Consider the following 121,896-nt stretch of genomic DNA (forward strand, 5'->3'; position numbering starts at 1 on the left):
AATCCTTTTCAGGATCCTTCATCAACAAGGGAATTTGTTTCAGTAAGAAGCAGACTGATCCATTCCCACAGCCTCAAATATAATCCCTGGGCTACTGGAGACATTAATACTGTGGCAGCGTGCCACCTGCTTCATTTATTAATTTGAGATTCAATGCTGCTTAGTCCCTGTCAAATGGTCTCTTTGTGCAACCTCCCGTGGTAATGCAAAAGGTCCCCCACAGGAATTTGTGCTATTCAGTAGAAAATACAAAGGGGAAGGCTGTAAACACTCTGATTAGTGTCGGAGCACAGAGATATTGTCTCCACAACGTATTACATAACCACATGACTTCCAATTTACCTCCTCCCCTCCAGAAAGAAACAGTTTAACAGCAAGGGCTTACTGGTTTATTTAATTTAAGATCGTAGCTCGTGTTTGGTTATTTTTTGTTATACAAAGGCTGTGTTACTTCTGGCAAAAGAGGAGAGAGTAGTTACTTCAGTAACATCCTGTAGTAATTTGAGATGATTGCCTGTGAGGATCTCCACTTGAAGTGACAGTCACCAGAGGCTCTCAACTCCGAAGAATAAGTATTAGCAAAGGCTGTTGCCAACACAAGTTCACACACAATGGGCCCATCAGCTAATGAACTCAGAATGAATCTTCTCCCATGTTTTGAAGACAAACAAGCAATTGTGTGCAGTGCTGACTATACGAATTTACTGCCAGGAGAAACACATTTGGATGACTTCTGACTTGCAAAACTCATTGTGGCCCGAGACCTATTTACAGAGGCTGGGGCACTTTCTTTCACCCTCCATACCCCACATTCACTCTGTAAATTCTTACTGCTGTAAGGACAAAGTCAAGCAATGACTCTGCAGTGGCAAGCTCTCTGTTTGGAAATTCAGTCTTTCTGATGTACCTGAGCCTCATAAATGTAATAAAATAATAATGGAGGGGGAGCTTTAGAAAGTATTTTGTCAGAAGAAAAGGTGAAAAGACAGAGCTGTGTTCAATAAATGAATAATTCCTTCCCATTCCCTCTCAGTTACACTACTACTTCAAGAGAGCCAGTTTTGGGGTCGAGTTTGTCTTGGAGAGAAGGGAGTCTACATGGGTTGTACTATTCTGGGGTAGCTTTAGACACATTACAGAATTCTCATTAGCAATAAGGGAATACAAAACGGTCATAAAGAAGTGTGGCTTATGAAAGACACTGGCCACATATAGAAACACATGCAAAACAGTGAGAGCCTGAATGTATTATACAATGGAAAATCTAGAAGAAATTGATTGGTTAATGTCTTTGGGAAAAAAAGATCAGTTATTCAAAAGTATAACCACACAACAGAAGAAAAAGAGCTGGAAGAGCTGTACAACACTGAACTCTGCCTATACACCTCCCATGAGCACTGTGGAGTCGCATCATTCCCAGATCTTTGCAATAAGAAGAAGATTTAGAAATACTTAAGCAACAAAGACAATAATAAAAATTTGGTGTTTGGCAGCCTTACATCTTAGATTTGTTTGAAAGGCATCTGCTTTGTTCCTTGTGACGTCTTGTATATCTGTTCTTTTGCGTGAGCATCACAAACTTTAACAATGCACTGCCTGGGGACATGTCATGCCAACAGCACACAGCTAATCTTGCTACAAGTGTTTCTTTTGCAAAACCCAACAGCCATCATGGTCAGCAAAATGCTTAATTACACGATCAACACCCCCCTCCATTAGCACGAAGGAGCGCGGCGGCACAACGGCAAGTGGGGGAGCCCCAATATGGTACCGACAGGCCTGTCCCATGACTGCCATAAGCCCATGGGACAGGGGTGACACCCATCACCGTGAGTTACAGGAGAAGCTCTCCAGAGCACCTGAAAAGGTGGGGTTACTGCCTACAGGAGTATGGGACTCCTGGGATGAAGGAGAAGAGCATTTTGGGATGGCTCAAGACTTATTACAGGATTTGTAGCAGAAAGACCAAAGGCAGGGAAAGGGATCAGGGTTGTTTGCAGAGGACCAAAGATGGAGAAAAAGAGGGTTAAGAAGACAGATGGGGCTGGTCAGCTGCAAACAGGTGGCAGGTCAGTACTTGTCTGGCCATGCCCTGCAGGTACCTCCTATTGCCAGGTCTGTCCTGTCTTCTTATTAAAGTCTTCTCCTGGGTGAGGGGCTCTCTGTGCTGGGTGCATGGAGGTGTAAGTGCCAGTCAATGGAGAAGGGACCACAAGTCACAGGGGCCTGCAGCTCTCAGCTGCCCATGGCTGGAGAGACCAGAGCGTGTGCATGTTGTGTGGGTCTGTGTGTCAGTGAGTCATCACAAGCAAACATCAAGCCAGAGCAGCCAGCCAGCAGGATAAGTGGCTTGGGAGCCAGGTATCAAATCAGCCATAACTTTGGGATGGATACTGGAGAGACCATAGATATTATTAGAGAAATGAGCAAGTGTTCTTATATTCATTTTTTAAGTACTATATGTGGAATCCACTAAGTGTACTAAAAGTAAGCCAGGAACCCTAGGAAATGACAGGAAAGCAATGTCCCATTATGGCCATTGTACTCACTCTCTCTGCGCAGTGTCAATGCTGCTGAAATTTAGGAACAAGTACCTGTGGGGAGAAACAAAACAAACACCAAGAAAACCAAACCCCTAAAACAAAACACCTCAACAAAAACCTTCTCTACTTTCAGACAAAGAATAGCAAAAGGCCTTCAACCCCTTCTCAGTCAGAATCCCAAGAGACTAAGGATTTGTATTATTCTTTATTATATGCATTCCCTTTTTTCTTCCCTTTAAGACCAGTGATTTACAATTCTGTCCCAAAGGACAGTGATAAAACTGGCTGATGCTTTACTCGGAGAAGATTCCTACCCAGTAAAGTTTTTAAAGCATGTTCTTAACTATTCTAAAGCACTTAGGTAGGGGATGGTTTGCTGGTCTCTAGACCGAGGTGAAATAAGAACCTTCGAAATATTTTTTTTTTCCTTGCAAAATAGAGTACGACTAAATAAACAACCTTCCAAAATGATTAGATTTCTGTCAGAAATAACATTTTTAGTATTAATAAAATTATATTTTATTTATTTTTGCAAAGAAAAAAATTAAAAGACAATTACAATTTTAGTTCTGGAAAAAAACTGCTGAAGATTTAATAATTCTCTGTATTATTCCATCTGTCTAGATCAGTAACTTCTACACGATGCTTCCTGGTAACATTTGCCCTGAGAAAATAACGAGAAAACAAACACATAAACCAGTAATGTCTTTTTATTAAAATACCTCTTAAAACACTCATTGTAATAAAATACACTGGCTGTTGCTGTACGACATTTGCATACACACAAGGCTTACGGCAAGCTCTAGACAGCATTCGGAATTACAGAAAATAAGGCAAGCCCCACAAAACGTGGATCCTCACTGCCTGCTCTCAGGCCGTGACACAGACAACCGTATTTACATGTTTGTGTCGTTCCCCACAGCATTTCCCGGACACCTGTGAGGCCAGTTCCCCCCAGTCCCTCCCGCTCCTCACCCTTGCTGTTCCCTGGACTTGACCTGACAGGGACATTCTGATGATGTAAATGGAGACAGTGTCACGGATCCATGGGGCAGCAGGTGCCTGACCAGAAACATCAGCCCTTTTTTTGTTTTTCCTCCAAGAAGATTTTGAACTAACGTAACGTTTGCAATAATTTAGCACAAATGTGAAGGATGCTCATGACCTGTAGCCATGCTCACTGTACGTCTCCTGTCTTGGTCAAGAATGATGATGCATCACCCTCCAGCCAAAACCAGGCACGGCCACTCTAACATATTCTTCCTCTCCATTCATTTTAAGAAACTCAAGCAGAAAAAAAGATAATGTGAATTGTCAAATACAAGAAGAATGACTCCTTCATGATGATCTAAGTTTTTCTATTCATGTCTATGATTTTTTATCACTTAATTGTACGTTTAAAGCATGAAGGTATTCCATTTTCCACTAGCTCAAAACAATAAACATTCATCTTTCAAGTACTTATTTACAGCTGGAAAAGAGACTGAAAAAACTAACATTATTCACAAGAGCAGATTTTTTTATTATTATGTTTCATCTTATTGAAAGAACTGTATCATGAGAAAAATATGAAAAAACATTCAGGCAAACATTTCAACAAAATAAATTTAAAATTACTGCTTTCATTTGTACATGGTACAGATAGACAAGTGTGACTAGAAAACAATTTAATCCCTCTAAACTAAAGTTAGTGAGAGAAACATGAATAGTCAAATATTCTTTTTGTGTGTGTGCATATGTATATATGCATTAAAAAAATTTCAAGGAGTTAAAACCCACATGAATATAAATACCAAAAGCTGGTCATTAACTACTCATACACTTTATTCTTGTACTTAGTACCATTATCAATGGAGACCTAACTGGGTCATAGTAACTGTCAACATATTAAAACCTTTACAGAAATGGACAGTGTTCTAAACTCAGAACATCGTAATTTTGCCTTTGTGGACACGTCTTCCCTTCTTCAGTGACAACATTTCATGGGAGAAAAAAAGAAAATTATATTTCAGAATAAATATTCATGGCAAACTACTAAATGGCAACAGGCCTAGTGCTGACTGCTCAACTGGTAACTGTGTACCACTTGCTAGTTCATGTAACTTCATTCTTCTTTATTCATTTAGTCATTAATTCCATAAAAACCTTTCATGTTTCCTTTATTGGACTGAATGTTCAGGGACTAAGTGACCCTGAGAGGGACATGCAACTGCACTTAACAGCTTTATTTTGGTGTCTAAGAGAAGACTGAAAAGATATATATTTTAAAAATATATAAATTATGCAACACAGGCTCCAATGTACTTACGAGAGCAGAGCAAACGAAACTTGGAAGAAAAGTGTCCCATACATAGTGTTTTGTTGGGCAGCCCTTCTAAGAAGTTAGGATTTTATCCATGACAGCCCATGTGTTGAACTTTAAGAGAAAGCATGAATTTTTCTTTTTCCCCAAATACCATTTTCACAACAGAAGGCTAAGCTCAAAAACTGGAAGGTAATAAAGACAAAAAACAAAACCAGAAAGTAAAAGCAAAAAAACCAGCCCCTAAAGAGCAACCACCCCCCACCACCCTAGCAACCATTTAATTATTTGTTGAACTTAAATGATGGGAATCTCATTACCATATTCTTAAGGTTTCCCTACTCTAAACTACAAGATATAGCACTATATTCCAAAACCCAGTATAATCAATACTTTCAAATCAAAGGAAAACAATCAGAACAGCAAGGATGAGCATGGCTGTACCATTCGAGCAGAAATAAAGAAAAATAAATTTAAAAATAGTGATGAAACTTCTACTAGTTAGCCTTGCTTACATGAATTTAAAAAAAAAGGAAAAAAAAAGTTTTCAGATTTTATACATCTTTTCTTCAACCAGATACATTTAATTGCAACCAGTAGGCACTCCACCAAAACACAGTATTTGCAATCCCCATCTCTTTAACCGAGAGAGATTACTTTGGCCTCAGTATTGCTACACTACAATTTTTCTGCTTCAGAACATGCAGTTCATACATTTTACAGTTTTACTGCCATAGTCGATGCATTCTGGCCCAATACACTCACAGCAGGCGTTGTGAAACCATCGGTATTTGGATGCTCCCATGGACTCGCAAGAGATCTTGCACTGATGTATTGACATGCAGTCGTCAAAATACACCACAGTACACATGTGTTCTAAACCGAGAGGGGGAAAAAAATTGGTTTAAAGGGTCTTAAAATATTTTTAAAGGTTAGTTAAAAATTAATTAAATGTGCAGCTTTTGAAGTAGGATTGCAAATAGTCATGACAATGAGGCATAAAGAAAAAAAAGATGATAGCAAAAGCAGAGGGAAGAGACAGAGACCCAAGGTGCAGTCCACCACCTTCAAGTTTTCAGTGCCTACAACTCAACTTGTTGTCTGCTCTGCCTCTGGATTAATTTATTTCTACATATAGTCATAGGCAAGAATGTTTTTGTTGGGATTCTTCTGTGTCCCACAGTTATGAGGGATACCTTTTAAAATATAAGGATGGGCTATGCCAAAATAAAAAGCAAGCATGTGTCCTCTGAAGGTAATATCTTTATCACCAAGATACCACTTTCACAGTTGCCAGCAGTTACTGTATGCTATCATTTAAAAGTTCAGTTTTAGAGAAGTTGTTTGAAAACCAACAAAACCCACTTAAGTGTAAACATTCTCCCCTATAACTCAACAATATTCTTAAACTGCATTAAATCACAGAGCTAGAGAATTGCACTTTCCTCAACCTGGAACTGCACACTTTTTTTCTTCTTTTTATAGCAACGATACCAGCTCTACTACTAAGATTAAGAAACTCCTTCTGCCTAAGCATCGACTTAATTCCTCTAATATCCATGCAATTACTTGAAATGCCATGAAGTTTAGTGTTGCAACCTCAGACTCGAGCCAAGGCATTCACCACAACTATGAAACAAAAACATCGTTCCCCAGTCTACTTCCAGTTCTCCAAGCTGACAGATTCTACCAACTTTCTTCTGTGCTGACCAGGTGATTACGCTGTAACTTGTTTCATCCTCCAAAGGATCCTGATTGCATCACATTTACCCCAAATGTAACTTGGCATACTTTGGGGAAAAGCACAACCGAAAGCTGTCTGCAAACATAATTGTCCCACTTGCACATATCAGACAGACTTGTGAGCGGGAGATGTCTTTCTACCCCATTACTGCTTATGGCGTGTGGATCCAGGAGAAACACACTGACCTACATTCCAACATGGATCAGAAAAATATAATCCAAATGTAAATGGTAAATCAAGACAGTGGGGTTTTTTTGAATGATTATGGAGATATGGAGAAGGGTGAGTAACTGAAGGACTCTCGGAGCAGTGTAGCTGTTCACCATAGCGTTTATTCAGTCTCTTATCTGTAAGTACATCTTGGAAGGCTGAAATGCACCAGAACTTCCCCTTCAAAATATTGGTGCCCAATAGAGTAGCAAGCTCAGTAGTACGCATCTCTCATGGCAAGCTACTAAGGTTAGGTCCAAAGGTGAGTTGAGGCCAACAGGGTCTCCATCACCCCACAAGCCATCAGATCTATTCGGTTTCCCCAGAACCAACGCAGTTGGCAAGGGACAGTACAATGCAGAGGAAAGCATGGTGTACCCACCAGCTTTTCTGAGGATGCATCGTCCTCCTTGACATCCAGAAACTCTGCCTACCCTTTTAAGAATTATCATTTGTCAAAACATCTATGAGGGAACCCTGATCACTGTCAAACTATTTTACTACGACCTAAACAGCTGCAAGAGGGTCACAGGACATGCTGCCAGCCCACTGAAAGCAAGAGAGTATTAACTGCCTTGTTCAGGCTCTGAACTGACATACACTTCTTGCAGACACCATATACAGTGCAACAGGCAATAAGGATCTTGGGGACAAAGTGCAGACCCACAGCTGAAGCAGTTTTCTGCTCCCAGGAAAGCTGTGCTGTGAGTAAAGCTGCAAGTTGTCCAAGAAACCCTGGAGTACCTGAAGGACCGCTGGGAATGTCAACAAAATATACTGTGGCTGTGTAAGTCCTGTCTCATTCTCAGCCCTTTTATTTCTATGACCCTTTATAATAAGGCTGAGGCACAGCAACCAGAGGAAGAGTTCTCAGAGAACAAAACCGCTGCCTGAAACCAACCAATGTATCTACAGCTTCAGTAACGATACTTGATTCACAGAGGGGAGAGGAACAGACCAAAACAGGAGCGTGTGCTATGACAGCATGAGCAGAGTGAGCAGCCAGGTATACACCTGAAGCGCTCAGCCAAAGCTGAAAAGTGGTAGGGAGATGTAGCCACCACAGCCTCATAAGCAAGAATCCACCCAGGTGCTGTGCAGCAGCTCCATCTTGTTATGGAGGATGCACAAGGACTTGACAACATTTCATTATCAGCAACAAAAAACTAGGATTGCCTGGGTGCCAAGAAGGAGCACGAAGCTTCCATTCCCAGGAGGCCCAGGCATTCCCAGGTACCTGTTCCCCTCACTCCTCATGGGAGGTTTTGAGTGGAAGAGTAAAGTGTGACAAAGTAGAGGTGGGTCTCCAAGCAGTCTTCATCATGAGATTGAAGCACCAGTGTCCTATCAGTCATCCAGTTCAGTGCTGGTGTGCAAGCACAGGAACCTTATAGAAGCCGCTCTACAAAGTATCTTTATACCCTCTTGCTTAATCACAGTTCACTCCTTTGATACTTTTTCAGTAGTTTTCTTCTCAAGTTTGACCTTAAATGCCATAAGAAGGATCAGTCTTAGAAGGTGTCAGCTGGAGGTACACAACCTCTGCCCCAAAACAGGCAATCCTGGCTAATCCAGAAAGATTTCTTGCTGCAAAATCAGCTTTTGAGATGCCATCTCCACCTGACTGTCCTAGTCTCTGGATCAGCTTGAGAAGGCAAAAATCACTCATGGCTCTCTCTAGATAGTAGTGGAACAACTCTAAAGAAACCAGAGTCCTCTCCAAAGGGTGGCCAGAAGTGCTCACTGCTATCATGTTGATCACTCGCAATACACAAAGGAAAGTCTACAGTAGGTGACGAAAGCTCATCAGGAAAGTTGTGTACACTCTGAGGTGAGTTAGCTGTCCCCAGCACTTGCAGGCTGTCTTCACACCAGAGAATGACCAGTCCCCTCTGTGTTAGGAGACATCTGTGTTCACCTTCATGTTAACCTCATCTGTGTCAGTACCAGTTCAGAAGTCCTGGAGAAGCCCAGCTCATCGGGTAATGCCTGCTTGAACCTCTTGTGGAAAAAAAGTGTGTGATTTCTAGGATGTAAAGATCAATAACACTGAAATTAGAGACTGAAGATGTCTTTTGGGGGGAAAGGTGCCAGAGGACAAGCAGCACCAGGCCCACAACCCTGGCAAAACCAGATGACAGCAATCAGGCCCTGCAAGACCAGAGAGAGCGGTTTATCGACCACTCTCTCAGGACCAAAATTGGAACCAAAGCCAGACCTCAACCTTATTAAGGTGGCAACAACAACCAAGGGCATTAATCTTGACTGAGTAGAGAAGAAGGTTTATTTCCACCTGCACACAAGCCAAGCGAATTAGGTCCTAAGGGACCAGTCCAAAAGTGCTGTGAAGGGGAGAGGACAGACTGCACACAGCAGGCCAGAGCCAGCAGTAGGTCTGGCTGGTTCCCAGTAGCTCTCCTAAGCAGCTGGAGGACATGCTCCACCGTATATGCTACCAAATAGTTTCTGATGTCCTGCTGACTCAGAGACTTGCCAGGTCTGAAGGAGTCAGATTGGCCAGGGCGCGCTTTGTTCGTCATGAGACACTCCTGGTCCCCTCCTCAGCACAGTCCCTGTGCCCCTATAGAGAATGAATTACTGAAAGCAGGAACGTTCCTCAGCTCAAGCATTAAATCCTTTTTTCTAGGCTGCAGAAACAGTTACACGGGGAAAAAAAAAATACACACCTGCTGGCTCAGTTGAGATCCCGCAGAGTATTTAAGTTGTTTCACAAACTTAATTACACTGTCATCACATGGCACCCTCAGTGTACATAAAAAGGATGTTACTTAGTGCAGTAACAGCTCTTTCATTTGCATTTTGCCCATTTTCACACAGTAAGGACTACAGGCTACAGGTGCAGGGAGGAAGATGATGCAGCAGCGTTCTTTTTTTTTTTTCCAGAACATGAGTTTCTCACTGTTTTTTTCCCCCAATTCATACTCAACAAAGGTTGTGTAGGAGAAACAACAATCAAGACTAAATTCAAAATGACCAGAAGAAATGGACTCATGTTTCTATCAGGCTTTGCTATGATACTGTCTGTGCTGCAACTGGGATCTGTGTTGGTGCACTACAGAGGAATTTAGCAACTCGGAGAAGATAAAACAACTGAGTTCTCGTAAGTTAAGGAAAAATGCCTATCTACAAGATGAAGAAACTTTCCCAGTTAATAACAATTCCCCATATGCTACATTTGAAGTTAAAGGTGCTATGTAAGTTCAGTTGTCTGCTGGTGTGTTTATCAGTAGCTCTAAAAGTACTTTAAAAAGGTAACTGTCCATCCAGCCGCCACAACATTTTATGCCACTCAGAACTTATAAAAAGAAACATTTAACAAAAAATAAACACAACATCTTCCTAGTGTACCTACAGAGGAAGATGCCACTTATGGGACTTCTAGCTCTCCTCTACCTGGCTGGCACTGGGCGGGGAACAGAAACGCAGAGCGGACGCCATCCCCCCCGTGTCATCAAGCAGCGTAAGTAGAAACCCTGAACTACAACACAGATTTTGTTTCATCAGCTGCCAAGAGATTATCTAGTTCCTCTCTCTCTCGCCAACATCCTGTCACCATCTGAAACAATTAAGCTTATTTAAACATCTGAACTCACAGTTCAGAGCTCTGAGGGTATCAGCTAAAAGTAAAGCAAAAAAGAATAAAGTATAAATGTAAGTCTAGATTAATAATCATCACAATCCTCTCTGAAGCAGCGCCTCAAATGCCAGAAACTACTGATACAAAGAACGACAGCAGCTCCAGCAGCGCATGCATGCTTTGGCAGCTAAAATGCTACAAGTCAATCCACAGGAGGAAAGGGAAGACACTCATTAAGATAATAACAAGGAAGTTCAAGGTCTGGCGGCTGGGCTTGCAGCCGGCTGGGGCAAGAAAGGAATGCTTTATATCCCACCGCACCCCTCCTCCTCCCGGATCCACGGGCGCCCTCCCGGGGCCAGGGGCTTCACGCCGCTCTAGGCACAAAGCTCCGGGGGTTCCCGTGGCAGGGGCTGCTTTTCCTGGCACCCACCCAGAACTGCATCGAGCAAGTCTGGCACCCTGGACCAGCTTAACAGCAATCCCTGCGTGAACACGCATTAAAATTAAGATTAGAACTGTTGTTACGTGACAAGGGATATTTGTGGGCAGCGCCTCTACAAATTTTGGGATGTATTCCAGAAGACAGCACAGACTACTGTCCCCTTATCAAAATCTACCTCTCATTAGCTCCTCTCCCTTTACAGGCAACGCAGTAGGCTGCTGCCAGAACACCATGTTGGAGTGAAGCATGCAAAGAGTCACAGAAGAACCTCAAAATGGAGGAGGCACAGCCCTGTAAAGAAAACACAAAGCATCCATGTTCCTGCTCACAGGGATATTCCTTCAAATCCCTGAATGTCACGGCCTTGAAGACAACTGCTCAGCGAGTCACTCAAAGGATGTCTCCATTTGCAAAATGTGCCTGTAAGCTTAGCAGTGTGTTTGGGGAGAAGGAAAGGGTAGAGAGATGGTCTTCAGCGTCTTCCACTACAGGCTATCGTTATTCACTGCAACTGAGCACGCACACACACAGGCCCACCCTCTGTTACACAGGTTCTTCTAACACACACCAGCTTCTTAAACCACAGTGATTGTGTGATGGATCTTTGCACGAGCAGAAGCCATCAGACTCCAGCAGCCTCCTGGGCTCCCTCTCTGTGCCCATGCTCACAAAGCTCTTTAGCCTTTGACCTCCTATCACTCCACCTTTTTATTGCCGCTTCCCCAACAAACTCACGAAAAAAGTATTAAAACCAATGCCAGCCCGGGGCTCACATAACACCCAACACAAGAGGTACAATTCCTCAGTTGTCCTTTCTTCCATCATAACAAACATCAACTGACCCAGGCCAGCAGCCAACTTTTCTTTCCACCTTCTTCTGTTCTCAATGCACAAATCATCCATGTTTTTATAAGCAAACTTTAACATGACTTCTGAAAAAGCAGAGCACTACACGTTAACATTGTTACCAAGGAGAGACTCCTCAACAGGTTTACATATTCAGATACTTAAAGTATAGGATGTTGAAAGGCATTTTCTACCTTTCCCAGTTCTTCACTGATCACTAAGACAGAGGAGGTATAGCCAATGATTACAATAACAGCTCTGACATTTCTGCTCTAAGTGCCTACTGAAGCCCAAAAACCAGTGGCGTTTGGTAACTATTTCCAAATATAGCTGTTGTTTTTGGAATACCATCATTCCACTGAAAGGTCTCTCAACCTAATCTCTGATACATTCTTAGTAAATGAAATGAAGGAGACTTTTGACTAAGAAAAAATTGCAATTGTCCATGTTGTTAAACTCAGAACCCCTCCACACCCTTGAGATGCAATTCAAATTCCAAGTTTAATTCAAAACTATCATTAGCCCATCCTGTTGGTAGGGTAGTAAAGGACTGTCAGGAACAGCCATCTGGGCTGCAGCACCTAAGTACAGTGGGATATATTCAAGATTGTTCCAAGAATATTTTTTTTTCCAACTATAATTTATATCTTTAAATACAGTAGTGCTTGCACACAGGGCTTTCTGTGGCTTGCCATTTAACATGGTTTTCTGCATCATTCTCATAATGTCAAGCAAGCATTTTAATAACATCAAAGACATGAATGAGATTCTTTCTGACCATCTGGTTTCCCAGTTCTGGAATTAATTTATTTTTCTAACGTACCTTAACCAAAGGAAATTAGAAAAGTTGCCATTACGGTCCTATTTAACCAACAGCAGTCCTACGCAGAAACATAACTAGGTCAAAGGTTCACCATGGTATAGAAAAGCAGCACGTCCATCAATTAAGGTATCTTTCATTGATAAGATAAAAGAGCCATTACAACAGCAACATATGGGGTTACTAATATTTAAAGTGTGTGTTGGGAAGGAAGCAAAGCTTTAATTACACTAATAAATCAGATGCTATTTTTTCCCTGTTAAGCAGCAATTTCACTATTAACTCGTTATGAGATTCTTTTAAGTCTGATGTATTGATTTGCAGGGAAAAGTATTTCAGGTTTAAGATGGAAACCAAGAAGCAGAGAGTATTTTTCTCATGCCACTGTTGTCACTACCTCAATCTGCTCATCTTCCCCCTGCCACCAGCAAACAATATTCTGAAGTCCTCTAAACTGAATGTGAGAATATAAAAATTTGATATAAAATAAGAGGAATGAGTCTGTAAGTTAACCCCCCATCCTCAAATTGCTTATTTTTAAGATTGTCTGTCACATTTCCCTCATCAACATAAAGAGCTAATCTTATAATTTTGCTAATTTTACTCAGGTTTACTATTAGTCCTGGATTTCATATAAACTATCTTTTTAAAGAGTTCTAGTTATGCCAGCTCAGATGAAAAAAATAAACATCTACTCCAGATGCAACGGTTTATAACATATGGCTTTCTCAAATCTCTGAAGCCAAGCGTTTCAGTTGCCTGCCTCTGCACTGATACATGATTTGGATCCAGTTTTTGGTCTGTCCTGTCTCCTAGGTACAGGTAACTGCTTCAAAGTCAAAGAACATCCCATGCCAGTGCACATGAGATAACATGAACAAACTACCTCATGCCACAGGAGGAATCATAGAGACAACAAACTCCTGTGGTTCAGTGTCTCCTAAGACCATCAGACACGTTAACACCATCTTTCAAGTTCCTCACTACTTTTGCCTCACTCCTTTTGTTAGGTCTTGCTCAAAATTAGACTGAACTTTTCCTTTTTTATGGGAAAAGAAGAAGAGAGCACAGACAAGCACAGAAGACGCACTGAGAAGGCTCCCGGAAGAGATGAGAGGAAATGCTAGGAATTTAGACACTATACTCATTACCTTTGTCATTCGAGTAAGATGTGTGGACATTGTTGCTTGGAACAGAGACATTCTGATGCTGTGGCTGGTTCACTGTTTCTAAAAAGGAAACGAGGTTCTCGTGGTGTGACAGTTCTTCTGCCACAGGGAAGGAAACAATATTCCAGTTCAGCTGAGTATCCCCTTCTGTCAGCGCCCGGAAAAGCGAAGGAATCGGTTCATGCAACTCCTCGACAGTGCTCTTGGATGTTGGAGGGGTGTCACTGTAATTGCGGGGATTGCACATACCTGCAGAGGAGTGAAACAGTAAGTTACACAAAACTCCCTAAACTCTTTTCCTTGAAACAGGTTGGGAATATTCAGAAAATTAAAATTGCCCCTTTTTTTTCTTTTGCTAAGCAGAACTGAGCCTTTTATATATATGTGTGTATATATATCTATATATATCTATATATATCTCCCGCTCTTAGCTCAATAGTAGAAGTGCCATCAAATACTGCAGGATGAGCTTTCCATAACAGCAGGTTTCAGATTTCTGTACACTTCCACAAAACACACCTGCGACTGGTGAGATCCAAATGAAAAGAAAAACCTAATCTACATGGCACTTGGCTTCCCTTTTTATGCTAGCATCACAGTTCAGAATATGAAGAGTTCAACGAGAGGTTTGTTTCCCCTGGGAAAAGAGTCAAAGCACAGTATAATCGATACTAGCATAAATCTGGAATGAAAGGTTACGACTGAAGGAAGATAGTATCTTGACAAGTCCTGAGGTACACGAAGCGTTTGATCACAATTCAAGTATTCGATCTCATCCGCTGCAGCAGTGCACTAAATCTTATTAGTCATCTGCCAGAGATGCAAAGATCACTATCAGGAGGGAGCAAGAGTCTCAATTACTTTACCTGCTTAGAGACAGCTCAGATGAACGTTTTTTGCTACTTAGTTGGAGGGGTCATTACAGGCAAAATGCTTATTTCCAGGTTACCTCTTCCTTATTTTTTCAATGTCTTTTGTGGTATCTCTTTTGAAATCTTGTAATCGTCTTTACCACTTCCTGCAAAATCCTTTTGTGATGTGCAATGCAGGAGCCAGTTTTTCATTAACCATTTAAACACTAACATTTATTACCAACAATGAAACTGAAGGGTACCTTGATTTAATCCAAACATTGAAACAACCAAGATTAAAAAGAAAAGTTGTATCTGCACATGTATTTAAACTCAGAAGCCATAAAATACTATTAGAAGTCACCTGTCAAAAGACAGACAAATTCATTTTCCTCATGTCCATCTGGATATGATTTTGGGTAGTTTCACAGATACAGTTTTAGACAGCTACAGCTGCAAAGCACATCAATCCTTAAAACCTCTTGTATCAAAGTGATATGAGATATAAATCTTCAAAGTCTACCTGTCCCACACAACTAGAGAAGCGTCTCCTGCCCTGCAGGCACATTAGGACTCCAGCTTCAGAAACCATGTTTAACTAGAACCTCATACAAAACCACAGTCTTTTCAATCTAAGTATATGGATTTACATAATGAACAAAACAGAGTGAAGTTTGCCCATGATGATTAGCATGAGATCTTGCAAATCTTAAGCAAGTGGTTAGCATTACCAGCATTTAATAGAAGGAACAACACAAGATAGTCTGCTGCTATAAAAAAGTGAGCCTAGCATTAGGTAGAAAAAAAAAAGTGCCTCTCCTCCAAACATCACATCACACTAAAAAATAATTCCACTTAGGCAAACTTCCTAGCATAAACAATTATTTTCCTACTCCTCTCAACTAGGTTTGTTCTTCACAGTTGTTCCTGGACTCACAGCTTTAATAAAGAAAATTATATCCCTGCATTATCACCTTTTAGTAAGCGCTTGGAACACTCACCATACAATTGTAATAAAGGATGTCCACCAAAAATTTAACTAGGAATATATCAAACCAGGTAGGAGTTTGGGACAGGTACATCAAGAGACATATACCTTATTTGATGTTATTGTATTGAAACTAGTGAGCCTTTCTAGAGGCCCCCGCTGTCAGGTTCAATTCAGAAAATAAATTCCACCAATAAGAAGGACACACAGGAAAAAAATAAAATCAAGACTGTTTATCCAATTATTGCAGAATGTGTACAGTTTGTCTACATATCAATCCAGTACGAAAATATTACCTTAAGATGTTACCAAGAAACCATTGCTCATAGTTTAATAGGTAACTGCTCATTCCACAAAGATCCTTTCCTCTTACTATTCTTAGAAGTATCTGAATTGTAATTATAATGATTTTAATTTTATAATAATTACCATAATACAATAACTTAGGTTAAAGCAAAAATAAAAAAGTTTCACTTAAGAGCAACTGTTAAAGAACAAACATGTCTACATTACTGCTTTGGAAGCCAATGACTTAAGACAAAATTTGATAACCAGAATTTTAAAAGTAACTAAGCCATTATGCTAGAGCTAGGTCACCTGCAACTGAAGGAAATACAAATGTATTCAACTGTAACAAGCCATACAATATTCCTTTCAGTTTAAGTATTTTTCCTTCTTTTGTCCCCTCTTCTTACTCATCTCTCTTACTACATAGTGGAGATTTTAGCCAGCCCACAGAGCTGTATACAGTCTCAACCCATCTTTCTTGGATGAGAAGATACAGAAACAGGCTATTGGAATGATGGAAGTAGACAAGACTGTCTATAAAGAACTAGAAGAGCTTAACCCACAAAGCTGAGAAAAAATAGAGAAAAGAGGAACTTGTAGCTCTCCCACCTCTTGTGTCTTTGTCCCTGCCAGAGCAGGGAGAGAACATCCCCACAAAACACAGGGCATCAACTGACCATAAGTAAAATTAATGCTGGACAGCAGGAGGTAATTCCTGACCTCAGAGCAGAAATGACCCAAAAGACATGAAAACCTATCGGCTTTTACATTAGACTGGATCGGCTTATAAAGAGACTTAAATATCAGCTCAAGCATCAGCAAAGAGCCGTCTCCAGGAAGCCGGGCACGGCGCTCCTCTTTCCTCATCTGAATAAGCAAGGACAACCCTACACAGAAGAGAAGGAGAATTCCTTCTGAATAGGGCCGTATCACAAAACCGACAAGGTCTGAGGCACCCAGAGAACCATCTGGAGTTTTAGTTCACTCAGTAGTGGGAAACTGAATCTAAAATGTCATGAATCTCTCTACTGAACAGCACCATGAGAAACAGTGAGCAATATGCAGATTTAGAGAAAAACCTGTGTGTGAACTTGACTCTTTCTCTTCACAATCCCACGAGGTGGGTTCTTCGACTCCCTAGAGGAGATTGGCACACTAGGCCTGGCTTCCTACAGCAGATAATGGTTCTGAACTAGAGAAATAACCTAGTATCCTACTCCCCACCTCTGTCTGAACATGACAACAGCACACTTTAGTATTACATTACAAAAATCAAGACATTGGAAGCGTAAAGGGGATGAGGAAAAAAGGAGATATATACATATTTCACTTTTCAAGGAGCCCATTAAAACATTTCAGATCAAATAGGAAAAACAAACTCTAGGGTCTCTTTCTAAATGTACATCCTCCACAGGTGCAGGGGTTGAAAATACTTTATGCCATTGGGAAGACTCACACGTGCGCAGGACAACGCTACTCCACTGCATACTGAAAGACAGTAATGCAAAGGGAAGCCAGACAGAACCAACCAAAAGCAGGATGCCAGAAAGCGTTATTCACATCATGATGGAACAGGAGAAGCAATGGACTGCGCTGAAGAGGAGCATTTTGAAGCTAATCATCTTCACGAATTCAGTGAAGACCCAGCCAGCCACAGAGGCTGAGACACAACACTCAGGACGCATCCCTTTCATGGAAGCCAGGTGGATGCTGAATGGCAGCAGAGGGAGACTTACAGCAACCACAGGAGGATTAAGCTTTCAATACTTTTAAAACATGAAACAAAACTAGAATACATCCTCCTTAAGCGAGGTCAGCATTCACTTGCAGAGATCTGGGAACTCTGAACACTACCTGTCAGTAGTAATGCTGTTCTTGTTAAGAGTGTAATCTAATCCTACAATGAGAACTTGTATGCCTCTTTCTTCCACGAACAGCTCTTCTTGCAAATAAAAGAATGATGAAAATGTTGGGCCATGGACATTTACTACTAGTCCCAAGGATTCAGAAGGGAACTCAAACCTAAAATTGTCCCTGTGCGGTATCTGTCAATCCACTTTACAGTTGGAAAACCTCCATACAGCATCCAACCCCATGAAGCAGGTGCTGCATAGCTTCCTCAAGATGACAGTTCAAAAAGGAGTTTATGTTTTAGAGGGAAAATTAAGAGTCTGTTACGATGGCATAAACCAAGCAAAATCTGGACTACCATCACCCCCCACTCCACAGAGCAGATAGAGCCTTGAGATGTTTGGTTCCCCACAGTAATTTATTCAGTACACACAGAATGAGCTGCAAGATGTTTAAAGCACAGATTCTCTCCCGATGTTTTCCTTCTATTTTAAGACTGTGAGCTCGGCGTGTGGCAGGAGGAAGCAATTAAAAAAAAGAAAAAAAGACAAATTCAGAGAAATGCAAACTTACCAACACAGTCACAGCACTCATCCCAAAGTGTGCCCAGGCAGAGCATGCACTCCTTACAGCAGGAACAGTTTCCTTCCCCAGGGCGGCACTGACACAGCTCCTGGAAACAACAGAAACTCATTACACCACAGCAACTCCAGATGTGAAATGCTAACACGGCAGAGCAATTCTTCCTCAAGCCACAAGTCAAATTACAGCATTAAAAAAGCTTCATACACTAATACAGTGAGTAAACGGTAAAACAGTTCCAGCCAAAGAACCGATCTTAGTGTACAAAAGGATCTTTTGCAAGTTGCTGGTTTTTTTTTTTTTTAAAGGTGACATTCTGAAGGCAAATCTGAAGTCAGCATTTAAAAGAGAAAAAAATCCTATTCATGAGAAGGGTGTGTGCACTTCTATGTATGCCTGAATCTACAGGTTCTTTGAATGTTTTCCCCATCACGACAGGAAATTCAAATGTCTCTTTATATATAAATAGTGCACATACGTTATAATTTAGTTTAAAAAGGAAGCTACCGTAAGCAGCATGTGCAAACTCAAGAAGATACATGACATCTACCATCACACCTATTCGTGGATTCTAAAAGAAACTTATTTGGTTAAGTCATCTGACCACAGGATTTTGTGCATCTCTGGACACTTGTTACACATTGCTCTCCATTTGCAATATTAGTGACCAGATTATTTTTTTTTCCCCAGGTCCAGCTGACTCATTTTCACTATTATGAAAACAACCCTCTCCCTCATTCCCCCTGAGTTGACACCCTGGGATACTTCCAACACTGCTGGAGCCTCTAGAAGGTGAAATGGTATGCAAACACATTTTTCTTTAACTGTTATTAAGCTAGAAAAATAGAAAAGGCATGGAAGTAAGAAGACGAACCTTTCCCTTCATGCTACCTAAACCAGAAGGTTTACCAGTCCTGCTGAAGACACTGTACTTGTGGACCTCAATGCATGGAAAAAGCCTACACAGATGAAGGAAATCTAAAAACAAGGTGGTCTCATTCCCTCTAGCTCAAATCTGTACTGGTAATTCCAGTTCAGCGAAAGACTGTGGCTACATGACAATAATATCTGGGCTTGAATTACACTGCAGTGCAAAACATAGACTGTCAAGAAGTCACATTTGGTTGTCCTAAGAATTTGGCTTTGATGACGTCTGCCTAACTATCACGTTACGCACAAGTGGCGAGAAAACACAATCCCATTACTGGAAACACTGACCACAGGATCCTTCCCACTCCCAGCTTTACTGGAAGAGCCGCTGGCAAATCTCTGCTACGCACTGGAGCAGGGAGAAGATGACGTCCATCCCCGCTCTTTGATCCCGTTCTCCAGAGGCAGGGGAGGGACACACCGCGGCGTGGTTGGGAGACGCATGCAGACAGGAGGGAAGGGCAAGAAGATGGTTTGGCACCAAATTCTCCTAACCTGGAGTCATTACCCAAGGCTCCACCCCAGGTAACCACAGCTGGGTCAAGGACAGCACTCCTTCCAGGTAGACGCAAACAGCACCTGCAGCGACTTTTTGTAGCGCCTCAGGAAGAAGCCGGGAGGGCAAAACTCCACTTAAGTAACTCTTTGCCTGCTATTAAGAAGCATCAGGTAGGCAAGAAAGGAGGCATTTTTACACCAAACATCAGGAGTGCATTTGCTAGGCAAGGTGCTGAGATGCACCTGACCATGTACAACCCTTCTTCTCTCTCTCTATTCTGCAACACTGGCAACTGCAAATGCCCACAGCCTGTTGGGCTGCATGGGGATGAACCCGCTCTTGCACCAGCTCACATGGGCCACAGAAGACCAAGGAGTGCACAAAAGAGCAAAGAAGGCTTTTTGGAGGGGGAGGCCAGAGTGAGGTCCAGCTGGGACAGGGCTTAAGACAACAGCAAATGAAGCTGCAGGGCTCCCAGGTCTCGACTAAAACTGAACTAACTCCTAAACCTGCTGCAGACGTGCTATGATGCATTAACGCAATCAATCAAATAATCAACGCAATCAAATAATCAAATCATCGATTTGTTGTTTTTCCATCCACAGCATCTCAGATCACAAATCTTCTTGAAGCCAGCAGAGAAACCAAGTTCGCAAACTGCTGCGTGTTCTATGTAACGCTAAGAAATGCTGTTGCCTGCACAGCTCAATGTGAACTGCTCGCCCTGCTGAGTGAGTGAGCGTGAACTCCTGCTCCCCATGTGTTCCTGCAACATGCAGTCTTAATAAGTCCTGAATCTTTATTTACAGAGTGGAAAACTACCAAGATTTTTTACTTTTTAATCCTCAAAGTTTATTAATGTCACCTATTACTGTGCTGTTTCCAAGTGAAAAACGAAAAACAGGCTTGTTAATAAAATATACGATCTTTTTCCACAAGAGGAGACACCACAAACTTAGAAAGATGACTTATGTGAATGAATGACGCATTTCTAAAATATTTATCTTACCATTTGATAAACAGATTGTGTCAGTCTTGAGAATTAAAAGCCTGAATAAAACAACTTGAAAACCAACCATAAGTAAAGTACTGTTACCTTGGCCAGAGCATTAATACATATTAGCATTAAAAATATCCTATATATTTGCTCTTCAACAGTAAAACTGGGCAAACAACTTCATAGTTATTAAAGACATTGCAACACCAACAAGCCAGTATGTGGGAGGAAGCGATTTTCTGTAAACTATTAAATGTAATGTACAAATCAAATCCAGAAAATTCACCAAATTTAAGTTGTTTCAGTTTTATAGATTGCATTGTGTAAGTCTAAGAGTATTCTCACTGACTGAAACGTAACCTTAAATTATGCATTTGCAACATAATAAAAAAAGTTCTGCTTAGGTTTGATATGCATAAGCACTAACTTGGGATAGCATCATTATACCTAACAGTATTTTAACAACTTTATTTTTATAAGAAGGGCTTATGAGTAGCGTATTTTTTATTTTATTTTCTATTTTTACCTTTTCTTTTTCTTCCCTAACTTGGAGAGCGAGGAGGGAAGAAAGAGCAACTTAATTAGCCCTATGCACAGTTCTCCAGCTCCCTCCTTCTCAGAGTTCGACTGTCTCTTCAGGGCAATAACTGTATGTTTTTCCATGTATGTGTTTGTACATACGTGGTTTCCTTAGCCACTCTTGAGTCTTTCTGCCTGACTCATCCACACTGGATACTTGTACAGGATATATCTTTTTAAAAGAATGCTTACATGAGACGTGGGTGAAACAAGGCAGAATGAGAAACGTTCCTTGTTGATAGCTGGGGGTGGTGAGGCGTCAGTGGAAGAAAATATTACTCATAAGTGAACTTGGCAACTTCCCAAGCTGAACTACTGAAGGTGCATTGGAGAATGTATTTTGCTAGGCAAGAAATAAGCCTCTCAGTCTAAAAATACAGCATTAAATAGGAAGCAGGCATGGTCATAAAATAAAGATAGTTCTGCTCCAGAGAGCAAATAAAGATTTTTACAAAGTATTTAACATTTGCATTTTTTCAAAGCTTTCTTGAAACGACAGAGACTATTTTCTCAGTGCAGTAAGAAACAGGACCTGAAGGCACTGGCAACATCTTCGCAAACTGGAAGAGGGAGCAAAAGAAAAAGAGCTAATGTTTTTTCCTATAACAGTTTAATAACAGAAAATCTCCTGGAAGCAAACCAGCCAGAACTGTGTTGTTAACCCAACTGCGTTACGTACTACAGCTACAACATACACACTGAAATTAACTTTTAGATGTCTAGGGCCCTGAAGTTAAGGAGTGGTATTTCTTTCATACCACCGGGCTAAAAAGTCTTGGAAATCCTTTCAAGCTGACAAGTTTGTACACAAGATTAACAAAGAGGTGAAGACAAAGATGAAGAGAGATTTTAATCAGAACGATACTGCACCAGCCAAGGTGACTGCAGGCATGTAGCATTCATGAGTCAAAACTCCGTATTCTCCAGAAAACAAGCCCTCTTCAGAGGGATCTGAAATCCAAGCCTGAACCACAGCACTGTTTGGTTCCTACGCACAGCAGCAGTTCACAGAGCTGTCGGAGATGACACAGCAAAGCTCAGCCCCCAGCACAGCATGGGCACACCAGCCAAGCTGATCCTGCAGGTAGCTCTGCACCACCGGAACCAGCCTGGGACTTGCCTCAAACCCATCTGCTATGAACAATGGTGGGAACGTCCCATCCCAGAGGTTTCTGCCTTCAAGGATTTCCTCCATGTTGCTGGGACACAATATACGCCTCTGCTCCGCCCAGCGAGTGTAACTGGCCTTCTCATCTTCTCCACACATGTAAACATCAAAACAACCCGTGCATCCAAGCCAACAACAGATGTGCTTGAATAAATACTGCAATACGCATGCTGTGTGCAACCAGGGCTTGGTGACCTACCTGCAAAGCAAGGTCAGAGCCAGTTCTTGATTTCAGTGCCCCAAACCCAGAGACATGGGAAGGAGCGACCTCCAAAGGCTTCAAGGGAACTGATTCTGTGGTTCCACTCTGCCTACACTCTCAAGTCTTATCCACAACGCCTTCAACAACTATAGGAAGCCGCAAAGCGTTTCTTGTGGAGGCTAAGGTTATGCAGAGATGTCTCAAACTATTCTCTTACAGGTTTTTGCTTACAGAAAAATAAGAAGTAGACTACAAGAGCACTCATGAAGCTAGAGCCTCAAGATGTAAAAGGAAAAGTTGAATACATGCGAGTTGTTGATCTTATGCTCTCTCTGTTGTGGATCTAACAAAATAAATATTTATGTAGAGACCACCCTTACGCAGAACAGCTCCTAAGGAGTTGCAGTAATGACTGTACTGACTCCTAGCCATGCTGGCAAAAATATTTATGTTAACCATATGCTTTTTGAGAGAGGTCTTTAGTCTCATTATGTCTCTATATAGGCAGCCTCACTTTCTGCACACAGATGACAAACATTCGCATTCTGTTTGCTCCCCCAGTTGTCTCCAAGTGACACCATCTTGGTTTCAAGCCATAGACTTTGCCGAACCAGAACAGTTTTAAAAATAGGTGAGGAAAAAGGGTCATGCCATAGTCAAGCAAACTCACTCAACACAGCATTTTAAGTTCAGATTTTTTCAGAATAGTTTAGAGGGGCAAAAAAAATACACTGATATATTCTACTTGTACGCCTACTCAAGAAATAACAAGCACTTCACATAGCAGTGCAGCACTTCTGACACAACAGTGTTGAAGATTGAAAAAAAAAAAAAAAAGCCAAGAAGAAAGATGACAATTGCTTTAAGTCAAAGCCTTAGCAGTATTCACATCCACAATCAGACTAGTCTGACCTGATCTGTTCTTCTATGAAGAATGAATACTGACTGGTATGTCAGGCCTGTTCGCAGGAAGGCAGCAGGCAGAGGGTAGAATGGAAGGACTCCAGTAGCAGTAACTCCACTCCTCCTGGGCTGTACTCTATTCAGACTAGCTCAAAAAAATAAAGTTTAAATGCTGGGTGCCTCAAACCCCACTCAGTAAAAATGATGACCTTGGAAGGAGACGTCTGTACTTTCATGGATGGTGGACTCCATCAGCAGCACAGGAAAAAGAGACAATACATCTCCCTTGTTTTCCCCTTCATCTGGGGGAATTAACAAATTTGTACAACTGCACTTGCTATTCAAGCACCTCATACATCCAATGACACAGCTACCATCTTACTTTTAAAAGGTTTCAAGCCTAGGGATGATTTGAAAAAGCTCAACAGAAGGAACTTGGAAGCGCATCAGTTCGTCACAGTGCACAATGCCCAATGTACCAGCAAAACCACTGTTTTCTTTGAAAAGGTAAAAGTCAAAAACATCTTTCTTGCTCCTGTATTTAAAAGCTCTACAGACCATGGTAGGGCTAGGAGAAGTGGCAATTTTTTTTTTTAAGCAACAGCAGTGCAGAAGCCAGAGAGAAGAGTTCAGCTTACAGTCAGTCTTCATTCCACAGGGTGGATATGTGAATCTGGCAAGGATTTTTATTTGTATACCAGACAAATTTTATACAGAAGTCAATGTAACGAAATAAACATGGAAATGCTCCATGCCACTTTTGCATCACTTTTCAGGCTGTGACCACATATTTACAGTAAGCATGCCCGCACATTACTGGCATATGATAATCGTGCTTTCTGCTTTTGCATTTCCAAATGACAAAGAAGCAGTAAGAAACAATTTATTTTAATAAAGCTGCAACTGACCATATGCAGGTTCCTTTTTCAATATGGGGTCAATAAATAAATACTTGGTAGTTACCAGAACTGCTGGCAATTTTGCTAGAAAAGGCCCTTTTGTTCTGCTGCACACCTCTTAACTCCTGCTATGAGAAGAGCAACCTGGTCTGAGTCTGTTTCCTTCACTGCAGACAGACACACGATGAGTCAAAAGCAGCATCTGGATTTGAGTTTAACATCCGTCACGTACCAGCTCAACTCGGAAGTATTTGCTTTGCGGGTTTTGGGGGTTGGTTGTAGCGGTGTGGGGTTTGTTTGTTTGTTTGTTTGTGTTTTCTTTGTTTGTTGTTTTGTTTGGGGTTTTGTGGCTTGTTTTGTTTGTGTGTGTATGTGTGTGTGTGGTGTTTTGGTGTGTTTTTGGTTGTTTGTTTTGGATTTACCTGGAAAAAAACCCAAAACAAAACCACATGCTTTCAGAGCTTTCTCATTACCATTAGTAGCCGTAGGACTCTTCTGATCAAAAATCTTTTCCCAATACACCTCAGGACTCTAGCACAAGTTACATCCCTACTCATGTTCTCTCATGTGAGATTTTAGGCATGTTTTCATCAACCGTACAAAGCTGATGTTACGGAGAGCATCAGGCATCAACTATTGACCCTCTGCATGGGCTGGGAAAGTTAAGAGCGAGCACAGATTGCAAGTTAAGGGGAAGATCTCAGACAGCTGTGGGAGCGTTGTAAGCACGTTTGAACTGCTGGTATTGCAGATATCTATAAAGAACAACTGTGGCCTACATGAAGCTTTCTAATAAATGTCTGTTTTAAATTGCTGCTTGTTCGTAATATCACTAATAAAGAAGAGACTGAAAACTACACAGCGTGACTGGTAGTGGCTTCTAACACTAACCTAGCAAGCATAAGCCTCGATTTGAAAAGGCTTCCATTAAAAAAAAAAAAAAAAGGAAAATGCCCATGTAAACGTATAAAACAGTTGTTAATCTGCATTTCCATGTGCAGGAGACCATAATTAACTTCTTTAAAAAAACTCCACTATTTAACATCAAATACCGTCTATTTGTATCACTGGATCTTTTTCAAGACACAGGTCAGAACTGTATCTTAAATGCTTAAAAGCAAATAAAGGAAACACGGCTCGTACCTGTATCAGGCATTTACTGACATCGCTAGCACAGAGAGCCTTATTGCAGCCTGTTGACGACTGGATCCACAGCAGGAACAGAAGGAGAGTGACTGTGGGCGCTGTGATGTACTGTGACCTCATGTTTCCTCCAGGTGAGCAATTTTCACAAGTACCTCAACCAGCACTGAAATAAAAAACAGCAAGTGAAAAGGCCATTGGAAAAAAGTTAAATCCCACTCCCCTTCCCTTTTGCAGCTCCTTCAAAAAAAGAGTATCATCTTTTGGGAAAGACAAAAAAAAAAAAAAAAAAAGTCAAATTGCAGTGCTTACCAACAAACCCAACCCCTCCTCCTCCAAACTTAGTTATTTGAAGCTTTCTGCTCTTGCACCTTTGGATCAGAACAGCAATAAACTAAAGGTGAATGATTTCTAGTTTGCAGTATCAAATACAATACCCTATAAAGAGTGACAATACAAAAAATGCCTTAGAAAACCCACCAATGAAGACCTAATTCTGCAAATGCACAAAGCAGACAGATCGGTTTTGTGTGTAATATCTCCCCAGGCTATAGGTACACACAGGTGTCTAGGACCAAAGCTCCACAGCAGCCTTTTTAAAACAAGTGTAAGTTAAGTTGCCATGTCATCTTTAATGTTGACAGACAGTTGTTTTCACACTGACAGATGCCACACAGGCTTTCAATTCAATCACAGAGTTGTTAACTTTTTTAAAGAAAAAAAAAATACAGATAACAACATTTAAAAGAAAAAAAGCACCAGAGACTTTGAACAACGTAACTTTGAAGAGCCTTGCAAGTGTCTGCAGTCAACAGGAGGGGAGCAGCTGCTACTTCAAACAGACAGAAGAACTGGGTTTGTTCAAAGCATTCCACCTTTCTCCCTTCGTGAGACCCAGCTTCTCGGCAGGTGGTATTTGTTACAAATACAGCGTGACAGTGGCGTGACAGTGAGCTCCTACTTGCACTTACCATGTCAACCCAGAGGACCCTGTTGCCCTAGGCATCGTACCAATATATAATAAAAGGCAGCCCATGTTTGGGCAAGCTGACAGTGAGCCTGTATTGTTCTCATAAGAGGGGGAAAAAATGCTAATGGAGCGCTGGATTTCTTTCTTTCTGTATCTAGAAAAGTTTTTCTGCTTCATGAACCAAAAAACCCAACACTCTCAATGAACAATATCCAGACATAAAAAAGTAGAAACACAAGACAATGTGCAAATAAGGCACAATCGGGACATTTAAAGTCTGTGCCAGATTACTCTTTCTTACAATGGTTATTAAATACTTCTGAATCCCTCTGCGCTGGGTGTACCACCGTCTGTACCCACGCAGGATTAGGAGGGCCCCCCTTCCACCACCCGGGGGCATGTGTGGAGCACACGGGAGCCTTCCCCTCACAAGGGGGTCACCCCTTTATTCTCCCCGCGAACCAGAGCAAAGAAAAGTTTCCGCTCCACTAGAGACGGTGCAAACCCGAACCCACGGGGCGCTGCACGATGCTTCGGCTCGATGGGCGATGCGGGCGTGTTTGAACACCGCACCGCAGCGTTCCGGCAGCGAGCTGTTGTGTAAAAGGCTCCCGAGCAGCGGAGCGATGCCGTTTCCACGAGGACCCTGCTCGGATGCGCCGGACGCGTCCGTGCCCCTTCCCCCCAGCTCCCCCCACCGCTGTATGTTCGTTTCACCGACCGCGGCTTCCCGAGACTTTTACCCGGCCTCCCCCCGGAGCACGACCCCTGCTCGCCCCCAATCCTCAACCCCCGCTCCTGCAGCCGCCCCAGCGGCACCGGTTCCCCCCAGCCCCGCTCGGCATCGCTCCCCCTCCCCGCCGGGCTCACACCCGGGGCGGAGAAGACCCCAAAAGCCCCTCCGGCCGATCAACCCGCGCTCGGCTCCCTCTCCCCGCCGCCTCCCGGGAGGGCCCAAAGATGGCAGTGCCAGCAGCCCGGGAGGCCGGTGACAGGGAGCGCACCCCCCTGCCCCAGCGGCCCGGGGCAGGCGGGGCCCCGCACGGGGAGCGCCGCCGAAAGCCGCCCCTCCTGGCGGTGGGGGTTCGGCCTCCTCCGGCGGGCAGCGGGGCGGCTGCGCCGAGCCGCACCGAAACTTTCCTGCCACAAAGAAGCAGCCGCGGCCCCGCCGCCGCCGCCTCCTCGGCCACCGGCTCCATCCCGCCGGCGCCGCCACCCGCACCTCTCCCTCCGCGCCCCCAGCCCAGCCCAGCCCAGCCCCGCCGGACTGGCTCACCGGACGGCGCCGCGGGCCGGGCACCCCCCGCTCCGCCGGCGGCTCTCGCTGCTCCGGAGACGGCGGCGGCGGCGGCAGCAACCGCGCGCCTCGGCCCCCTGCTCCCCCCTCGGCCGCAGGCAGCGCGGAGGCGGCGGCGCGGCCTCGCATCGCCCCGCCTCGGGGCACCGTCAGGCGCCAGGACCCTCCCCCCGCCGCCGGCAGCGAGTCCCGGGACCCTCCGCCCCGGCGGGCGGCGGCTGCGCGGGGCGGGGCGGGGCGGGAGGGGAGGCAGCAGCCGGCGGCTGCGAGCTTCGTGCTCCCCTCTGCCGGGAGCGACGGGAGCGGAGGGGCAAGGCGGAGGAACCTGCCTCCGCAAGGGCTGCCAGGCGGGCGGCGGGAGGGCGCTTGTTCCGACGGGAGCGGCTGAACGTCCCCCTGCCCACCCGGCTGCGAGCGGGGAAAAACGCCGAGGTTGTGCGGGAGCGCGGGCAGCCCGGGGGAGCTGGGGAGGGAGGGACAGAGCTCAGGGTTTCACCGCTGCTGCGGGACGGGAGGGCGCCTGGGGGAGCCCCCGCACCAGAGGCTGCGGGCGAGGCGTGAGAAGGAAGAGAGGGAACGAGGGGAAAGCCGCATCGAGCGGGGTTTGCGGCTGGAGGGGCCCCGGCGCAGCGGCGCGGGGGAGCGCCAGCCCGGCGGTACCCGGGCAGGTGCCCGGAGAAGGAGGCGGCGGCGGAGGGGCTGCGGGAGGGCAGGGGCAGCCTCATGGGGACGGGAACCCGGGCTTTGCAACGGCCTTGCTCAGGCTCTCAAAAACATCGCTGCGTGGGTGGTTCGTCCTCCTGCGTCCCAAGCTCCGAGAGACCGAGGTAACGAGTTTGGTCCCTAGAAGAAAAACGCCGGAGGAACCCGGCGAGGGAACCAGAAAGCCAGAGCAGCCCTCGGGTTCCCAGGAGACAGCCGGGGCCTGGCGAGGGAAATACGGCCTTCTGTCCAGCAAAGACATTGCTGTACGTGCACTCACCCCCCTCACCTCCCACATCGCACCACGTTGTTGAGAGAAATACACAGCAGGGTGTCATCCCACAGACTGAATTTGGGGGAAAAACAACAAAACAAAACAACCCCCCCCAACCAACCAAAACACCACGACTGGAACAAACCCTGGATCCAAATCAGAGAAGCCAGGAGATCGTTGTTAAAGGGACTGAAACATTTGGACAGTCCCCTTTCTTCAAGCAACTTAATTTTTACTAAGCAGTTGCAATTGGAAAAACAACCTGTTTCACAGACTCTGATAATAGGAAATCATCTCTCGTAAAGAAAACACAGGCTAAACCTAAGAAACATCTGGAGATTGGACTAGATGATCTTTTGAGGTCCCTTCCAATCCCTAACTTTCTGTGATTCAGATCTCCTTATAAAATAGGATACTGCCAAAATATTTTCAATTTCACCACAAAAGTGTTTCTGCCAGTACTCCTAGAGGATGAAATTTCTGCTTCTCTTATAGTAAACACACTTGAACCCCCACCCTCCTGCCAGCCCAGCAGGGCTGTTCCTGCTGCCATGGGGTGCAGAACCCCCCAGGCACCCCAACGCTGCCCCGCGCCTCAGCGTGTCACAGCTGTTGCTCTGGTGGAGCCCAACATCCTCGCTCCAAGCGCACACGGAGGTACCACTGACCAGCCACACTGAGTCCCAGCTATAAATCCGCACCATTGTCTCCTCCAGCCCAAGTATTTTTGTCACCTGCTTCTTGCCTGGCACAGCCAACACTCCTGCAACGCAGTCTGCCGTTATGAAATAATCTCAACAATCCATATCTCATACTTAGGTTCTCACACTTCCAGATACATATGTTACTTTTTATTACTTGAAGTGTCTGATGGAAGTGAACTCACACCCACTTACTAGTTGTAAACACCTTGCAGCTTTATGCATTTTTCCCCTTGTCTTTTAAAGCAGGTAATACAGATATCAGTATTACTTTAAAATGTTACAGCTACTTTCAGAAGACTATTTTACTCTGAGAATATTACATTTGCATTTTCCTCAGTACATCTCCAATACTGAGTGATGTCAGCAAGATATTCCTATATAAAAGCATGAACAACTTCTTCCACAGGTACCTAACAAATTAAAAGTGGAAAAAAGTTACAGGGCAGGAACTACATATTAATTGGTTTGGGTTTACTATTCTGGGCATTCATACAAGCGTAAGGAGTAAGTACTCTTGAGTAGTTCACCTAGTAATTAAAATCAGTCCAAACCAAGTACTTTAAACACCTTTTCTGGGTTACCAGGCCTCCTGCCCAAGCCCCATTTCTTTCAGAAGTTATTTCACAGACATCTGATCCCAAGGCTCTTGAATAATTTATGGACTAGAGAGTAACAAATCTTTTTCATGAATATCTGTGACCTCCTACTAATAAATAATTAACTGTTTGTTCATTAACAGGACGAAGAATAAAAAAGCATTAAGTTTCACAACACGGGAATTTTTTTTTTAGTTTTTCATTGAGCATCCTTACATGTTTCAGGAATGCTAAGATTTGATATAGCAAGTGTTACAATATTAAGAAATTCCAACAAGTAACATGACCAATAAAATTTATTAAACATTATATTTACAAGTATTTACATATCCTTCCATAGATTAATATTAAAATAGACAATATACAATTTAAGAATTTTCATTCAAAGGCATTTTGTTGGAAAAAATAGGCTCTATTATGAGACCACCATATAAGAGCAAAAGGTTTTTTTTGTTTTACACAAAAATATTTTCAGTATAGTAAGTCATAGGTATGGCATTACAACAGCAGACTAATATGAAATATGATTTTGTAAATATTACAATTGCTTAGGTATCAGTTATTGAAGTAAAGGAGTTAAGAGTTCTGTGAAGCATGCAATACAGTTCAGTTTCAATCCTTTTACAGTTATGTTGATGAGACAAGCAGCTAAATCAAACACATGCCATACGAAAAAGAACTGCCAACCAGGAACACACTACACTTAATAAAAACTACAACTTTGGTCCAATAAAACATTAGACAAAAACAGTTTTACGGTTAAAATATCTATTTTATACAGGTTTGAACATTAATTACAAGACTATTTACATTTGCACAATATGTATAAAATAAATTATTTAAAAATGAAGACAATATTACATCTTTTTCCAAAAAGAAGACTGTACAGTAATTTACAAAATATAATAAGATTAATAGAATATTTTCTGCCAAGTCTTACGTTTTCTTCCACAGGCTTTTTCATCATTTTTCTGTGGGAGTTCGACTGTTATTGAAGTTTCATAATACAAAGCTTTATAGCAGATTTTAAGTATCATTTGTTTTTTGGTGGCTGTTTTAATTGTTAACAGCTTCCAGCGCTGCTAACTCACCACGTTTTGTCATCTTTTTCAGCAATAAGCTCTAAAGCTATAGGCAATTTTTAAATACAGATAATGGCATTTACTGGGAAACCAACTTTAAAATTAGCATCCATCTTCTGTGTTTGAACAAGAGCCCATGCCACACTTCTCTGAAGAACACCTGAATTATTGAGAAAGGTAGTATTCCACAGAATTAAGTGCTCTGTCTGAAAAATACTTTTGTGTATCACTGCACCTCAGTCTCTAGCTGTCCAAGGGAAAGGGTGAGCTGGAAGATGCTAGTTGTCATATTGGTGTCAGTTCAAAGTCATCATTAACATCAACAAGAGGAACGTAAAACTCCTGAATTTCATAAATGCTGATAGATTTGTATGTAGCAGGATCCAGTTCTTGTAGTTTCAGCTGCCACTCCAGTCTCTGTACCGCATTTAAAGCTGCTGCTTCATGCTGCTGCCTCATCAAAAGGCACGTCTATTTTAAAATTAAGAAAAAGTTATTCAATATTCGAAAAAATATCGCAACAAGTTTGAAAATAGTAAAAATATCTATGGGCCACTCATGGTAGTAAGTAATATCCCCCAGTATGTATTCAGAAATTTGCAGATTATTCCATTGAAATATATAGCAACAAAGGCTAGTTTTTTATACTGCTAGACCCTCCTTCGTGTTGCCCTTAAAACTGGTACAACAGCCTATGGTATTGCATACAAATCTACTATTTTTTCATCTATTTATTCATCTCATCTCCATAGTGACATTAGAGATTTTTTAAGTGGAAACACAAAGAAGTGTACCTTTAATTTGTCAAACTTATCATCAACATCCTGTAACCACGACATAAATTGTCTTGCATTAAATCGATCTCTCACTGATGTTTTGCTGTCATCAGCCTGTAAAAAAAAAAATCAAACTAAGTTATTTGATGATTCAATCTTAAACATACTTTAAAACAGAAAATCTACTTTGTAGGACCTTCATAAAGAATGCCACCGATGGAAAAATAAACTGAGTCAAAGTAGGAAGGTATATATGAGCATGTATGTTGACCGCCACTTTCACTGTCAGCCAGCTGCTCACTAAAAAGGGGTATTTTCAGATTCCCTCAAGCTATTTACTGTACCATGTTTTTGAAATGTAGAGTAGGAGGCTTAAAGGTTTATGCCTTAAAGTCTCAATGAGTCCAAGGCAGATCCTTCCACAAAATTGCTCTCTCTTTTGTTGTCTTTAAAATTCAGTAACAAATCAAATGAATATTCCCTCGGGAAAAGCCAAAAAAAATAATAAGGGAAAACTTAAGCAGCGTAACTTAACTAGCTGCACAAGTATTCAAAAGCAAAATTTAAAAAAAATTCCATCCAAATCCAGATTAAAAAAAGCAAGCAGACATGTTTTAATGCCCCGCTCAATGAAATAATTACTTTTTAAAAAAACCACAAACTATTTAATAAGAATCTGGAATGTCACATCTGCCCATCATGAGAAACTATATACTCTACGGATAGTACTAAAGCCAGACTATTCCAATTTAACATTTAAATAATAATCACTAAACAGAATAAGCTGCTGTTACTTTTTTAGGAAAAAAAAAAAGATGATATTGCAGGAAATTGTACACTGTAGCAATGGGCAAGAACAGGAGAAAAAAAACTTGCTAAGGTTGAAATCTCTAGAAAACAGCTGAGACTTCAGGTATCAAGGACAGCTGAATGGGTTGGTTCTAGAAAGAGCCCTCGACACCACTGATCTTGCACCCTGAGCTGTGACCAGCTGCCTGGTCACCAGAAACTTGGGCCTTTTTCCTCCCCACCTTTGGGTTGGCCCATAGGTCTGCAAAAGAATGAACAGTTCTCCATGTCTCCCCAACGCATGCGGCCATAAAGCAAAACCTCCAAAGACCCGGACCTCCCATAAAAGCACTTCTGAGATGGTCATTTTCCTGCAAAATAAACTGGATCTTTGCTTACATATCTTTCCCAGCTATTTGCTCAAATACAAGAAAAGTTTCATCAGAAATGTTTCTTCATTGTGGAAGTGGCAGGGTGACAGGAAAGTGGCAGAATGCATCACAAGAGAATGGTTTCTCATGCAGCTACATTCTTTCCATGAAGAAAATTTAAATCAAAGCACCAAGTTGGTAGTTTAAAGCATTGATTTCAATGATAATTAAAAAGGTATTTAATACTTTGCTGAACATTATGAGCAGTATTATCCCTTTCTAAGAAAAATTACCACAGACTGAAACACAAAGCTGTTGATGCTGTGAAGGGGAAGGAGAGGTGTTTTACTACTACTATTGTTACTATATGTATATAATAATGGTCAGAAAAGCTGCAATACTTAGCAGAGGGGACAGGACCACAACCACTTATTCCCCGCCCCAAAACATTCATTTTGTTTCACAGATTTCAAGTATAGAATCAGCTTCTTTAAAATCAATTGTAAAATGTTAACTATAAAAATGCAGTTATATACATAACTCAGATGCAGCTCAAGTTTCTAAAAGAAAAATCTCATTTTTGCCCTATCAGTTATATTTACTAAGGAAATGATGATTTAAAAATTTGTCAGTACAAAGCTTAAAATGGGAAGACAACATAATCTCCATAAAACTGCTGTCTCCTGCTGAATCACCTCGTTGAGCGCAACTTTAGTTCTTTGAAGATGGGGAAAAAATGTACTAACAGACTGAGGAAACACTGGAAGCTGTGGTAATTCTATAAGGCACTCCAGGACTAAAGTAGAATTCCATGTATGTCAGAAATGTAGGTGTTTCATTTTAAAATGCCCAGCATCAACACTTTTTTACATCTACAGTATCAGATTTCTCCCTTGCATTATGTGCTCCTCACAGTCACTGAAACAGGTTCTGAATGCAGTTTCCATTTTTATTAGTTAGCAGACCTGTTCACAAAATACCAACGCGGTGAAATTATGTTCTCTCAGAGATATGGCTGCAGCAAACCTCTAAGTGGTAATCCATAAAAAGTATACAGATTCTGAAGTATACTGCTCATTTCGTGTTTTAATCAGGAGCTACATACCAACATTGAACATGTAAATAACAGGGAACATTTATTAAATAATACGGAGCTTGAAGTGATTTTGAATAAAAAATAATTTAATCTGGTAGTGCTCCACATTTCACTGTTGGCCATCTGTTTTTTATGGAACAGTTCTAATGACGGCCTTCTAGAGAAAGGAAAAGCATTACGTGAGTATCTCCACAAAACATTTCCAAATCTCATCACTTCACACACTACTGCATTCTGATTTTCTGGACTAGTGATGAAAATGATTTTATATTCTGATAATTTATTTTTGTTGTTTAAGCTTTATTTGTAAGCTTCCAAGATATGTTCTGTTTATGAATGAGATTTTATTTCATAAAAACCAGCAATGTTCTCATTTTATCCTTCTCATCCTTTCTGGAGGTGAAAGGAAACCAGACACAGTAAAACCAGAAAAACAGCATAGATATACCCATATCTTCTTGTTATTGTCCACCCAAATGAGGCCTAATCAAAGTAACAATCTATAATGTGCAAAATCTGAATTCCACACAAATCAACAATAATCTCGGCATGGGAATAGAGTTTTCTTCAAACACTACTTTTGAGTCAGGCTAGAAAGACCTTTTTGTCTGAAATTCTGAAATCCACCTCTTTACCTGAGCATCCAGAGGCACATTATAAACCTCAGCATCCAGCAGAACAGTGCAGGCACTGAATGGTAGTGTTTGATTAGCCAGCGTCCTCGCTGCTCGATAGTGAACACGTAGAACCTCTTGTTCGTTAGAGACAATAAGCTTTTCCTAATTGAAAAATATATCAACATGAATATACATCTGGTAAATTAAGCATTTCAGTTTGATTAGTAAAAATGTGTCTTCGTTTAAACGTTTCTTTTTAGGGCTGATACTTTTCTTGAACAGTCCAAGAAAGGGGCTGTTGGAAGGAGGAGCAGTTGTTCATATAATCAAATCCAAAATTTCAGTTTAATGATGCAAAGAGTGTTACCCGAATGTCAGAACTGAAAACACCTTCTCTCCTGGCCACCCCGCCTTGAGTTGGCTGAATGTCATGCCCAGATTTTCCACTTAGTGCTACTGAGGGAAGTTCTAGTTAATGAAGAAGGTGAAAGATAAAAGTTATAAGGAGCATAGGGTTGGGATGTAGGTTTATGAGTCTCAGTTGTGTGAAGAATTTTGTCACATGCTTGTCATGCCAGTTACAACGGCCAAGCAAACTGAAGTAGAAATATAGTTTGCAGGATAATTTAAATATTTTATTTTATACAATGTGAAGAAAATGCATAAATCCATAGCTGGACAAAGATTCTTTCTTGAACTGAGACAAGAAAATATAGCTTACTTGGCCAAAATTGACTTATAGTTGTGTAAAGTGGATTTGATTTGAAGACAGTCTATTTGAGCAAAATACCAAAAAATATGCAGAATTTTATAAGACATAAAAGAATGTATGTGTGTGTTTACTGCTCTGCTACATAATGGCTCTAATTTTTATCAAAAGAAAAGCAGGTGGGTTATAGAAGCTTGGAAAACAGAAAAAGTAGCATCTTTGCTTTGGTTACAACTAATTTCTTTTCAGTCAGAACTTGAGCCACATTTACCTTCTTTGTGCTTCATATTTTATCCCTATATATTTTATACATATCGCTTCGTATTTTACACTGAAATACCAAATTCAAGTAAAACCCCTCCCTCAACCGGTTTGTTAAGCCACATTGAAATCAACTTAATGAAAAAAACTACCACATCAGGTTTTAATGAGCCAGCTGCTCGTACAACTGTGTGGAGACCTTTAACATACATTTTGCATGAGAAAGGGGTCCTGCCTGTGTCCACAGGCAACCTGGCTCAGAATACTGCCAAGACATCTAAATCTTGGCTGCCAAGGAAAAAGGTTTGGGCAACATCAAAACGAAAAATACTCTTAAACCAGGAATATTTTCTCAACACCCATGTTCAAATTCAGTGAAGCGTACAGATGTAGCTCTAACATAATTTTAGGCAGTTTTTGCAAGAGGAATATTGCAAACATTTAGTCTCAGAGCCATGTGCCTTCTACCAATACAAGATTTACTCTTGCTTCAATTCTTTTAACTCAGTCAATTTGGTTCTGAACTTTACAACCACTATCAGCTTCCAAAACTAGAGGCCACAGCTTTCTTCTCACTCCCCACTGCCCCGGGAAAAATCTGGGCCACATCTTAGAGCAATTAACAGGAAAAAGCTGCTGTCTTACTGACTTAAGTCTTCTGCTAACAGGTATCCAAACCATTTTTTTAGTATTTACAAGTTTCTCCAATTCCTAAATTTGGATGGAAGGCAGACTATTTCTAAAGCATTGTTAGAATTGAGCAAAATGTAGTCTATCCACTGAAAAAGAAAAAACCCTAAAGCTTAAAGCTGGAAAATAAACCAAGAAACCACTTTAGTCTTACCCTTTCAATACTGTGCTGTAAACGTAGTTTCATCCTTACTACCTCCTGTTGTTTAAATAGTTCCTTAAGTGGGTCCGACAGTGAGGGAGGTGGTGTAATCTGTGGAAAAAGGATTTATAAATAGTACAGTGAATATGTATTTAACATATGTTTAACATTGGCTGTATGATTCGAGCATTTCTTTTAAAAAATATAAGCAAGGTACTTTTTAGGAACTAGAGTTTTATACATTCCATTAATTATGTGACTTCAATCTATTTACCATGAAAGGTTTTAAGGATTCTTTGCCATAAAGTTAATAAACCCAACTGAAATCAGATTTCAAATTGTTTAGTGCTTTTAACCACTGTCAGCATATCCTAGCTATTAATTAAAAGGTCTGTACATTAGATGGTAGTAAAAATACAACTTGCTTTCAGTTTTAGACTTCAGAGCACAACTGTTTATTTTGAGAAGTTAAAAACTGCCTAGCCAAATGTAAGAGCGAAGTAAGAAAAAGAAAAATATTGCTAAAATAAATAAGTCATTTGATACATTCATACTGTGTCACTGGCATTTTATATGGCACAAAAAATAATGTACTATATTCCTAACCTTACACTCATGCAGAACACAGGCAAGTGCAAAGAGTACACTTAAAGCCCTAGACAGTGGTTTGGAAAACCTGTCTGTTATTCAAATTTTTTTTTAAAAAAGCTTATGCCTAAAAAACCCAAAACCAAAACACACTTGAGTGAGCTATCAACACTGTTATTGATTTGCTATACTCTTATCATTTTGCATTTTTAGTCAGTTATAGTAAACAACCATCCTGATTGTATGACAAACAATGAAAAGGCACCTGGAACCCTCATGGCAATTGCAGAAATCAGATGTTTCTTGAGAAGTAACTAACAAACATCTGGGAGTGTTAAGGCTCCACCCAAAGTTTGCTTTCCTCTATGCAAATTCTGTCTGACTGTTCAGCATGGTTTTTAACAACTGCTAGATGTTAAGAACATTGATATTTTGACTCATCAAAACCAAATAAAATACTGCTTACTACCGCTGATACTTAGAAAGCACAACTAAAATACACACCTACAGGTATTGTATTCTACCTTGCATCTAACAAAAATACATAGATAAAAATAATTCTATTCAATTATATGGGTCCTGCAACTGTCAAGAAATAACATATACATTATGAAAATACAGATACATTGCATTACTAGTATCAAGCCTGCTCCTATACGCTCCAATAACAACGTGATTTATCTACCAAAAATTATTCAATTCTTGTTATATTGGAAAATTATTTCAGAACAATTTTTTCCCCAACTGGAAGTCAGCCAATGTCTGCGGAATTAAAGAACATGTTGAATAACTAATTGTGGTGCATTCCTTAAATTATTACTTGATATAAAATGACATTCAACTCCTTCACATTTCAAACTGCTAGGCAAGATACATTTCACTTCTCTTCTCTCAATGAAAATGATTTGGCTCCCAAACCAGTCAGCGATGTTAATGGCATATGCCATCTTGTGTTACACATCAGTATTAAAAACAAACACACACCACAAAAAAACCCCCAAACCACAAACACCTACTGGAATAATAATCTGTCTCAATCATAATGGATTTCAGCACATTTAAGTTCAGCCTGAGATAGACTGCAGATTAGTTTTGCCTGGAAACTTTGTATTCAGGGCACAGTACAGAAGTGCTGTCATAGTCTTCAATAAAATAAGACAAGATGCTTGTAGAAACACCAAGCTTTTGTTTAATTCTTACTAAACTCCAAAAGACCTCTCAAAAATCTCTGTGCTTTTGTTAATAGAGAAACACATAGCATAAGCACCAAGATAAACAATTTGTCTATAAATATTATTTGAGTTAATGCAGCTAAATTATCCAGAAAGGAAAATTTCAGAGCTGGCGAGCATCCATATCACCTGAACTATTTCAAATATTGTTATGAAATGGCATTCATTTAATCTTATAAACTATTTAATTTTGCAACAGAAATAAGAATCAACACCATAGGAAACAACTGGAAAGGATTTCATTATCTAGACAGTGAACTTGCCGGGACTTTTTTTTTTTTAATATGTAGAAGAGAACTCTGCTTCTGTGAAGCTGCGATTACACCGCAGCTTTTATGAAGAGTCTCTTTCAGCCCCCAGAACTGCTTTACTAGACCCCCGCTTTTGCCGACCAGCCACATCCAGGTTTTCACCACCCCCCGGTCCCGAGCAGCAGGGGGCGCCCTGGCGCTGCGGCCGGGCTTGCGGGCCGACGGGGCGGGAGGCGGGGGGACACCCCCCCGGCATGGGGGACACCCCCCGAGCGCCCCGGAGCCACGCTGCGCCAGCACTGGGCGCTGGCGGCTCGAAAGGCCCCTGCACACCCTCCTGGCAGCCCCACGCCGTGCGCTGCAACAGCCAGAGGAGCCTCTCAGATCTTCTACTCAGAGACGGTAAGGAGACCGCGAAAAGCACGTAGGAAAAATCCGAACACGTTATGTTGGACTTGCAAGGATGGACCATGAAACCGAATGCCACAAGGAAAAGGTGAGCTCAGTTTGTTGTATAACCACAATAAGTTTGGTCACTACTTCTTTAAGCACCCAGACTCCATCCAGAAGAGTGGTAACCAAGGGTCCTGCCTTTTCGAGCCATCTGTAATCCCAGTCTGAGAAACTAGCCAGAACCCAGCCTTTCCCCTCTGCCCCGCTTCACTAGAAGGCAGCCATCAAACAGGTTTGGCTCGGTAATTGCTAAGGTTCCAGACATACCCTCACCATCTCCAACACATAAAAATCAATTAAGAACGTCTCTTGCGTGCCTTGCATCCTTCGTAACAACTGCAACAAGAACACCAACTCTTCACTCTATAAACCTCCAATCCTCATTTTTGCCCATTACAAAAAAGAACACCACTAACTCAGATTCACACACGCACAACATTTCCAGAATTACTTTCACACATCCCCATCTATCTCCCCTCACCCATGTCACCCAAATCAACTGGCCTGCTCTATTGCTATAATATTTCACACGTTTAGGAAGCAAGTTTTGGGTAACACCACTAAAATAAGCTGTAGGTGCTTAAGTTGTTGCAGCAATGCCGGAAAGACCAGACAGAATCCTTTTTACTAGAAACCTCTGCTAGATAGCCATTGGAAGCTGGAAATGAATCATCTTGGTATCTCTTCTCAGGAGGCAATACAGATAAAGATCACTGAACCTGGCAGAACAACTGGTGTACCAATCCAAGAGGCAGCATAGCTATGTACAATTTAAGTGTATTGTGTTAGAAGATTCAGATTGGTTTCCTTCTGTTTTAAACTGATCCGATATCTCCTATCTTACATTTTGTATTTGCATTGGTAAAATAGAAACCACAATTCATACATGACTATTCTTACGGTCTTAGGTAAGAAGGGGTCATAAATTCCAGTACATAAACATGGCTCTGGAAATCAAACTTAATTGCACCATCTCCTGGTTCCCACCTACAGTATGTTTGAAGTTCATCAGATAAACTATAGTGTGTCTTAAAATTCCAATGCAGAGAACAGTATGTTACACAAACTATTCCAAGTCTCAGAGTGTCAGAGCTAAATATATTGTCTTCATGTAGACCTCCACACAGTGATATCTAAAATCCAGGAATAATTTAAGAAAGATAATCTACTTTCCCATAGCCTATGCAAATTAACGAGGCAAAAATCAGATTGAGAATCATTAAAGAACCATCAAAGGAAGAATTTAAAAACCTATCTCAACAGAAAGGTCATTTTACAGTTGCATATTAAATTATACATTATGTGTATAACAACGCATACATTTTATTAATATTCCACACGTGTAGAGAGACTAAACATAGCCCTTATGTTTGCACTGGTAGACAATGTGCACAATATACAAACACTCATTACTGACCGTGAAATGATCTCCAATTCAGCAATATTCCTTTTAATGGTATTTGTAGTGGGAACTATTATGATTGTGATTTTTACTGGTGAAAAAATAAAATTATTAAATTGTATACAAAAGCGAGCTCTGCAGAGAAGTTAAATTTGAACTACTAATAATTTAATTTAATGATATCCTTTTTTTGTGGAAAGAAATGAGGATTTTTATCAAAGTTGTGTGTTTACACAAATGACAGTAATTAAACAAATAATTTAGTTGCATTGTAGATGATTTTTCAGACAAACAAAATGCTTAAAACGTCTCCTTCTTCAGATTAAAACTGATGCTGCTTTCTTACACTTTACATCTAATGAAAATAAACACCAATTTCCTAATCATTTATTTTGGCTTCTCAGCATATTTTCTGTCTTTTGCTCCTAACAGCCTGCAATGGAAAGCTCAACCTGTTCTTTCTACAACTGGAGAACATTAACAGAGTCACGAAAGTATATACAAAACAAGTAACTGTTGTAAACTGTGTTACGGAAGCAACTCAGAAATCTTAATGAGATAAAATCAATAACTGTAATTCTTCAAGTATGTATTCAAATTTTTATCAACTTTAAGAATTTTTTTCAACAATTAATTAAAAGCCATAAGAATGGGGAGCACACATTTGCCTCTGATATTTACTGAACCTAAGTTACCCAAGAATTTGTACTGCAGAGTCCCTGTTATACACAGCAAGAGACACAAGAAGAAAGTAAGAGCAATGCTTTCATACCAAGTCAATAACCCTCCCTTTCTTACAGTGCCTACACACATTGCCATTTATGACAGGGAAATGAATTCTATTGCCCAGGTAGAAGATGAGCCAGGGAAAAATATATGCCGTGCTTCTCCATTTTCCACATATGCCAAATTAAGCACTGAAGTGTGATGCCAAAGCAGCGAGTTGTAGCTTGGAAACAGTATGTACTCGACTAGTAGCTGCTATATAAAAAAGTACCTCAGTTTCTGGTGATGAAGATATATGATAGAAGCTGTAACAGTTACTGAGAAAGATTTCTAGACTGGGGAAGGCTGACAGCCTGGCACATTGTAGCAAAGCTTACTATACATCTTAGTCCCCTTCGGACCAAGTAAACCAGTCATCTTACCCACATATTCCTCAGACTATAATTGATCTATTTATTTCAAAGAACTGTGGTCACCATCAAGTAAGAGGGAACTTAACATTAGAGGATACATGTATTAATTCTCCTGGGCAGACATAGGGGAAAAATGAGAGGAAACACCTTATATGGGGAATAGGGCTACCTCTGTAATGAAGCAAACATATTTTAAAATTTACTTTTATACATGAAATTTGTCTTCATTGCTCAATCAAAAGAATCTCCAACTGTACTGGAAAAAGCTAAGGTGACATCTCAAGAAGAGGCAAATTATCTTAAATGAGTTGACATAATTAGTCCACTCAAATACAGAGGCTGAAGGCTGGATGCTTGGCTTGTGCATGTGAAATACCATATACACAAACAGTTTGGTTTAGTAGGCATTTTTGCTATTCAAGGATTAAGATATTCTCCCGATTCCTCCTAAACTCAGACTCTTCCTAACTTGACACATCTTAAACAATGAGCATACAATCACATACCACTTAATTCTGACATTACCAAGCTCAGCCTATTTCAGTTATTACGTAGCTTAACTTAAGCCATTCAAACGGGTTTAAGCTAATATGTTTTATCCCAGGACGAGAGCAGTTTAAGTGGATCAGATAAGAGATGGAAAAATAGAAAACCTCCTTCTACTCCCAGGATAACAGTCCTTCAGAAAAGCCTCAATGCACAATGTTTCAGGTCTCCCCTGTCCCCCCATGTAGAACAATAAGCACAAAATCAGTTGTGCTGAGGAACACAGAAAAGAAGCACAATTCAAGTGCTACCATGATCATGCTGACTTCAAAACAGAGACCAGCAGTGACCGTGTTACTGTGAGCCACCTTGAGGGGCACCTCCACAGCAAACAGGAATATTAACTGCACTTGAGCCAATTATTTAGTGCTAGAGTTAGGTTATGGTTGGACTTGATGATCCTGAGGGTCTCTTCCAAACAAAATGATTCTATACTATTCTATGATTCTACGTTCTGCATTGCACAGACCTCCTTCACATCTGTCATCAGGAACATACCCATGACAGAACTATGGAGAGCTTAAAACTGAACAACTGTCCCTGAACTATGGATGTTCTTCAGTGAAAAGGACTTCCCACTACTAAATAAAATTCAGAATGCTGACTTGATGGATTACAAAAGCCGGGACACAGCAGGTTACATCTGCTGCTCTTAAACTATTAAGGAGGAACTGAGATAGCTAGCAGGCACTTTCCTACTTAAAACATCTGGAGATGGACTTAATATTTTGAAGTACTGCACATCTACTCCCTCTTCAAATGAAAACAGCTTTAAATAATTAGTTTAAACCGAATTACTGCCAGCAGAAATTTGGAGAAGCTCTCAAAAACCAACTTCGCTCTTGGAAGGGTAGTAGTAAATACTTTTAAATATAATATGTCTACCTTGAAATACGATATTTGTCTGTGTGCCTTTTACAGGTGTCATACATGACGGTTTGTCTCAATGCCTGCGAAACCACTGTTTGTATTTCCACTGAATGGGGCTTTTAAATATGACATTACTGGTCAATATTAATTTGACATATGTTAATTTACTATTTTCAGCACAAGTATTCAGAAGCAAGCTATATGATATGAAAGTTACAAAAATAAAACCAAAACATGTGTTTCATTTTACTGTGTATTTAAAGATCATGTTACTTACAGTTGGGATGCATATCTTGCTCAAAGGATTGCCATCCAGCAGGTATGAGCCATTGAAGGTCACGTATTCATCATAATATTGAGGCGCCTGAGGAATAACACTGCACAGTAGTTTACGCTTCTCTTCTATTTTTTTTCTTATGTGCAAGTATTCGAAATACGGGTTTGCTCTCTCCGAACTGTATGGCTGAATCTCTTCAAGCTTCAAAGAATCAACAATAGCTGCCAGCGACTGCTGGGTTTTCTCCTTAGCTTGCAGTAAAGAAGGGTTCGCTTGCACAGGTTGAGGCACACGTGACACCTTTCTTTTACGTGGATGATGTATCTGAGCATCATCCTCTTCAGTTAATCTAATTCTTGCTTTCAGAGATGCTGATGATTCAGACTCTTTTTCTGATGTCTGCGTGCAGCCAACAGGATTCTGCTTACCCTGGTTAGCAAGCATGTTTGCTCTGTTCCTCGTAATTCTTTGAGGTACTTCTTGCTGTTCTACCTTCTGATCCTCAGAATTTTCTTCTTCTAGTTTAACTATCTGGCTGTATTTATGCACTTCTTCCTGTGTAACCTGTTGTGAACTGTTTTCCAAATTAGATGAAGAGTAGTACTGTGGTGGATCATCTGTCAACACATTTTCTCTGTCTACAGTGCAGGGTTTTTTATTAGCCGATTCGTTCATAATTCCCTTTGACACTCCTGAACTTACTTCACAGAGATCAATGCCTGTTTTATTATCAACAACATGCACCAAAACCAACTTTTCTTGTTGGGCTTTTTCATTTCTAATGTCTGAAGTTTCTGCTGTGTTACCATCTATTTCACTCTGAGCATTCTTACAAACAAGTTTACTGAATGTGTACGAATTTACATTTAATTGTGAACTGCTATCACTTTCAGGAATATCTTTTTCTAATGGCACCATAGGTAAATCATTCACCCTTTCATAACTCTGTGAAGTATCCTTCACAGAGCTCTCAGAATATACAGCAATGTGTGCATCAGCCTTCTTAATGTTTGAAGGGAAGAAAGCATTTTCTAGCTCTCTGGTATTAGGAGCATCTGTATCCAAAGTAGTTGTAGTTTGAACTAGACTTTGTTGTACAAATGATGGATCTTGACTGCTAATGCCTGGTAAAGAAATGTGCTTAGACACATCTGGGAGTGGCTGGACAGCTAAAGAGCAAGGCAATTGTGAAGGCAAAACCAATGTAGATTCTTGAGAACTAGGACTTCCCTTGACTTCAGTATGCTGAGGCAAAAATTCAGGTACTTGTTGCTCTTTTATTGTCCCGTTTTCAGAATTATGCACTGTTATAACACTGTTATTGTCTTGCTCTGATACAACATACCCTGAGCTGTTAAACTCATTGTTTAATGAATTAAGTCTGTCAAAAGGCACATCCCATGGTTTGGTTTGCTGAGTTACACCACTTTGACTACATGGCTCTAAATGTGTATTATAGTCTTCTGAAGGACTCGTCTGAGCAGTATTTTTAATAGTACTTGTACCCATCATTGCCTGCTTGTTGCTAGCAGCCCCAGTCAGAGATGATGTGAAGTTTGACTGCAAACCAGACATACCACTTTGAAAATCTCTTTCAATCATGCTACACAGTAGTTCTGGTTTAGGAGAAGTGCTAGCATAAGTCTGAACGGACAGAAGAGCATTCTGATTATTTTCTTCTGCTACTCGAGGCAGTTTGCTGTGTTCAGAAACAGCAGCAGGCATACTGCATCTTCGGACCTCTACAACAGGTCTAGGCTCATTTAAAACCAGTTTAACATCTTCAACAGATGCTGATCTAATGTATGCTGGTGGAAGCCTGTTTGCAAAAGGTGGCTTAATGCGATCTGGCAACTCAGCAAGACCATCAGTCTCTTTTTCAAGAAGGGCTGGTGATTTAGCACTTGCCAAAAATGGCGATTGTGAAAAAGACATTTGGGAATCAGAACCTTCTAGCATGAAGTCTGAGTCATATTCAGTCACAGGCCTTGGAGTTGTTACTATGGTATGGCAAGAATCCTCAGAGCTTGCAACTGAAACCATGGACACTGATCTGGAGCTCAGACCTGTCTTTTCACTTTCTGATTTGGGGGATCTATTGAAATTATCTAAAACCAAGGAAGACTTCATAACATTGACACTTCTCGCATCTACTGATTGCGATCTATTGCTTGTAGCATCTCTTGGCTGTTTTTCCTTCATGCAAACATCTGGCAACTCTGAGCTTTTTGATCGAATCAGTTCTTTGCTTTTTGCATCGGCTAATGAGTGTTTTGGTTTTTCTTTCATCTTGTTAAGTTCTAAACAAGTGCGGTTTCTTAAACGTTCCTTCTCTTTCTGTTTTATTTTTTCTTTATGTTTTCTATGCCACTGCTCTATTTCCAGATCTTTAAGGCTAAGCATTCTTTCAAAACTAGTTTGCATTAAATCGTCATTGACTAATCTTTTTTCTTTAGGTCGAGCGTCCTTTGGTGCAGGGGCTGGTTTAGGCTTAAGTTTCTCATGTTCAAGTTTTAGTTTAGGTAAACTACTTTGATGCAGTTTATGCTTGTCTCTCTCCTTGTATCGGTCTATATCTTTATCTTTTTTATCTTTCTCTCTACCATCTGGAGTTTTCAATAACTCATCCTTTGTTTTTTCTTTCAAAGATGACAGTTTGTCGTGCACTGTTTTATTACTTTCTGTAATACTGCATCTCCTTTCCTCTTGCATGTGTTTTGAGTTTGCTAATGTCGAGATCTCCTTGTCTTTGGATTTGTCTTTTTTTTCAAGTTCCTTTTCTTTGTCTTTAGTTCTGTTTTTTTCTGGTTTAGTATATTCAGATTCTTTTTCAGATTGTTTGGCTTTTCTTTCAGTACAGTGTTTTTCTTTGCTTTCAGCCCAATGTTTGTCTTTATCAGCCTTTTCCTTCTCATGCTTCTTATCAGTTTTTTCTTTATTTCTTTCTTTGTCATCAAGTTTTTTAAGAGTACCTGTGCTTTTTATTTTATCGTTTTCCTTATGGCATCTTTCTGCTTGCTGGAAGTTGGGCTTCTCCTTTAATTTCTCTATATTTTCATTTACTTCGGCTTTTTCTTTCTCTGTCTTGTACTCATGTTTTACCTTTTTCTCTTTTTCTCCATTTCTTCTTTCTGTCTTTTCAACATCTTTTTCTTTGGCTGAGGTTCGCTTTTCAGTCTTTTCCTTATTTTCCTTTAAATTCTTTTCCTGCTTTTCAGTATCTGTTTCTTTTTCTATCAAATGAATGCTGGCTGCCTCATCTTTAACACCAAAACAGAACAATTCAATTTCTTTATCTGCAAGCATAATTTCTTTTTCTTCTTTTGTATCCTTTATTTTTTCATCCTTGAGAAACTTCTCGTTTTCCTTTTTGTTCTTCTCTTTCTCTCTCTCCTCTTTAGCATTTCTCTCTTTCTGGAACTGTCTCTCCTTAACTAACTTATCTTCTTTTGCCACAGCTTTTTCTAGCTTTGATTTTCTGTCTGAAGAAAGAGATTCGTGTTCTATATTTAACAACGTATCTTCATTTTCATCACTTTTGAAAAAGTTCTCTTTCCAAAATTCTCTGTCAAACTCAATACTTCTTTGAACTTCTTTAGCATCTTTATGTTTATGTTTTTCTTTTTCCCCATCCTGTTCCTTTTTATGCTTGTCCTTTTCTTTTTCTTTGTGCCTTAATTTATGCTTCTTAAGTGTTTTGCCTTCCTTGTCAATCTTTCTCAGAGTATACTCTGAATTCTCAAATGTTGAGCTATTATCTTCCTCTTTAATTTTAGGACTAGATTTTTCACCAAATTCCAAGTGAAAATCTTTCTGATGGTGTTTGCTTTTTTCTCTGTGCTTGCAAGATTTGCCACTAGAACTTTCTACTAGATATTCAGAATCAGCGTTGTGATCATACCGAACTAATTCGGATTGCAATGATATTTCAGAACCTCCTGGTGATAAACAAGTTTTGGTGTTTTCTTGCTTTAATGGTGTTGACTGCTTTTCACTTAATCCACAGGGATGCTTCGGAGATTTGCCAGCAGTAATATGAAATAGATGTAAAGAAGAATCTTCTTTTGGGGTGAAAGACTTCTTAAAGCTTTCTTCCTCTCTCGTTTTATCTAAAGAATCTAACCCAGAAGTAGTTATATTTGTTACTCTAGCATTTTCTTTTTCTTGCTTTAGTTCTTGATTCTCTTTATTTTTGCTCTGATTTTTTACTTTCCTTTTAACTTTGCCTTTTTGCTTGTGTTCATTTGCAACCATATATTCTTTCTTCACTCTTACATCAGAATTTGATGTCTCTGAAATAGAGCAAGGAGAGACTACCTTCTTGTCCTGAAGAATTTCTTCATCTGAACTTTCAGAGCTTGAATAAAGAACTCTAGATGGTTTCTGCTTTTTGCTTTTAAATGATTTTGAAAAGATGACTTTTTCTTGTTTCACAAATAAGCTATTCTTTTCAACTTCAGTCTCATCCTCTTTCCTTAGGTCTTTTCTAAGAATATGTCTGTCATCGATCATTTTTTTCATTTCATCTTCGTCATCATCTTTGAACTCATACTCATCAAGAGCAGATGGAAGTGGTGCCTTACTAGGGACAGTTTGTTTGCTGTCATTGGCTACAGAGTCCTTTTCTGCTTCTGACTCAACATTCCCCTCTACACTGGAAGGATTTACAGATGGAGCTTCTTCAGAATCTAGAATGAGAAAACCAAAAATTAGTTGAATACTGATGGGACATTCTTCACACATTAGCTCAGGACAAAATAGTTCAGTCCAGCAGTCATACTGCTGGAAATTAAACAGGACTGGACGCAGTATTCACTCCTGAGGTACACTGCTAGTTACTGGCCTCCAACTAAACTTTGTGACATTGACCACCACTTTTTGGGGCTGGCCATTCAGCCAGTTTTCAATCCACCTAATTTATTTTATTCAAAAATCTGAATTCCTGAAGATTCTGTGAAAGCAGAATGAAAACCTCCTGCGTGGCACTCAAACAAGTTACTTATGGTCAAGAGTCTTTTGCTTCCCAGGACACATTAGTTCTTTCTGTGCCCCAAGAGGTGATACCTGCTCCTGAATTTGCAGAAATACAGCAGGGGCCAAGAATTCCTGCCTCCACGTAAGCAAGCAACTATCTGGTCACCTTCACAAACCAGTGATTCCAACACTTGCAGGAACTTTACTAAGTGTAACTAAGTTACACACACACGTGAGATGCTAGCTCTCAATTCCTCTACTAAGGATGTGAAATAAGTGATTTTGGGGATATTTTCCCCCAGGAAGACCTCTCAGAAACCACTTTGTATCATAATAAATAAGGTATTTTTCTCTCTATCTTCCTCTGGTAAAACCACCATTCAAAGGTAGGGTTGATTTGGAGAGTGGAAAGGGTTTATTAGAGAGCAAGAGAAAAAAAAAAAAGTCGGAGTAAACATTTCAGGTAAGTAGACTCAATTGAAAGATTTGAAAACTACCTCTAAAACTAGAAGTGGAAAACAACCTTAGCAATAGCAATTGCTAGCTGCAGCAAATCATAATAGCCAACACCTTGCAAAAGATTAAAACCACTACAGGTGAACTGATGCACTTGAAGTATGCAAATAAGTGTGTACTTTTACCTGAGCAACTGTCCTCATCATCAGAGATGGGCACCTCCCTTTTCAATAGCATTTCCAACTCTTCAGTTTCAGCAACGTCAACAGGTCTCTCTCCGTGCTTATTGGCTTGAAATGGATTTCCACCATGTCGAAGCAACAGCTTCACAATCTGCAGCATTAAATAAATGCTTTTTTTAGGTTTTCCACAACACTACTTGACCAGCACAAAAATCTTCTACTGCACACCAAGCTCTCTACTCCTCTGCACTCAATTCACCTCCTTGCTCCAAATTTTATAGCACTTAACTTTAAGGAACAGGAAACATTTTCCAAGTAGCAGTACTATTGGTTTCCACAGCATTTCAAAAAAGCCCTGACAGAGATCCAAGTGTCTCACTGGAGGAACAAACTACCCCCATCTGCAACTGAATACAATGCAGCAAAATCAGCTATTTCCCCAGCATGAAGGGCAAAATGTTGTTAAAGTTACAATGATACCAAGGCCACTGCATTTTCAGGACAGCATCCAGTATGGGCTCCTTTTTCTTTGCCCTACATGCAAAGAATGGGGAAATATAGCAGACAGTCGACATGTTAACATGAAATTTCAGAATTTTTACGGCACATAATGTTAGTGAGATGGTCACAGATATGTACACTGAGACCAGACAAGCAAGAGGACCTGTTCTCCAAAACTCTACTACAATTTTATGCAAGTTCAACCTAAAGACCCACTGTTGTTTAGATACTCATGAGAAACAGTTACTAAACAAGTAATAAAAATTTCACAGTCAGATTATCACTATTAAATTCTCTAGCCTTTCCAGAACATCCTTTCAAACTGAACATCTGCTTTGGAAGGTATACTTGATTTAACGATTTTTTTTTCTTTATACAGCAGAACACACACATAGTAATGAAAGAAAAGAGATAAAGGGAAAGCAGAGTAATTTCTGCATCTCGTTTGCAGAAAACAAGAACAAATGCAGAAATTAATGTAAAACACCTACATGCTCCATTTATCTTCTCTGCTAAGTCATTATTGGTGGATGTTTAAAAAAACATTAAGAATATATATACATCAGTGCCTATTTCAAAGTCCATAAAGAAATATATAAAAATAAATGTAGAATATTTACCTTTAAATATTTTTGTATAGCTATAAACCCACAGTATACTGTTTGGAGACATTTTTCTTTTGAGAATGGTATACAGTTGAAGTCTCTCAAAAAAAGTCATTAAAATGTTTATTAAAAAAGTGAAACTTTTAAATATTTAAGAAAACAGGTTCTAGTGGAAAATATCTGGCAATAGAAGTAGGATAAAAACCAAGATGAAACAAAGAAAACCAAAGCAACTTCAAGATGCCTCCAAAACAGCAGAAGCAGAACTGTAAAACCATACGACAGCAATCAGGACAGTTAGGATTTGTCCTAAAGACTGAACATTTAAAACAACTTATTTATTCCCCTCCCATTCTCCCAGCACACTCACATTTCTATGCCCACTACTAGCAGAATCATGAAGAGGTGTATCGTCATCCAAGCCCTGGGTGTTCACGTCGGCTCCCGCTGCTATCAGGACTTTAGCAACATCGTAGTAACCAACATTACAAGCTTCGTGCAGTGGTGTCCAGCCTACAGTGAAGAGTGTTAAGTACATTTGAAAGGTCAAAGATTTATGTTTGTTTTTTTCACCTGTGCTAGAAATCTCTATTGCCTTGAAACATTTCAAAATACACTCACACACAGTAGTTGGCAGGACAGTAATGCCATCCATCTGATGAACAACACATGCTTTATCAACTTTAAACTTCATGACAAATTCCAAATTTTACTGTGATTAAATTGAACACAGAAATCACTGATCAAATACTAAAAGACAAAATCTGGCACAAAATCCCCAGGCTAAACATGTTAGAAATTCTTCATTTGTGAGCATAGGCAACATTATTCTATATGGAAACAGTTTGAAAACCACACTATTGGAAACAATGAGTATGGCAAATTATCATAGCCAGTACTCCTCTAGAGCAACTGAACATATAGCAGGAATCACTAAGAACATTCAGCAGATATTAGTCTAGATAGCAAGCTATTAATAAATATTGGCATAGAACTTATTCCTGATACGTCCTAGAATATTAGTCATTTTTAGCAATTTTTATTTTCACATTGATGATCTGAAGTTCAGTGCTCATTTTTTGTAGCAGAGCATCAACTGAAGATGGTGATCAACCCCCACACGCTATATTCATTACCTCAATCTCCTCACCCCAACTTGATGTCTTCCACTTCATTGCTGCTCTGAACTTCTAGCCTGCTGTTGATGCCTTCTTAAAGCCCAGTTCTGGGAAGACATTCAACTATTGTTTCCAACATAACTAGTGCAAGTCCGGAAGAGTTTATTCACTTGAATTCTGTGTCTAATCAGTAATGGTCTTCTACATCCATTAAGAGGTACAAGAAACCCCTAATTTATCTAATCCCTCAGTAAAGTACTTCCTCACCTTCATCTCTCACTCAACTTCACACCTACCACTCATTTAAATAAATAAAATGCTAAAGAAAAAAAAAAAAAGAACAGAAAAAAGATTCTACCTTATTCTACAGCAAAACACTTCTTCCTGATCTTTGTATACTAGATTTCCTCTCCAGTCATCATTTGGGTCATTCACTTTGAAGACTGCCTGGCTACCACCTCCTTCTTTCCATTTTCTTATCGTTTGCTCTTCAGCCACCCACAATGACACTCTTGTACACTCAGCCCTCTGATCCCTGTTGTCTTTCCCCTCATTAATTCTCTCCATAATTCACTCCTCTCCACGTTTCACTGCTTTGCCTTTCTACCCTATCACAATGTCCAGCCTGCCAACTCCAGTCCTGGCTTGCTCTCAACATCCGTTTCCTTTACTCTCGTTCTCACACAGCAGATACCACTCTGGCAGATATCCCATGAGCAGGGTTACTTCCTCCATTACGAATTCATTTTCTGCTCCTTTAGTTCTGCCAAATTCTTAACTAAAAATCTCCAATTCTCTAAACTTCACTGCATCCTAAATTATTCTCTTTCTCCACTCATGACTACTCAAATCCTCCTCCTGTTCATGATTTCTTCCTCTGCACAGGGTTTTGAAGTTCAGCCACCTCTGCTTCTCGCTTTGGATTACCAATGGAAAAGTAATTCTAAACTTGATCCCCAACACCTCCCCTCCAGAGTCCTGAATGAGGTCTTTAATGACTTGCTCCCAGTTGATTCTCAGAATCAGCTCTCAGCCATTCTCCTCATCCTTTCATCTGCCTTTAAAATTCATCAAACATCTGTATTAGGCCAGTCTGGGATGAAGCTACAAAGTTAACTTCCTTCATAACAGCTCGTACAGTGCTGTGCATTTGGGACTAAAACAGTGTTCATAACACACTGGTGTTTTCGCTACTGCTGAACAGTGCTTGTACAGTGCCAGGGCTTTCTCCCTCTCCTTCCCCCTAGGCAAAAGGCTGGGAGAGGACATAGCCAGCACAGCTGACTCAGACTGACCAAAGGTATATTCTATACCATATGTCATGGTCAGCAATAAAAGCTCAGAGAAATGACAAGGAAGGAAGAATGTTCTTAATTATGGCGTTTGTCTTTCTAAGCAACCATTACACCTGCTGACATCCTGTTTCCCAGGAAGTGGCTGGACGTTTTCCTGCTGATAGGAAGTAGTGAATGAATTCCTCTTTTTCCTTTGCTTGCACATGCAGCTTTCACTTTGTTATTAAACGGTCTTTAACTCAACACACGAGAGCTTTTTTCCCCATCTTATTTTCTTCCTCTGCCCTGTTGAGAAGGGTTTTAAGAGAGCAGCTGGGTGGGCATCTGGCAGCCAGCCAAGGTTAACCCACAACAACTCTTCTTGAAGTGTTTCTATTCTCCCTGTGATTTCCATGCCTCTGTCCTTCCCTGAACCTCTCCTTTTCTAAAATTGCTCCTATCAACAAGCTCATCTTCTCTCTCAGCTTCTCTGAAGATCTCACAGGGTTCTTCTTCTGCTTCGTTTCTTTTCTTCTTCTACATGCCAGTCCTGGGCAGCATCATCAAACACAAATTCAGCAACCCTCTGTAAGCCAAGAAATTACTGATCTGTTTCTTACCTAAAATCAAGGTTTTAGTCCATCTCATTAATATCTTCATGTCAAGTTTGAGCTGGCAACTAATTGTACCATATAGTTTTTGATTTCTCCCACTGGGGCCTGCTCGTCTCATCCATTCCCACTGAGAATATCATTCTCACTATAACCATTCATACCCATAAACCAAGCCTCTTCAGCAGGCTTTGCTGTAGGTCTAGTTAAAATTCTCACTCAGACCTTCATTATATTTTTGCTTCTATTATGCAATGCCTCTAAAAACTTGAAACTGCTAGTGCTGCCACATAATTACACTACTGAGGAATCTCAGTATTATCTTTATTCCCTTGGGGTGCCAGCAGTTCCCCACAAATTTTGTCACCTTTTCTTCAGCATTACCCTTCACATTGGGAGCAGAGTCTTCTTGGAAAAAAAAAAAAACAAAAAAACAACACAGAAGCAACAAGGCCCTTTCTTATATTTACTTCCTCATTTTCCCGTTATTCACTTCTACTGCGGATGCAAAAGAGCCAGTGTTTAGAGCTGATGTTAAGAGGTAGAGTATTAGGAGTAGTTAGTTATGCTGTTTATATAACGTGCACTTGATAGTCGTATTATTTTTTCGAGTTGTCCTTGCATTTAAGAGAGAAACATCTACTGAATCCTTTTTATAGATGTGTCTTAGACTCCAACCCCACAACAACCTCTGTACCTCACCCAACCCCTTTATCCTCTAATTTAGCCTTCCCTTCACTCTGCTTTATCCCTCGTTACCCCAACCTCCTTCTATGCCCTAAATCTCTATCCAATACTCCAGCTCCTCAGTCTTATGTCCTTTTACACTGGCTGAGGGAAAAACAGCAAGTACTTTGGCTTATCTCAGTATGTAAATGCATTTAATTTGGTACCTGGCCAATCCTCATCTGGCAACTACTGAACTCAAAACTGCAGGTTCTATCTTCTGTGAAAGCACTACTTCAAGGATCTCATATTTATTCTGCTGGAGATTTTTTACTAGAACATGTAGAAACATAACTACTGTGAGACTATCACAACAGGCAAAAATTTGCCAGAAAACTTTGGTCTTATGGATAAACAGACTATGAAGAAAGATACCAAATGATATTAAAAATATGGTACAAATTACAACTTACCTTAAAGTTCATCAATCAGTGCTGAAATCACAGCAAATACTGACATACCAAAACTATCACTAATCTAGCAGGACCAGACGACAAGTGCGAGCTATACTACACTCATCTGCATTGGTGCATATCAGCTATCCCAGTAATAAGTCAGTGTACATTACAGTGCTGCCACCTTCACTGTTACTAAACTTTGCATCTCCTCACATAGCCTACAATCCCCTCACCTATTGCTGAATTTGCCTAGTATAATTCTACAAAGTTCAGTAAGTGTGCACACACATTTTTGTAAATACCTAGAATGCAAAGCCTTGGCCACAACTGAAACCTCCAGGTATTAGTATGCTGTTCTAATAATATACTATGTACCATAGTGTCCCAGTACTGTCACTGCCATCAGAAATAAAAAATGTGATTTGAGAATTTCTAATAAGTTTAAAGTTATCTTATTCATTTTCATTTGGCATGAACTGCAATTAAACCTTTGATAACAACTTCGACATTAATTTTTAATTTGTACAGTTAAGAGAACATGTATCAACTTACCTGCAAAATCTTTTACATTCACATTTGCACCTAAACTGATTAGCTCCTTAACCTGTTTAACATCCCCTCGAATTGCTGCCATATGTAGAGGAGTTTCCCCTCGTTCATTTCTCTTGTTAACTTTGTCTTTTTGTCTTGAAGAAGAGTTTGGAGTTTTCTTTTGTGCTGGTGTTGTTTGTAACGGATGATTTAAGTTGGAATCTACAAAAAAAGTTTTTAAACGGTCACTGTTAAGTTATTTAAAATCAGGTGAAGTAAAATAGTATTAACACTTGCATTCAAAGATGACAATAATCAGCAAACAATTATATTTAAATAAAGGATGTATTTGACACTTCACATGTACCAACACCATGTCTATTTGCAACGTGCAAAAGTGTGTTTTGCAAAAATCTCACTATTTTTAAAGTAGGTTTCAATGACAAATGAAGTCTATCTAAACTACAAGGTTCACATACTCTGGTATAAATTATGCTGAAACAAGAGAAAGCATCACCATGCAGATTAGTATCTACCCTGCTTCCACTTCCTCCAGCACAATTCCACTACATTTTTATGTAGTGGGATGTCAGTTTAAGAAATTACTGTCTGTGTATTGTACTCCATGCACTTCCTCAGCTGTGCCAACATAAATGTTTTGGGGTGAACTGGATAGTAAAGACTTTTTAAGTACAACTGGACCAAGGACAATTTGAAGTTCTGAATGAAAAAACAAGGTGTCTCCTCTCTGCCATTAAATCTTAAGGAAATGATCCAGTTTCCTTCTAAATTAAAATCCTGCTCAAAATTGAGACAATGAGATAGTACTTAAACTTCACAAAAAACAGTTAACATTTCAGTTTTTAGATAACGCATATGGAACAGGGTTTGAGAGGCAAAAAGAACCAAAGAAAAGAAAAGAGATTTTTCAGGTTTTACAGCTATCATAACGCAACTTTTTGCATATAAATAGAGAAGGTCAAGATTCTTCATCAAATTACTTGTCAATGAAAATTATGAAGAATTTAAAAAAATCAATAAAAATCAAGGATTGCTGAAAAGCATCAGGGTTCAAAATATTCTGATTAGGACAGAATTAAAGAGGCAAGAGGAAGAAAATTGTTAACTCTGTAAGATCACCTGGACTATTGTCTCTTGCTGTCATCTGCATGAGAAGTGCCATCTGTTTGCGCTCTGACAGAGGATAACCAAAAAGAATGCTAACTGGTGTTGATTTCTTATTTCCAGCATCCTTCTTCATTTTCTTTTTCTCCGGACCTTCCTTTTCTGGAAATATTAACATCAAAAAACTCAAACTGCTGTTCTATTAGAACATTTTTCTAGAAATAAAAACATCCTTTTAAGGTATGTGAACTGGTGATTGGTGGCAGGTGATGAAAACCAGAAATTGCATCTTTAATTTACTGCATTTGCATTACTTTTTGTTACCTGTTCTAATCGTATCAGGATAATAAGCTACTGAGTTAAAGCACTTAAAGCTGTAAGGAGGGTTACTAAAAAATTCTAAAAGATGAAAAACCTGTTTCACAGCAGGAAGACTGTATATGTCACAGCTTTAATTTTCAGAGAATCAAGTCAGGTCCCTCAAAAATTCTGTGAGATCAGCTACTCAACTTTCAGCCTTGAATATACCAAGGCTGTGCTCCATTCTACTTCTCTCAAGACACCATGTTAAAAATTAGGAAAAGACTTTTCAATACTGGTATTTGTTAGGTAATTGGATAAAAGATTGTTTCTCTCAAACTCAACATCTTACTTCACCTTAGAGAAATTTCTTCTCCAGTATTCATATCCTTCAAAAACATAAAGCTATTTTATATATAACTTCTTTCTTTTTATCAAAATTTACAGAAGTTTTTTACAATTTCATGTCCAAGTTTTGAACCAGGAGCTAAAATGATAATTTCTAAAGTTATTTGGTATCTACAAATTCTCACAGATCTTCACATTGGCTAAATGTGCTCTGAAATCAAACTTTTTAATACCTAAATAATTTCAAAACTAGAATTTTGTTTATGTAATTTGGAAACTTTGGTCTATGACTTCCATCCTCTTCAGAAGTTCTTCCTTTGTTTTTCTATATTAAGGTCTTATAAACCAAACACGGGCATTTAGGTTAAAGTATGACAGAAAACAACTGATTTTTGATTACATGACTTTGACTAAGTCGCTTTTAACTGGAGCAGTAATTAATGATCTTAACATCAAACAAGTACAAACTCTCAATACATCAAATTTTTGGTACCACTATTTTCCAAAGATCATCCTACCTGGTGATTATTGTTTAACTGTATTTTCTAGAAACATATTAGTTGTATTTATATGTAGTGGAGACAATTAATTTCCTGTAATTATCTCATCTGTCCAGGCAACTGCTCTTTTTCTGTCTTAACAAGTTCTTATCAAATTCAACATTTCATATCTTGTAGGCAGCTTATATTACTTAGATCTACAATGTCCACCTTTTTCCTCTGAGCCCCTGAGACTACTACTTGATTATAAACATATTATACATAAAAGATGGATCAAGGAACCGTAGTCAACAATTAGGTGACTTGGAATTAAATTTTTTGAAAGAATTAAAAAAAAAATTCCAACCACCATTGTCAAGAAGGAATGGTCTGAAGAATATTCTAACAGCCTCAACCAACAGAAACAACATCTCCAAACTCTGAGCAAGTAATTACCTTGGTTTCCTTCCCTAAAAGCCCAGGTTTTCCAGAGATTCTGCTCACTCTACTGCATGTTCTCCTTTTGGAAGCCTCCCTACCATCTACCCAAAGGGTCTCTAACAGCTGGACAGGACTCTGGATCCTACAGCCACAGATAATCCCAGTTCACCCTCCAGGCTGGACAACTGACGGCAAAGACAGAATTCAGTAAGGATGTCTCTTGCCTGCTGCTTCTCCTCTGTGCCTGGCTGATGCACTGACTCCCATAAAACAAGCAAGAACATGAAACAAAGCTGAGATCTAAAAATTAGAATGAGAAATAAGTAATAAATGAAAGCAGGGCAGGGGAGAAAGATGTTGGACTGCTTAACTGGACTTGGCCATACTAAAATGCTGGAATTTGGCTGGGAATTGGTTGAGGCTTGGTTGGCGATTGTAACTATCAGTTAAACAAATCTGGTTGCCAGACTGATATCTTTAGCTCTTTGTGTAATAAGTTATTTCATCTTATTCTTATTGTGACCCATTACCACCTGATGAGACACTGTTCAGCCAGTTTTAGTTAATCTTAGTATTTTGGACCATGCTAAGAAAAAAAATGTGGAAATGCAATTAAGCTAAGTCAAAGTAGGGGGTGGGGATCTTTTTTTTAATTACTGTCCCCATGATTATATTGGTCTCCCAGTTTCCTTTCCTAAATGTCAACCTCAAGCACTTATATGATTAAAACTTCACTTAAAAGTCATCTTCCAAACCAGAAAACCTTAAAACAAGACTCCACTAAGGCAAACTTCACTGACCTTCTGCAGAGAGACAAAAAATAATAAAAATTACAAATGAGAAGCTTAAGTCCATTTGAGGTTCTTAACCATGCCATTCCACGTTTCATTAACCCCCAAACTGACTCTTTTTTTATGTTTGGATTTTTTCCACTTCTGCCTTGGGCTCTCTCTGTGGCCCTCCTTGTTTCATTTATTTCCTCTCAACTCATTTTCTGTGCACATCTTAGATCCCATAGTGACCAAATAAGACAGACATGATTTTACAGACTAAACAAGTATCAGTAAGACTATTTTAAGAATGGACCATTACAGACCTATGTACATATTAAAAAAACGCCTACAAATTTATCCATCATGTTTAAAAAGGAAACAAGATTCCTCTTCCAGAAGTAATTGATGAGATATTCTTTATCTTGTGGTAACAGAAAACTCCACAGCTCTGTATTTGATGTTTATACAATTTGAACAATAAGTTCCCTAATAGAAGAATAGTTTCAGTTTAAGAAATTAAGTTTAGGTAGAATTTCATGTATAAAATGGACTGTTAAAGTCAATCAGTTGTGGGTGGGTCTTTTTGTTGTTGGTTTGTTTGTGTGGGTTTTTTTGTTGCTGTTGTTGGTTTGGGGTTTTTGGTGGGGTGTTTTTTTGGGTTGGTTTGTTTGTTTCATTTTGAGCATTTTGTTTTCAAAGTCTATGGAATACCAATATATATATTTTTTTTTACATTCACTGTCCTCTCCCTTTTTTGGTGTGTTCTTCAGCATCTAGAAACAGAACATCAGGGAATTTCTTACTTGTTACTGAAAAAAATAAAAACTCTTCGAGTGGCTTCATGAACAATGATCTTTATTAAATAATCTTCATAATATGCAGCCAAATCTGCCTGAAAAAAAACATTCCTTTGAAGATTTTTCTTTTGCAATGAAAAGCTTTCCACATAACACTTTAAAAAAAAGCCAGGTTGTGTGCGACAGTGATTTAAGTGCAGTTGAGGACTGATTTGTAGAAGAGCTTCATTAAATTCACTCATAGTACTTGAATGTACTGGCATGAGAACCACCAGAATCACTGGCAATCATTTCAGGAGAACTTACGCATGACAGATTATGTCTCAAGGCAACCAACAATGTATCTATTTGTGGTTTTTGTTGTTGGGTTTTTTTGTTTGGTTGGTTTTTTTTCATTTTATTTGGGTAAATTACAAATTCCCAGTGAAGGTTTTCATAAATGTTTTAGGAAAAGAAATTATTAAATAATATAACATAGATTTCTCAAAACAGATCATGCCAAACTAACAGAATATTCCATTTGGTAAAATAACCACCTTAGTGGAAAAAGGAAACAAAGCAGAAAGACCAAATTCAAGCTTCAGGGCTCATGATAGTCTGGTTTCGTGTAAAACCCCCATCATAGTGCAAATTGTAAGGAATAACAGGATTAAGAAATAGGACCATGAGAAGCTAAAATATGAACTGCTTGAAATAAACGCTTCTAAGGAAGGTATAAGATTGTGTGATATACAACAAAAGCTTAATATGCATATCACCAACAACTGCAGAAGACAGGTCAAGATGATCAGTTCTGCAGATGAAAAGTTAAGAGAGACAGAGTTACAGAAATCTGTGTGACTGTGGTAATCTGACTGAAGTTATTTTGAAGACAAACAAAACACATCATGACTGACTGCTGCTTCCTGTCCTCAGTGACAGAGAAAGATCAGAATGTGATGAAGAGACCTCACAGTACACTGCAGAGATATCAAGGTACTATTGTGATAATTAATTAAGTGTATGGCATATTTATTGAACCAACCCAACACACACGTACACACACAAAACCACTTCCACTTTCCTGCCTCTGGCCAAAACAAAAGTTAAAGAGTAATAGTTGAACAATAAGTCCAAATCCAGCAAGCAGTAACAGTGTAAGTAGACCCTTTATCAGCCAAAATCACCTCTGCAACTATGGAAAGCACAAGTATAGAAATTGTGTTACGATGATGTACACATAGAACATTAAGAGGTCAGTTGTTTTGCTTTTCTGGTCGTCAATTAAATGCTAAAAGAAATATGACTGTGCTATGTTTGGACTACTTTAAGGACAGAAATTGAAGGGGTCAGAAAACAAAAATCAAGATGCCACTATAAACAGAAAATCTGGAGACCATCATTTCCAAGGAAAGATCAACCAATTAACACATTCAACGTAATTGTAACTCTTGTTGTTCTTCCTGAATAATCAACTACATAACAGGACTACAAAAAAAAAGCCCATGCTTATCTTCACAATGAAAAAATTTTTCTGATCAGCAGTTCTGTTTAATTATTATGAAAAATTCAAATGTCTCTCTTCAGAATAATAAGGTAGAGAAAGCAAACAAACTTGTCCTCTGGAAAAGCAGCACTTGCCTGTTGTTCTTACTCTGATAACCACATCAGAAGTTATTTAAAAATAACCAGATTAATTAAATAAATTAACAACATTTAAATAATGCTACGTAAGGAGTCTAAATAAGTGATGGCTTTTCAATCAAATTATATTTTTGGATAGGGAGACTTCAAAGAACTTACTACACAAAGATATAAAAAATGCTTCTCCTTCCACCATCCTTTCTACCAGTCTTAAAGCTTGCATGTAGAATCATTTGTAAGATTAATTTAAATAAGGGTTAAAGCTATCCTGCAAAATTTGCAGTATAAATAAATTAGACTGCAGGATTTATATATTGTATTAGCTTTTTGTGGTTGCTCTGATCAAAGAGTGGGGATGTGATAACAGAACCCTCAGTTTAGGATAAGCCATCCAAACCAGGACAGTGTAACATAGACACCCCTGCACAACAAAACAAACCAAGACTAGGAGGTTGTTGCTAAAGATGGGTATTTAGTGCCATTTCAGGTGCTACCCTTGTCCTACGGGCCTCTTCAGGAGGCCACAGGTCTCCTGTGACTCTATCAGCCCCATGCAGAATTCTCAGCTGCTCATCTCAACTGGTATTGCTTGACTACGTATTTAGTCAACGGGACTTGGTCCTAACCAGTATAAAATGTAACCTAAAGGCTAAACCTGCAAATATTTAATACTAATTTATTGCAGAAGTTTCTTAGACAAAACCGCCGATTTAAATCTAAATTTAGATAAACAAGAGGACTGGAATTGTTCTAGACTCGTATGGGACACTACAAATGCCGTTTGATTTCAGTCTTGACAAAACTGACTGGGTTTAAAATTTATTTTATGTATAGTTTTGTAGGAATCAAATTTAAATAAATATATATATATTTTTCCAAATTAAGTTAACATTCAGTTTGGCTGTCCATGTTCATTATCACTTACAGTTTCTAGGCAACACCTGAATAAAAAATTAAAAAACAACAACAAACAAACCCACCACAAAAAGGAGCAAAAGGTGGAATTGCAGGGGGCAATTTTTACAAAAATAAAGCAAAAAAGACAAAATCTTACTTTATGAATGAATAGTATGGAGACAGAAGCGAGACAGCTCTAATGATGTAAAGCTCTAAAAATTAGGTGTTCCCCTGCTTTGACCGATTTACCTGCCTAAACAGGATTAAACCCAATTATCATGGGGTTTCTACAATCACCTAGCAACCCTATCATGTATCTTGGAGATAAACCACTTATTAAACTGAACTATTAAATTTTTCATCCTAGAGCTACTTTTTTATGGCATTTCTTGATTTTTGTTCATGTGGATACATTTTTAGAAGACCCTAAATCTTTAAAAATATTTGAAAAATCAAACTCAATGGTCTTATCAACTATTACAGAGAAACTATTTACCAAAGCAGTAAGAACATTTGGCTATTCTGAACTCTGAAAAAAACCCAAACATATCGGCAGGCTATTAAAAATAAAACTATAGGGAAAGGATAAAATACATCCTGGAACTGTAATGGACAGTGGGAAGAATGGAGTAGTACCACACATTTTTTTTCAGAACCTAATTATAGAATACACAACCTTTTACCACATCCCCTAGAATACCACTACAGATTTTCACCAAGTATCAGAAGAAAACTGAGATTCTTTTGATGTTTTTAAATACTAGCACTACTAGCTGACAAGAAGCTTTTCATCACCTCTTCTTTCTCCTCTGTCTCTGGTTACTCTCTCATCTCCAAAAGCTTAATTTCTTCCTTCTCAAATAACACTTGCCATTCTCTGTACATAGTTATTAATAGCAGGGAGACACTTCTGTCAGAGGGAGCGGGTTAGCCCCGCAATGGCAAGCTTTCTTGGTGCCTAACGCCAAGTGTGTGTCAGAAGCAGCACTGCATTTCATGATCACTGATGTCAGTCCCAAACCTTGCACCAATTTAAGTGGTTAATTCCCACTGGTCTGGTCTAATTGGTTAGGTACAGAATCAGCATTGTAAAAGATGTTTTTACATCCTAGCAATGCTCCTGACTCTAAAGTTTCTGGAAAGCTTATGTACAAAGGTCCTCAAGTTGCTCTTTTATCCTTACCTCAACAGTAATGAAAGGGACGACAAGCTATGATGTTTGCTACACAGCAGTTACAAGGTATGTGCCTTCTATTGTCATATTAGTATTTCTTACCCCTGCTTGAACTGTTTATTTCATCTCCCTGCTACGATTTGTAACAAAATTGTGCACATTGTCTTTTTGTGCCTGCCTAAATGCCTAGAGTAATCCATCTTGTTTGTGGCAGCTGTGACAATAGATGCTATAGCAAGAGAAACAAAAAATTATATTACCTTACAAGATGCTGCTGTGACAATGAATTACTTAAAGTTGATGGGGTGGGGAGAGATGAGAAAATATTTAACACAGAAAACATTATATAAGTGCTAAATATCACTTCTAAATATATTTATTTCCATTATGAAAAACAAGGTCTAATACCAAGCAAGAAATTTAATAAAGCAGATGCTGGGAGGATATTTCTAATTTATACATGGTCTTTTCAGAATCAAGTGGTTTCATAAATAGTGTAAGACTCTAGAACTCTGTAAAACCACTGAAAATTGAGATGTAAAGCCAAGTGTATAGTCTTGTAATGCGACTACTTCAAATTTGGATTTCATATGATATTCTCTTTACAGTAACAAAAACATGTATGTAATATCCAGGAACCAAATCTTCTGCATTAAATCAATCCTGGACAAAAACTAAACATGTACCGAGGTATATACTTCTATCTTGCATTTAAATTTAAGCATGTTAAGGGAATTACCTGTTTACGAAAATAGTCAAATGTACAATGGGCACTGTATAAGAACCTGTAGTACTGAGCCTCTAAGAAATTTGGGGACCATGCCTTCTGGTCACCTTCCAGAGGGCACAGATACTGTTCTGCTGCCAACAGAACTATTACTGAACTGTAATGTAGATAACTAATTACCTAAACTTAGAGATAACTGTACTCCACCTTGATTTGAAAAGAGCCATGTTAAGAATGGTATTTGAAATCAGTTCTAATCGAATATGCTTTAGTTAGGAAGAACTACCAGCTTATACAGAGAAGGTATCTTGACCAGATCATAGGAACGTAGAATAAAAGAAAAGTTTGCTCTCCAAGGCTAGTTTAGTTAGTTCCATAACCTTACCAGTCTTTCCCACTCTCCCTCCCCAAAAGGGCTGACAGCTCCCTGCACAAGGCTGACAGCTGTCTCTCAAATCAAGGCACTTACATGTCTTTTCATCAGTTTACTTGTTTAAGCAAATGGACCTCTAAGAGATGACAATGAAAAGAAAGATTTGCTACTAAAACAGAAGCAAAAGAATGAAGTTAGGAAACAATTGGAAAATGTAGATAAACTATGTTGACATGGTAGCTCTTGGTAATGAGAGGACGAAGGCCTGTCAGGCTGAGATGCAACAATCAGAAGCAAGCAGGCAACTTTTATACTTAGTATCCTTTTTATGCAGAATAATCAATATAATAAACATAATAAACAATTAATTAAATTAGGATGTATTTTACCAACAAATAATTAGTTAAGGAAAGAAAAAGGTTCTACCTGTGTCTGAATTGCGATCTTCATTTCTGGATGGACTAATAGTAAAAGGAAGTTTACGTTTCATGGAAGACTTTTCTTTCATCTCCTTCCCCATATCACTCCTATCCACTTTTGGAGTTTTGCTGTAGGATGCAATCTTGTCCTTGCTCTAATATAAATAAAAAGTATACTAAGTAATTTTTGCATAAAGCAGAATAGTCTTATAACGTATACAGACTGAAAAGACGGCTATGTGAGAATGTATGTGCATGCGTGTCAGTATGTGTATTATGTAGTTTATTCAAAAACTTTTAAAGTAACCTTACTAAAAATAATCAACAGCATTTATTTTTAAAATTAGTATCTTCTGTGATATTTCTCCTTCCAGATACATCACTGTAGAACTGCTGTTCACTCTTAGAGCTTTGACTAATAAGCAAAGGAACAACACAAACTAGACAAGAATTTGCTAAATCTCAATGACCATCTCAACTTTCTTCTCTGACCATAATGTAATAATCACGTTAAAAGCACATTAAAAGTCCACACTGCAATTCTGACTGTGAAAAGTAACACAGTAACAACAACAAAAAAAATCCCAAACAACCATCCACTCTCTGCCCCCACCCTGTAATCCATCCATATGAATTCCCTGTTTCAACAAGAATAATAGCGTAGTGCTTCATTTTCTAAAGCAAAATTTACTAAGAACTTAGAAACTTACAACTTAGAAAATCAAATTCAGAAAAAATAAGGACAAGCTATTTGAATTTTTAGCTGCATAAATCTGGGATTTTTGGCTTATAAAACATACTTAAAGATAAACAGAAAAACCTGGATGGGCACAATATTAACTTACGTTTGATTACTTTGATAATATAGGAGGTCAAAGTAAGTAAAAGCAGCAGGTTAGTGAGAAGACTGCTTGAGAAAACCCTCTGCAAACCCCAACATTTTAGCCTACTAATCAAGACACAATGTAGAGATAATAACATTTTCTGTTCATTACATGCTGCAAAAAACACATTATCCAGCTATGCCAGCTATCACAACTCCACAGCTTTATATCATTGTTAAGAGATGATCGGGTGAAACCACTAAGAGATTCCCTTTCCAAAGGTAGAAGAGGCACATACACTTACTCGCCAATCAGTGAAAGCAAAAAGCTGCTCCTCAGTACTTTTGAATCAAGAAGTTAAAAGATTTATTCTGACTAGAGGAAAACTAGAAAATAACTCCAAGTAAAGGTACTACTCTCGAGAGCACCCTCCCTTTATTTAAAAACAAACACAGGTAAGAAGAGTAGTTTGATTATATTATCTGAACACTGAGTTCAATCTGTTGCAGAAGTGATTACAAAAAGAACCTTTAAATAAACTCTAAAATCTTCAGTTGACATATGGCTGTACCAGAGAGATCACAAAGAAGGGATTAGTCTATGTCAGGAGAATTCCTGAAGTAAAAGATAGGTTTTCTCTGGGGGCATCAATCTCCACTCTAATTTTGGAACCTAAAAAAACAAACGAACAAACAAAAGAAACCAAACCCAAAACCCCAAACCAAAATGCAGAATAAAACCCACACACTAAAACCAAAACCAACCCTCCTCCAAAACCCCAAAGGAAACATCATCAACACCCCACCCCCACCTTTCCCTTACATGCTGGAACAAGAAAATCTATAAATCTAAACCCCCATAAGCCCTTGGGAGATAGTGCCTGTGGTAACACTTCTGAAAGAAGATAATCCATCTAACACAACTGATCATTTGCAAATGCATCTTTAAGTTGACAAGAGGGGATCTGAACTCCATTAAGCCCATTCTGATCTCTTCCACTACACAGGACTTTTCCACTTCAGCCCAACCTCACCAAGAATGCTCTCATCCCTTATCTCAAACAATCCAATTATTTCTCATATGTACATATGTAAATTTCCCACAATTTGATAAAGTTAAAGTGGTATTAAAATGGTATCGCTTTCTCTAGAATATTATCTTATATTAGGTACTATGGAATAGAAAGGATCTATTCAAAATAATTTAAAATTCCTAAGCAGGAAACATTGGTTTCAACTTGTTCTGTAGAAAAAAAGGCAAACTTTTTGTGGTTGGTAATCCTGAAAAATAATCACTTTTTTTGGTACTAATCAGTAAAATATATTGGTAGGTGCTCACGAAGAGATGCAAGCTGCTCAAATAATTTGATAGCTTCATGTTTGCTCTTAAATTGTATATTAATTATGACTGATGCACTACTTTTTGATAATCACTAAGCATTAATTTTGTGACGATCTAATTAAGAGGAGAGAGTTCGAAATTCATACTTTCAAATAAATAAAGATACCTTGAAAATGAAAGAACAGGCTATACACAGAAACTGAAAAAATGAAAGTATTTTGTTTATTTATGTAATAGCAAAGGAACATCTAGCCACTACCAGTGGTGGACCTTCCAACTCAAAAGATGGACAGGGTGTTTGAGAAGTCTGTACTTTCAATGACAATGTTGAAATAGAGGTGCATTTAGATACGCAGACACCATCGCAACTGGGAGAGAGGGAAAAGCAAAGAGCACTGGCAAAGGAAAAGTAAAATGACTAGCAAATTTGAAAAACAGTCTAAATACAAACCAAAACTGGATTCAGCTTCAAATACATAAAGGCAAGAGGAGGCAGCAAGTCCTGCAGGTTAGAACAGGCATTTTATTTAAAGAGTGAGCATCCACTGTTCCAACTACTCCTGGTCACTGCAACAGCATGGATATCTCTTTTTCAGGGTCCAAAACAAGGTTCAAAATTCAGCATGAAAAAGTCTATGTATTAATGTGATCCATGGAAGCAAACTGAAATGAAGTTAATGTCTTTTATAAAGCAACCCATAACTTAGAATATCTGTGGACTTTCTAAAGAGGTTCGTTAATCTAAAGTGAAAACTGCTAATCAGATAAAACACTGAAGACATAATAATGTTCACATACATAAACTATTGCTGCAAAGGGAAACACGTTACATACTCTCCTTACCCACTACATTTAGGGAGCATTTAATGGCTTTAGGCTGGAATAGGAGACAAGTAGATGTTATTTATCCTTCTACTAAGTATCTAACTCTATGCCAGGCAGCATAATTAAGTATCAGAGTAAACTGCCCAAGGAGACTGGAGTTTCCATCAGGCAAGAGTTTAAAGAAAAGGTCTGGCAAACATCTGTCAAGAACCACGTACAGCTTATTCTACTCTGGGGCAAATGGATGAACTTGATCTGCATGTCTCAACATTTAATGCGTGCCTCACTGGAGGATGGAGTAACAAGGAAGAATTTTCTCTGTCAACAAAACCATACTAGTGTGCTATGATGAGAAACACATTTTTAATCTGTTCAACAGAAACCGTCTTGGAAGGCTAACAAACAGCAGTCTGGACAATTTTTTGATATCCCATTCCAGCTCTATTGTCTGGTACTGCTACAATCAATGCCAAAACACAAAAGGAGACAACATAGTACCATATAATCTAGCAGATGTACTAAGCCCTGGGAGAACAAGCATTCTTCTTCTGCCTATCAAAGATAATTACATACTGAAGCATGTTCTACATGGTATTAAAATGGCTTTGGGCACTATTGTTGGAATCTTCTAAGAAGAGAGTTAATTCTTACAAACCCCAAGTGTGTTTCTCCTTTGGACCACATATTTATCATTTACTTCCTGAGTTCTGGCCATGTAAGTTCTAACGCATAAATTTAGATAAATTAAAATTTCAGTATGTTCTTACATTTTATAAAATATCTCACACAAACACTAAAATGGTCTATTTGCTGTACACATTCTTACTTTTTTTAAACTTTATTTTTATGCTCCCAAGATGAGCAACTGAAATAAAAACACACGTACCCTAAAGTATACATGATACAAACTCAGCTTATTAACAGGAATGTTATCCCTTTTTTTTTTTTTTTTTTAAATCTCAGAAGGCCTGAACATGTAGCTGATTCACACAGCTGGTTACTAGAACAGCACAATAAGCGTTAACTTCCACTGGACAAATACAAAAGATTACGTCACACAATAGTACCTTTACCACATTCCTCACCCAACAGCTAAGAATGTATAACCAGTAAGAGCTATACATTGTATCAACTATGAAAGGAAAAACAAATCCTACAAGCGTTTTTTTCTTTTATCTTAGTTTAACCATTGGAGTGGTCTTATACCATTACAGTTTTTATTTTGAGAAGAAGAATGAGGATTTTTTTAGGGAGTGGTCCCCTTTAACATTACTGTTCATTTGTAAGATGCACTGTTTTGTGTGAACATTATTTCACATTAAGCCTCCTCTTCCTACAATGCATCTATGAACATATAAGGGAACACCAATAATTAAACTACCAACTTCTGTTCATTTACAGTCATAGAGATTAAGCTGAGTATGAATAGTTCAAAGACATTTCTGCTTCAATAACAAAGTGGACAAAGAAGCAAGCAAGAGCAACTTTACCCAGTAAAGTACAGAAAAAAAATAAAAAGCCAAAGCTACCTGAAAAATACAGTTAGAATGCATTTTTTGTACTATGGACCACTACAATGATCTGAATGTTGAACACTTCAGGGTCTTTTCACGCTACTAAAAAACACAGGCATCTCTGATGGCACAGTGAATGGTCACTCATCAGTCACACAACACTAAGAAAAGTGTGTGGACAACAGGTATTTTCCAGATTAATCAAAGACACTTCCAAATCAAAATGCCACTAAAGCAAAAATTTTACTTTAGCATCCCTTTTATTTGCAGCATCAGTACTTCCTTACATCAATTACATTAGGTTAACAAATCCATAACTTTTTCATAAGAACTTCTAATGATTCAAAGACTATTGTTTTTAAATTAATGGTTGCAAATATCTACATATTGAGGAAAATCCTTATCTGCTTTACAGAAATTTCCACTTCTTCCTAAATAATTTCATTTTAAATTATCGCTGTTAATTTGGCCTGGTCAATCTTTACTTCAGAGTTTTACGTTGTGTGTGTAATACAGATTTACCTTCACAATTTTCAAACTCAAATTCTACTCATACCCTATTGCCTGGTAAGTTTTAAATAATTTTCTAGGCTGAATCCAAATGATTACATTTTGACAATATTTTGCCTATTTTTTCTAATACAGGGGGAAAGATTGCAGATTATTCAAGGGCCAGCTAAACACTTCTGACAATTACTTGTCCATGCATTAGAGAACAAATCATGTAACTGTTTAAGTAACTATTTAACACTTTAACGATGTACTCAGTTTCTCTCAAAAATGTGACAAAAGCAACTAAACTGTATTTATTTTGCTAAAAAAATGAATACAGGAATATTAATGGCATCACTTAAATAATTCTGCAATTTTATTTAGGATCTCGCATTTTCAATATTACCTATCAATTTGTATCATAAAATCTCCAAATCAAATCCTACATTATTCTACATTATATGTTGTGCCAAGGTGGATAGCAAGCAAGACTGAACATAACAGTGCAAGTAGTTTATCAGCTTCCTTTTTCGTGTCAATGTAATTAATCCACCATTGTGATTCTATATCTATATTCTTGGCCAAACTTCCACCTTCCCTCAGACTTTAATTTTCTAAATAATCCTGCCTTCACTGACATCTTAAACTCAAATACCATACAAGTTACAATCTGACATTCGTCCATATTTATAATTCCTGTACTGGTGATCAGTCTCAACAACAAACACTTCCTTGTTACAAAAACCATCTAAGGACAAACCTTCACCCGAACTACTATGACAATGAAAGGGTTTTATGTAACCATGAAAAATAGAATGTTAATTTACTCCTTTCTAAATCAAATCAGAATTTGGTCCGTTTCCGGGTGGTTAAATAAATGATACCATGCTCATTCTTCTGTTCCCTGGAAAAGGTTATTTGTATTTTCATATGAATTAATATCTTCTTTAATGTCCAGGCTAAAGAGCTACAACATCTGTGTTTCAGAAGACTACCGAACTTTGAAGAGATTGCAGGGTATGGGGGTTACATGGCTCAGCAGATGTAACTGTGACTGTTATTAGCAGAGAAGGAAGAGTTTATGGGGATCAGAGATGGGAGAGAACTGGAGAAAAAGGTGTCAAGACAACCAGCTGGCCACAAGGGTCACTCACACCCTTTGGGCAGCGGTTACTGATTCAACAGCCATGCTGGAAACCAGAACCATTTTTCTACAATGGCAGCAAGAACAGGAAGAAGAGGTGAGGGGGAGTCAGAGGTGAAGAGTGGAGGAGGAAAAGGGACCTCACAAGTAAATTCCTTATTTTGACCCTTTTTTTTTTAAACTCAGATTGAAGAGCAATTTATATGTAAAATTCAAAGCCTAGGAAGGAAATAAGTAATCTGCACTATAAAAATATGATAATCTGTTTCTGTACACTCAAACCTACAAACAAATGCATTCCAAGCATTTCAAGCCATATCTTTAGCAAAGAATCAGGGAAAAGGAAAACTTAAAAACCGACAAATTCCAGCAAACCTACTATTTTTGCTTTGATGAAAGTGAACAGAAGATGAAAATTATTTTAACCTCTGTGTTATAGATTTTTTTAAATTATAAATGCAAATAAAGCTTGAAAAAATGGACATAAGTCAGTTTTACTACTATAAGCAGCTGTTATATGTTCAGGATTCTTTGGTGTCATTTTTTTTTCCAGAAATACTGAAGTGTCAAAATAATGAGAGTTTATAAAGCCAGAAAATATTTTTTGTTAAATAAAGAATCTAAAATCTTTACAAAATTTAACTTATTTACAAGTGTATAAATAAAAAGGTAGTATTTAATACCACTAAATTTCACTGCAATAGCTTTCCTGGTTTTGCTGCTTGTAGGCCCCAGACACCCCCTCCTCTTTCCCAGTACTGAATGAGACTTCAATTAACTTGACCATATACCAAACAAGGAGCAGAACAAAAGCCAGAAAACCCAACATTTTTTTCATCCCTTTACTAGTAAGCCAATTTCCTCTCCCCATTTTACTCTGTTATCTTCCTTTTCTTAACTAAGTAGTTCATCATAGCTAGCAGAAACAAGTACTTTTGGCTCACTTTACTGGGACTCGTAAAACAAACTGGGAAGAGACTAGAAAGTCTATAGTTTGTTATGAATGTTTTTGGAAGACAAACATTCCGAAGTAGATTCTAGATCTGCTAATCTTCTCCTGTTTTTTAATCTCTTCCTGTCCTATATCCATTAAGTGGTCTTAGAGAGAATACAGACTTCAACAAACTAGTAAGTATGACCACACAAACGAATGATCTTCTTTTCCAGAGAAGACAGTTTTAAATATAATTTGGGAGACAAACGGATTCTCTCCCCTTAGGGCAATATCATTCACAATGCAGAATATTATTCTATCTTCTGTTACTCATTAGTATGACAAAAAAACTTGATGTCTATTGTACAAGAGTACTAGGCAGACGAAACAGAGAACTAGGCTATTTTTAACTTCACTCGAGAAGTTTGAAAATGATATTATAGGATACTTCACATTTATAAACAACTAAGCATCCGTCAGTATTACTGGAATTCACATATTCCTTCATTCTCCACTCAAAAATAGACTGTACAGGTTTTAAAGTGGACTCCCTTGGACAGGAGTTACTCTTAACCCTTCTGCAGCATTTGGCTTTCAAGTCCTCCTAATAGAGGGAAAAGTCCCTGTGTTACAAAGCAATATAAGAAACTTGTGTTTGTTCATTGGTCTGTGCTATCACAGGCCTTCAGAAATGTTTCGTTTGTTTGTTACAGAGAGTAAGACACTGTAAAATTAAATAAAACATGAATCAATGTTCTTGTGAGTGTATAAAGACTTCACATGATGTAAGATATGGAAATTATGCACTAACTTACATCAAATAAACCAAACATATCCAGCTTCCTTTTGAATTAAGTTGCAAGTTACAACAAAAAGCACAAATTCTGTTACCTAGTTTAATTTACAGTTAAAGCAACATAAAGTTTACTTTTTTCCTGCATCTAAGATATCAGAATTCAGATTCATATTCATTTCTTCCCTCCACAGCAGCAAAAATTGTGATAGAACACATTCTTTTCATTTCGCTGAAATTAAATGGACATGAATATAATTTTGTTACCTTTCTTGCAGTTGTTTTTTCCACCATGGTGCTATCACTGTCAGAATTTTCAACTTGAACTGTTTTTGTAGACCCAAATTTGGGCATTTTATAGCTGTTTAGCTAGCTGTATCTTGTATCTGTGGGTTCATCGTGTGTCTGAAAAACAAACAACCAACATGATATAAATATAGACATTACAGTGTCATTTCAGGACAAATTTTGTTACTGCAGGTGGTAGCAAAGCTGAATAGTACCCCAAAAAAGATGACTAACAATGACACCTGACTTCAAGCATCCCACTCATCTGCAGCTCAAACCTTGGGGTGAAAACCCAAAAGATCTAACATGGCTACTACTTGGAACAGTGTCATCAGAAAACCAGCAACTCAGTTGCTGAACTGCATCATCCCTCTGAATTACCTCTTTGGCAGACTTAACGCTTTGGGTATTTGGTGGCTTATTGGTTCAATATCTCACTTAATTTTATAGGTAATAAGACTGGGAGGATGTACAAGATCATTTCTAGCAACAGCAGGAAGAGAAATTAAGCTTTCTTGCCTGGAAAAGTGAAATATTGTCTACTCAAAATATTATGGAAAAAAGGTCAAATCTCCATGATTTTCTATGGTATTTGTTGGAATGAGAGATATGTGTTAAAAGAAAAATCTTCTAAAGCCTAGGCCTGGAACTAGAAATCTTAATTTACACTGTCTAGCAAATAAATTATATAAGCCATTGCTATATATATACGTATATAAAGCTCTAAGAGCTGCGATGTTTCATCTCCAAGGTACATCAAATAAGTATCATTACAGATTCACATAACGGAATTTTGGTTTTTATATATTAGTTTTGATTCCACTTTTTGGCTTCAAGACAAGCAAAATACTTTTCATCCTGTCGTGATTTAACCCAGCAGACAACTAAACACCACACACAGCCATTCATTCACATCCCCAAAAGTGGGATGCGGGAGAGAATCAGAAGAAAACTCATGGGTTAAGATAAAGACAGTTTAATAGGACAGAAAGGGATTATAATAACAATAACAACAGAATATATAAAACTAGTGTTGCACAATGCAATTGCTCACCACCCACCAACCAATGCCCAGCCAGTTCCTGAGCAGCAGCTCCAGTAACTAGTTTATACACTGATGACAACATATGGTGTGGAACATCCCTTTAGTCAGCTGGGCTCAGCTGTCCCAATTGTGTCCCCTCCCAGCTTCTTGTGCATCCCCCAGCCTCCTAGCTGGCTGGGCAGTAGAAGCTGAAAAGTCTTTGACAGTTTAAGGACTGCTCAGCAACAACTAAAACATCAGCTTGTTATCAACATCATTCTCATCCTAAATCCAAACCACACCACTATACCAGCTACTAGGAAGAAAACGCTATACCAGCTGAAACCAGGACACATACATAGAATCATAGAATCATTTAGGTTAGAAAAGACCTTTAAGATTATTAAGTCCAACCACAATAACTACCATGGAAAGTCAGGTTGTCCTAAAAAAATTACATCAGGAGCATAGCAGAAGGCTGCTCTACACTTTCAGCACTGTCAGCAATGGTCTAGTACTTTTTAGCATTATTTATTTAGCATCTTGTTAAGAACTACAAAGAAAAAAAGATAAACAGGCCAAAATATCTTGCCAACACACCAGCATTTGTACTACATAAACCATTAAGTGCTGTGGTGAGTTTAGCAACAAAAGACTTCAACCAATTCTAAATAATAAACAAGGAACAAAGAACTAACACTTTTCTCCATATTCTGTGGTTCAGGCAACTGCCAAAACAAGAGTAAAATGAGATGGGAATCAGCAGGGCAAACTCAGCTTGCTACAGTGCATAAGGAAAAGACCTTAGAAGAAAACATGGCAGACAATATTAGAAAGCGACCTGAAAGAAATTTGTACCAAGAACTCTCATTTGACTTGGAGAAACTCAAGAGCCACCATTTTCACACCTCCAAAGGTGCACTGCAGATCCTCATTCACTCTGCTCACATTTGTTAATAGACAAATGTGTTGTTAGGCCACTATATACCACTCCTCATAAATCTCAAAATATATTAAGAGATTTGTGGCGTAGCCAAGACTCAGAATTCAGTTCCCACTGAGGGTGAAAACCAAGAAATTAAACACAAAAACATGGCTTACAGAAGTGTCACAGGGGCACCCCAAAAGCCAATTTAGGCAGATAATAAGCTCCACACTTTATTCTAGCCAGAACTGTTTAGCAAAGAAAACCAGCTAGAGATGGGGTTTATCCAAAATTATTCAGCACTCCAACAGCATCATAAAACACAGGTTCAGATACCAGTTGAGGATATTATTACTGTACAACCACATAAGAATAATAAGGATCCACAGCATGCACGCAGTAACTTACAAAAACCAGAGGCCTCTTTCACTCAAGGGTACACGGAAGAAATAATCACTTGCCTGGGGTGGGCAAATGCTCACTCAAGGATATATCCAGAAGAAAAATCACTCACCAAGGAAAAGGTGAGGGCACTCAATCCCGGGAAGTCTCCTTAGACAGCATCCCAGATCTAAGGGGAGGGCTCTGTTCACAGACCCACTGCTCCAAGAAGACCACTCAAAGGGAGTCTTCAGTGGGGGGCTCGTTTTATAGCCTGGTCAGATCTGCTTGTGGTCATCACTAGCATGGTCCAGAAGCTTCTCAGCTTCTCTGGGCCTTGGCACCTCCTTGGCTGAGGACCCTTTCTACTGACTGAGGGTCCCACCCCTTCGGCCCCCCAGGGGGAGGTGAAAGCGAGCAGTCACGTGCCCCAGGTGAGGAGTACATGAGGACAGGCACAGTGGGGCAGAAAAGGTACTAAAGAGCCATCAACTGCCCTGTTGAAACCTCCAGATCCCATGGCAGGGAAGGGGTACAACTACCACAAGCAGGAGCAGTGTCATGAGCAGAGATCCCAACAAAGCCATTTGCTGAACTCACTCGTTCACCTGACTTGCCTCTTCCACAGAATGAAGAGCTGCTCTTCTTGTGAGAGTGCCTGAGAGGCCACGTGAAAAGTAACTTTAAAACTGGTGATGTTTTACAGGCCTTATTCAACTTATGTGATCACAGTCTTAGTGAGTCTTGTAGTAATTTTATGTCTCAGCGAGATGTTGTTTCAGGTGTGACACTTCTATCATTCCTTTATAGTTAAGATTTTGGGATCATTACACAGCAAAATGTGTTGCTGTTATAGGAGCAGGGTCACTGTTTTGACACAGGTAACTGACAGAGACTGGTATTTTCTCTTTGGCAGATGTCTTTGAGAAAAGTGTTTTGCACACTAGACCTGACACACAAAACTTTTAATATTCAAACAAATTTCTACACGCCACTCCACCCATTCACAGAATCACAGAACGATTTAGGTTGGAGAAGACCTTTAAGATCATTGAGTCCAACCGTTAACCTAACACTGCCAAGTCCACCTCTAAACCATGTCGCTAAGTACCACCCCCACCAGATCTAAACTATGGGTAATTTCCTCACAAAATACTTCACTAAGATTGATTCCATTGTATGCAGCAAAGTAACATCTTTCTTTGTTATTCTTCCAGAAGAGGAAGGGAAGAACAAGGCGGGAAAGAAAGTTTAAAATGTTCAACCCTAAAGGCAGAAAATCAGGAACTGCTGTACTAAGGTCTGCTCCTTACCTCCCTTTTCCCCACACCTGTTTTTTGTTTGGTTGGTTTTTCTTTCGGTTTATTCGGGTTTCTTGTTTGTTTGGTTTGGTTGTTTTAACATTAACCACAAACTTGTGAAAAGCAGGAAGAGCTTCATCTGAAACTGTCTCACAATAATGTTAATCTTGTCTCCACTATGATACAAGATAGAATATTGTGAAATTCCTCCTGTTCTACTCTTACCCAAGACAAAAGAAACGTTAATGTATTCCCTTCATTTATGTAGTGTCAGTAGGTTTTATGCAGCCCTACTGATACAGAGAGCAATCATTCATTTTTAATGGACATCAAAGCACATCGTTATTCCCCTTTTCTTTTTAATTGCTTTTTGTAACAGTTGCAGGAAGAAAAAAGGTTATTTGTGCAATGGAGAGTACTCTAGAATGAGTTTACTGTAGTTTACAAAAACATTTCTTAATCCTAAAAGAAGGCATGAGTTAGTCTCCTCACAGATGACTACTGTGCTGATTACAACATACATAGAGTATTGCCATAGCAGCAAACATCTGTTTTCACGGGTTTAGAAAGAAAACACAAGTCATAAATCTGCTTTTGCTCAGTTAGCCTCTCATACACTCTAAGTTTCATTTGCAACAATTCCCATTGTGTATATCACCATAATTATAATTCCTTTAAAAGAGATCAACATGTGAAAGCTATCTTTATTATTTTAATCACAATATTTCTCATTGTATATGCTGCTGTTTTCTTTCCTTCCTTCTTTTGTGCTACTTGACTCCCTGAGACTGCCACTATTCCTGCTTTGCTTCTCTTCCTCTCCTGGTTTGTTATGCCATTCCCTACACCCTTCTGGTACTGACAGTGAGAACCCAACTTCACGAGCTTTGTAAAATTTATTAGGTTAGGCTTGGCTCCATTCCTCTTATTTGTCTCACCAGTAGGGGCTAAAACACATTAACTGAAGAAGAGTTCCTCCACAAAAGGCACATCCTCCTCGCATGTCCTTTCAGGTCGTACTAAACAGAAATAGTTTATTTTTAAAAAACCTGTAGACTAAAACAAATGCAACCTACAGGTATTACACAGGCACAGGAGGATGACAAAAACATTTTCAAAATAAATTTTAAAGTGTTTTTAAATAATACAGTTAGCATAAATAATACACAAATGTAAGTAAATGAAAACAGAAAACATAGGATGTTTCCATTTTCTTCACTACATGATCAAAATTAAATGTGAATTAATTCAATTATCGACTCCAAGCCAATTATGTTTTGAAGAGAAAACTGCTGTGAAAGATTCATATACTGGATTTTTAAAGCAAAACCATCCCAGCTCTCACATTGACACTACAGCAGCATTTCCATTAAACACTTTATGTACCAGGTTGCTATTTCACAATCCCCTTGTGAAACACTTTTCAAATACACATAAATGCTTCAAATATTTGAGAAAAAAATACTTTTCATAAAGGATAGATTTTTTTTCTTATTTCATGAGATACCACTATGGTCCAGAAATGTAAGCAAACTATTCAACGCATGATCACATAATTTATATTACAACAAAATTCTGACCCAAAGAAGTGATATTTCTGACATCTTAACTTTAATCCTGTTCGCTTGCAGTTCAATGCCATTTCAACTCATGTTCTGAACACAGTCAACAAACATTTGTATTCCAAGTGAAAACGTAGAACATTAACTGGTTCTTCCAGGGAAACCTACATCTGTCTGCTCTGAGTTTCCTTCAGGGCTGTTAATGCAATTATTGATTTATCATGCAGTCTTGATGGCATCCTTCATATCACCAGAACCCTACATTAAAAGTTAAACTCTTCCAATTCAAATTATTCTCCTCTGTCACAAACTACAGCTCTATCGCTTCTCATCTGACAAACAGGCACAACTGTGCTTTTTCTCTAACAACCTAATCTGTTTCATGCTTTTCAATAAAGGACAGAATCTGCTTCCTACTAAGGAAACTTCTCTGCATGTAACAAAATCAGATATTCTGATTTTACGTTTGGATGTCTTTCCTGCACATTTATTATCGTTTATCAATGTCCGTTTATTTGAAATACTGTTGAACTTTTATCTCAAATGTTTTTCACCTAAAGAAACTTAAAAAAAATCTATTTTCTCCTTAAAGTAACAAAGACTAGGATTTTGACAGATCTACAGGCAGTGATATAAAGAACTAGAATCATTTTACAAAAACAAAAACCAAAGTAAAAAACCCACACCCTCACCAACCACCAGTATTTCAGATATAACTAGCTACAGAAATTTTAGCATAATAAACCTCTAATACCAACAAGTTACTCTATTAATTTGTATAAGCTTACATCTAGCACTAATGAAAGGACATGCATTCACCTATGTAAAAAAAAAACCAGAATTCATGCAGTACTCCAACAGCACCACTGACACTGTTGTTCAATCCCTTCGTATGAATTCTTGCTTTTAGCCCAGTCTCCTGAGAAACTTAGGCCCATGTGTTTGTGTTACATGCATATGTATGAGTCACCAATGACTTTCAAACCCATAGATGGATTTTCTTTCAATTTTTCTGCAAAGTTTTCAAATACATTAAGCACTCACAAATTGCATGGAAAAAAGTGGCAGCTGGTGGATAATAAATAATAATCATAATAATAACCTGTCACTGTTTTCCCTGAGAGAAGGTTTCACTATGACCCACATGCCATATTGCATGTAAGAAAACTGCACATAAGATGGCCTTCATAAACCACATTCCTCCTTTTCCTCTAGTCACAGGGGAAGTTTCAATTGAAACCTGCACACTCCCAGGGTCAACCAACCATAAGATATAAATCTATAAGAAATTAAGCATCACTAGTTCTGGTGCTCACAGAACTACTCGTTTCCTTTCTGGTTTACAATGCACCTTCTTACTCCTGTATGCTTTCCTCAAAATACATACAGCAAAAAGTTACATGATGCTTAGAGAAGTTTTTCTTTGGTGTCATAGCCCTGTTGTACAATTGAGAAGGTCAGCTGACTGCTATTACAGCAAACCAATGGGGCACAAGACTGAATTTCTATGAGAATATTAGTAGCAGGTTAATTTCCAAGAAACTGCATTTATCCTTGAGCTCTAGAACGCATTTGAACATAAAAAGCAAGGGATCTAGCATAAGGCAACCTTCTCAACAACCTGTGCTCCTCTGTATTTCATGTATCTTATTTCATCTGCAGAGGAAAAAAAAAAAAAAAGAGAGGAAAAAAAAAATCTCTCTCTTCCAACAGGGAGTTACTCCACACTGGGAAACAGTGAATCAACTGTGCAAAATTTCTGCTATAAATATTTGACAGGAGTGCTTCAGAATGTTTTGCTAAAATTAAACTTCTAAAAATGACAGCTAAGGCTACATCCATGCTAGCAAGAAGTATACAATTATGAACAGCAAAGCTGTAGGGTGGAACAGCTGGTAACAAAAATTCAGACTTTACACTAGTCACATTTAGCAGGTTTGCTCTGGACTAGTTCTAGTGCAGTCCCATGCACTAAACACACATAAAAGGTTGGAGCACATTCACAGAAATCACAGAATGTTAGGGATTGGAAGGGACCTCAAAAGATCATCTAGTCCAATCCCACATTCAGTGCATTCCTGAACACATCCCTGGTCTTAAAACAGGAGGAATCAAAGCTCTGAAGCCACTGCATACAGCAAACTAAACTACAGCAAGAAGAGATAGTTCCTCTAAAGGTGTATTCCTAATTCCAACTCAGACACTGATATAGGTTTCCTCTGAGTGACCTCCTCCCTCCCACCCCAAGACTTTGCCTCTTCCAAGTTTATTTAGAAATGACTGATACGATCTAGATCTCAAAGCTCTTAAGAGTCTGTCATGGAAAGGAAAAAAAAAAAATGGAGATCAGTATAAGAGACAGACATCTAAGAACAGCTGAGCTGATGGAAAAGCAGGGAAAAACCAACATTACATATTCTGTTCAGAGAAAGCCAGCTGGCCAACCTGTGTGTACATACTGGCTAATTAAGAAGTATGTAGGTAGCTCCTGCCAAGTCATGCCAAATGTTATCTGTATTCTGGTGGGAGTGTCAAAAGCAGCTGAGGTAATGCACTGGGAGAAAAGGAATAGTATATAGTACAAAGGACTCAAATCCACAGAAAATTGGGCTTTTTAAATACTGTAAGGAGCGGAGTTTAAGCAAAATGATATTAACAAAAAAGATGTTAATTTAACTAAGCTTAATACTCTTTGGAATTTTTTAAATTCTTATCAGGAAAGTGCAAATTACTTAAGTATTTTATTTCACAATAAAAGAATCCTTCAGCAAACAACTTAGAGAAATAACTTCTTTCCAAAAGAGAGGTTAAACTCCAGCATTACTAGTGATACATGAAACATTTTGATGGGGCATGCAGCAGTACAGTCATGGTTTTTTCTTCTTGCAGAGGTCAGTGCCTCTATACAGATGGTTACTCAACCACAACCTACTGCTATACAATGAAATGGCCACTGGTCACACTGCAATCCACGTTATCAGATCAGCATCCACCTTTTTGCCTACAGTGTCCAGTAACAAAAACCAGCTTGAAATGGAACAAGAGATTATTTGGGATATTTTGGTTAGGAGTTGGGATGTGCTAAGAGGCACAAAGACCAGGAGTTTGGGATTGTGGGGAAGGAGACCTTTCAGGTATGTGTATGCAAAGGTACAACATGCAGTAAGAGGCTAAGGAAGTCCAGCAGCATAGAGCTGGGCTTTTCTGGCTTAGCAACTTAAACACCTAATGTATGAAAAGAACAGCTGTATTTTCACCTGATATTTCCCATGTAGAAGCATGCCTAATGAGAAGCAAAGCTTCAGATTACCTATGTAACAGAATATGTCTGTGATGAGCAAACAGCAGAGTGAGAAACTTGATAAGAGAGATAAGAAGAGACCCTGCTTGGGAGGAAAGCACAGGAGTCTCCACGATCAACATACAACAATTTTTTTTCCTGAGAACATGGAACACAAATCAAAATTCTTAGGTCTTGCCATTCCTGTAGCCCTGTAAAAAAAACACAAGCGTTGCATCTCCTTTTAGTTTTAACGGAGAATGACAAGCTTACTGCTGTGGTCAGCTTTCCATTAACTCCTTCCATAGACATACTTGTAGAACTGAAGTCTTAAACACTGCTGATGTCCCGTGAGAATGTCAAAACGAAGGTAAAGGATGGGACATTGCCCAGGGCATGTAACATATTTGCCACTAAGAGAAGAGCTGGACTAAGGATTCCTATACCCTTCTGAGCTGAAAGAAGTGATATATGGTTCAGTGTTTCAAACCCAGCAAGCTCCATCAGACTTACTGTAAGTGGACTTCACATCAAAACCAATAAATACAGCTAGCAGGAGGCAGATGCTGTACCAAACACCTTCTGAGCAGTATTGGGCGTACTCTGCAATGGATAAAGAACTGGCTGCAGGGCCAGGCCCAAAGAGTTGTGGTGAATGGAGCCAAATCCAGTTGGTCATGAGTGGTGTTCCCCGGGGCTCAGCACTGGGGCCAGTTCTGTTTAATCTCTTTATCAATGATCTGGATGAGGGGATTGAGTGCACCCTCAGTAAGTTTGCAGGTGACACCAAGTTGTGTGGGAGTGTTGATCTGCTGGAGGGTAGGAAGGCCACACAGAGAGATCTGGACCAGCTGGATCATTGGGCTGAGGCCAATTGGATAAGGTTTAACAAGACCAAGTGCTGGGTCCTGCACCTGGGTCAAAACAACCCCAGGCAGCGCTTCAGGCTCGGGGAAGAGTGGCTGGAAAGCTGCCTGGCAGAAAAAGATCTGGGGGTGTTGATTGGCAGCCAGCTGAACATGAACCAGCAGTGTGCGCAGGTGGCCAAAAGGCCAACAGCATCCTGGCTTATATCAGGAATAGTGTGGCCAGCAGGACTAGGGAAGCAATTGTGCCACCGTACTTGGCACTGGTGAGGCCCCACCTTGAATCCTGTGTTCAGTTTTGGGCCCCTCATCATAAGGAGGACACTGAAGTACTACAGAGTGCAGAGGAGGGTGACAAAGCTGGTGAGGGGCCTGAAGCACAACTCTTACGAAGAGCAGTTATGGGAACTGGGGCTGTTTAGCCTGGACAAAAGGAGCCACAAACCCCCCCCCCCAACAACAACAACAACTCACACACACAAAAACCACAACACTTCCCCCCAAACATTTGGCAACCAAAAGTGCTGCTGGAGTCTAGCAGCCTAGCCTGTGTATTACTGCTAAGTAGGATTACTGAGCAACGCAACTTCCAAGTTGCTAAAGTCAAAGCTGAGTAGGTATGCAGTCTATATAGTACGACCTTTTTTCCAAAAGCTGATAACACATTAGACATATGCAGCTACAATGGACTAAACATACACTGAAGTACATCCCTACTGGCAAGCCTCCCTCCTGCTGCAGGCCAGAAGCATACTGTCCTTTACAAGCTGAAAGGAAAACATATTTTGGATAAAAAAAGACTAAATAAGAAGCTATTTGCATATGTTATACTATTCAAGACTAAATTTGTTACCATCACCGCTTCCTGTATGTGGTGTACACTAAAATACCACCAAGTACAATGAACAGAACAATTTACCAGGCACTTTTTGCCCTGCACTCCATGGTGTCTCATTTTACTTGCAATTCAGTTCTCTAGCAGTAACCAGCAAACAAATTACAAAATACTAATGGCTTTAGGTAGCACACCAATTTAGTATGTTGGTGAGAACAATGCCTGAATGATCCATGCAGTGCCTTTACAGATGAAAGGTGACAAGAACATTTTTATTTCCAAAATATTCACAAGCTCTTTTTACACAAGACTGTGACAGTTCAGCCCATGCAGATTCCAGGGTCACAGTTATGACGAACAAACTAAGCTCTAACACAGTCTCAAATTAACGGTGCCTAAGGCAACAGTCTGTTGCAGTATTAAGTGCAAATGCAGTACCCAGAATGGACATGACTCACAAACTTGGCAGATTTTACAGCACTTGATAAAATATGACAAAACAGGAATTCTTTTTATTACAATTTTCCTTCAAGATTTGCACAATACTTGAGATGACTTTGTGGCTAGAACATGCAACGCTGAGATCAGTTCTACTCCTTTCTTTGCTATACCTATTGTGCAACCTCAGAAAAAATGACTTACCCCTTCCCTGCAGCCATTCTCCCTACCAGATTTTAGATGATACACTAAAAAAAAAATCAAAGAAAATAAAACACCAGCCTAACATAAACACACCTTTCAGAAATATATGCCATGAGATAATCTGAGTATGTGTATTTCAGAGACTCCTCAGATCCTAGCCAATATATGGATTGGACTACTAGACTCACTGTCCTATCAGAGAGTATTTCTACATTTTAATTTTAAATGTTTAGATACTTGAGATCCAAACATAAGGATTGCACAAGTCTTTCTGTAATAAGAAAAAAATAAGATATTTGAACCCCATTTTATAAAGGTGCCCTTGAACAGTGAAATAGGAATAGGCAGTGACTACTCATAATCTCCAGAACAGCTTTTAATATACTCTGAAGCACCTACTCATCACATGCCAGACTGCACTACGCAGGACCAGGATGAAGTCCCTAAAAAACAGCCGACACTCCGGCAGCAAGAGATTTTCCAATACTTCAGCTGGAACTCACCACTACTTCCTACCAAAATAAAGAACATACCTCATAGTCTAGGAATTTCTACTAGGAAGAGCAAAAAATGAGAGGACATACAACTCTTTCCTATGCAGAAAATAAATGAGACTTTTTGCAGGGGTTTTGTTGCACCTGCCTATACAGGGCCTTTGGCTCCTACCCAGAGCACCTTTAAATCCATATTTTAAGAACCTGTGTTTACCTGTGCTTGGTTTCAAGTGTCAACTTGCACAGATTTCACAATACCCTTCAATTTATTTTCCATGCCAATAGTAGCACCTAGACTTGTCAACTTCTAAGAAATATACTCTATTAAAGAACATGATCGAATCTGTAGTTTTCTGACTGAGTTTTAATAAGGCTTCACTCCCACCTCCACTTAAAAAAAACCCCCACCAACTAAACACAAGCTTACTAAAGAACACAAGAACTTCATTGAACACAGAATTAAAGAATAGTTGAGGTTAAAGGATATCTTGAGGTCATCTAAGTCGCTCAGTTATCTAGTCAGTCAGACATTTTCAGCTGTCGTTGTACCTTACATAAATCAGGTTGAGTTTGTTACTTGAGCAGGAAAAAAAAAGGTAAAAGAAACCATGGAAAACACAAACCCTCCTTAACCTTCCTATTCTTGACTAACTGTAGGCACCTATACATCATGCAGTGGTATTTTACAAGGAGCACACTGTAGAGTAAGAAAAAACTTTGGCCCAAAATTTAATTTACAAAATCTTATTCACTGATTGAAAATATCACACCCCAATATGCCTTTGAGATTTGTTGCACAGATTGACTTGAATTTTAAAGGTACTACTGGTTTATAAATAAGATCATGCTTCAATAACAGCTGTATCTGAGCAAGACATGGGTCCTCTTTCACATCACAGTCCATCATAAGAAATACAGTTGCACTACTTTCTGCAATGTTTTCTTGCAAATACACTTACCATAAATGTCAACCAAGTAAGGTCTGAAACTCTTATTGGAGTAGCATTGGACATCTCTCACCTCACACACTTCTGACTAAAACTTCAAAATCTACCTGTCAGAGTGAAACCAACACACTGGCACTGATTTGCTTCTGAAAGTAAAAACAAAACAACACAAAACCAACCCTAAAAATCTGATTTGCTATCTTAAACTCTTTTTAAAAATTTATTTATACTTCCTTGGACATGATCAAACAATATATTCATTTCCTGAACATTCCTTTTAAGCTAGTTTAGTCCTTAATGCTCCTGTTGAAATGTTTAAGTAGCACGCAAGGCAAAAAGTGGACTTCACTTTCTTCGATCACTCTTACTACTGGCAAAGGCAAATTCTCATAGGAATTGAAGAAACTTGCTTCTGCGTGAAAAATTTTTGACAACCTGGTGAAGGTGAGGAACCACTAACCAGAAACATACCTAAGTGGTTTCACTTGCTTCCAGATAAAGCGAATCCATTTGTCACTCATACCACAATCCACTGCTATTTCAGCTTGCCTTGATTTCTACCTTCCTAAAGAGAAGGAAATACCTACAACACTTTTTTTTTTCTTTAACTTTTAAAAAACATCCTAAATAAAAAGGAGGACCTATCCTGGACAATACCATAGAACTTGGAGGTGATGGAGTCACCATCCCTGGAGGTGTTTAAGAGGCGTTTAGACAAGGCTCTTAGCAACATGGTTTAGTGCTAGACAGGTTGGGTTATGGTTGGACTTGATGATCCTGAGGGTCTCCCAACTGAAATGATTACGTGATTCTAACTTAATACCCATAAGTCAAAACTGGGAACAATAAAAAGGTTAGGCTCCCCCTCCTTTCACAGACATTAATTTATTTTCACAATATTGCTGGAAGATCAGAACGCATTATTTCTTTCACTTTACAGATGACAACTTAAGTTCACAGAAATAATGAAGCTGGGAGTTTGACCAATTCACCATACCCATAGCACATTACAGATTTTATTTTTCAGATTATTTCACATTACACAGTACTTTATACTTGGTTAGACCATAGCTACTAGTAACTTCAGCTTCAATTTCTGCAAGCAACTTCTCTTCCCTACCACTGCCAAAGGAAAAAGGTAAAACAGTTTCAAAGCAGTTACCTACAAGTGAGGAAAACACCTAGCAAATGCTCATAAAAAGCCTGTATCTTACACACATTCCAAAACAGACTTAAAACTGGTAATTTTCAGGGTCAGTATTCAACTTTCTTTAACATGGGATCCTCTTTTCCCTTCCTGCAACTTCCTCCTACATTAGAGAACTTATTCCAACTGCTGCAATAGGACTCCTCTTGGAGCACTATGCTGGACTGCACAAGTGCAGTTTATACCCAGAGATCCATCTGGTTCATTATTTAAAGTGGACTCCCAACCAAATCCCATCAACTCATGATCCCATTCTGCTATCTGCAGAAAGGCAAACGAGCACTGCTACTCGAAGATACGGCAGACAGCATTTCTGACACAGCAAAACATAAAGGTTAGTGACACTGTTGTGTACAGCAAGAAGCACTTGTTTCACTTCTTTTGCAACACACTCTCATTTCCTTCCTTTACTTTCTCTAAAATTTCCAGTCTCTAATAGATTCCGAGATCCTCCCACTGCAAATGTCACTCCGCGCATCAAGATAATGAAAAAAATCAAAGTGGTTTGTTGGTATCACACGCCTAAACTCATATGGAATTAATTAGTGTTTATCTCTTGCCAAGGCACTGAAAAAAAATAATAAAAACTAACATTTTGTCAAAATATCCCTGCAGGTACTATGCCAAACGATCTACTCTGGCTTGGCATATAGGAGCTAAAAATTATTCACAGAATACGCCACAGGAAAAGAAACAAAAGGATCCCAGCTACCTATAAATGACCTTTAATGTTCTTCCAGATAGATAACTGAACATGGCAGTACTGAAGAAAATTAGTGTGCTAGGCTCTACTTAAACACCACACAGTAGTATACTAAATTAATTGAAGTCCAAGCATCCAAAAAGGTGTCATTTTTAAAGGACAGGACACTCTCAATCAGATTCATGGTTCCCAAACTTGGGTAAACCCATCTGCACGAAGCCACATCCAAAAGAAGACACCAAGAGACTGCCTCCAAAGATCCTCTGAGAAAAGGTATGAAACAAAAGAAGTAGAGAGGGGATGAATTATTTCCCAGTTGACTCCTGAATATCTCCTAGGACACTGAACTCTTTCCTGACTAAAAACCCCAACCAAACAAATAAATATATGCTATGGGAATCAATTTGCTTACGTAATGTTCTTTAGGATGGAAAACAATGTCGACAAACATGGCCTCGACTGACAGGGTGGCACAACCCTGAAAACAGGCAAGTGGGGAAGATGGTGCTTTGCAACAAGGATCCTAAAAGATCAAACAGCTGAAATGGGAAAGCACTGAATGAGAAGGTACCTGAAGGGAAAAAAAAGATCAAATACTATGATTTCTTTGCTTTTATTTTTGAATATAAATAGTTTTCACAAGTCTGACATCCTGGATGTTAGTTGTTTAGTAAAATAATCACACAGGGCCAAGGAACTGTCTTTACAATAGGCACCCTCTGATTCACACCTCAATCATACAGATATTTACATTCAGGATAAACTTTCAGAACAGAAGTCCTAAGAGCTTAAGATTATAGAATTATCCATTATTTCAGAGAAGTCTTTGAACGTCTGTGGGCTTTCTTAAGAGTGAAGCATGAGGACTGGATACAAATGTTACAAATGAACTTGCAAAACCAGAGTCTTAATAATCAATAATTTTCATAACAGGATTGGAAAAATGCTAGATTTCTAGAAAAGCATAAATCAGTAGGACATTTGGTATCACAATGGCAACCCAGAATCTTCATTGATAAGTCAGTATTATCTTGCAAAATAGGCAGACCATTCCATCAACACTATCTATTTTCTCATAATTTCCTCTTAATATCTAAAAAAAAGTGCTGCATTCAAGGTATTTAAATTAATATTTTATGACAAAACTGATTTTAAATTAAACAGTTTAAATTACCAAAGCTAAAAGTTTGTGGAACTTGCATAACATAAACCAGGTGACATTTTTATCAGAGAACAGTTAGGAATTGTTTAAAAGCAGAAAATCATCCCTGATTCCAAGAGACTCAAGTTGAAGCTTCTTTTTATGCCTATAGATACACATTCCCTGCCCCAAATTAGGTGGGACAAGATGTAAGAAACAAACCTTTAAGAATAGCAACAAACAGAAACAAACAAAAAAGGCACCAAAATGGCGAGAAACCTGCCTTCCAGTAATCAGACATGGTCCTCCATTCCGGTGTGGCAGGAATGGCTCCCATGCAGTGACAAGGGGCATCATTGCTTCTGAACCACATGTACTATTTGTACAGCTTTCCTCCATGCAGGCCAGCAAGGAACTGCAACTGGTGCCAGAATTCAAGATGAACCTGCAGGATGTTTGTCAGTATCGTCTTATTCTCAAGTGCATTTCTATACTCTCAGATTAACCCTTTGTCTTTTCACGGAAGATACCAGCACGATTGTTTTTACATAAGGCTGGCTGTTCCGCAAGGAAGCACTGAAAAGCAACAAACAGAATGATGCGGGTACAAATACAACTGGTTGAATAAATAATTGTTTTTCTCCTTGAAAGGAATTCTTAAAGATCAAAACTGTTATTAAGTTTCTTTTCAGATGTTATCAATATTAAAATGACAATTCCTGAAGAAATGCTCTTATTAATATTCATGCTTTAGCTAGTTTTCGTATTTCTCCTTCAGCAACAGAAAATAACTTTGTTTCACTTTCAGTTTCTCACTCTCAAGCTTACTCTGAGTTGAGGCACTGGAAGAGTCTTTCTTCAACTAAGTTCTACTACAAACAACATAGGGAAGACATAGATGTATTTGTCTTTTCTGCCTTAAAAAATGTCAGAACTACATTTTTAATAAGCAAAATGAGGTGCAAAGAAGTCTTATTTATGCAGTCAGTCATTTAAATTAAAAAAAAAAAGGACTTCATTAAGAATCTGTACGGCAGAACTTAGTAGAATGCACCACAGCTTTACAAGACTACCACACACAGGCAGTAAAAGAAGAATGCATCTTTTGACTATTAAAAATGAAATTAGTCAGGAAAAACACACTACCTACAACAGATGAAAAAAATTCTATTCCACATTTGAAATAAGAAGTTCGACAGTTTGACAACTTATCAAATCTTCAGCAACAGATTCAGCAATGAATCCCAACAGACTAACTAAAGCTAGAACTTAACATTTTACTCACACTATTGGGGTGAATTCCACGTTCAACTGGTCATGACTATAAGCAACCTCCTCTGAGCAGGGGGTGGACTAGATGACCTCCAGAGGTGCTTTCTGATCTCAACTAGTTTATGATTCTGTTCCATGAATTAGAAATGCAGATGTTCTTTACCTCACGCAGCATGTCTACTGGCAGTTCTCACCTCCTGCTGATACATTCAGCATATGAAAAGGTTTAAGTCTTCTAAATTCTCCAGCAACTTATGCTATGTAGTCAGGGTAGGACTCATTCCAAAGACACAGGTGGCTAGAAGAACCTGTGTAGCTTGTAAGTACTGATGTCATACTCAAGTTAAATCATATCGTTCAGACAGCTGTGTAGAATACAAAGATCATATTCCTACTGAGGGATGTACCTAGCTGTCAAAGTAAACACTTACATGAAAAACAACCTCACCTCTCTACTCTGAGAATCATACGTAAGTTTCCAGAGTGCCTGAAGGGATCTCCCTTTATTCTGGATAGCCTCAAAATAAAGGAAGTTCTTGATCGTATAAAGAGGAAACCTATTCTAGGAAAGAAAAGAGCCATGCTTGCCCAAGAACTCTGTCTCTTAGGAGTCAAAGATACTTATTGCAAAATCCATTAGTCCTCCCTTTTAATCTGAAAGTCTAAAAACTTGTACGTTCACAGGTGCTTCCTCTTAAGTCTTTTTTAGGATGAGCTATGGGTTCAAAGGAAGCACCTGCACAGACATTTAGCATACTATGACACTCTCTTTAAGCTAAACGGAGAAATGGCGTTGTAAACTTCAGTTTTGATCTACTGGTATTCCTTAAATATGTAAGTAGATCTTCGTCAACTAAGAAAGACTATTCCATTTCACAGTGCCTACCAAAGAAAACCTTAAGAGTCTTTCTATCAGCACTTTGCCAAACTTCAGATAAGCAAGCCTACTGCCAATTAAGTTTAAATTCCTTCTATAGGAATCTACATCCCATCTGGAAACCTCCTAAAGATTTGCAAGACAAAAGATTTCAAATCAACTCTATACATTATTAGTAGAACCTCAGTAATTTCTATTTAAATCTTCATAAGCTAATGACAATTTGCAAACCTAAAAACAAGAAAACCCACAACTTATCTGCAGCACTGCCAGAAGGAACATAACCTAAAAACACATGAAGGCCCTTCACAGGCTAAAAGCAGAAGAACTGTCAACACCTACTCACAGTTCTTCAACTTTAGCAGGATTCAGCACGGGTAAAACAGTGTGCTTGAGTGCTACCGTTCGTAAGACCTAAAGCAGCAGATGCAGGGGAAAAAGCGAGCTTCTGAGTAGGCTTACTTACAGGTCCCCACTTGGATAAGAGAGGTTTTTTTGTCCTGGCAAAATTGTGAAGACATGCTAAATATTCAATGGTCTTTATTGCCACCTCTTGGCCATCACCACATATCACAAAAGTAACAGAACAAAATCATATGCCAGTTCCTTTACAGAAATAATTTCTCTTTGGGGGAAAAGAGATAGTGAGGGAACAGATGGAGTAGAAACAGAGAAAAGAGAATAGCCAGAATACTATTTGCATACAAGTATAACTATTTAGAGTTGTAAAACTACAGTGAGTACCGCAATTAACCTTCATCAATGTTTTACTATGTCATCTAGAGAACTGAAGAGACTGGATAGCAAAGAACCAGTTATTTTCAAGACAAAAGACAATGGTTTTTTATTTATTTTTAAAAGGTGGTATGGCTGTCAATACACCTGTCCCTTCTTGAAGTCAGCATATAAATGAATTAGCATTACCCACACTAGAAAGAGAACATCACAAAATGAACTTTCCATTTTCTTTTTATCATTAAGACATCATTAAGAACCCAGATTAGTAGGTTGCTGAACAGCGTAGAGCACCACAGAAGGTTGATTGCTCTCAGTGGTCTTTGTTGCACACAATCTTGAAGGGAACATAAACAGGAGGAAGATATTTCCACAAACTGGCTAAGGAAGCCATCTATCTACCAGAGGTTGAAAGGTCTGAAAAGCCAGACACCTACCAAGGAGGACTAATAGAAAAGCTTTGAAAGAGAAGGGAAACTACAGGAAATGTCTTCACATTACTAAGCTCACTTCTGCCATCATCGAGCAATGGAACTTTCTAAGATTCCTACCACAACAATACTCCTGGAAGTGCAAAGTGTTATTTGGTTTCTGTTGCAATTAATACACTGAAGCTCAGAGAGGGGGAAAAAGTGCTTTCTACCTCCGATTTTTCCAGTCTTACGAACGCAAGACATAAGACAAGAAGAGAGTCATTCCAATACTCTCCATCAGGCTACTGGCAAGTAGAAAGTACATTACAGGAGCAGAGATTATCTCAAGTCATCCTCCTCAGCTTGCATTTTTACTTTTTTGTTTCTAAGTGTGTCTCTAACACTGCTAATGGCTTTTCTTAGCATAAACCAGTGTGCAACCAATCCTTTCATAACACTATCACTACCTAAAGCACTGAGTAGCAGCCATGAAACTGAGGAGAGTTTACTCCTTTGTTGCCTGCTGAAGAAAAACGCAGTAGCAGCAGATACAAGGACACTTTGTCAGATACAGGGAGCTAACCCAAAATAAGCCAATGCAAAGTCATGTTCATACTCTCAAGGGCTTCAAGTCTCTCTCTAAAAAAATATTTAGGTTTTATGCAAGGTGGCAATAAAGGTCTTCGACTGCATAGGAAAGATACAAAGTATGGCTCCATAAGCTTATGGAGGAAATTTCTAAGTCTTCTGTAGGTTCTGCAATAATAATGAACTGGTATGAAAAAATATAAAGATGTTAGCACAGCTCTGACTTCTGTTATTCTGTTAATAAAACTATTCAGTGTGATAACACAAAACGCAAGACAGAGTTTGTGCTAATATTTATTTCATACCATCTGTTGCTAGAGTCTAAGTAGAGTCTAATGATGTAGTTTAAAAATATAGTTTGATTTAGAGACTAAATGACCAATCAACAATTGTACTATTCCATCTGCAATAGAACATAGAAAAGAAGAAACACCAAAAATTCATGCCCAGTCCACTTCTTCATAAGGTAAGATCAAAAAAATGTCAAAAGTAAGTTGTTCTGAGTGTGTATATTAACAGTGTGGTAGCAGGTTAATCATTACCTACTTTGTGATCAATAGTTTTTTCCAATTTTAAAGAGGACCAAATGCACTAGTCTTCTAGACAATTTCATCAGCCAATGATCATCTACACATGGTAAATCAGTTCAACAAACACAATAGGTTTTCTGATATCTGTATGCCCAATATTGAGGTAGAAATTGAAGCTCAGTCATTTCTACATGCCCATATTTCCACTAAAAGGATACCCAGAACTCTTCCATCTTCCTAAGTTAAAGATGCAACAATTTATGGGTTTTGTAGCAATTCAAAAAGACACTTAATATTTCAAAGACTATGACTGATAACTTCCAATTTAGTAAACACAGGTATTCAATTTTCAGTATATGCTTTTGATCCTAAGGTAAGTAGTAACATGGCAGTGCTACGACTAATGCCAAACAAACATTGAAGCCTCATACAAGCACTCAGTCAGTCTGCTTATTAAAAGACCTTTTCCTCAAAGAAGTTACCTATTGTGCAAGCCTGCTGGAAGAAATCATAAATGAACTGACGTTTGTTGCACAGAGGTTGCTTTCTTACACAACATCTGTCCTAAGCTTTGCTGTCTGTAGTATTCAGAGTTCACAAATAATTTTGAATACTCCCTGGGTGGGAGAAGAACACACAAAGAGATGGCAATGGAAAGGCAGAGATCCTTATATCTGAAATATAGAGCTGTCATCTTTGTGAAAGAATCAAAGGCACTTTGATCAACAGCCTGCACCCAGTGATGACTAGAGAAAAGCCGGGAAATCAGGAAGGGGACTCGACATACTTTATACCAAAAAACTGACATGACCACAAGAATGCCACCATAGTCCTTTGGGTGCTGAGAAAAACACTGGCATTCCTTGACATTTTAGCTTACGAGACACATGCAGGCAAACAGAAGTATTAAAGATGGAAAAAAAAAAAAAAAAAGACTTGTCAGTCAATGGGCTTAACATCAGCTTCCCACTGAAGTATTCTGCTATACCTCAATCTCTGCAATTTTATTTGAATAGACAGTTTCTCAAGCTTGCACATAAACTACTGAATTAACCCAAGGTGAGATTAAAGTCCCCATCTGATCAAGTCACAAGGTTAGCTGAGAGTGTGAGTTTCCATCTAAAGAATGAAGAAAAGTGAGTGCCTCTCAACATCTGCACAAGCCTCAAATAATAACAGGTAAAATGCCCTGACATCTCACATCATTTGAAGATCTACTACTGAGGGGACTAATACTTACTGAACTATAACAAAGGACTAGAGTGGAAGAAAGCAAGCAAGCACAGGATGCTCAGCTTTTTGCAGCTGCACAACACCTGTAAGTAGCTCACCACATCCCTACCTAAAGTAACTAAGATGTGAGGACAATCAAGCTGCCATCAACTTGAATACTGAAAAACACCCAAAGTCTTGCTGCTTCAAAACTAGAGTAGATGTACCCCACACCTTCAAAGAATAACATGTCAAAAGCAGTGAATTATATCAATAAATGCTAACAATTTCTTATAGACTTGATGATCTCACCCTTTCCTAGTGTTCCAAGATTAAACAGTTTTTTTCCTGGAACATAAGTACATTTGGACTGTTCCACATCTGTCTGATAGCTTTTTGTTCCTACAAGCATCACAACTTACACACTTGTCTTCATTAAAAGAGCTGCTTTATCCCATAAACTAACTTATAATTCAGAGGCATGAAATTCAGATTTTCCTCCACATCTCATGGCCCACAGAAGAAAGGCGTAAGACACAGCGACAGTGTTCAGGCAATTTCCACAAGACCTCTAGCTGCTAACACTGATATTAAACTACTCATTTTATTTGAAGGTTTAATTTAAAAAGTCCTTTTCTTACCAGCTACCTAGTCTTTAAAAAAAAAAAATTTAAAAAAAGACTGAATATTAGCAATGGTACCTAGAGAGTCAGGCTAAAACTAGCATGAAGAACTGTGCAACTGAGCCTGGCATTCCTTCATTTCTTGTCCTTCCTTTGTTGCCTGGTGTCACCTGTGCTGTGCGAGTTCCTGTGCTCCACCTCAGCGGCGGCTGCTTGCGCTGCCAGACCAGGCAGCCGAACGCGCTATTCTGCAAAACCACCGAGCACCCTTCAGCATGGAACGGAAGGCGCCGCAAACGCCTCACCCGCTCGCCCGGGCTCTCGATCTGACGAGGGCAACCTACCCCGCCGGGGCGGCACGGCCGGAATCGGTGGAGCAATTCCCCAGCCGCCGAAATTCCCGAAACGGAGGCGGGGCGGGTGTGTGTGCGTGTGTCTGCATGTGTGCGTGTGTATGCATGTGTGTGCGTGTGTGTGTACACCGCCATGCCGCGTTCAGCACCCGCGCCCCGGCCGCCCGGGCGGCCCCCGCCGCCCCCTCCCTCCCCAGGGCCCCGGCCGTGCCCCCGGCGGGAACCACCGCCCCGGTCGCTGTCCCCCGGCCGCAAGCGGGTCCCCCGCTGGACGGCGGGGTAGGGGCTGGGCTCGGCGGGCGAGAGGCGCGGCCGCCAGACGGTGACAGCGGCGGCCATGGTTCCCGCCGCGGCGCTGACAGGCTGACAGCGGAGAGCCGCTGCCCGCCGCCGCCGTGCCCCCCGCGCAGGGCAGCGCGGGGACAGCCCGGCCGCCCCGCCGGGCTCTGCGAGGAAGGCGCGGTGCCCGCTGCCCGGGAGGGCAGGGCAGCGGTTACACCCCCCGAGGCGGGAACCCGGTGAGGGCTCCCCGGACGCCCCGCTGCCCGCCGCTCCGAGGCAGGGGGCGGCACCCCGCGGCCACCGCGGCGGCGAGTGGGACCGCGGGTCCCCGCTGCGTACCGGGAAGGGGTGGGGAGGTGCGCTCCGGTCCTTACCTTCTCCCGGGAGCTGGCGGCGGGACGCGTCCTCCTCCTCCCGCCGCTTCCCTCCTCCTCTGTCTGTGGTGGCGCGGCCGCGGGGATCCTACCGGGGAGCGGGTGCCGCCCGCCGCCACCGGCGGCGCCGAGGGGGGTCGGGCTCGGGCTCAGCCCCGGCTGCGGCCGCTGTGGCTGTCGGGTTTGAAAACACCCCTCCCCCGCCCGCTCGCTCTCCCTCCCTCTCACCCTGCGCCGCCGCTCCCCTCCCCCTTCCGCCACCCCCCCTTCCCCAACGTCGCTGCTGGAGTAGAGCTGCGCGGAGCTCCCATTGGCCGCGCCCCGCCCACGTGGCCCCACACAGGGCACGGGACGCGGGCGGGCAGGCGCTGCCGGGAACGTTTCAGCGTTCGGGCGGCGGTTGGGGAGGGAAAGGCGCGGGGCGGGGGGGGCGGCAGCGTCACTGCCCTGCTCCGTTCACCGGCCCGAGGCAGAAGGGCACGGACGCCCCTTCCTCAGGCGGGCTCCTGCGCCTGCGCCCGCAGGGGACGGGGAATAACGGGCTCGCAGGGCGCCAGGGGCGGAAGGAGGGGGGGGAGGGGCGGAAGGAGGGGGGGGGGGGGCGGCGGCGTGAGGGTGGTGACGGGAGGGCGCGAGCAGTGCGCACGCGCCGGGACGGCGGCGCTCTTGGCCGCGGCCGCTGGAACCTTCTGGAAATGGCGGTGGCCCGGCTGACAGCCCGGTTGGTCTGCGAGGCAGGGACAGGGCGAACGGACGAGAGCCTTCGAGCCTCCGCGGGACGCGAACCACTTAGAGCCACCGGCGCAACGCTTCCCAGCTCCTGCCGCCGCGCCCGTGGCGGCCGCTCCCTCCAGCGGGGAGGGGTTTTCCGGTGGCGATGGCGCAGTGAGTTTTAACCACCCGCGCAGTGCGCGTGCGCGGCGGGCGCAGCCCGGTGGTGGCCGCGCATCCCAATGAGGCGGGTGCGGCGGGGAACGCGAGCCGGCGGCCACGGAGGGGCCGTCTTGTTAGCTTCTGAGTACGCCCCCGCAGAGGGGCTGAGAGGAGCGCTGCGTACCGGCAGGCTGCAATTGAAAGGGCCTGTAGCTTCTGGGAGAAGCCCCTGGACGCAGGTGCGTGTGGCGCGGTGCCGGAGAGCCCGGGTGGGGCCTTTAGGGCACCCGCGTAGAGCGGCTGTGGGAGGCCGAGCCCGCCGCTCCCGCTGGCCTGGTCATGGCTTTCTGCCGCGCCTGGCTTAGGCAGCATTCCCGTCCGCACCCTCCCTCCTGGTGCATCACATCCCGGCGGGTGCAGGCAAAGAGCTGCAGGACCTTGGGGGCGGAGGGGGTATGCGGCCCCCCCTGCCTCGCAGGCGGGCACAGCCTGCCGTTTGGAGCTTGAGCCGGCTTCCGCTTTTCAAAACAAAAGCCCTAGTGTTTTGTGGGGGGTGTCTTGCTTGTGGCAATAAACCATATGTCACATAAGTGCATCAAAAGGGGTTACAGGAGTAGACTGACATTGGTTCTAGTTGCAACCTTAAAAAAAGAGGTCATTCACCTGGACTTCTGAAAGGTTTTGTGTCTGGTTATTAAAATAATACTATATGGTAAGACACAAAGAATCTGTGTGGGTCTGTACTCGTGGGTTCTCAATACTCTCCAGATTGCTTCTGGAAGGTGCTGAAGATAGGTGGGCTGTCAAGTGTAGTATTTTGAGAAGGCAGCTAAACAAAGCCTATCCATTTGATGTAGTCTTAATTGCCATGCTCAGTCTGCTACTGACTTACTTTCATCTGTTATTGTGTAGAAATCACAAATTCCTTAATATTTACTATGCAAGTGAGAAATACGAATTTTTCAGAATTGAAAGATTGCTTTGATAAAGGCCATCTGTTGTGTGGATTTCTCCTATATTCTGATCTCCACCCATCATGTTCCAGCATGGGTAGAGAATGGCATTGCAAATCTCAAGTACTCCCATGCTGCAACAGCTTACTGTTTAGGCAGACTTCTTTCATTTGTTTTCAAAATCTTACTGTACAAATGCTGGTACAGATCATTTGCATTGTAAAGCAACTATCTTAATTTTAATTTGATTCTGTTAGCATACCTTCAGTGTACTGTCAGCTGGCCAGAAGCAGGGATGGCAGCACCCCAACCACGTAACAAAGGGAGTTGCATTCACTTCCTGTTCTTTTGTGTCAGGTTGATTACAGAGCCCATCACTTGAGGTGGCAAGCAGATTGAAGAGTAGACAGGCTCCTGACTGCCAGCATAAGTGGAGCAAGAACTGTTTCCCAAGGCAGAATGTTTTTTTCCTCTCACAGTACTATACAGGAAAGATACTGATGATTCACCTGAAAAAATGACAGGCTACAGGTGTCGTACAGCAGTGCCATACAGCATTCTGATCCTTGTGCATTGGCACCAGTAGTGTGCTGTTCCAGGATTTCTCTGTGTGTTGGTAGGTGTTCACAACCAGCAGCTGAGATGATGGGGAAAGAGCCTCATGAGCAATATCTTCTGCACCAGATATTAAGATTTGATAATTATCTATCAGTAACTAAAAAATACGCTTCCTACAGCCTTTAGGAACTTGTGTTTGCACTGATAAAAAGCCTCAGTCAATTACTAATTGCGACCCCAACATTAGTTACTTCTCATTGTCTCCAGAAGCCGTTCCCTTTTACGTACAGCACAGCTGCAAAATGCCTTTGTATCTGCAGTACTTCCCTTCAGCTGCCCTCCGTAGTGATACATCTTGTGTTATTGGCTGTGTGAACTACTGGTTTTAAGACAAATGTGCACAGCATGTTGGAACTGTGTTATTGATGAATTCAATCTAATAACAATGATTGGAAAATCTCTGACTACAGTACAAAAATCTAAAAGAATTTTATCCTAAGAAGCTGCAAAATCTCACACTGGTGAAAGCACACACACTAAAGTCAGGTAGGTAATTGGCAGGTCAGCCAGTGAGCCCAGCTAACAAACTGCACTGGTGGAACTGGATTTCATTGCCTCTTCTTATTTAATGACAGGAGTGGATCCTCCTGGAAACTATGCTAAGGTGCATAGAAAATAAGGAGATGGTTGGTGATAGCCAACATGGCCTCACTAAAGGCAAATCCTGTTTGACAAATTTGGTGGCCTGCTCTGGTGGGGGTTACAGTGTTGGTGGATAAGGGAAGAGCAACTGATAATCTACCTGGACTTGTACAAAGCATCTGATGCTGTCCTGCACAATATCCTTGTCTCTAAATTGGAGAGACATGGAGTTGGTGGATGGACCACTCGGTGGATAAGGAGTTGGCTGGATGGTCACACTCAGAGATGCAAAGAACCACCACCACCCACTGTCTTAGAATGCAGTGGATTCTTTGTGTGTCCTCTGCTTCCATGTTCTGAATCTCATTTCCCTGGACTGTTCCTGTTAAAATCTTCTCTAGGTAGTCTTTTTTTTCCCTTCCCAGTTAAAGGGTGTTCTTTTACTTTTTTTTTTCCTTCCACTTTTACATTTGGAGAATATAGCATGTGAATTCTTGCATTTTTCCCTCCTTCAAGAAGAAAGGCAAACAAGACCACTGAAAACACAGATTCAGTTACGTTAGTGCTGCATTGCCAGTTTAAGGAGTAGTTAACTGCTAATCTGTGTAGTAGTAGTAAACTCATTTTTCATTTAACTCACCATACAGTACTCTTACAGTCCAACATATTAACTAGTAGCTTGAAACTGCAGAATTGTTTAATTGTTTGACAGATTAGAGTCAGCTGCCCAGAATTACTATTAGTAACCCTCTCCTACTGAGGATTGAGAATAATGGAAATTATGTCCTTTTAATATTTGTTACCTAAAATATTCAATATTAGCAGTAAAAGCATAGGGTATTACCTGCAGCTATTCAAGAACAGAAAAGAGGACTTGGATATATTAATTCTTACACTATTGTAGAACTCTTCCATAATGATCACCTTGTTAATCCTCTTTACAATCCTACATAAGTTATCACTGTGGAAATAATTTTGTATTATTATATACATGTAACAAATATTGCAGAATCTGTATTTCTAGTTGAGATGTTTAAAATCAGAAATGTTCAAATTTCAACAAACCCGAAAAAACACAATATGTGCATTTTTATCTTGGAAAAATGATTGCCAAACATTTTTGGTGTAGAAACCAGGACCATACAGCCTCATATAATTGATGAATGAAGTGGGTTAGACAAGAGAAAAGAGTAATGGTTATTCACCTGTTTCTCTTCAAATATTTCACAGTCCTATAGCTGCCCTACAGGATTGCATTTAATTTTAAACAGTGGTGTATCAGACTTGTACCACCCAATAAGGATCATGTAAGTTACCTTCTTCTAGTCAAGTGACTGGCAGGCAGTTAGGTGGTGCATCAAAATGACATACTTGACCGTGGAACACCACTAACATGATACCACTAACGATGGCAAACCGTTGGGGGGTCCCTGTTCTGGTCATGAGACACACATCAAGATTTTCTGGTAGGGATGGAATGAATAGGGAAGAAAAGTGGGACAAAGCTGCCAAGTCTCCTGTCCAGCTTTACAAATGGGAGGAGTCTGGCATTCTAGAGCTTTGTTTTTGTACATTTGAAAGTTTCAAACGTGGCAGGTCTGGAACTGTGTTTCCATTCAACGCAGTTACACAATTGTCATGCTTATTGGTTAACTGTTTCACTCATGACTTGTATTTATCAAATTTACTTGTCCATTTGTATGCAATTCAAGGATTATTTTTATAAATTTAGTAATGTAGAAGGGATAATGAGTTTTACATAAAAATGATATGCATATATATTTTGCTTTCAGAACTTACCAACAGTAACACTATTTGTTTAACATTACCTCAAGGAACTTCACAGTCTCTGCTAAAATAAAGGTGAGGCACAAACAGACTATATGACATTATCATTATGTAGGAAAATCTGTAGATATAAAATTTGACTCAGAAGGAGGATAGTTTAGGGAAGTACTGTTAATCAGAACAGCAAAACAAAATAAATGTAATATAGAATAAGATATAAACAATAGCATTAAGCTCCATCTATCACATTAATTGTAATAAGAATGAAAGCTCCACAGCAGATTTTAGAAGAGGCAGACAGAATGTTCAGGTGATTGACATGTTCACATTTCCTAATTTATATTGAATATATGTGTATATAAAACATTTGCTAGATTATACAAGCATATGTACTAAGTGTCAATATGCAGTAAATATTTTTTAAAAATAATCTTCAACTTTTTTTATATTGGGGGAAATACCTCAATTTCACACAGATTAGGTCTTAAGAGTGGCTGATATGCAGCAGTAAGGTCAAAGAAGGGTCTGCGAATCATCTAGTTTCATATATTACACTTGGCCATGTATTAAACTGTTCTTGTATATTATGTCTTCCCCCAAACACATATCTTGGCTGTATTGAATAAATTTATACAGGAAGCAGTTTCTTGTTTCTGTTCATTCTTTTCCTAGAGTACTAATGCTATTTGGGGTTTTTTTGTGTTGGGTTTTTTTAGGGTGTTTTTTGTTGGTTTGTTTTCTGTGGGTTTGTTTTGTTTTTTGGTTGGTGGGGTTTTTTTGGTAACACAATAAAAAGAAAACGTTCACATTTTTTCTGGTCTCTGACTGGTAGTAAGAAGAATAAAACTCAAGCAGCAGCACTTCTTACTGAACCTCCCAGATTTTTTACACAACACAGTTTGGATCACCTTTGCTGTGTTTTTTTGTTTGTTTTTAAATAGCAATTAAAAGTAACATGATGAAGTTCTGTCAGATTATGCATTTGCCAGACTTTTGTCAGTTTTGTTGCTTCTTCAAAGAACCTTAGAAAAAGTTGAAAGAATTTTCAATGACAGATCAAAAGATGCAACTTTCACCTCTCAGTGATCGTAAGTGGATTCTTTCAGTGAGTCACTTCACAGTCTACAGAACCACTTCTCTTATAATCTAGAATTATTATTATGCTTTGTAGTAGTTAAAACCATGGTAAGTTAAATACTCTAATTGCTGTTGCTTTCTTCATTAAAAAAAAGTACTAGAATGTACATAATTTTACTGAGATTAAAGTTACTTTATTATTTTCAGGCAGTTCATCTTCTATTACAAAAATCCTTAGAGGCCAGCTTGAATTCCAAAACCTGGTCCTTTGGGTGGTTCAGTCAGAGAAGTAAGGCCACCAGCTGGCTCACAAGAAAAACGTCCACTCCTGAAAAATGAAAGCAGTTTTATTCATTGCTGGTATTATTATAACGTCAGATACTGTTTCATCACTGGATATAAGATAGTTATGAATCTGATTTAAATCTGATTAAAGCCACTTCTTTTTCTTTCATTCTTTCTGTTCATCCTTCAGAAACGTTTGATGCTACTCTTACATCAAACAGATTTGAAATTCAAGTAGGGACAAATAGTTTCATAACTGAAAGACAGGACCAGTAGTTTTCTTTTTTATTTATAAGTTGTCCAGACAAAAGTGGTGTTATTCCCATTAATACCAAAGGCAGTATCCAGTTGTATCAGTCATATTTTTGTTAAAAATGCTTCTCTCTGTTTGGAAACTGTAACTGTTTTAAGATTATTGTTCTTGTATTCAAAAAAGTCATTATAGAAACAACAGAAATAGGTAACACCCAAGTAAAATTAATTCCTCCATTCAGACAAACGTGTAGTTTGGCTAACAAAGAACAATGGGAAATAATAGATAAGTAAAGTTCAGAAATAATAACCCTTTCACAAACTTGTGATCTTTATAGTTATCAGAAATTTTAAGAAAAGACAAAACAAAAAACACCACACCACAACCAACAGACAATTGTTGATTCACACGATCTGGACAAAAAAATCCAAAATGTGACATAATTCCCCTACTAGGTACTAAGGCAAATCATAATTGATGTTTTCACATTTCATGCTCCTCTGGTCAGTCATCAAAAACATGAAAATTCTCAGTTCTTTCCAATTCTTTTTGGCTTTGAATATATGGAAAGACACTGGATGCATGCCATTCTGTTCATTAAATTAATTAATGCTTTCTAGCTGTAGGCTGTGAACTCAAATCACTGGAATGGGAATTTCGTTTCTTAAAAGGATCAGCCTCCAAGTGTTTGGCTAGTGTTATCCACATAAAACATACCTTGGGCCAGGTTTGGGAACTTTGCCAGCCTTTAGCTCATCAATTATCTCTTCAATATCTTTGGGTGTCAAATCTTCCTGTAAAAAAAAAAAATTGACAAAACAAAGAGTCAGCAATTGTGCTAATTGCAGCACTCAAAATTCATCGGATTAGCAGCTCTCTTAGATGTGATCGTAGCGAGGTAATTTTGATCCTGTCCATTAACACAGATACTGGTTTAAAGAAAAAGCCTACTGTCGTTTTGTTTTGTTTTACATATAGTTACAGAATTTATGTTAAAACTAAATGTTCACACAGGTTATCTATAACATGGGTTTGTGTTTTCAGCTTCCTTAGTATATGAGTGAGTTGGATCTCTGCCTACCCACTATACGCATGCCATCGCACATATTGCAAAATGGTGTCAGCTGGGACAAAAAAAAAAAAGGTACAGTTCAAGAGAACAGTTCTTAAAAATCAGACTGTGATAACAAAAAATATTTTTTTTTAAAGCTGGATTCAGTCAATTCATTAAATCTGTTGTTCTGATGACATCCAAGTGAGGCATAATTCAGAAGTCTGAAAGTTAAAAAAATAGTGTTAAATCAGTCCATATTTTCCAACAAACTGCTTTAAAATGCTTTTAAAAGCTCAAATAATACCTATGTTAAAATTCCAGATTTATGGACAGCAAAAATGCATTACCCCACTTGTATAAATCAAGACAGTAACCAAAAGGAAAAATACACTGATACACTGTGATACAGATGAAGTGCTCCACGAAGAGGCCAAGAAACTATAAGATGCTCCGGGTCAGGGGTGTCAAGCTCATTTTCACCGGGGGCCACAGCAGCCTCGCAGCTGCCTTCAAAGGGCCAAATGTAATTTTAAGACTGTATAAATTGAAAGCAACTGTGAAACTTATATGGCCCCTGGTGAAAATGAGTTTGACACCCCTGTTCTTGGTTATAAGGTATCCCTGCCAATAGGAATTTGAAGTAACTGACCAAAACTTCAGAATCTGAAACAAGTGAAAATACAGATAACCCAGCGAAGTTTAATATTTTAAAAGGGAATGTAATACTTACATAGTAATTGTCATTTATTTGTACCATCGGTGCATTTACACAAGCACCTAAACATTCCACTTCTATCAGCGTGAAAAGTTTATCAGGTGTTGTTTCCCCAACATTTATACCTAAACCAATAAAAAGTATTAGGTTCAGCAATGGTTATCAAACAAGATTAATAAAGCATGAGTCTAACTACTCTATAGTCTTCTCACTACTTGTATTTTGGCCTTTAAAACATTTGCATAATTAAATCCTCTTAAATGAATCCAAAATGTTTCAGTTAAACAAAAGTTTCTAATAAACTGTGAAGTCAGTCTTTAGATATGTTTTTGAGACCTCATTTACAGCTTTACAGGTATGATTTATTGAAAAGTAACCATGAATTGACAATTCAAAGAAACACAATGGCTCTACTCATGAACATTTTTAGTAATCGATACAATAGAGTGTAAAAACAGGGAAAACATAGCTTTCATGTGCTGATAACGACATGCATTAATAGACAGTGTTGAATATTGAATTCCCAAATTAGCCAAGATCCAAGCATTAACAGGTAGCTACAAATCCATAACTAACTTCCAAGTTTAACACAAAGGCTCATTTCCTGAAGAACTCCATACCCATACTTAGCTTCCAAGCCACATTATTCTTCTAGTGATACAGATACAGACCTTCCCCAGAGGGCAGGTTACCCAAAGAAACATATCAGTCTCATCTCTACAAAATACTCCATGGAAGGAAGAATGCAGAAGCGCCATTTTCCTCCATAGTTATTAAAAGGGGGAAAAATTAATAGAAGTCTAAGTAAGGCCTGCATCTTAGTAAGAGCTACAAAATCATCCTTAATGCTTTGATTTCTCAAGCTAAGAGTTTTAGTTAAAATTAAGCTATCTTTGCAGTAACAAACTAAGGCAAATTTCATCTAAATATGCCTTTTCCAGACAACAGAATATATGAAATGCTGTTCTGCAGCTCTTATCACAGTGGTTCTTAGGAAACATTAGTCCAGTTTACAATTTCATAGACAGGGAAGACAAGTTAGTAGTGGATCTTATCTCCTCTTCCCCCCATAACCACCCAACGAAGAGAGAAAAAAACAACCCACAAGCAAACCCTATGAACTCTCCTTACATCTCATACAATGCAGCACTCTCAAATTGACTTTTTCCGTGAAGAATTCCTAAGTTATAAATTACGTTAACATCATGTTTGCCACCCAGAGGGACCTTACCAGGCTAAAAAGGTGGGCACATACAAGCCTCACGAAGTTGAACAAGGCCAAGTGCAAGGTCCTGCACCTGGGTCAGGTCAACCCCCAGTATCAATACAGGTTGGGGGATGAAGGGATTGAGAGCAGCCCTGTGGAGAAGGACTTGGGGGCACTGATGGATGAGAGATTGGACGTGAGGTGGCAATGTGTGCTTCCAGCCCAGAAAGCCAACAGTATCCTGGGCTGCATCAAAATAAGCATGGCCAGCAGGCTGAGGGAGGTGATTCTACCCATCTACTCTGCTCTGGTGAGACCCCACCTGGAGTTCTGTGTCCAGCTCTGGGACCCCAAGTGTTAGAAAGACAGGACCTGCTCAAGTGGGTCCAGAGGAGAGCCATGAAGATAATCAGGGGCTGCAGCACCTCCCCCGTGCAGACAGGCTGAGAGTTGGGGTTGTTCAGCCTGGAGAGGAGAAGGCTCCAGGGAGACCTTATGGCAGCCTTCCAGTAATTAAAGGGGGCCTACAGGAAAGATGGGGACTCCTTATCAGGAAGCATAGTGATAGGATGAGGGGCAACAGTTTTAAACTGTAAGAGGGTAGATTTAGATTAGATATTAGGAAGAAATACTTCACTGTGACAGTCATGAGGCACTGGAACATGTTGCCCAGAGAAGCTGTGGATGCCCCATCCCTGGGAGTGTTCAAGGCCAGGCTGGATGAGGCTTTGAGCAACCTGGTCTAGTGGAAGGTGTCCCTGCCCATGGCAGGGAAGTCGGACTAGATGATCTTTAAGGTTCCTTCCAACCCAAACCATTCTATGATTCCATCACCTTCAGTTTTACCTTCAGTAAAACAAACCAAAACCACCCAACAAAACACCAGCCCCAGCCCCCCGCAACCAACTTAAACTTTCATATAGCATATACCTTAAAAATCTTATTTGGCATATAAAAAAGTGCCATAGCATTCAGAGTCCTCTCCTATATATGGGAAATGACTGACTTTCTTAGTGCAAGGGTTGTATTAGAATATTGCATTTCCAGGCAAACTGCCTTTAAAACCACTTTAAGACCAGTAAATGCCACTCCAGACATTAGCCTTTTCTGCTCTACTGTACTGAAATCTTTAAAAATAAGGAATAAATGCCACGTCTGAAATTTGAAGTGTTTAGTGCCTGTTCTCCAATGATTTCACTCTATATTTTCAATACTATCATCTGTCCCCACCATAAGAAAAATTTTACTTCCAGTAGCATTAAACAAAGGTTAAAAAATTACAAAAGTGTGTTACAAATTTGTGTCATACCAAGTTTCTTCTTAATGGCTTCTAAAATACGGTCAGAGTCTCGCAGCATGCAAGGCGTGGTAGTGCAGACCTGAATATGGTATTTCCCAACAGGTTTGCGATTATACATTGTATAGAAGGTTGCTACTTCATACACTCTCATGGGAGGCATTTCTAAAATTTCAGCAACCTGTAACAAGGGGAAAATAGAAACTATATTGAATTCTGACAGGGCATCAGTAAAGGCCTTTAAGAAACCATTTCAGTAAAGTCACCTGTCCTCTGTAGTAAGGGATAAATAAGAGGGAGGGGATGGGTATCAAAGCACAACTGTATTCAAGTGCCAAGAAAAGACACCTGAGTTACTCTGACTGGAGTCACCCTGCTCGAGCACAAACTCCACTAAGCCACGGAAAAGCGCAGTGAAGAGCTCAAGTCAGTTTCTCTTCAGCACCTAGCATCACACACAAGCAGATGTGAGGAGTCAGCTGGGTTTCAGCTTCCATTGTCAGCTCCAGCTCATACTGCACTTCTGCTCTTTTGCTGCATGAACAAACAAACTTGGACACATCTGCCCACGCTAACCCACATACACCTTTTGGTAAGGGAATACTTATAGGCTGGTACTATGCTCATGTAATTCAGATACAGCAGGTCTGTCTCAGGTTCTGTGACACACTAGGGCTACACGTATGGACTGGTGTCACAGCTAATAAATAGGGAGCAAAGCACCATCTCCATGGAGCCAGTTCTGATGCAAGTATCCCTGACCTCATTAACCTGGAACCCTGGCAAACTGCTCAGGTTGAGAACTGACTCTGTTTTCAAAAGCGTAACTGTTTTATGTTCCGGTCTCTATAGCAGGCAAATAACAAACCACGAAAAATATTTGTTCACTTAAAAATCTTAAGATCATTTTAAACATAATACAGATCTAACAAAAATATTTTTCCCGTTAAGTATTACTGGAAATTTGAAGCTTTATACTACAGTGTAGAAACAGGAGCAGATGAAATTTGCCCTTCCCTAGATGTGCACTTAACTGCTTCAGTAATTTCTGTAACATTCACAATCCTCACTTACCATATCTTAATTGAATTTAAACCTTTTCACATTAAAACGGATGATATGACAGATTGTAACACAAAATAAGATAGATTTATTCATATGAATAGAAATTAGAATTTTTTATTTCTTGTTAACTTGATTACTGTCATGCAACCTATCACTTCACAGCAGTGTAGATGCTTGCTTGCTTATTTTGAAACAATTTTAATAAATAATTTGTTAAGTCTTCTGGACGCTTGCTGTGAGGCATTATAAAATAGTCATGACACATACTACACTAACGCTGCTTTGCAGAAAGCTTTACAGGCCTAGAGATTAAGTACAATCCTGGCAATGTGTGTACTGGCACTAATCCGAGAGAAGAGAAACCCCTCCATTGTTATCTTTTTTCCTTTCCTCAAATTCAGCAGCAAACAAAATCTTTTGAGTTTCTGTTCCTACTTCCAGGATGGTTCTGGGAAAAGAGTCTATCCAAATAGGGCTCACATAATTTTTGTTTCAGTCTGTCCGCAGTTTCTAGAAATGGACTAATACTATGTAAACAACAGAGCCTTGAGTTTTCTGCATTAGGTTTCCCTTTTATTTTTAAAAATGTAGTCTCATAATGAATTCTCACATTTCTGTGCCACATGTAAATTCCCATGTTAGTACTCTTTGATAAATAAATGCTAATATTCTGGTAAGATATTTAAAGAAAACCGTAAAATTATGCTTGAAAGATAATCAAATACTAAATACCTTGTTCATAGCTGATATGGGCAACCATCCATGCTGTCTTTGGGCCAAGTCTAGTACTGCCATGACAGCTGCAGACTTGTGTCCCCCTGGGTAGCTGTTTACAATGGCTTCTATTCGCTTTTTAATGGGAAAGAGGAAAAATAAATCAGTACTGATCTAAACACGAAGTCTGTGTATTTAACTTTTTTGTCTGCGTACCTTTTGGTTTTCAGGTGTGAACTCAAATGGAGTATCTGGATTATTTTCAGGACTATCTCTGTGCTTCAGGAAAAGAAAAAGAAAACATGTAAAAATAGGGTTGTCAAGGAATTATTCAGGACAGATTTACTGTTGTAAAACATCTTTGCATTACACAGAGCTGAGTTGCTTGAATAAAACCGATATATTCCAGATAAAAATTACATAGCATTCAGTCATAAATAAGTAAATATCTCTGGGAACGTTACAAAAATATTTATAATTATTTCATCACTCTAAAAATAGTTATTCCTATTATTTCCTAATGAAAAAAAATGTCTTGAGGAATATAGTGTTATCATAATATGCATTTTTTAACATGTTAATAGAGTTTGGCAATTACATTCAGACTCTTCACAGGTAGGTTAAGAGTCGTCTGGTTAATACCTTAATAAACAACAAGGAACGAACACGACAGCCCATTTTTTATTTTCTCATGAGACACCAACCATCTGAATTTTAAAATTCATCAGGAAGCTCCCTATACAACTCAACTTTGCACATTCAAACACACATTAACCCATTTTTACATATTCTTTTGATTTGTAATGGATTTCAACATTTTTAGATACAATTCCAAATCAGAATGGAAGAAGCAGAATATTATATTAATATTTTCAAAATAAGGTATTCCTGTCATATAGTTAAGGTGGTCTTCTAGGGAAACTTGAAACTGAAATTAGTTCTTCTGTTTTCAGAAAATACAAATTTGGAAGTCTTGAAGAAAGTGACATTTTCCTATAATAAAATCTTAGATCTGACAAAAATCCTTATCCACCAGAAAAATTCCCTGCACAAAATTTTCAGTTATCTCCAAACAGCTCATTATGGTATCCTTGCAATACTCATAGCTAAATTCCAATCCAAACTTCAAACAGTTACCAAATTGAGAAAGTTTCAAATTAAATTGATAGTTTGGGGGAAAATGCAAGGTATACTTGAGCCTTGATGTTAAAAGTAATCCACAACCAGCTAATAATAAAAGGTTAAAAGTATATTTAGCAGAAAGAAACCCACTCCACTGACATTCACTTTGATCATTTTCTCAAGTAATCTAGGGTGATTTTGCAGTTTCCACAGTGCACTCATATTAAGCAGAGAAGGACTTAATGAAAAATCTTAACATTGCAAGATACTTGCAACTGGAAGACTGTCATCAGTGCAGAACTTAAAATATGTATGGTCCATAGCTATTCCTGGATTTAGAAATTTTAATATGGAAATATCAAAAGGCCAAATACTTCAATTACATCTGTTGATCTAGCGAGAGATTTCCTTTGGTTATCCTGTCCATATCCTGGAGCAGACAGTACTAGTGTCACTGTCAATTTGAGAGCATGTACCCTACCACAGTTCCAAGTCAAATATAAAACTACAGTCACTATATACTTCTCCACCAAGGATGACTTTCAGCTAGTAACAGGAATTACAGAAAGATAATAAAATACTAGTGTGCTTGAAGGGAACTGGTTAAGTATTAATTTATTGCTTATTGTGGTCTACAAGATAACATAAAACAGCTTTTAGGAACGCAACTGCCACTATTTTAGACTGACACTTAAAGGATTTGACTCGTCATATGTAGCGTTGGTGAGGGTTCTCAACCAATTTAAATGCAAGTTCTCAAAAAGAGGCTGATGGAGGGAAAACTCGTTGGAAACACATTTTAGTTTTTTTCTCCTTACAGACCCATTCTACATCTTAGCTGCTCAGATCGAATCCATGATTCATTATAAGTATTTTCAAAACTTAACTCTTCCTTCTCAAATCTGCATGCCTGTTTTATTTCAGGCTGCTATTTTGCCTTCCATAGCTATTTGATACAGTTACAATTGTACTTGATCTCAATTTCTTTTGCAAATAAGTATATTTGATTGATTAAAATCTCCCTCTTTGTGTAGACCAGCTGTTCTTTTCAGTGTACCATCTCTAAACTGATATCCTTAAATACCCTACATGTGAAGAGGAATAATAAAGACTTTATATCTGAAGTTACAGCATGCCACAGTCAGTTCTGTGCAGCAAGGCTCCACAATTGTAAAAGCTACAGCATAAGATCATGTCACCTTTTTTTGTTTTTCATTTTCCTAAATGGGCTTCATCTAATTCTGTGCTGTGGAGAGTTTGACAGTTGTCACTGAAGGCTTAAAGGGTTCTAGGTCTACTGAGCTGTTAGGAATTTGTCAATCACATGCTCCCTCGTCTCCCATTTGTCTGATGATGCACCGCGTATCTGAGGCTTACATGAGCTGATTTGCTCCTAAATTGGAAGGAATACTGTGTTAAATCACAGAGTGGTTGTTGAGGTTGCAAGGGACCTCTAGACGTCATCTGGGCTGAACCCCCATGCTCAAGCAGGGCCACCCAGACCTGGTTGCCCAGGACCACATCCAGATCGCTTCTTCTGAATATTTCCAAGGATGGAGACTCCACAACCTGTCTGACCGACCTGTGCCACTGCTCTGTCACCCTCATAGTAAAAAAAAAAAAAAAAAAAAAAAAAAAAAGTGTTTCCTGATGCTCTCTGAGGCCATTCCCTCTGGTCCTGTCACTGGGCACCACTGAAAAGAGCCTGGATCTGTCCTCTTTGCACCTTCCCTTCAGGTATTTATAGACATTGATAAGATCTCCCCTCTTCCAGCCTTCTCTAACAATCCTAGCTGTCTCAGCCTTTCCTCATATAGGAAATGCTCATAAAAAGAAACCGAATATATTAAGGCTTCCTCTGTACATAAATTAAGTACAAATAATTACAGCTGTACCAACCACAGCAAGTTGTTGAAAAGCAAGGTCAAACTCTGTTCACGCTTTTTTTTCCCCCAATTCCCTTCTCATGCTCCCCAATTTCCTGAAGTCTTACACAGTATGTTTTTATTCCATGCATCGCATTCAGCCTAACCTATTTAAAGTGTGAACAACTGCCCTGCGAAGGCATATCCGAGCCAGGCTGTCCCCGCAGATGACTGTACTCTCCCATGGGAGGTACTAAGGCTGCCAAATGGTCATCTCACATTCTTTTTGCTACACCAACCTAGGCCATTTTATTATTCATTTTCCATGATCCAATAATCTTTCTTGACACAGAGAATTATTAAAGAGTGCTGGAGAATCACAACAGAATAACTAGAATAATTTAGCTTTCATGTATACTACAAAAAATTGGCCTGAAACTTGACCTATGCCCTGTGGTAAACACCAGTCCAAAACACTCTAAACCAAAATGAGAGAACTGCGTGCTCTGCAGGGGAAAAGATGTTTAAAGCAACAATGTGTTAAGAGTCCATATTGAATCAGCAATTAAATTTATTACTTCTCATCCAAGGGGAAAATACCCTACATTCACTATTCCAGCACAACTCAAGATATAAAACTCTCTTAAATTAAGAATGGTAGAAGTGCTCTCAGACCCAAATATTTCACTGACCACCTTCTCAAGTAACGAAAACTACAATATAGCAATTATCTAATCTGTACTGAACCCCTGTGCAGCCCTGTAACAAAGCCTACATCATGGCAGTTGATGTCTTAAGGAAACTCAGTCCATGTGTTGAAAACTACGAAGTAGAAGAGTTCAGTTTTAGCTGTTAAGGAGGCTAAAGACAAGTCAAAGTCACAGATTGAGAGGGCATGTGTAAAGAAAGAAAGGTAACTATAAGTATTGTTGAAATCCGGCCTTCCCTAGCCATCAGAAATGATACATTTGGAGCAGCTCTCTTAATGTTACTACCAGCAAACTATCTACCTAGTTTTAAACTTGATATACTCCTTCTGGAAGTGTGATGTAGCTGCCTGTGATGGCACCAAATTTAGTTTAATGGTTGAGAGAAAGTCTCTTCTTGGCCGTTTCAGAACAAATAAGGAATTCAAGTACAAGTTTTCTTGTTTCCGTGTGTTTCTGATAACACGTAAGAAAAACCTGCATGAAAAAAATTTGCAAATGGATACAAGGGCATGCAAATCAGCACTGCCTTTAATCCTAGATTTAAGATAACCAAGTCCCCTGCCAGCATGTCCCCTGCTTTTACAAAACAAATACACTGTATGCATTTCCCTCCTCACATATAGATTTTCTATATAAGTGCAACAAGAAGCACCAATATGATTTGCAAAACAAAACCAAGACACTAGTGTATAAACTGACATCTAAAAAGTACCATGATAGGCTAAAGTTACTCCCAAGTGAGCCTACTATTCCTTCACAAGCAGTGTTTAACAACCTTTGACACTTCATCTCTTTGCAATATTCCAGTAGACTAAGATTTTAATGTTGCTTTTTTTCCATAGAGAAATACAGGGAAAAAAAGTCCCATTTTCTGATTTTGCTCTGAAGGTTTTTAGTTGTAGTCACAGCAAACAATTACACACACAGTGACATCCATCTATCTTCTACGAAATAAAAGGCTATGGGAAGAATAACAAATATTACCCTGTTTTTAAAAAAACCACAGCCAACCACAAAACAAACCCCCACACAAACCATTTCCTAAGCTCTGCTAGCAAAAATTCTGTTGTGGAATAAAACAAAAGGAGTGAATGATGCTATTAAATAAATCAGCTACATATCACAGTTTTTCTTTTCTACTTCCCTTTCTTTATTTTCAGGGTATTGCCTCCAGTAAATAATTTGAGCAGCTACATAAATCTCAAAAAATGCCTGGGGAGTTTAGAAAGCTATCTAGCTTCATATGCCAGCCACCAACATCCACTATGATGCCAGACACCTTTTGCCTGCCTTCACCAACATCAAACTGCACTTGAAGTTTCCTAAGTTCTCAGCTTATGCTGTTTCCTCTATTCCACGAATACCAGCTCTCACTCCATAAATCATCAATACTTGGTCAGGTTTCTGGCAAAGTATACAAAGCATGTACAGTAATCCTAGTAACTTCATCTTACAAGGAAAGCTGTAGAGACAGCTGCAGAAAGACAACAACAAAAAAAATCTGTCAAAAAATCCTGAGCACCTGCTTTCAACAAAATGGTCAATTCTAAAGTGCTGGTTTCTACTAAATGTTGGAAAAATGCCAAATTATTCAGCTGTCAAATTACAGACTAGGTAAAGCCCTGAATGGAGCAGAATGGGACAGAATACACCTCTCTGAGATGCTTCGGGTTCTATTCAGAGGTAGACAGACAACATATATGCGTAACACATTTAAATTTGCGGGCTTTTTATTTTTTTGCAATCACTATTACTATTTGCACATATGATGATAATGCCTAATGGCTTTAATTATGAATCATTATGCAACATACCATATGACATATAACATGAACAAGAACTGCACTTTTCAACTGGTAGTGAACAGGGCAAGACCTGGACCTAAGCGTAATCCTGCAGCAAATTCTAGAAATCAAGAAATTGCACCTGCAAAAAGTTTCATGAGCTTCAATTGCAAACTCAATAACTTCAATTAAAAAAGAAAACAAGACCTGTTTTATAATGAAATAAGTTTAAACAGTCTTACCTGCAATCACACACAAATGCTGCTAAAATCACCGTTACTGTTAATAAACAAGATTTTTCACTATATAAGAAACATGAGGCCAAAAACTTTGATGAAACCTTTTGATAATCCATCGCCACTTGAATAAAGATTCCACTGAAAAAAACCCACTTCTTTGTAAAACCAGCAAGCTTCTATAGCAAGTTCTGCCCCTCAGAATCTTTTAGGCAGGTTAAAAAAGTATATGGCAAACTCTCCTTACACATCTCCCTTCCAGTGAGGTAGAAATTACTTACCACAAATAAGGCTCCTCCACTGGCATTGCACACTGCTGTTCTATGTAAAGATCGGATTTGTCTTATCTACAAACAAAATAAAGTAGATAGTATTAATAGTTAATAATTTACATAACTGCTAGAGACTGCTTTCAGAATCAGCTTAATTTCTACTCTAATTGTAAGCCATTAATTCTAACATCATCGCTAATAATTTGAATTAAGTCAAGAGAAGAATATTAAAAGGCTCTCCTGTACTATTAGGAAAGCACATCTCTTAACTCATCTTGACCATTTCAGACAATGTAGAAGTTAAAAGATGTAACTTCAAACAGGTAATACTCTGCTACAGCTTAATCTGCCTTGAATACAAATTCTCATCAAATATTTAATGAATAATTTTCCAATTTGTTACTTTATAGCATGTCCTTGAAAGACTTTGCAGAAACTACCATTATTGAAGTTCTTCTCTAGTTAAGTGTTTATATGCTTCTTCAGTTTTTATCTAACTCAACAGTGAGATCAGGCATAAGAGCACAAAGTTAAGCACCTGAAAAATCCACAGAACACAGACCCACATACAAGCTGTGTTCAGCTGTTTTCCCTACTGTCTGGACCCATCATGCCAAAACAGGTCAAGATTGCTAGATTCTGGCCAGTATTACTAAAATAATTTTACATTATCTTGTCATATGCAAACGTTATAGAAAAAATATAAATTTTATAGTTTTATATTGAACTCTAGAGCAATTCTGAGAGTTCTTAAAGAGAAGTATAGCATATTAAAAAAAAAATCCCCCTTTACCTACTTAATTTATGTTACTGTATAAAATTTGTGGGATTTCAAGTGGATCAGCATGAAACTAGCAAAAACACCGGCACAAGGTCAGATCTGAAATCCAAGCCTAAGTACCAGGGAACTACAGTCCCTATTCTTCTGTAAGAGCAAAATAATAGGCTCAATCTTTTCAGCAGTAGATCATGTAGTTTCACCTGCAGTGTAGTTTCACCTGCAGTGTAGTTTCACAGGGTGGCTGCAGTCTTTCCCTGTTATCAACCCTTCCAGGAAGCACTGGATTCACTATACAGTTATGTGTATTACGTGCTATGCACCCATTTCCTCTTTGCTTTCCACTACTGGCTCCTCTGAAAGCAACAGCCAGCGAAACAATTCATCTCCTGCCACTCTTTGCCAGAAGCCAAAATGAACTCCGGGACGCAATAACTCTGTGTACTGTAGACCATTCCCAAGTGCCACCTTGTCCACGAATCCACTGTCTTTATCAACTGACATGAACCACATCAAATGAACCGCACTGCCATGACAACAATCTGAGTGCCCTCAAAGAACCACGCATGTAAAATTCAGACAAAAGGCTAAAAAGTGTAAGAAGAACATGCAAATACAACTGAAATTCTGCAGACAATGCTGAAAGAAACTCATAAATGAGGATAGTATATATGGTACATACCACATTAAATGCTAAGTAAATATAGCACATATGCAGCTTTGGCTCTGAAGGGACCACATCATAAGCTTCAAGTTTCTAACTGTAAGAGGCAGTCTCCTACCAAAACAAGCACTTCAGATGAAAAGTTTTTATCCTATCTAAAGATATCGTATTGTTTCCAAGAACCAAAACTTGTTTCAGACTTCAAGAAAAAACAGGACAAGATGCCTTTTTTTTTTTTTTGCACTGGCCTAGAGGATTTCAATTAGTGTGAAAAGCTGACTCGGGACTGAAAAATACTGAAAAAAAACAAACTGAGGGGCTTTCTTCCAATAGTCTTACATACGCGGGCAAGCCAGAAATATTATTTCCACTTGGGAAGTTTCTCAGTAACGCACAATAAGCACTAAGCACCTACTGCTGGAGCCTTTTTCACCTGACACAGGCAGTGCAGCTCTACAGCCGGGCAGGTAACTCGGGCAGGCCCCGAAGGACAGAGACACCCGGCACAGACGCCGTTCCAGCGGCTGTACCGGGCCTTTCTTCCCCGAGGCCGCTTCCCGCCCCGAGCAGCACCGACCTCCCGCCCCGCTCCCCGCCGCGGCCTCCCTCCCTCCCTCCCACCCACCCACCCGCCCACCCTTCTCGCGGCCTCCTCCAGCCGAGCGGCCGCCCTGCCCTGGCCAGCGGGGACATACGTGTCGCGGCGGCAGCCTCCCCCTTACCGAGCGTGCGGCCGCAGCCCGCAGGGGAGCACACAGGAACATGGCGGCGGCGACAGACGCAACGGCCCCCGAGCCCCGCGGTTCCCTATCCCTGAGGCCTGCGCTCGCCCTCCGCGCAGCGACAAGGAGACCGGCCCCGCGCATGCGCCGCCGACGCGCGGCTGCGCGCGCGCGCCCGCGAGCCAGGCGCCTCGCCCGAGGCTGCAGCCGCGCGGCCGCCGTTGGCGGGTGGTCGTTGGCGGGTGGTCGTTGGCGGTTGGTCGTTGGCGGTGGGTGGTCGGCGTCCTTCCTCACAGAAATCACAGAATGGTTGACGTTGGAAGGGACCTCTGGAGGTCAACTATTCCAACCCACCTGCTAAAGCAGGTTCACCCAGAGCAGATCGCACAGGAATGTGTCCAGGCAGGTATTGAATGTCTCCAGAGAAGCAGACTCCACAGCCTCTCTGGGCAGCCTGTTCCAGGGCTCTGGCACCCTCAAGGTGAAGATGTTTCTCCTCATGTTCAGATGGAACCTCCTGTGCTTCAGCCTATGCCCCTTGCCCCATATCCTATCACTGGGCACCACTGAAAGGAGTCTGGTCCCATCCTCTTGACACCCTCCCTTGAGATATTTATGAACATTTATAAGATCCCCTCATGATGGCCACTCATCCAAAATAAGTGGGTTGCCGCTCATTTAACTCCGCCAGCAGGTGCCATGCCAAGACTGCCTGTTCTGGAAGGAGAGTTATCCAGACTGCTCCTCCTGCAGATGTTGGATTCTTGTCATGTCCGATGTATTTATTTGCTCCTTTTCAGAAAAATCCTGTTTCCCACACAATAGGTTACACAAAACTCTAAGCTAGGCACTTGTTATGTGTTTAACCCTTGAAGTGTCAGTTCCCTCTGTCAGAGGGTTTGTGTCAAATAACGGAAGCAAACCGCAAGATCTATATGAGAATGTTCAGTGAATTCTAACCTTTTGTGACATATATCAGTGTAAAAAATAAAACCCCCTGGAAGCAAAGACCTGTAATAAATAGGGGAAAATTGCAGAAACTGACGAGAGTTTTTTGATACTCCATTTTCCTCCTTTCTACTCGGTTTTGTTGTTTGGCGTATTTAATATCTAAACTGCTTGTTTTGACCTCCATCAGAAAAAAAAAAAAGACTAAACATTTATCTTCTTGGCCTTTGATAAAAGTTCTCATTTACAGTATAATTCAGTCAATACAGTACAAATAACAGAACTGAAGAAAATCTAAGCAACAGGCTCTTTCTTGGGTGCAATAGGTGGTTAGAAACATCAGTCACAGGTTCTCCTTGTGCAGACCCCTTATTGTTCAGGTCTTCCAATGAGGAATGCAAATAGATCTTTTCCACTGTAAAATAAATTCACATTTTTCAAATAATAACTAAGAAGGAAGTATTTTATCCCAATGAGCACTCAGCATTGTGGATTTGCAAAGCATCAGCTGACGTTCCAACATCTCTTATACCTTCCTTCTGAGGAGGAATCTCCCTTGCACTCCCCACCTTTTTGTCTACCCCGGCTCTCAGTGATGCAGCCTTATTAAATTCACGCAGTGCACAGTGAAAATGTATCCATATGTATTTTGCTGCTGCTAAAATTACGGTGATGTCGCAGTTGACATTATGACTATGAAGTACTTTCAGTAAATACATGTTAAAACAAAAAGCCTTCCTTACAGTGTTTTCCTTTGTCCAAAATGTTAACTTATTTTTCATCTGCTTATTATGTTGGATGACCCTTTTAAACTTCATATGAACATTCAAAAAGTCAGGGTAAACTACACTACAGCAAACCGATTTTTTTTTTTTAATATTTCATAACTAAATCATGGATTTGTACTTATAAAATGATCTACCAGGGCACTGTGTTGGGAGAAAAGGCCAGGTTAGATAGAACCGTGATAGCTGTGCCCATGTATTTGAGAGCTCCTGTAAAGAAACCCGCGTGTATGGTGAGACAGCAGCCCCAGCACATCTCAGCAGATAGCTCTTGACATAGCCCAAAACACTAAGCAGTGCACATATTAGAAAAATGTAAGATACTTACTAGTCTTTCCAATAATTCAAATATACACACAGACATACACGTATATATAGTATTATATATGTGCACATATATATTTGGAAATTGTTACTGTATTTAATGCCCTTTTAATAGAATACTTTTCATTTGCACAGACCAGCTAGAATGTGGTACTAGCTCCCTGGTTAGATTACTGCTTTTTACGTTGGAGTTTACTGTAGTCAGTGGTTGTCTTCCTCCTCCTTATTCTTCGTTTCCTCAATGCTGAGAGCTGCTATCAGCATTTATAATTTAAATGCTGCTACCAGGATTTGATACTTGCATTGATTTGTTTTCACTAATTATTTTGTCACTTATAAATCTCATTTGTATACTTGTATACTACCCTAAGATGAATTGTTAAAACACTTAAGAGACTACCTAAAGCAGAGCAAATATAATTGTGCAACGATGTTCAAGCATAGATTACAGATTCTGTTGCTAAGCCAAATTTTTGTATCCTGTTGAGAATCTGCCCTAGGCTTGCAGTCTAAGAATAGCAAAGGCCATGTATGATTAGATTCATGGACTGCTCCTTTACAGATAAATTCATAAAAATTCATTTGTATACTATAAAATATATAATCACAGTAATTTATTGATTATATAAGTTAACCCAATATGCATTTTTCAGTTGGGCTTCATAAATGTGTTACTAGACAAGGGAAAAAGAATCATTTGGAAGCATTTGTAATTTAAACTCTGTCTATTTAACAGATGACAATACTAAGAAAATAAATTGGAAACAGTGTGACTTTCAATGGGAGTCCAGTATCTGCCGTGATCTGCAGACTTGCCCGTTGCTTTGTGCCTTCTGCCTTCTGCACGTACTGAAGTGCCAAAGTCCTGCCCACACAGGGCCTGGCGCAGCACCGGGAAGCATCTGCATTCAACTGCTCAGACCACCGGTGGCAACACCTAAGAGGGTCATTTGTGGACCACCATGATTTGAGACAATTCCTTTTCTAGTGTGACCCATCCATAAGGGAAGCTGCATTCAAGAGAACCAGACTCCCCATGTTTACTCTTTTGATAAGGGTCTAGAAATGCAGCAGATGATGCAATTGTGCCCTTGTCTCCAATAGATACACCTTGCAGGTGTGTAAGGACAGGTGAGAAATGGCCAGATCACCTCTTTCTGTAACCTCGCACCCCATCCCCAGCAGCCTGACAAGCTCTAATTGCACGGGCTAGTAATAGCAAGATGGAAAATACTATTGTTTTCTGCAAATACAGGCTAGATAATTATTCTTGCAATCAAATAATTATTTACTGTGCCATTGGATTTCTTTATTAGTATGTATTATGCCAAATAATTACTTTCAGGCTTTTGTTTTAAATGGAAGCATATTAGGGATATTTAATGACTGTTACATTACTCTCCAACTTAAAATACAAAAATGAACAAATCAGCTTCCAGTAATCTTCATTATTCATCTACAAGCATCCGATGTATATTTTCTGACATTCAAAAGTAATACTACCAGTCATAGCAGTACAAGTAATATTAACCAATCATACTTGAAAACATTCAACTTTAGTTATTTTATTATATATGCCCTCACATTAAATAACATAAATAGTAATTTGCAGTGTAGGGGCTGTGAATGTTGGCAAGCCATTTGAAGAGATTCTTCTGAAAACAGGTCATATGGAGAGAACATAAATACTATGAAAAGGTATCACAGGCTTCTTATCACATTAAATAACCTTCAGCTCTGCTACCAACTAATTAAATTTAAAAAAATACATAAAGAAAAAGCTATTCAGATCTTTCTGGAACGTCAGCATTATACGTTAGTATGTTCGTATTTAACCAGTACAGTGATCTATTTTAGGAAGTGTGAAAACACAGAGGGCACACAGAAGAGATCATATGAAATATTAAGACCTAAAAATATTGGAAAACAAAGCATTCTCAGTTGCCATCTTCACATTGCAACCCTGTGCAAAAAACTGGCTTATATACCCAGCTTTTTTTTTTAAGATGAAAAAATGTCACTATCCTTGACATAGATTAGATTTAATTAATCAATAATTTATATGTACTACAGTGCAGAATTAGTGTAAAGTATGTTCTGAGACCCATTTCTATAAGCAAAGTAGAGACAAAGCGTGCAATGAACTGCCTGCTTGTTTAACACACTCACCTGAGATCTGTAAATCTTAGAATGGGTATTTATTAGCATCGTAGAAGGAGCTATTCCAACAAAAGATCACTGTATGGGTAGTGTTGAGGTTGTATATGGAATGACTTCTGCCAAACGTTTTTCTTCAGAGAAATAGCTGCAGAATGATAGAGACTGGAAAGAAAATGAGAAGGCACATGGAACATGAAACAAAAAAATACCATGAATGCTTAACTACAGTGCTGAATAGCAATTAAGAACCAAACTGGAAGTGAATACCAGGGGATACTGCTGTAGGGGGAGGCTGGCTGGGATGATGATAACCCTTACGATACCAGAGAAACCTGGAAGATCTGGAAAGATACTTCTAAAGAAGGACCACGACACTGCCACAGGCAACTGGCCATATCTTCTGTGCTGGTGGAAAGTGGTATAACTCCATCGAAGGGGAGAGAACTGAACTGGTTTTCCTCATCTTAGGACCAGCCCTACTGGTTTGTGAGATATGAGCTTTGTTGTATACAAAACATATTTCAGTTCTTTTGTTGATGATCACTTTGCCTCCTTGGCTTGAGTACTCAAGATGATAAATTTGCATCTTTGTTCTACAGTTTGCTTGAAGCAAGTGGTAGCAGTACCAATAAATGATAGGGAACGACAGTGAAAATAGGCTCAAGCAGTATCGTGTACCTAATGCAGGTAAAATGGTTGTAACTTTGGCATCCTTTATACAACACCCACTGAATGAATAAGAGGAATTTTCATGTTAGCTGTGGAGACATGAACTCAGTAAAATATTGATACATGGTTTAGCCAGTTATTTTGTTTTGTATCATGAAGGTTGATATATATTTAAATATAGAAGTAATCTGTGCTTAAATTTAACGATGACATGTTGGCATTCCTTCATGCTATAGTCTGTTCTGCATACAGATGGCATCACAGATTAGCAACACATTATATGTTTTTTCTTTACAATGTTCTTCTTTTATGACATACTGCACTGTATTCCACATGCCTACACATTGCTTATGTTCCTACATGTTGCTTTAGTGTTAGGTCTAACAAGGAAGTCTATAGAGTAATACGAAACATTTTTCCACTGATAGAATAAAGGATGATGAAAACCATCTTAATGGTGTTTACTATTTGCACAAAGGCATTGTACAATTTTATAAGTCCCTTGATTAGATTTGTACTTTCTACAAATGTAGTTGTTTCAATATGCTGTAGCAGTTGAAATTTGACCTTTATGTGGAAGTACATTTCATATTTAGAAGTACATAACAATAACTTAAATGTGCCCATATGGATAGATTTTTGTGCTGGGAACGACATAATCGTAGTTCGTATATGACTAAGACTTTCTTATCCAAAGATGAAGACCTCCTTTAGAATGTGATTACGATTTGTAATATTTATCTCACAGATAGGCAAATGTGTACTGACCACCAGTCAGTCACAAGAAATCACCAAGAGCTGGTAAAGAACCTAAGTCCACTGACCTAAAACCTGGCATGCTGTTCCATGGACCATGTTTTTCCCCTAGCCTGGGAGAAATTCGGTTCCCAGTGACTGGGTATTCATAATTTCTGGTTTGCAGCATGGGAAGTGCACTAGGAACTAACTCTTCTCAAACTGTTAATAATAGAGAAGGATGAGAAGGTAAATGCATTCACACACTTAGCATTAGGCACTTAAATGCCCAGGACAGGAATTTGCACTCATTCTGACTCTCTCCTGACTACGTGCAGAGCCTGAAGAGCTACTTTCCTAAGTTACTCTTCTGAGTCAGGTGCCAAAGCTGCTCCTGTATTCAGGCTAAATATTAATTTAAGCTTAATAATGTTTTGATGTGTAAATAAATTGCTGTACAAAACACTGCTTGTCTCTTCAACAAGGCTATGAAAGTTTGCTGTGACTTCCATTGGCATCTCCAGACTTTCCCATGTTAATCATCCGTGAAGTTCAAACACCATTCAAATAAAGGGTCAGCATCCTTTTGCAACAGCTTTGAACTTTCTTTATTCAGAAGGGGAGCTAGAACTATAATTAGGTACAACTAGTCTTCATTATTTAGCTCATTTATGAT

General features: G+C 39.6%; 3 protein-coding genes across 4 annotated transcripts; all 3 read right to left on the bottom strand.

Moving 5' to 3' along the window:
- Positions 1-3,246: 3,246 nt before the first annotated feature.
- Positions 3,247-27,965, bottom strand: TWSG1 (twisted gastrulation BMP signaling modulator 1). Its single transcript, XM_065628949.1, has 5 exons — positions 27,804-27,965; positions 25,558-25,723; positions 18,229-18,328; positions 13,660-13,926; positions 3,247-5,721 (listed from the first exon to the last, which is right to left on the bottom strand). Exons 2-5 carry the CDS (start codon positions 25,678-25,680, stop codon positions 5,540-5,542), a joined length of 672 nt encoding a protein of 223 aa, XP_065485021.1. The 5' UTR covers positions 25,681-25,723; positions 27,804-27,965; the 3' UTR covers positions 3,247-5,539.
- Positions 27,966-30,493: 2,528 nt separating this feature from the next.
- On the bottom strand, positions 30,494-95,204 carry ANKRD12 (ankyrin repeat domain 12). Of its 2 annotated transcripts, XM_065628925.1 has the most exons (12): positions 94,966-95,204; positions 72,378-72,515; positions 64,251-64,398; positions 55,908-56,054; positions 54,789-54,989; positions 50,480-50,622; positions 49,007-49,154; positions 43,392-48,079; positions 36,646-36,744; positions 34,850-34,993; positions 31,977-32,072; positions 30,494-31,653 (listed from the first exon to the last, which is right to left on the bottom strand). In XM_065628925.1, the coding sequence occupies exons 2-12, from the start codon at positions 72,462-72,464 to the stop codon at positions 31,468-31,470; spliced, it is 6,087 nt and encodes a 2,028-aa protein (XP_065484997.1). In that variant the 5' UTR covers positions 72,465-72,515; positions 94,966-95,204; the 3' UTR covers positions 30,494-31,467. The 2 variants fall into 2 exon arrangements, with proteins under 2 accessions (XP_065484997.1, XP_065484998.1); XM_065628926.1 differs by lacking the exons at positions 64,251-64,398; positions 94,966-95,204 and having other exon boundaries at positions 72,378-72,461.
- Positions 95,205-101,028: 5,824 nt separating this feature from the next.
- On the bottom strand, positions 101,029-115,767 carry NDUFV2 (NADH:ubiquinone oxidoreductase core subunit V2). The gene is made up of 8 exons (XM_065629174.1): positions 115,600-115,767; positions 113,445-113,510; positions 107,663-107,725; positions 107,465-107,581; positions 105,680-105,848; positions 103,179-103,288; positions 102,112-102,188; positions 101,029-101,184 (listed from the first exon to the last, which is right to left on the bottom strand). Exons 1-8 carry the CDS (start codon positions 115,741-115,743, stop codon positions 101,091-101,093), a joined length of 840 nt encoding a protein of 279 aa, XP_065485246.1. The 5' UTR covers positions 115,744-115,767; the 3' UTR covers positions 101,029-101,090.
- Between the last annotated feature and the right edge of the window lie 6,129 nt (positions 115,768-121,896).

The sequence above is a fragment of the Caloenas nicobarica genome, chromosome 2 (genome assembly GCF_036013445.1).
Source record: "Caloenas nicobarica isolate bCalNic1 chromosome 2, bCalNic1.hap1, whole genome shotgun sequence".
Classification (NCBI taxonomy): Eukaryota; Metazoa; Chordata; class Aves; order Columbiformes; family Columbidae; genus Caloenas; species Caloenas nicobarica.

Bases quoted from the DNA above. Each gene is read 5' to 3' on its own strand.
- TWSG1 (XM_065628949.1), bottom strand. From the start codon at position 25,680: ATGAGGTCACAGTACATCACAGCGCCCACAGTCACTCTCCTTCTGTTC. The intron at 18,329-25,557 runs GTACGAGCCGTG...TGTTGTTTCCAG, and splicing joins TCAGTAAATGCCTGATACAG to GAGCTGTGTCAGTGCCGCCC. The intron at 5,722-13,659 runs GTAATGAGTATA...CTCTCGGTTTAG, and splicing joins ATCTTACTCGAATGACAAAG to AACACATGTGTACTGTGGTG.
- NDUFV2 (XM_065629174.1), bottom strand. From the start codon at position 115,743: ATGCGCGGGGCCGGTCTCCTTGTCGCTGCGCGGAGGGCGAGCGCAGGC. The intron at 105,849-107,464 runs GTATTTAGTATT...CCCTTGTTACAG, and splicing joins CCATATCAGCTATGAACAAG to GTTGCTGAAATTTTAGAAAT. The intron at 101,185-102,111 runs GTATGTTTTATG...TTCATTTTTCAG, and splicing joins GTTCCCAAACCTGGCCCAAG to GAGTGGACGTTTTTCTTGTG.
- ANKRD12 (XM_065628925.1), bottom strand. From the start codon at position 72,464: ATGCCCAAATTTGGGTCTACAAAAACAGTTCAAGTTGAAAATTCTGAC. The intron at 64,399-72,377 runs GTAACAAAATTA...TATTTATATTAG, and splicing joins AAAAAACAACTGCAAGAAAG to AGCAAGGACAAGATTGCATC. The intron at 50,623-54,788 runs GTAAGTTGATAC...TCTTCACTGTAG, and splicing joins GAATGTAAAAGATTTTGCAG to GCTGGACACCACTGCACGAA.